Genomic DNA, 144,179 nt, shown 5'->3' with positions numbered 1-144,179 from the left:
GACAGTGACACAATTTTCGCGAGTTGGGCTCTGCATGCCACCACATTGGATTTGAAATGAAATCTCTACAACAGAATTCAAGTGCAGATTGTAACGTTTAATTTGAAGGTTTGCACAAAAATATCAGATAGAAATTGTAGGAATTGTACACATTTCTTTACAAACACTCCACATTTTAGGAGGTCAAAAGTAATTGGACACATAAACCAAACCCAAACAAAATATTTTTATTTTCAATATTTTGTTGTGAATCCTTTGGAGGCAATCACTGCCTTAAGTCTGGAACCCATGGACATCACCAAACGCTGGGTTTCCTCCTTCTTAATGCTTTGCCAGGCCTTTACAGCCGCAGCCTTCAGGTCTTGCTTGTTTGTGCGTCTTTCCATCTTAAGTCTGGATTAGAGCAAGTGAAATGCATGCTCAATTGGGTTAAGATCTGGTGATTGACTTGGCCATTGCAGAATGTTCCACTTTTTTGCACTCATGAACTCCTGGGTAGCTTTGGCTGTATGCTTGGGGTCATTGTCCATCTGTACTATGAAGCGCCATCCGATCAACTTTGCGGCATTTGGCTGAATCTGGGCTGAAAGTATATCCCGGTACACTTCAGAATTCATCCGGCTACTCTTGTCTGCTGTTATGTCATCAATAAACACAAGTGACCCAGTGCCATTGAAAGCCATGCATGCCCATGCCATCACGTTGCCTCCACCATGTTTTACAGAGGATGTGGTGTGCCTTGGATCATGTGCCGTTCCCTTTCTTCTCCAAACTTTCTTCTTCCCATCATTCTGGTACAGGTTGATCTTTGTCTCATCTGTCCATAGAATACTTTTCCAGATCTCAGCTGGTTTCATGAGGTGTTTTTCAGCAAATTTAACTCTGGCCTGTCTATTTTTGGAATTGATGAATGGTTTGCATCTAGATGTGAACCCTTTGTATTTACTTTCATGGAGTCTTCTCTTTACTGTTGACTTAGAGACAGATACACCTACTTCACTGAGAATGTTCTGGACTTCAGTTGATGTTGTGAACGGGTTCTTCTTCACCAAAGAAAGTATGCGGCGATCATCCACCACTGTTGTCATCCGTGGACGCCCAGGCCTTTTTGAGTTCCCAAGCTCACCAGTCAATTCCTTTTTTCTCAGAATGTACCCGACTGTTGATTTTGCTACTCCAAGCATGTCTGCTATCTCTCTGATGGATTTTTTCTTTTTTTCAGCCTCAGGATGTTCTGCTTCACCTCAATTGAGAGTTCCTTAGACTGCATGTTGTCTGGTTACAGCAACAGCTTCCAAATGCAAAACCACACACCTGTAATCAACACCAGACCTTTTAACTACTTCATTGATTACAGGTTAACGAGGGAGACGCCTTCAGAGTTAATTGCAGCCCTTAGAGTCCCTTGTCCAATTACTTTTGGTCCCTTTAAAAAGAGGAGGCTATGCATTACAGAGCTATGATTCCTAAACCCTTTCTCCGATTTGGATGTGAAAACTCTCATATTGCAGCTGGGAGTGTGCACTTTCAGCCCATATTATATGTATAATTGTATTTCTGAACATGTTTTTGTAAACAGCTAAAATAACAAAACTCGTGTCACTGTCCAAATATTTCTGGACCTAACTGTACATCTTCCCACATCGGGAGGTACGTTTTCTAAAATTTTAAACCGTTCTGCCACCCCACACCTGCGGAGCAGATGGCCTCCTCCTGAACTTGAGGGCATTCAACAGGGGTGACAGTCCATAAAACAGTCAACTTTTTAACTTGTGGGTAGCCGTCCATGCTCCACTACCACTGCCGCCACTCCCAGTACGGGGCACGGGTTCCGTGCTCTGCCTCCTGCTCAGAAGCCAGGCCCACTTGGATGCCCTCGGCGCCGGCTACAACCGGCCTCGCTAACTGCCGAGGGCTCCATCTCTCACTGGCCTGCTCCTCCTCTCTGCAGGTGCACTCCGGCTGCTCCACAGCCGTGACGGGGTACCTGGGAGCGGCTGGCGTCACATCTGGAGCAGACTTCCAATCGGGTGCCACCTCCGTTGCGGCCGGGCGGACTGCCGGAGCCGACGTCATCACTGTGGCGGCTGGGCGGACTGCCGGAGCCGGGTAAGATGTCATCGGGGTTGCGGCTACTGCTTGTCCAGGAACGGAATTAGGCAAAGTCCTGGCGTCCCTGCCTTTACAGTCCTGGTCACATGAACGGCAGCTCCTTCTTCCTGCTCCCCCTTGGTACTCGGGAGCAGTCCTTCCAGCAATTTTTAAAGTTTTCCTTTCGCTTCCGGTCCTCTGGAGCTTCACTTCCGCCCGCGTTCTCAGGGGGCGGAGCCTCTTTTTCGCGCCCACCGCTTGGGGAAGAAGGCGCTGGGCGGGAGATTTTTGCGCCCAAAATGGCGGCAAAGATGGCGACTTTCAAAATTTTTGCAGCGGATCACCGCTGACAGTCCAGAATAAGGCGCACTTCCTCCAGGTAACTGGATGGGTTCGATCCTGTTCGTGACGCCAAATGTGTCACCCGGGGACCAGGGGTACTCAGATCCGGGCCACGGGGTCACTTCTGTGGGTATCACCGTGGCGTGACCCGGTCTGTGATCCCAGGCTCCACAGTAAAAGGGGATTGGTGAGGGAGATAGTTTATTGTCCGTGACGCCACCCACGGTTGTGGTGAGGTTGGAACACCACCGCTACTCTGGACGGGGATCCCGGGAGCGATGGTATGGAGCACCTAGATGTTATTTCTCCCCTCCTTGGGTAAGGGGTTGGTTGTCCCGGGGCCCGGTGATGGGGTAAGCAGGGAGCAGGGTGCAGTGCTGCGGTGCGGTGCCCGAAGGCACGGGCGTACTCACAAGTAGTTCACACAGAGTCACTAGTAACTAGGAATTGCCGGTGTCCGCAGCCTTGCCAGGTGCCTTTCTCTCCACTCTCTTCCTCCTTCTCCTCTGCCGGGAACGGGGAGTCCACTCCCCTGCAGTGATCCGGGTCACCCAGGTACCAGGGGGGCCACTACCCTGCCCGGCTACCTCTGGCCCCTTCCTCACTGCAGCCTGTCCCGGCCCTCTCGGAGCACGCTTCACTATCAGCCTGGGAGCTACAACTCCAGACTCCTCTTCTGTCTGCCTCTCCAAACACTCTCCTCCTGCCCCTCCCCTCTGCTCTGCTTTTCTCTTACACTAGGGGCTGTGGTTTGTCCTGCTGCATCGGTGTGGGATCAGGTTACCAAGGAGGATTAACTCTTTCTGTGACAACCTGGCTTTGCCAGGGCATCACACTTCCAACCCTCCCCTAAAGCTGGGTTCACACTAAGCGACAGCGACAACGACGTCGCTGTTACGTCACCATTTTCGGTGACGTAACAGCGACCTTGTAAGTCGCTGTTATGATCGCTGCTTAGCTGTCAAACACAGCAGAAGCAGCGATCATAACGTCGCTGTGCTACATGTGCAGAGAGCAGGGAGCCGCGGTTAGCGCTGGCTCCTTGCTCTCCTAGGTACAGTACACATCGGGTTAATTAACCCGATGTGTGCTGCAGCTACATGTCACAATGCAGAGAGCAGGGAGCCGCGCTTAGCGCTGGCTCCTTGCTCTCCTAGGTACAGTACACATCGGGTTAATTAACCCGATGTGTGCTGCAGCTACATGTCACAGTGCAGAGAGCAGGGAGCCGCGCGCACTGCTTAGCGCTGGCTCCTTGCTCTCCTTGCTACAGTATACATCGGGTTAATTACCTGATGTGTACTGCAGCTGTGTCGCCCTGGGCAAGCCAGGGGACACAGGTCACACACCACCACACCCCACACTCCAGGTAGGCACATCACAGTTAACCCAGAAATCCTTGTTGCCTTCCTCCAGGAGTCTGATGATGCACACCAAGGGGTGGGCCAGGCGGTTGGCTCCGCCCACCGAGGAGCTCACAACGCTGGAGGCGGGAAAACCAGGCAGTCCAGTGAGGGACATGAAGGAGTAAACAACAGAGAGAGATAGCTCAGGGAGGAGCAGGAGTGAGGAGCTAAGCAGAGGAGTTAAGAAAGTGAAAGTGAAAGTAGAAAAGTGGAAAAGGAGGAAAGCAAGTGAAGTGACAGAAGAGAAAGAAAGCCTGAAGGGTCCAGCTTTGTGTAGGGCCAGATCAGCAAGGTCAGCAACGGCGGTGACTGTCTGGAGGGGGACCGTTTGGAAGTTCCTGGAAGGACCCCGTTGGCTGTGTGCCCGGTGGTCTGGAGCAGTGTTCCGAAGGACAGTCAGCACCAGGGCAGGGGCCTCTCGGACCCCGGCAAGGCTAGGAGTCGCCAAATTTGCCGAATCCGTCAGTGACGGGGACGCAGATCCCCCAACAACCAAGTCCCGATTGAAGGCAACAGCCCAACCTGAAGCAGAGAGACACCGCCACCGCCACGGCACCAGTTTCTCAGGGCCAGCGCCTGCGGGCAAAGTGTAGAGCTCCTCCGGCCCAGATTGTAGTCGGGGAGCGGGTAACCGGAGGGAATCCACCGCTACCACAAGTCAACCATAGGTGCAAGGAAGAGGGACATCACCGTCACCTACCGGGAGTGCAGGTGCAGCCGTCTGTGGGACCGTCCTACCAGCCGTTTGGTTTACCGTACAAACTGTGTCCACGTCTCAGGCTGAGTGAGTACCACAGTGCCGCAAGGCACAGCGCTGCCCCCGCGTCCCTGCGCCCACCAAGTCCTGCACCACACATCTCCATCACCGGGCCCCGGGATCACCAACCCCTACCAACGGAGGGGCAACACAATACCTGGCTGCTCCGCATCACCATCCCCGGTAGCCCCCGTACAGAGCAGCGGTGGTGAAATCACCACAACCGTGGGTGGCGTCACGAACTATAACAATCCCCACACCCAACAAATCCCTTTCACTCACGGGCGAGGAGTGTCGCTCGAGAAACCCCGGGATCCGGCCCACAGCTCGAGCCACCACTGAGCAGCTGCCGGACCCGAGCAGAAGGGGTGAGCGTAGTGTGCTGACACCCTCCTCCCCGCCCGCGACAACTTGGCGTCACGAACAGGATCTTACCGCTCTGCCGTCTGGTAGAGGTGCGCCTTGTTACCGCCGGAGGTATCCGGCAGAAAAATTTCAGAAGCCGCCATCTTTGGCGCGAAAAGTTCCCGCTCGAGCGTCTTCTCGAGCAGTAGAGGCGCGAAGGCCAAAACCCCGCCCCGAGAGAGGAGGGGCCGGAAAGAGCTAAGGGGGACGGAAACAAGATGTCTGCGCCCGACGGAGCCGCTGGAGGAGCGGTGGTCGCAGCCGCAGCGGCACCTGCGGATGGGAATGGGCCGGCCCAAGTCCCGGCTGTACCAGCGGGAGGTGCCGCGGCCCCCGCGCTCGCTCAGGTCATGCCGTTCTCCTTGCTCTATGCGCCCGGAGCTGCCTGGCTACCGCAGTATGATGGGAAACCGGATGCCCTACAGGCCTTCCGGAAAAAGCTTGGCCCGTTGCTAGAGCTGTACCCCCTGACTGATAAGCAACGCGCAGCGATAGTGCTAGGCCAGCTAACCGGTGCGGCTGAGCAGGAAGCGGAGACCTGGGCCGAGGGGGACCGGCTCTCGGCAGCCACCATCTTTGAGAAGCTACAGACTGCCTTCGAGACCCGGACCGAAGCTGAGCTGAGGATGCAGTTTTACCAGTGCCGAGAACGAGCTGGGGATAGCATTCGGGACTATGCTCTACGTTTGCAGACCGCCCTCCGCACGTTGAAACGGGTAAACTCTATTAATGAGGCGGATAGCAACAAGATGCTAGTAGAGCAATTTGCGCAGGGGATGAGGTCCCCTGAGGATCGAAAACAACTCCGGCTGTGGGCCCTGGAACACCCTGATGTGGACTTTGCCGTGGTAAAGGAGCGGCCTATCAAAGCACTACAGCCCCTAGCTGCCGAAGTTCTGGAGCCCATCCCGTGGCCCGTCGAGGCAGCTCCCGTTGTGGCGGCCTCAGCCAAACCAACCTCCCTAGTACCTGCAGCCCCGAGCAGCACAGTAGAAGAACTGGCAGCCCAGGTCCGTCGCATGGACGGAGACCTTGCTAAAATCCTTGCTGCACTACAACCTCTGACTAGATCTCAGCCCCCAGCACAGATACAGCTTGCTGACAGCCCGGAAGATGTACCCTGGATGCATCGGAGAGGTGCTAATCCCCCGCGGAGAAGGCCTCCAATCTGCTACAAGTGCCATAAGCCGGGACATTACCTTCGAGAGTGCCCGTTAAACGAGCAACCCCTGGGGCCCCAGGCCAATCCTCAGGAGTAGAACACCGTGGCCCCTCAGACTGGCGGGATTGGTATGTCGGAGCTCGACCCATCATTCCCGTGGTTGTGGACGGTATACCGGTGATGGCTCTCTTGGACACAGGATCCCAGGTAACCACCATACCATACACCTTATACCAGCGGTATTGGGGGGCGGATGAGCTGGCACCCCCAGATACTAGCATAACGCTGATTGCTGCCAATGGACTTCCCTTGACCCAAGTAGGGTACAAGCAGGTGGCCATGACAGTGGGGCAAGCTGAACTGCAACAACAGGGTATGATTGTGATCCTGAATGAGCCCAGTGATCATAACCCGAAGATAGTACTAGGGACCAATGTAATGGAGCACTGTATGGGTGATGTGTTGGCCCTATTGCAACAGCTGGCCGCCACGGCGGCGGGGAGCCGACAGAGAGCTGTGCAGCGTGAGATTCGAGCCTTGATGTACCGCCAACATGTAAATTCAACAGGAGGAGAGATTGGTGGAGTAAGAGTGATGGATGTGGCCCCGTTGCTTGTGCCCCCTAGGAGTGAGATGATGATTTGGTGTAGGGCAGCAGTAGGGCCTCAGGGGCGTGACTACCCTGCAATGATGGAGCCCATGCCTTCCGAGCACTGGCCTACTGTAATGGCCGCCCGGGGGGTGGTGGATGTGAAGAAAGGGAGAGTGCCTGTGAGAGTGTTGAACTGTGGGGAGGAAGAAGTCAGGCTCCCCCGGTATGCCACCATTGCCAAGCTGCTTACCCTGGACCCTCACACCATCCAGGGAGCCAGTCCATCCACATCCCCACCTACCACCAGCACTTCCCCACCCCAGGGAGACACAAAGGAATGGCACCAACAGCTACATGTAGGCACTGATGAGACCCCTACACATCACAGGGCAGGGGTATACAGGGTGGTGCAGGAGTACGAACAGGTTTTCAGTAAGCATCCCCTAGACTTTGGGCAGATCAAGGGGGTCCAACACCACATCCCCACGGGTGAACATCCCCCTATCAAAGAGAGGCATAGACCTATTCCCCCTGCACATTACCAGTGTGCCAAAGATATGTTGAGGAATATGAAGGAGGCAGGGGTTATTCGGGACAGCTGTAGTCCCTGGGCCGCTCCGTTGGTACTGGTTAAGAAGAAAGATGGTACCATGCGGATGTGTGTGGACTACCGGAAGATCAACCAGATAACCCATAAAGATGCCTATCCCTTACCTCGTATTGAAGAGTCTCTGGCTGCACTGAGAACTGCAAACTACTTCTCGACCCTTGACCTCACAAGTGGATACTGGCAAGTGGCCGTGGCCCCAGAGGACCGGGAGAAAACCGCCTTCACCACCCCGATGGGGCTTTGCGAATTCAATAGCATGCCGTTTGGGCTGTGCAATGCCCCCGGGACCTTCCAACGGTTGATGGAGTGCTGTCTGGGACATTTAAACTTCGAAACTGTCCTGCTGTATTTGGATGATGTGATTGTTTATTCCCAGACGTATGAAGCCCATCTGGAGCACCTGGCCGAGGTGTTCGCGTCCCTTGCCGGGTATGGGATGAAGTTGAAGCCCTCAAAATGCCATCTGCTGAAACCCAGGGTGCAGTACCTAGGGCATGTGGTGAGTGCGGATGGTGTCGCCCCCGACCCTGAGAAGATCACTGCCATCCAGAGCTGGCCGAGACCAACTACCGTGAGAGAAGTAAGACAGTTTCTGGGTCTGGTAGGGTACTATCGGCGCTTTATAAAGGGGTACACGAAGATGGCTGCCCCCATGCAAGATCTCCTCGTGGGACAGACCAAAGGTGATAGACCCATTGGAGCCCCACTGTCCTGGGAGGACAAACATGAAGAGTCCTTTTGCCAGCTGAAGGCGGCCCTGACCGGAGAAGAGGTCCTAGCGTACCCTGACTACGGGCGCCCATTCATCCTCCACACGGACGCCAGTAACGTGGGGCTAGGAGCGGTCCTATCCCAGGTCCAGGATGGAAGGGAGAAGGTGATTGCCTACGCCAGCCGAAAACTCCGGCCGACCGAAAGGAACCCCGATAACTATAGCTCCTTCAAGCTTGAGCTACTGGCGTTGGTGTGGGCTATCACGGAGCGGTTCCGTCACTACTTGGCGGCAGCAAAATTCACCGCATTTACGGACAACAATCCGCTGACTCACCTGAATACGGCCACGTTGGGCGCGCTGGAGCAGCGGTGGGTAGCCCGGCTGGCCAACTATGATTTCACCATAAAGTACCGAGCTGGTCGTGTCAACATAAATGCCGACGCACTCTCCCGGATGCCCCATTTGTCAGAAGAGGGGTGCGAGGATGACGACCTTGAGGAGATCGAGTTGCCTGCGTTCCACCAGCCGCCTACTGAGAGGGTACAAGTATGTCAGCAAAGGGTGGACCCGGACCCACGGCCCAGTCAAGAGTGGCAGGACGCCCAGGACCAAGCGCCGGCTGTCTGTCTTGTTAAGACTCTGGTGGAACAAGGTGCTATGGGAATAGACCCTGCCGCTCCAGCCGAAGCCCAACGCTTGTGGAAAGAACGGAAACGGCTTTACCTACACCAAGGGAAGCTGTACCGGGAGTTGATTAACCCAAAGACCCATGAGAAGATATGCCAGTTAATCGTTCCTCAAGCTGATGTCGCTACTGTCCTGCGGGCATACCATGATGGCGCTGGCCATTTTGGGTGGAAGAAGCTGGAGATGCTGTTGAGGGAGCGGTTCTATTGGAGTGGGATGCGTGGATCGGTGGAAGCCTGGTGCCGAGAATGCGGTCCTTGTACGTTGAGGAGAAAGGACGAGGCTAGCCAGAGGGCACCGTTACATCCCATAGTCACCCATCAGCCGCTGGAGCTGGTCGCCCTGGACCATGTCAAGCTCACCCCTAGCCGAAGTGGGTATACCTACGCATTGACCATGGTAGACCACTACTCAAGATTCATGGTGGTAGTCCCCGTTAAGGACCTGACTGGTCGAACCGCTGCTCGAGCGTTCCAGGCTTATTTTTGCCGACCCCATGGATACCCCGAGAAGGTGCTGACTGACCAAGGCCCGGCTTTTGAAGCAGAAGTATTTCACGAATTCTGCCAGTTGTACGGCTGCAAGAAGATCCGGACCACTCCATACCACGCCCAAACCAACGGCATGTGCGAAAAAAATGAACCACTTAGTCCTGGGGCTCCTCAAGACGCTACCACTGGAGGAACGGAACATGTGGCCAGAAAGACTACCCGACTTGGTCGACATGTACAATAATATCCCGTCCAGCTCGACGAAGTGCACTCCAGCGTATCTGATGAGGGCTCGGCCTGGCCGCCTGCCGGTGGATCTGGAGATGGGGTTGGAGGCCCCAGAAGCACTCCCTTCAACGGTAGAGTGGGAAAGCCGGAGGAGGGCACAGTACCAGCAAATCCAGGAATATGTGGAGAAAAACCTCAGTCGAAGTCGAGAACAACAGGAGCAATGGTTCAATCAGAAGGCGCCCGCAGGTCCTTTCCAGCCAGGAGATGTGGTGCTGAAACGGAAGAGAAAAGCCCACAAGCTGGATGATCAATGGGAACAAGTCCCTTACGTCATACAACCCACAGAATGGGAAGATGGGAAGACCTATCAGATCAGTCGTGACCAAGGGAGCACCCTGGCCACAGTCTCCCGGGACCATCTAAAAAAATGCCCCCCAGCGTTGAAGGCAGAAGCTGAAGTACCAGTTCCTCCACCCGTGGAGAAGGCAGCAGAGGTAATCCACACTGTAATGGGTGACTTCCCAGCAAACTGGCCTACACAGAACGGCGCGGTGATACTTCCAGTGATACTGTTCCCACAACCCGTGGATGAAGAAGTAGTGGAAGCGGTTAACCGTGAGCCAGAACCAGTGCCAATGCCCAGGGATGAACCTGTACCCAGCCCCCCTACACCTCCGCCTGCTCCACACTATAGCAGGGAGGAGGAACCGATTGTTCCCTCTACCCCACTGTCTAGCCACACTGACACCGGGCCCCGAAGGTCCACCCGTTCCAACCTAGGTAGACCCCCACTTAGGTACAGGGAGACCATTCTATGAGTAAAAGGGGTCCGCAGATGTGAAGGAGTGGTTGTTAGTTTGTTGTTGTTTAAAAGTTTTGAAAAATGAAGAAAAATGATACCGAGTACCTAACCTGATTGTCTGCAGTGATTGAACCGGCAGGAGCCGGCACCGTTGTCCCCGTGGGGACCGTTTAAAGTTATTAGCATGGGAACTATCCATGGACAAGCCCGTGAACTTGCAGGGCACCACAAACGTTAAGTGGCTTGTAAATATGTTGGGTACCGTTACCGTTTCCGCAATGCCGCCTCCGGAGAGGCAGGTTGGAGGGAGGGCCCTGAGCAGAGCAGGCCAGGGCCCAGCCACCAAAGGAACCGGTGGCCACCCTCTGGAGGGGAAGGACAGATCCCGCTCGGGTAACTTGTGCTGGACTGTGGGTCAAGGGGTGCTGCCTGGGTTTTAGGGGCAGCATCAGGGCCAGGTTGCTTGGGTGGGAGAGAGCGGAAACCGTGACCGTATACCGTTGCAACGTTTAAGTAAATGTGCCTCCCATCTTGGGAAGAGTTTTGATTAAAAATGTATATATGTTGATTTTTCAAATGTTATCTTTACAGAAAAATAAAACCGGTGTAGGACGGCAGCCCGCGGACGGTCTGCATTTTGCTAAGGGGGAATGTGTCGCCCTGGGCAAGCCAGGGGACACAGGTCACACACCACCACACCCCACACTCCAGGTAGGCACATCACAGCTAACCCAGAAATCCTTGTTGCCTTCCTCCAGGAGTCTGATGATGCACACCAAGGGGTGGCCAGGCGGTTGGCTCCGCCCACCGAGGAGCTCACAACTCTGGAGGCGGGAAAACCAGGCAGTCCAGTGAGGGACATGAAGGAGTAAACAACAGAGAGAGATAGCTCAGGGAGGAGCAGGAGTGAGGAGCCAAGCAGAGGAGTTAAGAAAGTGAAAGTGAAAGTAGAAAAGTGGAAAAGGAGGAAAGCAAGTGAAGTGACAGAAGAGAAAGAAAGCCTGAAGGGTCCAGCTTTGTGTAGGGCCAGATCAGCAAGGTCAGCAACGGCGGTGACTGTCTGGAGGGGGACCGTTTGGAAGTTCCTGGAAGGACCCCATTGGCTGTGTGCCCGGTGGTCTGGAGCAGTGTTCCGAAGGACAGTCAGCACCAGGGCAGGGGCCTCTCGGACCCCGGCAAGGCTAGGAGTCGCCAAATTTGCCGAATCCGTCAGTGACGGGGACGCAGATCCCCCAACAACCAAGTCCCGATTGAAGGCAACAGCCCAACCTGAAGCAGAGAGACACCGCCACGGCACCAGTTTCTCAGGGCCAGCGCCTGCGGGCAAAGTGTAGAGCTCCTCCGGCCCAGATTGTAGTCGGGGAGCGGGTAACCGGAGGGAATCCACCGCTACCACAAGTCAACCATAGGTGCAAGGAAGAGGGACATCACCGTCACCTACCGGGAGTGCAGGTGCAGCCATCTGTGGGACCGTCCTACCAGCCGTTTGGTTTACCGTACAAACTGTGTCCACGTCTCAGGCTGAGTGAGTACCACAGTGCCGCAAGGCACAGCGCTGCCCCCGCGTCCCTGCGCCCACCAAGCCCTGCACCACACCTCTCCATCACCGGGCCCCGGGATCACCAACCCCTACCCACGGAGGGGCAACACAATACCTGGCTGCTCCGCATCACCATCCCCGGGAGCCCCCGTACAGAGCAGCGGTGGTGAAATCACCACAACCGTGGGTGGCGTCACGAACTATAACAATCCCCACACCCAACAAATCCCTTTCACTCACGGGCGAGGAGTGTCGCTCGAGAAACCCCGGGATCCGGCCCACAGCTCGAGCCACCACTGAGCAGCTGCCGGACCCGAGCAGAAGGGGTGAGCGTAGTGTGCTGACACCCTCCTCCCCGCCCGCGACACAGCCACATGTGCACAGAGCAGGAGCCGGCACTGGCAGCAAGAGCGGAGGCTGGTAACGAAGGTAAATATCGGGTAACCAGGGAAAGGTCTACCCTTGGTTACCCGATGTTTACGCTGGTTACAGCTTACCGCAGCTGCCAGACGCCGGCTCCTGCTCCCTGCTTGCTTCATTTCGTCGCTCTCTCGCTGTCACACACAGCGATGTGTGTGTCACAGCGGGAGAGTGACGACCAAAAAATGAAGCTGGACATTCAGCAACGACCGGCGACCTCACAGCAGGGGCCAGGTCGTTGCTGGATGTTACACACAGCGACAGCGACGGGACGTCGCTGCAACGTCACAGAAAATGGTGACGTAGCAGCGACGTCGTTGTCGCTGTGTGTGACACCAGCTTAAGATGTATATGCCACTATCCCCCCTGTGATGTCTATACAGCAGTCACAGCCAACTCAAACCTGGAAAAGCAGTTGTGAGAAGCAACAATATCAATATCACTTAACATCACTGCTGCACCAAAGAGTAGAAGCTCCAGCTGCCACAGTGAGTTAATTGTTTGATCAGATATATTAGGGTAATTTTCAAGTTGACAATTTTGTGCGGCCCCCGAAGTGTGGTAGAAATTTCCAAATGGCCCCCGGCAGTAAAAAGGTTCCCCACCCCTGGTATATAGGATGGGGATACTACCTTCATAAGAATTCATTTCAGAACAAACAATTTCAAATTTGAAGATTTAGGGATAAAAAGAATTAGGATGCATTGCAGGTGGAGTTTTTTGGGATTATATTATTTGAACTCTTAAGTATAATTGATTTTGGCTAGAAGGTACTTATTGCTTGCAATTAATTATTTCAGTTGTGGGTTCAAATTATACAAATACATGGCTTACAGTTTCTAAATGATCTATAAGTTTTATAAGTGGTTAGCTCAGTTAGTAAACACCTCAGTTCAGGACCATAGCTAAATATTCATTGTAGTCTTTAAATATGATACACCTCTCCCAAGTTTAGTAAAAGCTATCAGAATTAATTTTGGTATGTCCTGAAAAGCTCTCCATCTCTGAGACAAACTCCTTTATTATAGGCACTATCCTGATGTGCTATTTTTTGGGAGAATGGAATGGAAATCTGTTGAAGCAGTGTTTCAACAATCCTTTTTTTTTTGTTTTAAAGGAACCTGGAATCGTAAAGAAAAGCCCAATCGTAGGAGATCTAGGTAAATACTCTCCAGAGATATGTATGTACAAGTCAAAAGCTGATGGATTGTGGGTACATTCCCACCAAATATGAAGCAAAGTACCATCTGCAATTTCACACCTCCAACATTCTTTGGAAACTGAGAGGTATATTGTACATAGATCATCTGGGCATTGGTATCATCTAATGATAATTTTAGTTTTTTTCTTGCGGCATACATGCCATACATAAACCTGCGCATGCAAAAGGAAGATTTTTTTTGACTATTCCTCAGAAAAGTCCAACTCAGTTTCCTTCTCCCATTCCCTTATGAATGACCGTGTGAGAGAAGAGGATTGAGTAGATTTGAAAAATGGGATGTCGGACTGCCAACATCTGTGATTGATTGGGGGTGTAAAAATAAATAAATAATTGGATTTTTTTTTAATAAAATGGAGAAAAATCCTTTATTTACAAACCCCCCCCCTTCAATTTATTAACCCCGAAAACACCCTGCAGGTCCGATGTAATCCATTGCCTAATCTGCTTATTCAACATGGAGTTCAATTAGTTCACCAAAGGCCAGTTCACCTGAGACTACAGCTGGGGTACTATAGGAACTTCCAGCTGTGACGTCAGATGAACTCAATGACGTCACCACTCACATCTGCTGCTCCATCATTGTGTCCCTAATGCCGAAGTATGCAGCCACATTTTCTAATCTGACTGCGCACTGCGACCTCAGATGTAGCAGAGCCGGGATCATCGTAAGACATCATGTGGATTGTCGGACATGCAGGGTGTTTTGGGGGTTAATAAATTGAAGAAAGAGGGTATTTTTATTATTTATTTATTTATTTTAAATAAAGGATTTTTCTCTGTGTTTTGTGTTTATTCCTGTTTACTTACATGGTTAGTAATGGGGGTACTAGACCCCTCCCTATTACTAACCTCGGGCTTGATGACATTTGTGATTTTTTTTGACAAATCACAGATGTCATTAACTCCTTATATTTCCCCAATTGCCACCACATCAAGGCAATCTGTATGAGCCAGGTAAAGCACCGTAATTGTCACATCTAATGGATGTGACAATTCTGGAGTGGCTGAGGGCTGCTATTTTTAGGCTGGGAGGGCTCAATAACCATGGCCCCCCCAGCCTGAGAATACTAACCCCCAGCTTTTCGCTTTATCTTGTCTGGATATCAAAATTAGGGAGACCTTACGTCGTTTTTTTAACTGATTTAAATAATTTTTAAAAAGCTGCATGGGTCCCTTGTATTTTGATACACAGCCAAGATAACGCTCACAGCTGAGGCTGCAGCCTGTAGCTGTCTGCTTTATCTGTGCTCTGTATCAAACTACCATTTTTACCAATTATTTATTTATTTTTACACTCCACAACCAACCCCAGATGCTGACACGCCAGCAGTCTGACTGCAACCAATCACAGAAGCAGTCACAGAGGGTGGAAGGGGGAAGCAGTGAATATGCATGAGAGGTAATGAGTGGACCTGGAGTCAGCGTGACAACTGCGTCGGAGACTTGGTATATATAATTCTCCTGTTTTAATCTCTATTTTGCTTCTGTCATGTTCCTGATTAGTGGTGCTCTGCGCTCCTGCAGAGAGGATGCCTTGTTTTTGTGTTATGCTCCGGTGGATGGGTTGTTCCCAACCTCGGGCCCTGTGTTGGTTTTAGGAGGAACTCGTTTACTGGAGCCTCGTTCCTCATGACTGCTCTGCTTTATTTAGGAGCAAATCTACCTGGAACACCGCTGGTAATAGTTCCTGTATTACAGTTGCATCTCTGGTTCCCGTAAGTGACTGTCCTGATCTTGTCCCCACTACCCCTAACCTAAGTACCCTTCTCCGCCCATTCCCCTGACTCTGACTCAACTCCCAGGGTTCCCTCATCTCTAACTCGTACCCTGACCTTGGCTACAATCTCTCCCCATGTACCTGACATGACCTCCTGGCATCCAGACCTCCGGCTTGTACCCTTATCCCAGCCCTGCTCTCTCTCCATTTACCTGATGTGATATCTCGGCTTCTGACCTTTTGGCTTGTTTGACTACTCCTCCACTAGTGTTTTTAGCCACACCTAATATTAGAGCATCTAATTTCTCCTCCATTAGTGTGTCTTGTATCACCTAGAGTTAAGACATCACAGCTTCCTTTTAACTTTTTTTTATTCTTATCCAGGTGTCCGAGCCCAAACAGTAACATGTACTTCCTTGAGAAGTCCATGTTCGGAGTCCATGCACAGACACTAGGTGCAGACATTGAACTTTACAGTTTGGGTTTTCCCATCATTACTCATGATTGAAGAGACACATGCCTCTTAACAAATTTGGGGTATCCTGTATCAGTAAACTCTTCATCAATACTGGTGTTCAAATCTCCAATCTTAATTAATCTGGAACTTAGAAATAATACTTTCTTTTATAATAGAATAAGAACACAGTTTTATAACATAAAATATGCAAAAAAGCAGGGAAAGTAAAGAGAAAATACATTTTATCTCTAAAAGAAAAAAGAAGCAGTTTTTTTAGAACTAGAAAAAATAACTAGTTTTGCAGAAAATATATATTTATACATTAGATAATGGAAAGATATGGTATATGCTTTTAAAAGAAAAAAAGATACACTGTAGTACACTCTTGCCAATCAGGCCAACAAAATACCTAACTAAAAACACACTTTTGTTCCTAGTAAATGATGAAGAGACCTGAAAGGTTTTCTTTGCCCGTAATGCATTTTGTTTTAGGCGATTCTTAGCCAATATTAACTCTTTCAATTTATGAACTACTAGCTGTACTACCCGGCTTCGCCCGGGTTAATAACTGTTGTTAACAAAATAGAATGTATTAACAAAAATTTATTCTGCACACAAAAAGCACAAAACAAATAGATAGAAATGTAATTATTAAAAGGCAAAAAGTAAGCTAATAGAAGCATTTTACAACATATATTTCAACACCACAGATATTGCACACAGATTTAACTAAATTAGCCAAGTAATGTGCTCTGTCTGTCTCTTTTTTTGACTGTCTCTCTCTGTTTCTTTCCCCATCTATCTCTTTCTAGTTCTGTCTCTTTCCCCGTCTGTCTCCCTGTCTCATTGTCTGCGTTTTTTCCTGTCTGTCTCTTTCCCTGTCTGCCTGTCTCTGTCTGTCTCTTTCCTTGTCTGTCTCTATTTCTCTGTCTCTTTCCCCGTCTGTCTCTATCAAGGTCTGTGTCTTTCCCCATCTATCTTTGTCTGTGTCTCTGGCTGTCTCCTCCTTACTTGTCTGCCTGTCTCTGACCCTGTCCGCATGTCTCTTTCCCTATCTGTCTCTTTCCAGGTCAGTCTCTTTCACTGTCTGTCTCTTTCACCATCTGTCTCTTTCACCGTCTGTCTCTTTCACCGCCTCTCTGTCTGTCTGTCTCTTTCACCGTCTCTCTGTCTGTCTGTCTCTTTCATCGTCTCCCCACCGACATCTTATTACCTCACATATAAGCTTCTTATACTATGAATGTCTTTTGTTCCTATAGCAACCAATCACAGCTCCTACTAATAACCTGTAGTTCCAGGCTCCATTTACTTTAATGGAGGCATGTTTTTTGGAGAGTAACTGTAAAGCACGGGGTTAAATTTTCCCGTCAAAACATAGTCTACGACGTTCCCTGGGTCACATGAGGTGTCTGCAAAATTCCGTGATTGTAAATGCGACGGTGCGGATACTCTTTTCGATTTACTTTTTCCCCATTATGTAGATAGGGGCAAAATTTATTGGTAAATTGGAACGCGCGGGGTTAAAATTTCGCCTCACAACATAGCCTATGACGCTCTCGGGGTCCAGACGTGTGAGTGTGCAAAATTTTGTGGCTGTAGCTGCGACGGTGCAGATACCAATCCCGGACATACACACACACACACATACACACATTCAGCTTTATATATTAGATTGCAGTATGTTATTGTAAAGTAATATTATTTTATGTTTCATATTGTATGAAAGCGTTAACCACATCCATCACATCACTGGCTGTTCATGTCCTAATGGACGTGGTTGTTTATATTAAGACGTGTAAAGGCAGTGATAATTCACCCTGGGATCATGATCTTGTAGATAATTCATTTTATTGCCCTCAATTACATTTTACGTACTGCTCTGGCCCGGATTGTGACTGAAATTCAGTCCTGGCATTTAAAAGCACACAAGCCCTGTCACGCTAAGAGTGAGGGGACTCCTGGCAAGCAGCGCAAAACAAAGTGAACACCAGGTAAGCAACACAACCGAAGGCCCTGGATGCTAGGGAGAGGGGAGCGGGGTTACCTCTTAATACTCATCTGTGAATTATTCCTGAGCTCCCTAACGTCCTTAGACAGGTCGTTTCCCCCATGCTATCACATGGCTGGTTTCACATCAGCGTTTTTTGAAATGCGGCAGGAATGCTTTTTATTGCTGCAAAAATGGATCCGCTTTTCATCCATTGCATTTTCAATGGACTTGCAGTAACATGCGTTCGCATGCGTTACCGTCCGGATCAGGTGACTTGCAGTTTTTTTTACTTTTTGAAAAAACGCAACATGTTGCGTTTTTCACCTGCATTCAAATACTGCAGGTCAACGGATCCTGTACATTGCAGCCATTGGTTCAATGTAGTTCAATGGGCGCTTGTGCACATGCGATTGTATCCTTTCTGAAGGATCCTGGTTGGTGTACTGAGCATGCTCTGAAGCTGCATGGCATGATCTCTCTCTCTCTCTCTCTCTCTCCTCTCTCTCCCTCCCCCCCCTCTCCCCTCAGAGCGGCGTCCACGCAGTCACCTCAAATTCACTTCAGTCCATGCCCAATTACAGCTCATCCCAATCACATGACTCATAAACTGCAACTTACAGAATCCTGTAAGTAACACTTGTGTTTGCATGCGTTTGTCAATAATTTCACAGGATCCAGTCACTTGCAGTTTGCGTTTTTTTTGCCTGAAGACAAAAAAACGCTGATGTGAAACCAGCCCAAGACCTCACTGGCCCTGAACTCACCCTGACTAGTGAAGGCCAGGGAGACACTACAATAAAACAACATGAGGAAGGTAAGACAAACAGGGGAAAGACACAAAAAAACAGCACTCCACAGCTTTTCCAGAGATAGGCTTCTTCAAATTAGTCAGTATAGAGGATCTATAGTTGGCATAGAGAGAAGTGAGCAGTGGATATTTATAGCAGAAGGTACTGGCTACAGCTGAGCTTACAACTACCTATTAGGTCACAGCAGGATAGAAAGGAACTTTAACTCCTTAAGTACCGGATGGAGTTAAATATGCTCCAATTCAGGGTAAACAACGAATCGGCACTACAGAAGATCTGCAATCAACCATATGCTGTAACCTGTTCCCCTCGAGATCACATCATCCCGTGACACCCTAGTTACAGGCCCATGCTTTCTCCCCTGTAAACCTACTTCAGAAGAAAAGGCCTCTATTGCCAATATGACCCTGTCCAACATTTGAGGAGATCAAAATGTACTGTAATGTAAAATATTGACTACATGCTAGATCACGCAAAATGCTGATTTCATGTTGATCTGTTTTGTTGTTCACTTTACATTATATGAATTGATAAAAAAGAAACTATTCACACTTCTATTTTTAAAAGCTTTCTGACTTTGCAGCATTTTTTTCACACTTGCTTACGTTTGCCCAGTACTTTGTATACATATGAACAATAAAAAGACATTCTATTTGTTTGGTCAGTTTGATGATTAGAGAAATGGAATTCAACTGTAAAACAACTAGCACCAGATAGTCTGGGACACCACACCAGACTAACTAAGATAAACTATAGCTGGCATAGGAGGAAGGACCCAGCCAGTATATATAGGAGGGGAGCAGATGTGATAGGCTCCCTCACAACAGGAGATCATAGGGAGCAAACAAGCAGACTAGCTGAGATTAACTCTTGCTAGCCTGTCTATGAATCAGCACACAGAAGGTCAACGCCCAATTCTGCCTGTGTTGGTCCCAGACACCAGAGAATCTCTCAGGCGGAGTGTCAGAATCTGTAATCTGAACAGGCCATGACAGTGAGCAAAGTTAGTGAAAACTTCTGTGTGACACAGCCATGAATTTTCTACGCATGCAGAGAAAGAATAAATAAGTAATTAAAGTGAAATAAAACAATTATTAGTTTTCAAGAATTAATCTGAAGAGAGGAAACTTCCGGGAATCCTGTCATGACGTGACTAACGGGTTTCCACCCAACACCAAGAAACTCCCGTCGACTTCCACCAAACACAGGGTACACTATAACAAGAGTGGGCCCTGCTGCTAGGGAAAGGGGTGAGGGGACACCTCCTGAACTCACCTGAGCTGTTACCTGAGCTCCCTAGCATCCCTATATGGGTTCTTTCACCCCTTCGCTGAGCAGGAGACCTAATCCCTCGCTAGCACTGCATTCACCCTCACTAGTGAGATGGCCGGCGAGAGACACTAGTCCCACCACTGCACTAATACAACTTACGGGAAGGTAGACAAACAGGGGAATCAAAATAAGGATACAACACCAAACTTCACTGCTGCAGCTAGACACCAAGGCTGCGCAAGGAATGCTTCCACCAACAGGACGACAAAAATCCAGGGTACCAGCATCAGCCTACTTCCTTCTCCAAGACTAGTGTCAGAGTGTGGATTCTGTATAACCGGCACCATCTTGTGGTTTATAACACTATTTAAAGGTGATGGGCGTGGTCACAACCGCATGCACAGGAGAATGGATCCCATTTATTTATTTTGTATGGTAACCCCTGTAGCTCTTTTACCTTCTTGAGATGCTTCATTACAAGCTCAGGGCAATCAGAGATGTAAGTACAACATACAACCTTTCACCAATGCACACACCCCCTATGCTTCCAGAAAGAAATCATGCAACTTATTCTGTAGTAAAGCTAATCTATGTGTCTGTGCTACTTGTATAGAGATCTCTGCCAGAGCATCAGAAGTCTCATTGATAAGCTGGTCCGTAATATTACTATACAGAGTTAGCATTCATAATGAGGATACCCAAGCCCATTCAATTTTGGGCAAATGTATATTTAATTTCAGCAGCGCTAAAGTGAGTACAGTGGTCTATACAATTAACAGACAGCCATATAAAGACTTTTTGGCCACAAGGAAAATACAGATTTCCAGGGAGAATCAGAAATTGATTTATATAATGAGGTAAGAAGACCTTAGTTCCTATCTGCAAAAATATATCAACTCTGTGGATATTAGGGTAGAAGAACTATTCTGCTAGGTTACTGTCATGGGCTTGTCACGCTTAACAGATAGCATTGTAGTTTGGGACTGTAGAAGGTTGCTGCGTTTGGCTACACAAGCTACTCTCTGACTTCCCCTTTTTCCCTGCTTGGGGTTTATCCCTTTCTCTCTAGAACCTTGGAGAACCCTTCTAACTTTCTAAAAAAATAAAATTACATTTCAAAAATTGTGCTGATGTAAAGTAGACCTGTGGGAAATGTTATTTATTAACTACTAGCTGTAGTACCCGGGCATTGCCTGGGATAGTAACTGTCTCTCTCCCAGTCTCCGTCTGTCTGTGTGTCGCTGTCTGTCTGTTTCTTTCCTTGTCTGTCTGTTTCTTTCTCTCTGTATTTGCATCAGTCTATCTGTTTCAATCTCTGTATCTGTCTGTCTCTATCTGTCTGTCTCTCTCTCTCTGTCTCCTCGCCCGGTTGTCTCTTTGCCCGGCTGTCTCTTTCCCGGGCTGTCTCTTTGCCCATCTGTCTCTGTGGGCATCTGTATCTTTGCCCGGCTGTCTCTTTGCCGGGCTGTCTCTTTGCTGGGCTGTCTCTTTCCAGGGCTGTCTCTTTCCAGGGCAGTCTCTTTGCCCATCTGTCTCTTTGCCCGGCTTCCTCTTTCCAGGGCTGTCTCTTTGCCCCGTCTGTCTCTTTGCCCCGTCTGTCTCTTTCCAGGGTTGTCTCTTTCTCCGGCTGTCTCTTTCTCCGGCTGTCTCTTTGCCCAGTCTGTCTCTCTGTCTGTCTGTCTTTTTCTGTCTCTCTCTATCCATCTATCCTATCTTATACTAAGGGGTACTTTGCATGCTGCGACATCGCTAGCATCGGCTAGCGATGCTGAGCGCGATAGTACCCGCCCCTGTCGCACATGCGATATCTTGTGATAGCTGCCGTAGTGAACATTATTGCTACGACAGCTTCACACGCACTTACCTGCCCTGCGACATCGCTCTGGCCGGGACCCGCCTCCTTCGTAAGGGGGTTAGTCGTGCGTCATCACAGCGGCGTAACACGGCAGGCGGCCAATAGAAGCGGAGGGGCAGAGATGAGCGGGACGTAAACATCCTGCCCACCTCCTTCCTTCCGCATAGCCGGTGGAGGCAGGTAAGATGTTCCTCACTCCTGCGGCTTCACACACAGCGATGTGTGCTGCCGCAGGAACGAGAAACAACATCGTATCTCCTATTGGTGCGACATTATGAAAATGACCGACGCTACACAGATCACCGATTTTCAATGCTTTTGCGATCGTTTATCGGCGCATCTAGGGTTTACCCGTTATGACGTCGTTACCGGCGCCGGATGTGCGTCACTTTCGATTTGACCCCGACGATATCGCAGTAGCGATGTCGCAACGTGCAAAGTACCCCTAACAGTTTATTTTGTTCCTATAGCAACCACTGACAGTTGCTATTTATAGCCTATAGCTCCCAGCTCCATTCAGTTTAATGCCTGTAGGATTTTGTAGCGTAACTGGAAAGCACGGGGTTAAATTTTCCCGCCCAAACATAGTCTATGACGTTCCCTGAGTCACATGGAGTGTCTGTGCAAAATTTCGTGATTGTAAATGCGACGTTGCGGATTCCTTTAGCGGACATACACACACACACACACACACACACACACACACACACACACACACACACACACACACACACTGAGCTTTATATATTAGATTTTGTGTGACATAACTCTTTTGTTTAAGGGCATAAAAATTAATATTTTGAAAATTGCTAAATTTTTGCCAAATTTCCAATTTGCCCACAAACAAATGCAAAAAATATTGGTTTAAATTTACCACTATTATGAACTACAGTATGTCATGAAAAAATAGTGTCAGAATCAGTAGAATCCATTGAAGCATTCCATAATTATAACTTCATTAAGTGACACTGGTCAGAATTGAAAAACGTAGAGGTGAAAAAAGGCTGGGTGGTAAAGGGGTTAAGGAATAATGTAGAGGCAGGCACTCATACTTACTAATGTTTTAAGGCCCCAAATCTGGGCATAAACCTCTGCCCCAGGTGACTACTTGGGAATAAACTTCAAAGTACTTAGAAACACTCCCCAAACAATTATTTTGAGTTGTGGGATTGTTCTGGAAAAACTGGGATTACTGGCAAGCAGAGGCTTTCATGTATGTTATGTATGCTTATGTATAACTGTTTTACATGTGTGCCGCCCCCGTGCCAGCAGACGGCGCTGCTCGGATCCGGGTCTTCAGGGGTGGTGGCTCAAGGGTCTCCGGACCCGGGGGTCTCGCGGACACGCCGAATAAAAGGGGGGCGTAGATGTACGGGCTAGGCCGTATTAAGTTCGTGACGCCACCCACGGTGTGTGGTGAGGTGGGACACCACCGCTGCAGTTGTGGGGCACCCAGGGGAGATGTTGTGGCAGCTAGTTGTTAACCCCTCCGTGGGAAGGGATGGTGGCCCCGGGACCCGGTGTCTCAGTGCAGAGTATAGCGACCGTAGGGAGTGTTTGTGTACTCACTGTTAATAAACCACACAAGTCTCTGGTAAACCAAAGTGATGGTGGCCGGTGCCGCGGCCGGTTGCATTCGGGTCCCTCACCCGGCTGGTGGTCTCTATCCTTTTCTCTGCACTGTTTTGTGTAAGGTGGACTTCCTAGCGTGAAACTCAGGAGTCCGCTCCCGGCATGATGTGGCCTAAGGAGCCGTGCCCGCAGACGCTGGCCCGTGGGATCTATGGGCCCTGGCGGTGACCTCTTATCCCTATCGGTGGGCTGTTGTCTTCTATGAGGGACTTTGGGTGGGACAGGACCTCTAGTCCTGGCCTGAATCGGTGAATTAACCAGTCCGCTTGTTTCCGGTTCTGGCTTCAGGGTCCTAGTACCCCCCTTTGTGCTACAGTTTCCGGGTCAGTTCCCCGTGTCGGTACCGGCGAGCTACAACTCTGTCCTTGTCCACATCGGTTCTGCCCAGCCGTCTTCCCGTCTCCTGCTGACGGAGACCACCATCTGCCTCCTAGCCAGAGGCACCAGGGCTCCTACCCTGGTACCGTTCAACTTGAACTTCTTGCTGGAGCTACACTTAGCTCCAGCCCATACTCCTCTCCACACTGAACTCCAAACACTTTCTGCTTGTTTTCCCGCCCCAGGCTGTCTAGACCCCTGGGTGGGCGTGTCCCAACCGCCTGGTCATGCCCACTCGTGTGTCTGTCTGTCCCTAAGGGGGGGGGGGGTGACTAGGGTTTCTGGTTGGCTGTGTGTTTCCTAGTGAGGGATGGTGTTATGCAGGGGCCTAACTGTGACTACCTGGTTTGGCCAGGGCGTCACACATGATGTGTCATTTCTGGGTTGTCTGCCATCTTGATTTTTTCTTGTTTTCTGCTAAGTTTCCAATACATTTCCCATGATCTCCTTAGTTTTGCAGAGGAGGGCTGAGACTCATCACAAAGTCCCAGCTATGGACTACAGCGATACATCAATGACAGGACTGCTCTCCCGCCACACCACAAAGTGATAGTCCAGGCCAGTTATGTTAAAAAGCAATGTGTTTGAGTGCTACTTTAGTGTATATACTATGACCTTGGTCTTTTGTTTATTCTTTTTATGCTCTTGGGCTAAGAATTTGCTGCTAGCTACCTGCATGTTCTGCCCTGCACCGATCTCTTCCTCCTCGAAGTGATCACAGATTGCTTCTGCTGATGTTTCTTCTGTTTCCTATGAACTCACATCGACAGGGCAGCTCTTTGTCTTCTACTCTGCTCTGTCGACAGGGCATCATTGTCATCGTCATGCTGATCGACAGCTGGTTCAGCCTAACAAAGCGGGGATTTGACTATCGGCATGATGTTACGGTGATACCCCGTTAGCAGAGCAGAAGAGAAGGACATTTTCTGTGGACATGAGGTCAAAGGAAGAAGGCGAGTCGCCACCTTAGCTGAGAAAGCTTGCCACAAAGCAGATCAGGCAGCTAGTTAGCAACTATTTACCAGTAAGTGCCAGGAAAATAATATCAAAATGATCCGAATAACTTCTTTAAAGGAGCATATATTGAAAGAAGACATTTAAAAAATCAAAATAAATATGTTCTCATGTTTGTGTTGCCCATCTAACAGTTCTTCAAAGTGGATAATTACATTCACTTCCTAGACCACGCCAAAGACAGGGTTAACTTACTCAGGTAGGCAACCAGATGGAAAGGCTAAGAGTTCCTGCCCACGACCATTAACAGGGGTTAATAGTCAGGTTAAGGGTTTTCAATTGGGACTGGCTTGGCTAATTACGGAATTCCAAAAAAGTGTCAAAATTTTAACAATAAGGCTTTGGGATGGGAAGGGCACAGGGAGTTCAATGGGTCAATATAGCAGCATTTGCGCATTTCCTTTAGAGTGGCTATTCACTAAAAACAAGTTGTGGTCTTTTGTGTGTATAGAAACACTTGAAGTAGGTTACTGGCGCATCAGCAGAGTACAACTTCCTCTGCCTTCTACAACATGAGGTACTTAAAGTTTAGTATTGGAGACATAAGAGGGAAGGAGAAATGAGTCTGTAGAAACAATTATAAGCTGTGTGCAGATCAGAAGGAGGCTTCAATTATGTGCTTCATCTCTTTAGTTGTTTTGTAGTATGTATGTAATGGGAAACAGAAACTACACCCTCCTTCCCATTCTATGTTTTTGCAAGAAAACATAAGAAAATATTTGCATCCCTTAATTTAGTAGCATACAAAATTACCTTTATCAAACACTTAAAGGGAACCTGTCAGGTCCCCTATGCACCCAAAACCAAGAGCAGTTCTGGGTGCATATCCAGAATCCCTGCCTAACTGTCCCTGTATCTAGTAGCATACATAAACAGATCTTTGGAAAAAGAATTTCTGAAGAACCTTTGTGAGATACAAATGAGCGCAGAGACTAGTCGCAAAGGCCTTATTTCCCCCCGACTAATCTGCCCTCTTAACATTAAAAGGTAGGTGCGAGAAAGTTGACCTACAAACATGGCTCAGTTACACCAGTCCTGTCAGGAGGAATGGGCCCAAATTCCTACCAACTATTGTGAGATGCTTGTGGAAGGATATCCAAAACGTATGACCCAAGTCATACAATCTAACTTCCTTCACAGCTTATAGGACATAACAGTACGTCCTAAATCATGAAGGGGTGATCACCACCAGCTGCTGCGGTGAACCAGTGTGATCCCCGCACATGTCTGCTAATTTGAACAGCAGACATGTCTGCCTCGCAGGCGCAGATGGATCCACAAAAAAACCCTGAAAAATGGAAAATGACCCAGGGGTGAAGGGGTTAAGGGCAATTGTACCAAATACTAATGAAATGTATGTAAACTTTTGACTTTGCAGAAAATAATAAAAATGCCTTAAACTCTCTCTCTCATTATTCTGGCATTTGGCAATTATAAATAATTTTGGTTCCTAATTAACCTAAATCGAGAAAGGTTTATTCTGTTTTTGTGCCGCCCCTGCAACGGTCGAACCGCTCGGATCCGGGGGTGATTACTCGTGGCTCGAGGGCCTCCAGACCCGGGGGCTAGGAGCCACACTCAAATGAAGAAGGGGCTATTTACAGGGGAGATATAGTTCGTGGTCTGCGGTAACGGGGAGTGCCGCCGCTGCCGATGGGAGTACCGGGGTTGATGGAATAGGGGCAGCTAGATGACGTTTTCCCTCCATGGGTAGGGAAGGCCCCGGGACTCTGGAAGGTAGAATGGAGTGCAGGGGGAGCGCAGGGTAGCTGGTTGCAGGGGTTAATCAGGTACTCGCTCAGCACAGAAGCAGAGTGGTAAACCAAGTCTCTGGATGCTGCTGCCCTCCTGGGGAAGGTCGTCCGGGTCCCGTCCCCTGTAGCACTGCCTGGTGGTCTGTGGCCTGCCTCCCGGCACAAAATTTTAGAGTGTCTAGGTAGCCCGTCAGCTTGGAACTTTCCGGGCCCCGCTCCCTACTAGGAGTAGCAGAGGAGGTTGCTCTCAGGTGGTCACGCTTGGAATTTCAGTGGGCTGCTTTGCTTGGAAAGCCCTATCACCCTCATTGCGCTAGTGCCCCCGATCTCTGAGCTTCGTGGGAACAGACCATATAGGCCCTGTCCTCCACAGGTTAATTGCTGGGTTGCTTGAAGCTTCTCCCCAACCTAGGGTCCGTACCCCAACGTGCCTTCAGTCCCGTCCCGGCTATTGAACTGCGGCTGCTGGTTATCCTCCAAAACTAGCCAAGCAGCCAGTCCCAATCTCCCGTGACCGGGTCTCTGACTCCTCCGGGTTCAGACCACCGCCTGCGACCTAAGCTGCTTCTCCACTGGGAGCTCCAACTCCTGGCTTCCTCGATCTCCTCATTGCTCGAGGGCTACCACCGAACTGACTTGTCACCTCCCACCTCCCTGCCTGACCCCTAGGTGGGCGGCCCTATTCCAGCTTAGCAGCCCACCGATGTGCCTGACAGGGTGTGGTTCAAGATGTCACTAGGATTTGTAGATGCTGGTGGAGGCAGTACTGCAAGATGGGAACCCAGAACCATGGGAGGTTGAGTCCTGCACTAAGAGCATACCTCCCAACTTTTAAAGAAGGAAAAGAGGGACAAAGTTTGCGGCGCGCGTAGCGCGCCGCGGCAAATTTTTAGGCCACACCCCCTAACCACACCCATTTCACAGTCACGCCCATATCCACTCCCCATCCACACCCATTCAGCACGGACACGCAGGCAGCCGGCGGGCCTCCAGCACGGACACGCAGGCAGCCGGCGGGCCTCCAGCACGGACACGCAGGCAGCCGGCGGGCCTCCAGCACGGACACGCAGGCAGCCGGCGGGCCTCCAGCACGGACACGCAGGCAGCCGGCGGGCCTCCAGCACGGACACGCAGGCAGCCGGCGGGCCTCCAGCACGGACACGCAGGCAGCCGGCGGGCCTCCAGCACGGACACGCAGGCAGCCGGCGGGCCTCCAGCACGGACACGCAGGCAGCCGGCGGGCCTCCAGCACGGACACGCAGGCAGCCGGCGGGCCTCCAGCACGGACACGCAGGCAGCCGGCGGGCCTCCAGCACGGACACGCAGGCAGCCGGCGGGCCTCCAGCACGGACACGCAGGCAGCCGGCGGGCCTCCAGCACGGACACGCAGGCAGCCGGCGGGCCTCCAGCACGGACACGCAGGCAGCCGGCGGGCCTCCAGCACGGACACGCAGGCAGCCGGCGGGCCTCCAGCACGGACACGCAGGCAGCCGGCGGGCCTCCAGCACGGACACGCAGGCAGCCGGCGGGCCTCCAGCACGGACACGCAGGCAGCCGGCGGGCCTCCAGCACGGACACGCAGGCAGCCGGCGGGCCTCCAGCACGGACACGCAGGCAGCCGGCGGGCCTCCAGCACGGACACGCAGGCAGCCGGCGGGCCTCCAGCACGGACACGCAGGCAGCCACAGTGAGGCGGCCGGTCGCCCGCACAGTGAGGCGGCCGGTCGCCTTCACAGACAGGCGGCCGGCCACCCGCCTTCACAGACAGGCGGCGGGCCGCCCGCACAGAGAGGCGGCCGGCCGCCCGCACAGAGAGGCGGCCGGCCGCCCGCACAATGAGGCGGCGGGCCGCCCGCACAGACAGGCGGCGGGGGGCGCCCGCACAGACAGGTGGCGGGCCGCCGCACAGAGAGGCGCGGGCCGACCGCACAAAGAGGCGGCCCGAACAGAGAGGCAGCCGGTCGCCTTCACAGACAGGCGGCCGGCCGCCCGCACACACAGGCGGCAGGGGGCGCCCGCACAGACAGGCGGCGGGGGACGCCCGCACAGACAGGCGGCGGGGGACGCCCGCACAGACAGGCGGCGGGGGGCGCCCGCACAGACAGGCGGCAGGGGGGCGCCCGCACAGACAGGCGGCAGGGGGGCGCCCGCACAGACAGGCGGCAGGGGGGCGCCCGCACAGACAGGCGGCAGGGGGGCGCCCGCACAGACAGGCGGCAGGGGGGCGCCCGCACAGACAGGCGGCAGGGGGGTGCCCGCACAGACAGGCGGCAGAAGGGCGCCCGCACAGACAGGCGGCAGGGGGGCGCCCGCACAGACAGGCGGCAGGGGGGCGCCCGCACAGACAGGTGGCGGGCTGACCGCACAGACAGGCGGCCGGCCGACCGCACAGACAGGCTCCGGCCGGGGTTGAGGGGGGAGGGAGGGAAATCAGCGCTGGGGAGATTAGTTTACTGTACCAGCAGCAGCACAGGCAGCGCTCCTCTCTATGCCACGTCTACTAGGATGGTAGGAGGGAAAAGCAGGGAGGCGGAGAGAGAGTGGGTGGGCGGAGCCCGGGAGCCGGTCGTCCCACCCGTGGCAACGGGACAAACAACGTAAAGCGTGAAAGTCCCGCTGTATCCGGGACGGTTGGGAGGTATGCAGCATGTTAGAATGTGTATATAAGATCCCGCTGGTGGTGGCCGCAGCTTATAGGCCCCAAATCTGGTGACAGGTTCCCTTTAAAGTGAACCTGTCAGGTGCAATATGCACTCAGAGCCAGGAGCAGTTCTGGGTACATATTGCTAATCCCTGCCTAACCGTCCCTGTATACACTAGCATAGATAAAGAGATCAAGAACAAATATTTTTAAAGATCTTATATCTTATGCTAATGAGCGCGGGGACTAGTCACAAGGGCGTTACTTCACTTGGCTAGTCGGCTCGCATAGCATGTTAGCATGTTATTACGCCCCTGTGTGAGTACTAACACGCTATGTGAGCCGACTAGCCAAGTGAAGTAACGCCCTTGGGACTAGTCCCCGCGCTAATTAGCATAAGATATAAGCTCTTTAAAAATACTTTTTCTATAGATGCCTTTATCTATGCTAGTGTATACAGGGACAGTTAGGGAGGGATTAGCAATATACACCCAGAACTGCTCCTGGCTCTGAGTGCAGATTGCACCTGATAGGTTCCCTTTAAAGGGAACCTGTCACTAGAAATTTAGCAAAAAAAAATAAAATATTCCCCTTCTGCAGCTCCTGGGCTGCATTCTGGAAAGCTTCCTGTTGCTATTGTGCCCCCTTTGAGACCTAAAAAAATACTTTATGAAGTCTTACCTTTTTGTATGCAAATCTGTTTTTATGGTCACGGGGGCGGGCTGTCTGGCGTCCGTTATTCCCCCTCCTGCCGCTGTACGCCGTCCCCCATTGCTCATTTCCATACATGAGGACGCCTTCCTCATGTAACTGTCCTCCTGAAGTTTTGTGCATGCCCAGTGCCACTCTCGCGGGACTGAGCACTGTGCAAAGTGTGAACGCTTTTGAGGTGATTGCGCAGGCGCGAGATTATGGGCGGCGCTGTGATTGTCATCAGCAGCGTCATCCAAGTACCCACCCATAATCTCGTGCCCACGCTTCTCACTCTGCCTCCACCGTTATGCGCAAGCACTGTCCATATGAACCATGTTACCTATTACCGTGGGCGCGAGATTATGGGCGGCGCTGTGATTGTCATCAGCAGCGTCATCCAAGTACCCGCCCATAATCTCGTGCCCACGCTTCTCACTCTGCCTCCACCGTTATGCGCAAGCACTGTCCATATGAACCATGTTACCTATTACCATGGGCGCGAGATTATGGGCGGCGCTGTGATTGTCATCAGCAAAGTCATCCAAGTACCCGCCCATAATCTCGTGCCCACGCTTCTCACTCTGCCTCCACCGTTATGTGCAAGCACTGTCCATATGAACCATGTTACCTATTACCGTGGGCGCGAGATTATGGGCGGCGCTGTGATTGTCATCAGCAAAGTCATCCAAGTACCCGCCCATAATCTCGTGCAAGCAGTAATAGGTAACATGGTTCATATGGCCAGCACTTGCGCATAACGGTGGAGTCAGAGGGAAAAGTGCGGGCACGAGATTATGGGCGGGTACTTGGTTAACGCTGCTGATGACAATCACAGCGCCGCCCATAATCTCGTGCCTGCGCAGTCACCTGAAAAAGCGTTCACATGCGCAAAACTTCGGGAGGACAGTTACATGAGGAAGGCGTCCTTGTGTATGTAAATGAGCAATGGGGGACTGCGTAAAGCGGCAGGAGGGGGAATAATGGACGCCAGACAGCCCGCCCCCGTGACCATAAAAACACATTTGCATACAAAAAGGTAAGACTTCATAAAGTATTTTTGTAGGTCTCAAAGGGGGCACAATAACAACAGGAACCTTTCTAGAAGCAGCCCAGGAGCTGTAGAGGGGAATCTATTACTTTCATTGTGAAATTTCTGCTGACAGTTTCCCTTTAACTGGTAGGGGAGCCAGGATAAAGCAGAGCTGAACCTGTTGGGAAGCTAGGACCCAGCAGCTCCACAGGCAGGAGACCACTGATCGGTAAGCTAATAGAAGCCTGCAGATGTCACTCTGCATAGGTTATTACTGGCCAGTGCTATCTGCAGGAGAGAGAAGTGCTGATTGCACGGTCTCCTCAGCTTCCTGATTCCCGTGTGTCTGCAGCAGTGAGAAGCCGCACACGGGGAGTCAGAGAACAGCTGCAGAGAAACGCAGGCTCCGGGCTGGGGATGTCCGCTCTGGGAGAGGGGGGGGTCGGCTCTGGTGCAGGGGGGGGGGGGAGGCTCTGGTGCAGGGGGGGCGGCTCTGCTGCAGGGGGGGGGGTCGCTCTGCTGCAGGGGGTGATTCATACCTCAGCAGCAGTCACAGGAGTTTCAAGGTGCGCGCTCGGCTCTGTAATGAATAGAAGGGAGAAACAGCGAGGCGGGGCTACAGTGGGTGGGTGGAGCCCGGGACAAACAGCCTCACGGGCGGGAGTCGGGATCAAAGGCTCAAAAGAGGGACTGTCCCGCTGTATCCGGGACGGTTGGGAGGTATGTAAGAGTAAAGAGTGTGCAGTACCCTGTGACGACCTGACTGGTCCAGGGGCATCACATTTTCATGTCAGATAGTGAGAAAAACCTGCAGATGTTTAAACTTCTGGTTTAAACTGTAGACACTAGTTGCTGATTGGGTCATGTAGCTTTAGGGGTGCTACTCTGTTAAAAAGAAAAAAAAATGTCTGGACCATATAAAACAAGCACTTTTTTTTTCCTGTTGTGTCATCTGTTTCCTCACAGATTGTAATCTCTTGTACACACTCCTTAATGAAATTGTGGATTATTTTATTACTATGCATTGTATGATTTTACATTGATGCTCTAAATTGTGAGGTGCTGCATAATATATCAGGGCTATATCACGTATTACATTGAAGAATTTCAATCACTTCAAGTTTTCTGTTATTTTGGCTGCAAAATAAGCCCAAATCACGACTCCTTAATCAGGATGCTAGCCAGTTGTCATGTGTTGTTTGTCGTGACATGCTCTGTTTTGCCAAACTTCATGCTGTGTTTGATCACCATCATCTCCGCCTTGGTTTCATCAGCCCAAAGATGATATATCACAACTGATGTGGCTTATTTAGATGCAATTTTATAAACAAAGTTGTGTTGCCATATTCTTTTAGTGAAGGTCTTTACCTGGCCATTCTAATAAAAGGCATACTTCTTACTAATTCCAATCTGTGCATCTTTTAATTGATCTCCATTAAGAAGTCAGTATTTTGGGCAGTGGGTGCACTGCATTTGCCACTAAGCTACACATGCCATTTTGATTCAGTCCCTAACTATGCTAAAAGGTATAATGGAAAAAAAACTGCAAAATGTTTGCTTATAAATGTAACTGTTACTATAGAAGCAGAATTAAGTGGTATATCCGTGGAGAAGAATGTTAGAATTTAGAATTAGAACATCGTATCTGTGTATTTTTGGCTTTATAATCTATGATAATAACAACGCTTTCCTCTGGCTCCCCCCTGTGGGACATAGCATATAGAGAATTGAAGCACCTCTAGTCTGCTCTTTTAAATCAAACTGTTTTTTAGTCTTTTTGATTCATGCAGGATACACATTCTTAGATAAGTTGATACGTTTTTACTTTTTTGTGGGGGGAAGTATACAAACAATATACAGCTCTGGCAAAAATTAACACACAACTGCAAAATTTTCAATTTTTCTGATTGTTCTCTTTATAGGTATATTTTTGAGTAAAATTGTTCTTTTATTCTATAAACTACTGACAACATGTCTCCGCATTTCCAAGCAATAAATTTTGTGTTTATTTTCTGAAAAGGAGAAATAGTCAAAATAACAAAACAATGCATTGCTTTCAGACCTTCGCAAAGTTTAATTTGCCCAATTCCAGCCTTGCTGAAGCATCCCCAGATCATCACCAATCCTCCACCAAATTTCACAGTGGGTGCAAGACATTGTGGTTTGTACGCCTCTCCAGGTCTCCGTCTCCATCTAACCATTAGACAACCAGGTGTTGGGCAAAACTGAAAATTAGACTTATCAGAGAAGATTACATTACTCCAGTCCTCTATGATCCAATTGGACAGATTAAAACTTTGCGAAGGAAGTATGAATCAAGCCGCATACAAGGTTATCCTAGAAAAACAGTTGCTTCCTTCTGCCCAGGCAATGTTCTCCAACTCTGAGAACTGTTTTTTCCAGCAGGACAATTCACCATGCCACACAGCTAGGTCAATCAATGTGTGGATGAAGGACCACCACATCAAAACCCTGTCATGGCCAGCCCAATCTCTAGACATGAACCTTATTGAAAACCTCTGGAATGTAATCAAGAGGAAGATGGATAGTCACAAACCATCAAACAAAGAAGAACTGCTTACATTTTAGCACCAGGAGTGGCATAAGGTCACCCAAAAGCAGTGTGAAAGACTGGTGGAAAGCATGCCAAGACGCATGAAAGTTGTGATTAAAAATCATGGTTATTCCACAAAATATTGATTTCTGAACACTTCCTGAGTTTAAACATTATTAGTATTGTTGTTTCTAAATGATCATGATCTTGTTTTCTTTGCATTATTTGAGGTCTGAAAGCAGTGCATTTTTTTTGTTATTCTTACCATTTCTTTGCCAGTAGTTTATAAAATAAAAGAACAATTTACATTTCACTAAAAAATCTAATATATAAAGCTCAGTGTATGTGTGTGTGTATGTATGTATGTCCGCTAAGAATCTGCACCGTCGCATTTACAATCAAGAAATTTTGCACAGACGCTCCATGTGACTCAGGGAACGTCATAGACTATGTTTAGACGGGAAAATTTAACCCCGTGCTTTACAGTTACTCTCCAAAATCCTGCCTCCATTTAAACTGAATGGAGCCTGGAACTACGGGGTATTAATAACAACTGTCAGTGGTTGCTATAGGAGCAAAATAAACCATTAGTATAAGAAGCTTATGTGTGAGGTAATAAGATGTCAGTGGAGAGACAGACCTGGAAAGAGACAGACGGGAAAAGAGACAGCCCTGGAAAGAGACAGATGGGAAAAGAGACAGCTCTGGAAAGAGACAGCCCTGGAAAGAGACAGCTGGGCAAAGAGACAGCCCTGGAAAGAGACAGACGGGCAAAGAGACAGCTGTTGTCAATGTGAGTTATGCTTTTGCTGCTGTGAGGCTCGCTCTTGTGGCCAGGAATGGTTTGGTTTTGAGCAATGGGCGTTTCCATTGCTAACTCTCTGCCTATTTAAACCCTGGTCTGCTGGCAGGCTATGCCGGATGTCAGTTGTTCTTTGTTCACCAGCCTGCTTCATCTTGCTCCAGACCACATCTACCCCGGATAAGTGCTTGTCTCTTTATTTGTTGTTTGGTTCTTTTTGCTCTTATCTGAGTTTGACATTTGCTGTGGTTATTGTCAGTTTATTTGCATGCAGGAATCTTCCCTCTCAGTTGCTTAGCTGGGAAGCTCCCTGCAGCTATCTTTGGATTATTGCTCCTATAAGTCCATGTGTTTGATAAAAAAAGGAAAGAAACTGAGTTTTAAGAAGCCTTGCATAATCAAAGACAGATGCGTCACTATTAGTAATATAACGTTTATTGAAAAGCAAAAAATAGGGGCACTGTCATGTAGAGAAACACATAAAATACAGACAATGTTTGGAAAAAGAATCGGGAAAATCCCATACTAGGACCTCAACAACATCATATTGTGTTAGAGAGTGTTAGCTCCAGCTTTACTGTATAGTGGTGTCCCAAACAGTCAATTAAAGAAGGGGGGCCCAAAAGAGCATACACAGTAAGGGAACCAAATGACATTATTCAGTTCTAGAGCAGTGCTTACCCATATATGTTGCCAATATAGATGCCGTGTCAGTGGTCCAGGTGATGGTGGGGGAAGCCCCGACGCGTTTCGCAGAACAGCTTCCTCGGGGGGCAGTGTGACCCTGTATGGTGAACCCCATGTATATATAGTGGTGGAAATAATGCCTAATTGCCGCCGTTTGTAGCGCCGCATGCGCTGTGACATGTCCGGGTCCCGCGCGTCACTTCCGGAGCTCCCAACGGAAGTGACGCTCACAAAGGAACGTCACCGCACGCTGGACGGAGCCTCCTCAGTACGCGCGAGACTTCGGGCAGCACAGGGCATGCGAATCACGTGCGGCCATCTTGGATGTTGGCAAATCCATATATAGGTAAGGAGCACTGCCCATAATGCGTATAACACTGTATTCTTGAGAACAGCATATTCCACAGTCTATAAAAAGGTGTACATTGGAGCACAGTCCACATAAATGCCCCAATCCGGTGTGTGTCCGCCATGAACCAGAGGGGTATACCAAGAGATACATATATAATATATGACTGAGTTGTACCACCCAGCGAGACATAACATGTAGATACCCCATGAATATCATGTGCCACACAAAAATATGTTTCATTTAAAACTACTAGCACAAGGCAAACACCTGCTCAGTCAGGGCGGACACAAACCAGGAAAAGGATGCAATCCCATCACTTTTTCTGCAGGAAAAGTGGGTGCATATATAAATTTTTTTGGAGATTACTCCACAAAATACTATCCATCTCCCCCCCCCCCCCCTCTTCTTATACTTTTTGGAGAAATGAATTAAATCAGAGTACTGGTATGTGGCCCAAGTGTTCCCAAAGGGAGAACACCTGCGTCACACATCACCTGAATAGGGCATACAAAAAAGCGACCATACATACCAATACATGTGCATAATACACACACACACACATACATGTATGTGTTGCAACAATACAGTAGTACATAAAGTTACCAAGTGTAAACCATAGAATATTACGACCCGGTACAGACACAGGACCAAGAAAACTGCATCATCTTAGATGAAGGAGGCCACAAAGGGCTACCTCAAGACTATCATTAGACACCAAAGATAACTCATTAAGTGAGTCGTACACAGTCATGGTCCTGTGCTAGACCAGGGCGGAGGTACAAAAGGGAAAAAGAGGAGAGCCAGAAAATGGAAAGGAAAAATTATATATAATTAATTATATATGTGTCCATGTCTGCGTGTCCTCCCAACAATTCATATTCATACTACTGACTCATAGACATTTGTAAGTCTGAATTCTTTGTAGGGAAGGAGACGCAGACATAAACCGTTAACCACAAAATGCCCCCACATATTAACATCCAATTAAAATACATCATTTATTAATGAATCTATGTAGAAAGGGGGAATACATATACAGCGGAAGAAATTCACGATCGGTGTTGCAGCATAAGGCATGATCGAGAGGAAGGGAAGATCCAAACACAAGGATTCGCCAAAAAGGACATCCAAAGTTGTTCACTCGCAAGGGTCCAAATACAGGTCACATCTCATAAAAAGAAACAAAAAGGGGGAAATTAAAAACACATAAAAATTTAAAAAAGCGGAACACACACAGTGAACCGCTCCCAGAGAGACGAAGGGCAAATTACAAAAATGAAGAGAAACTCATCTTCTCATTCAGGCCAATGGGTGTCATGGTCCCAAGTCTGACAATCCAGCTACATTCACGTTGAGAGAGCATCTTGGTGTAATCGCCACCTCTTGTCCCCAGATGAACCACATCAATACCTCTTACTCTAAATTTCCCAGGATTACAACCATGTTCTAACTTATGGTGTCGAGGTAGGGTCTTCAGCTGGGGGTCATCGAGGTCAAGGTCAACAGCCGCCAAGATGCCTCTCACGTGTTCTCGCGTACGGAATCTTAATTCGCGAGTAGTAAGTCCTATATATACCTTGCCACACCCACATGTGGCATAGTATATAACATTGGCTGTGCGACAAGTAATATGGTGTTGGATCAAGAATTCAGTTTTGCCGTCCGCTGATGTGAAGGATGTTGCCCTCACCATATTGCGGCAGGCAATACATGTTCCACATGGAAAGAACCCTTTTAGCGGTTCCCCCCCACCAAAAATGCGAGGTACTGGGGCTACATAATGGCTCCGAACCAGCTTGTCCCGCAAGTTGGGTGCACGCCGAGATGTCATTAGAGGACCAGATGGAAGAAGGGCCCCAATGGATGGATCTATTTTCAAGACGCCCCAATGACGTCTTAATATTGTGCACATCTCCTGCCACCGATCATTAAAAGTAGAAATGAAACGAACAGGCGGATGAGATTCCTCTTTCTGTTTTGATTTAGGAATCAGCAAATCAGTACGCAGAGTGTTCTGAGCACGCCCGAATCCACGGCGCACACTCCTCCCACTATACCCCCTGGATACAAATCTCTCCCGAAGATCTTGGGCTTGTTCTCTAAAGAGAGTATCAGTAGAGCAGACTCTCCTAGCCCTCAGGTATTGACCTATCGGGATTGCAGAGACCGTGGAGGGAGTGTGCGCCGACGAGGCGTGCAACAGACTATTTACCGATGTTTCTTTACGACATATAGTCGTTTGGATAGAGCAGTCAGGATGTATCATGATCCGTATATCTAAAAAATCAATGCATTTTTCATTGCATTTAAAAGTAAGTTTGATATTCAAATCATTACAATTTAAATCATGAATAAATAAAGAAAAATCTGAAAAAGTGCCTTTCCAAAAAATCAAAATATCATCAATAAAACGGAGCCAGCACTGCGCATGGGACACGGCGGGCACGCCCTCGCCGAAAACCTCCCTCTCCCAGAATCCCAGGAAGAGGTTTGCGTACGAAGGTGCGCACGCCGCGCCCATCGCAGTGCCCCGCTCCTGTAAAAAGAAACGATCCTTAAACAAAAAATAGTTATGTGTCAAAATAAAAGAAAGTAATTCCAAAATTAATTCGATCATTGATACATCCAGACTGCTCATCTCCAGGAAGAATCTCACCGCCCGAAGTCCATGTTCGTGTCCTATCGAGGAGTACAGTGACTCGACGTCAACCGTGGCCAATATGACGTCAGGGTCCACAAAGATCCCATCGATCTGACGCAGGACGTCCATGGTGTCCCTGACATAGGAGGGCAAAGTCTGAACCAAGGGATGCAGGTAATGTTCAATAAACCTGCATACCGGCTCAGACAGCCCCCCAATGCCAGAGACAATGGGACGCCCCGGGGGGACCAGGGGGTCTTTGTGGACTTTAGGAAGTAAATAAAATGTAGGTATTTTGGGGTCCTTTACTAGTAGTCCATCCATAATTTTTTGGGGAATAATCCCTTTTTGGAAAGCCAGGTCAATAATTGCAACGAGATCCACCATATAGCTGTTAGTCGGGTTGGAGGTAAGGGAGGAGTATGATGCTTTGTCCCTCAGTTGTCTGAAGGCTTCCCGTTCGTACATCTTAATGGGCCAGATTACCACATTTCCCCCCTTGTCTGCTGGTTTGATAATAACCCCCGGCAGACTTTTTAATTCCCTTAAAGCTTTCCTCTGTCCAGCCGTCAAGTTATCCCTCCTCCTGACACTGCCATCCAAAGTTTTCAAATCGTTGGCCACTAATTTGTGAAAAATCTCGACGGCTGGGCATAGGGAAAAGGGGGGAAAAGTGGTCGACCTCGGATAGATGGATTTAGGGAAATTGCCTCCAGACGCAGAGGGGGTGGAATTACCCACTATTTCATCCAAGTCCTCCAATGCCTCACTCTCTGGAATATCGACACTGGCTCTCTGTGGGTCCTTATTGGCGTGCAATTTCTGTAGAACCAACTTGCGGGAGAAGAGGTTCAGATCTTTCAGCGCTGTGAAATAGTCAAACGTACTTTTAGGTACAAAAGAAAGACCAAGCTCCAAGACTTCAACCTGGGGCTTGGTAAGTGTGATGTTAGATAAATTAATTACCTCTAAATTGTTATTTTTGTTTCTGCTCTTCTTGTCAAGAGACTCAAGGGGAGTAATCTTCCGCTTAGTAGCTGCCACCGCAGGTTGTCTAGTTTTATTAGGGTTCCATTTGCTGACAAAGGGAGTCATAAAACCTCTCTTTTCTGATGTGTCCTCATCCATTGATGAGAGGGAAGATATAGAGGGGGATCTGGTCTGATTGAGAGATGGAGGAGGTCTTCTCTTTTTTTGAGGATGCTTCCATCTATAGACAAAGTTGTTGCGATAATCTCCCATGTCTCGTTTATACTTTTTTGTCTTCACCTCAATTATATCTTTCTCCCATTTTGTGACAGATCTCTCCAAGTCCACATTAAGTTTACTAAGGGAGTCTTCAGATAATTTGGCAGACAGGTCTTTCTTAAGATCCTCAATCTCCCTCTCTAATTTAGAGAGTGTTTTATCATTCATTTTAATCAGCAGATTCATAAACCCTTTAGAGCATTTTGTGGCCAGATCTTCCCACTCCCTCTTAATCTCCTCATCATCTACATTAAAGGAAGGGAACACCTGGACTCTCAATCCACGGGGTATTAACCCCTTGGTAAGATAGCGCTCCATGAACGCTTTGTTCCACCATATCCTAGTTTTTTGGTTTAATGAGAATTTGAGTCTCTCAATGGAACCGTCCGTCTCTCTGGAATTCTGCACATCAATAATTTCCGATTCTTCACCAAACACTTGTTCCAACTTACTCTGCCACGTGTTTTCACGTGCAGTATCCATTTGTCCCTTTGAAAAAGCTGTGGGTACACACAGTATAAAGATTAATGAAGGATTAAAGGGAGTAACAAATGGGGTTCCCATCAAGTAAGAACGGCCACTCAGTATAACATGATAGATAAAAAAAGGAAAGAAACTGAGTTTTAAGAAGCCTTGCATAATCAAAGACAGATGCGTCACTATTAGTAATATAACGTTTATTGAAAAGCAAAAAATAGGGGCACTGTCATGTAGAGAAACACATAAAATACAGACAATGTTTGGAAAAAGAATCGGGAAAATCCCATACTAGGACCTCAACAACATCATATTGTGTTAGAGAGTGTTAGCTCCAGCTTTACTGTATAGTGGTGTCCCAAACAGTCAATTAAAGAAGGGGGGCCCAAAAGAGCATACACAGTAAGGGAACCAAATGACATTATTCAGTTCTAGAGCAGTGCTTACCCATATATGTTGCCAATATAGATGCCGTGTCAGTGGTCCAGGTGATGGTGGGGGAAGCCCCGACGCGTTTCGCAGAACAGCTTCCTCGGGGGGCAGTGTGACCCTGTATGGTGAACCCCATGTATATATAGTGGTGGAAATAATGCCTAATTGCCGCCGTTTGTAGCGCCGCATGCGCTGTGACATGTCCGGGTCCCGCGCGTCACTTCCGGAGCTCCCAACGGAAGTGACGCTCACAAAGGAACGTCACCGCACGTTCCAAGATGGCCGCACGTGATTCGCATGCCCTGTGCTGCCCGAAGTCTCGCGCGTACTGAGGAGGCTCCGTCCAGCGTGCGGTGACGTTCCTTTGTGAGCGTCACTTCCGTTGGGAGCTCCGGAAGTGACGCGCGGGACCCGGACATGTCACAGCGCATGCGGCGCTACAAACGGCGGCAATTAGGCATTATTTCCACCACTATATATACATGGGGTTCACCATACAGGGTCACACTGCCCCCCGAGGAAGCTGTTCTGCGAAACGCGTCGGGGCTTCCCCCACCATCACCTGGACCACTGACACGGCATCTATATTGGCAACATATATGGGTAAGCACTGCTCTAGAACTGAATAATGTCATTTGGTTCCCTTACTGTGTATGCTCTTTTGGGCCCCCCTTCTTTAATTGACTGTTTGGGACACCACTATACAGTAAAGCTGGAGCTAACACTCTCTAACACAATATGATGTTGTTGAGGTCCTAGTATGGGATTTTCCCGATTCTTTTTCCAAACATTGTCTGTATTTTATGTGTTTCTCTACATGACAGTGCCCCTATTTTTTGCTTTTCAATAAACGTTATATTACTAATAGTGACGCATCTGTCTTTGATTATGCAAGGCTTCTTAAAACTCAGTTTCTTCCCCCTTTTTTTATCTATCATGTTATACTGAGTGGCCGTTCTTACTTGATGGGAACCCCATTTGTTACTCCCTTTAATCCTTCATTAATCTTTATACTGTGTGTACCCACAGCTTTTTCAAAGGGACAAATGGATACTGCACGTGAAAACACGTGGCAGAGTAAGTTGGAACAAGTGTTTGGTGAAGAATCGGAAATTGTTGATGTGCAGAATTCCAGAGAGACGGACGGTTCCATTGAGAGACTCAAATTCTCATTAAACCAAAAAACTAGGATATGGTGGAACAAAGCGTTCATGGAGCGCTATCTTACCAAGGGGTTAATACCCCGTGGATTGAGAGTCCAGGTGTTCCCTTCCTTTAATGTAGATGATGAGGAGATTAAGAGGGAGTGGGAAGATCTGGCCACAAAATGCTCTAAAGGGTTTATGAATCTGCTGATTAAAATGAATGATAAAACACTCTCTAAATTAGAGAGGGAGATTGAGGATCTTAAGAAAGACCTGTCTGCCAAATTATCTGAAGACTCCCTTAGTAAACTTAATGTGGACTTGGAGAGATCTGTCACAAAATGGGAGAAAGATATAATTGAGGTGAAGACAAAAAAGTATAAACGAGACATGGGAGATTATCGCAACAACTTTGTCTATAGATGGAAGCATCCTCAAAAAAAGAGAAGACCTCCTCCATCTCTCAATCAGACCAGATCCCCCTCTATATCTTCCCTCTCATCAATGGATGAGGACACATCAGAAAAGAGAGGTTTTATGACTCCCTTTGTCAGCAAATGGAACCCTAATAAAACTAGACAACCTGCGGTGGCAGCTACTAAGCGGAAGATTACTCCCCTTGAGTCTCTTGACAAGAAGAGCAGAAACAAAAATAACAATTTAGAGGTAATTAATTTATCTAACATCACACTTACCAAGCCCCAGGTTGAAGTCTTGGAGCTTGGTCTTTCTTTTGTACCTAAAAGTACGTTTGACTATTTCACAGCGCTGAAAGATCTGAACCTCTTCTCCCGCAAGTTGGTTCTACAGAAATTGCACGCCAATAAGGACCCACAGAGAGCCAGTGTCGATATTCCAGAGAGTGAGGCATTGGAGGACTTGGATGAAATAGTGGGTAATTCCACCCCCTCTGCGTCTGGAGGCAATTTCCCTAAATCCATCTATCCGAGGTCGACCACTTTTCCCCCCTTTTCCCTATGCCCAGCCGTCGAGATTTTTCACAAATTAGTGGCCAACGATTTGAAAACTTTGGATGGCAGTGTCAGGAGGAGGGATAACTTGACGGCTGGACAGAGGAAAGCTTTAAGGGAATTAAAAAGTCTGCCGGGGGTTATTATCAAACCAGCAGACAAGGGGGGAAATGTGGTAATCTGGCCCATTAAGATGTACGAACGGGAAGCCTTCAGACAACTGAGGGACAAAGCATCATACTCCTCCCTTACCTCCAACCCGACTAACAGCTATATGGTGGATCTCTTTGCAATTATTGACCTGGCTTTCCAAAAAGGGATTATTCCCAAAAAAATTATGGATGGACTACTAGTAAAGGACCCCAAAATACCTACATTTTATTTACTTCCTAAAGTCCACAAAGACCCCCTGGTCCCCCCGGGGCGTCCCATTGTCTCTGGCATTGGGGGGCTGTCTGAGCCGGTATGCAGGTTTATTGAACATTACCTGCATCCCTTGGTTCAGACTTTGCCCTCCTATGTCAGGGACACCATGGACGTCCTGCGTCAGATCGATGGGATCTTTGTGGACCCTGACGTCATATTGGCCACGGTTGACGTCGAGTCACTGTACTCCTCGATAGGACACGAACATGGACTTCGGGCGGTGAGATTCTTCCTGGAGATGAGCAGTCTGGATGTATCAATGATCGAATTAATTTTGGAATTACTTTCTTTTATTTTGACACATAACTATTTTTTGTTTAAGGATCGTTTCTTTTTACAGGAGCGGGGCACTGCGATGGGCGCGGCGTGCGCGCCTTCGTACGCAAACCTCTTCCTGGGATTCTGGGAGAGGGAGGTTTTCGGCGAGGGCGTGCCCGCCGTGTCCCATGCGCAGTGCTGACTCCGTTTTATTGATGATATTTTGATTTTTTGGAAAGGCACTTTTTCAGATTTTTCTTTATTTATTCATGATTTAAATTGTAATGATTTGAATATCAAACTTACTTTTAAATGCAATGAAAAATGCATTGATTTTTTAGATATACGGATCATGATACATCCTGACTGCTCTATCCAAACGACTATATGTCGTAAAGAAACATCGGTAAATAGTCTGTTGCACGCCTCGTCGGCGCACACTCCCTCCACGGTCTCTGCAATCCCGATAGGTCAATACCTGAGGGCTAGGAGAGTCTGCTCTACTGATACTCTCTTTAGAGAACAAGCCCAAGATCTTCGGGAGAGATTTGTATCCAGGGGGTATAGTGGGAGGAGTGTGCGCCGTGGATTCGGGCGTGCTCAGAACACTCTGCGTACTGATTTGCTGATTCCTAAATCAAAACAGAAAGAGGAATCTCATCCGCCTGTTCGTTTCATTTCTACTTTTAATGATCGGTGGCAGGAGATGTGCACAATATTAAGACGTCATTGGGGCGTCTTGAAAATAGATCCATCCATTGGGGCCCTTCTTCCATCTGGTCCTCTAATGACATCTCGGCGTGCACCCAACTTGCGGGACAAGCTGGTTCGGAGCCATTATGTAGCCCCAGTACCTCGCATTTTTGGTGGGGGGGAACCGCTAAAAGGGTTCTTTCCATGTGGAACATGTATTGCCTGCCGCAATATGGTGAGGGCAACATCCTTCACATCAGCGGACGGCAAAACTGAATTCTTGATCCAACACCATATTACTTGTCGCACAGCCAATGTTATATACTATGCCACATGTGGGTGTGGCAAGGTATATATAGGACTTACTACTCGCGAATTAAGATTCCGTACGCGAGAACACGTGAGAGGCATCTTGGCGGCTGTTGACCTTGACCTCGATGACCCCCAGCTGAAGACCCTACCTCGACACCATAAGTTAGAACATGGTTGTAATCCTGGGAAATTTAGAGTAAGAGGTATTGATGTGGTTCATCTGGGGACAAGAGGTGGCGATTACACCAAGATGCTCTCTCAACGTGAATGTAGCTGGATTGTCAGACTTGGGACCATGACACCCATTGGCCTGAATGAGAAGATGAGTTTCTCTTCATTTTTGTAATTTGCCCTTCGTCTCTCTGGGAGCGGTTCACTGTGTGTGTTCCGCTTTTTTAAATTTTTATGTGTTTTTAATTTCCCCCTTTTTGTTTCTTTTTATGAGATGTGACCTGTATTTGGACCCTTGCGAGTGAACAACTTTGGATGTCCTTTTTGGCGAATCCTTGTGTTTGGATCTTCCCTTCCTCTGGATCATGCCTTATGCTGCAACACCGATCGTGAATTTCTTCCGCTGTATATGTATTCCCCCTTTCTACATAGATTCATTAATAAATGATGTATTTTAATTGGATGTTAATATGTGGGGGCATTTTGTGGTTAACGGTTTATGTCTGCGTCTCCTTCCCTACAAAGAATTCAGACTTACAAATGTCTATGAGTCAGTAGTATGAATATGAATTGTTGGGAGGACACGCAGACATGGACACATATATAATTAATTATATATAATTTTTCCTTTCCATTTTCTGGCTCTCCTCTTTTTCCCTTTTGTACCTCCGCCCTGGTCTAGCACAGGACCATGACTGTGTACGACTCACTTAATGAGTTATCTTTGGTGTCTAATGATAGTCTTGAGGTAGCCCTTTGTGGCCTCCTTCATCTAAGATGATGCAGTTTTCTTGGTCCTGTGTCTGTACCGGGTCGTAATATTCTATGGTTTACACTTGGTAACTTTATGTACTACTGTATTGTTGCAACACATACATGTATGTGTGTGTGTGTGTATTATGCACATGTATTGGTATGTATGGTCGCTTTTTTGTATGCCCTATTCAGGTGATGTGTGACGCAGGTGTTCTCCCTTTGGGAACACTTGGGCCACATACCAGTACTCTGATTTAATTCATTTCTCCAAAAAGTATAAGAAGAGGGGGGGGGAGATGGATAGTATTTTGTGGAGTAATCTCCAAAAAAATTTATATATGCACCCACTTTTCCTGCAGAAAAAGTGATGGGATTGCATCCTTTTCCTGGTTTGTGTCCGCCCTGACTGAGCAGGTGTTTGCCTTGTGCTAGTAGTGTTAAATGAAACATATTTTTGTGTGGCACATGATATTCATGGGGTATCTACATGTTATGTCCCGCTGGGTGGTACAACTCAGTCATATATTATATATATATCTCTTGGTATACCCCTCTGGTTCATGGCGGACACACACCGGATTGGGGCATTTATGTGGACTGTGCTCCAATGTACACCTTTTTATAGACTGTGGAATATGCTGTTCTCAAGAATACAGTGTTATACGCATTATGGGCAGTGCTCCTTACCTATATATGGATTTGCCAACATCCAAGATGGCCGCACGTGATTCGCATGCCCTGTGCTGCCCGAAGTCTCGCGCGTACTGAGGAGGCTCCGTCCAGCGTGCGGTGACGTTCCTTTGTGAGCGTCACTTCCGTTCGGAGCTCCGGAAGTGACGCGCGGGACCCGGACATGTCACAGCGCATGCGGCGCTACAAACGGCGGCAATTAGGCATTATTTCCACCACTATATATACATGGGGTTCACCATACAGGGTCACACTGCCCCCCGAGGAAGCTGTTCTGCGAAACGCGTCGGGGCTTCCCCCACCATCACCTGGACCACTGACACGGCATCTATATTGGCAACATATATGGGTAAGCACTGCTCTAGAACTGAATAATGTCATTTGGTTCCCTTACTGTGTATGCTCTTTTGGGCCCCCCTTCTTTAATTGACTGTTTGGGACACCACTATACAGTAAAGCTGGAGCTAACACTCTCTAACACAATATGATGTTGTTGAGGTCCTAGTATGGGATTTTCCCGATTCTTTTTCCAAACATTGTCTGTATTTTATGTGTTTCTCTACATGACAGTGCCCCTATTTTTTGCTTTTCAATAAACGTTATATTACTAATAGTGACGCATCTGTCTTTGATTATGCAATGCTTCTTAAAACTCAGTTTCTTTCCTTTTTTTATCTATCATGTTATACTGAGTGGCCGTTCTTACTTGATGGGAACCCCATTTGTTACTCCCTTTAATCCTTCATAAGTCCATGTGTTTGTTGCTTCTTGAATTTGTAATGGTTCCTGCTTTCTGTTCATTGGTATGACAAGAGCGCCTGGTATAGGACGGAGTTCAGATCTAGCAATCTGCGGGCTTTTTGTACTATCAGGTTTTTTGATTTATGTAGGGTTTTTCTTTGGCCACCATCAGTCCCTTTCCTATCCTGTCCTATTTAGTCAGTATGGCCTCACCTTTTGCTAATCCTGTCATCTATCTGTGTATTGTGTTTTCCTATATCACCGCAGTCTTTGAATGTGGGGGGCTTGCTATTCTTTATCTATTTTCTGAGGCAGAGAGTTATTCATCTTTCCTTCCTTTAGGATAGCTAGTTCTCCGGCTGGGTTCGCGGTGCACAGGATGTTAGTTCACCCCTCGGCTACTTCTAGTGTTGATGGTTAGTAAGGGGATGGCGGCCAGGTTAGTTGCCAATGCTCTTGTTACCTTTTACCAATGATTTATGGTGGTCTTCCATGGTTCTGGAACATAACAGACAGCCCTGGAAAGAGACAGCCCTGGAAAGAGACAGCCCTGGAAAGAGACAGCCCTGGAAAGAGACAGCCCTGGAAAGAGGCAGACGGGGAAAGAGACAGCCCTGGAAAGAGACAGCCCTGGAAAGAGACAGACGGGGAAATAGACAGACGGGGAAAGAGACAGCCCTGGAAAGAGACAGACGGGAAAAAAGACAGCCCTGGAAAGAAACAGCCGGGCAAAGAGACAGCCAGACAAAGAGACAGCCGGACACAGAGAAAACTGAGCAAAATGACAGCCCTGGAAAGAGACAGACGGGGAAAGAGACAGCCCTGGAAAGAAACAGCCGGGCAAAGAGACAGCCAGACAGACAGCCGGGCACAGAGAAAACCAAGCAAAGTGACAGCCCTAGAAAGAGATAGATGGGCAAAGAGACAGACGGGCAAAGAGACAGATGGGCAAAGAGACAGACGGGGAAAGAGACAGACGGGGAAAGAGAGAGACAGACAGACAGACACACACATAGAGACAGACGCAGAGATAGAGAAAGACAGACAGACACAGAGATGGAGACAGATAGACTGATACAAATACAGACAGAGAGATAGAAACAGACAGACAGAGACATAGACACAGACAGACAAGCAAATAGAGATGGGGAAAGAGAGAGACAGACAGACACACAGACAGAGACTGGGAGAGAGACAGAGAGACAGTTACTATCCCAGGCAACGCCCGGGTACTACAGCTAGTATACCTATAAAGAGAAAAATCAGACACATTGAAAATTTTGCAGTGGTCTCTTAATTTTTGCCAGAGCTGTATATAAATATTATATACAGTACAGACCAAAAGTTTGCACACACCTTCTCATCTCTAGAACAACTATTAAGAGGAGACTTTGTGCACCAGGTCTTCATGGTAAAATAGCTGCTAGGAAACCACTGCTAAGGACAGGCAACAAGCAGAAGAGACATGTTTGGGCTAAAGAACCCAAGGAATGGACATTAGACCAGTGGAAATCTGTGCTTTGGTCTGATGAGTCCAAATTTGAGATCTTTGGATCCAACCACCGTGTCTTTGTAGAAAAGGTGAACGGATGGACTCTACATGCCTGGTTCCCACCGTGAAGCATGGAGGAGGAGGTATGATGGTGTGGGGGTGCTTTGCTGCTGACACTCTTGGGGATTTATTGAAAATTGAAGGCATACTGAACCAGCATGGCTACCACAGCATCTTGCAGCGGCATGCTATTCCACCTGGTTTGCATTTAGTTGGACCATCATTTATTTCTCAACAGGACAATGACCCCAAACACACCTCCAGGATGTGTAAGGGCTATTTGACTAAGAAGGAGAGTGATGGGGTGCTACGCCAGATGACCTGGCCTCCACAGTCGCCAGACCTGAACCCAGTCGAGATGGTTTGGGGGTGAGCTGGACCGCAGAGTGAAAGCAAAAGGGCCAACAAGTGCTAAGCATTTCTGGGAACTCCTTGAAGACTGTTGGAAAACCATTTCCGGTGACAACCTCTTGAAGCTCATCAAGAGAATGCCAAGAGTGTGCAAAGCAGTAATCAAAGCAAAAGGTGGCTACTTTGAAGAACCTAGCATATAAGACATATTTTCAGTTGTTTCACACTTTTTTAAGTATTTCATTCCACATGTTTTCATTCATAGTTTTGATGTCTTCAATGTGAATCCACAATTTTTAGAGTCATGAAAATAAAGAAAACACTTTGAATGAGAAGGTGTGTCAAACCTTTTGGTCTGTACTGTATATATATATATATATATATATATATATATATATATATAAAAAATTACCTTCTCACCCCCTGTGGGTGGTTATTTGTCCTTCCTCATTCTCGGGTCCTCTACCAGAGGCCTGGGCGTTCGAGGGTTCTGCACAGGATCTTAGTTGTTCCCAGCACTGCGCTTTTCTGGACAGAGAGCTCAGATGTTGCTCCTGGAATCTGTTGCAGCCATTTTTCTAACTTAGGGGTCACTGCTCCAAGTGCTCCTATCACCACTGGAATCACTGTTACCTTCACCTTCCACATCTTCTCCAGTTGTTCTTTAAGGCCCTGGTATTTCTCCAGCTATGATTAGTGCCTCTGTGCTGTCCTGGAGTCCAGCTTTCTCCAGCCATTGGTAGGATTTCTTCTCTATGATTTTCTGTTTCAGATCAGCTGTTGTACCCTCTAGTTGCAAAATTGGATCAGGATTTTCAGAGGGCTGCACATCTTGTTCTTCCAGGTCTTCCTGTGGTGTGGATATACAGTGCAGTTGATCTATCTCAAGTTGTGACAATAGCTTTTTCTTTATGATATTGAAGCATTGGGTGACTAGTTGTTTCTCAGTCAATGGACATTCAGGTCTTTTATCCATCCATAGTTTCCTCTTACGCTTTATGTATCCCCTCTCATTTGGTCTGCTGTTGTAGTAGCATTTTATCAGATCCAGGTTCTCTTGCCTTGTCCATTTATGGTTTGTTCCAGTAGCCCATTTATCATCAGGTTGTCCTAGTTCCTCAACATCTGACGCGGACCATGTTAATCCGGGCGACGTCCGAGCCGGCATGACTCTTGTTCTGCCTTCGACCACGTGTGAGCTGTGTGGACTCCGGCATACAGCTAACCTTCATCCACTGTTTCAATAAACAGACTGTGTTGCCTTTAAGTCTTTATTTATTAAATGATGATGGATAGGTGGATGATCATAAGAAATGGATGATTGATTGGTAAAAACTATAACAAAAGATACAAATCCAAATCAGTACAGGCATATCACAAATAACAGAATGAAATACATAGTAGTACTGGTATTTACAGAATCTGCATAACATAGAGAGCAATGCATATGACTGAACACAACATTTACACTGCTGAAGCTGCCCTACACCTGCTCTGCATGTATCACGGCCTATGTAATCTGAGTAGAGCCACTGTTACTTCACAGTGCCTACATAACTACTGTACACATATTCTAACATAAATATGTAGTTTAGTACAATGATTCCTACCGGGATCCACTAGTCAGGAGGAACGATTGAAGAGAAGGAACTGGAGCCAGCTAATAGCACCTCTGAATCCTATGGAGGCACCAAGACATCTGGTCTCCAACTCAGGAAGGGCAGGGAAAAGGGGCAGTCCAAGGAAGTATCTTTTCCTTAAAGCAACAGGCTCCAACCCACAGAAATACTGTAGAGAAGTATGAGGAAAACATAAGAAAGCCAACAGTGACCTCTTGTGGGCAACAAACGATATTACCCTTATCCTATTTAATGAATAGGAGACAGAACACTCCCCGCTTGGCGTTAACCAATGCCACTATTGGACTCCTGAGGGGATAACAACAACACAAGTTCAGTGACTGGTCTGGTGAACAGTTTGTTCTCTCCGAGCTTGCTCACTCTGACCTCTAACTTGCGTACTCTCCCATCCTTGCTGGGAAAGGGTTTGGTGACTAGGCCGAGTGGCCACTCATTTCGGTGTGATTGACTGTCCTTTACAAGTACCACATCGCCAAGTCTGATGTTTGGATGGTCTTTCTGCCATTTTGTTCTGGTTTGCAGAGTGGAGAGATATTGTTTCCTCCATCTGTCCCAAAAGGCATTGGACACGTTTTGTACTTGCCTCCATTGTCTTCTGTAGAGGTCTTTCTCAGTGAATTCTCCAGGTGGAGCTCCTGGGACACAGGTTTTCTGTGTAAGTAACATGGCAGGAGTAAGAACTGTTGAGTCTCCAGAATCTCCAGAAAGAGCTGTCAATGGCCTAGCATTCATGATAGCTGTAGCTTCGGCCAAGAACGTAGTCAAGCTTTCGTGGGTAAGTCTGGTGTTTGCTTGCAAGAGGATAGAATCTAGAATCTTGCGTGCAATTCCTATCATTCTTTCCCAGGTGCCTCCCATGTGCGAAGAGTGTGGCGGGTTGAAGGTCCAGGTGCATCCTTGCTCACCTAGGTACCTCTCTACATTTGTAATGTCTAGATTGGAAGGGATTTGGAGTTCTCTTGCTGCTCCAATAAAGTTCGTGCCTCTATCAGAACGAATGTGCTTCACAGGGCCTCTGATAGCAATGAAGCGTCGAAGTGCATTTATGAAACTTGAAGTGTCCATAGATTCTATTACTTCGATATGAACAGCTCTGACAGACAAACAGGTGAATAGAACTGCCCAACACTTTGCTTCGGCATGGACCTTCCTAGTGCGTCTTGTAGCTATGGACCAGGGGCCGAACACATCCAGTCCAACGTTGGTGAAAGGGGGTTCAGTACTGAGCCTGTCAGGTGGAAGGTTAGCCATCTTCTGGTTTTGAAACATGCCACGAAGTTTGCGACACGTAACGCAGTTGAAGATGAGTTTGCTCACGCTTCTCTTTGCTCCGACTATCCATAGTCCAGCCGCTCGTAGACTCCCTTCGGTAAATAAACGACCTTGATGTCTCACCAAGATGTGATGATGTTGAATGAGCAAGGTTGTGACGTGATGACGTCCGAGAATTATTACCGGGCGTTTCTCTGAGACTTCTACCTTAGCTTCTTGAATGCGGCCACCTATTCTCAGCAGCCCATCTTTGTCAATGAACGGGTCGAGTTTCCTCAACGCACTGTCTCTAGGAATGGGTAGTCCTTTGTCGAGATTGTCTATCTCCTTGTTGTAGGCTTCATTTTGTACAACATGGAGTATTGTAATCTTGGCTTTCTCTAGGTTGGGAGCAGTAAACGCATGCTTGCAGTGATGCCAACCTTTACTGCATCTCTGATTTGTTGGTAGTTCGGACTTGTAAAACTGAGTCACGTGTAGTAAAAAAGCGATGGCTCTAACAAGTGAGTTCCAGGTTGAGAATCTACTGAACCGATGAGATCCGAGGTGACGTCCTGAAACCACTGTATGAAGAGCTGACACTTGAGGACGAAGGTCTTCATCGACATCTGGATCCACCAGTTCGAATGTATCGGGCCTGCTGATGTAGGATGTTGTTCGGTACAGGAAGGCAGGGCCTGTGAACCATGTAGTGTCCTTAAGGTGACTTGGTGCAACGGATCTAGTCGCATGGTCGGCGGGATTGTGATGAGTAGATACGTAATGCCACTGATCAGGGCGAGTTGATCTTCTTATTCTCAATACCCGGTTGCTGACGTAGACATAGAAGCATCGTGTTTCGTTGCAGATGTATCCTAGTACCACCTTGCTGTCAGTGTAGAACTCTGCATCTTTGATCTCCTGATTCATTCCATCTGAGATAAGTTCAGCCAGCAAAACTGCAAGGACCGCAGCACAGAGTTCCAGTCTAGGTATCGTGTGTTCATGGAGTGGCGCCAGTTTTGTCCGACTCATGACAAACCCAATATGGATCTGTTCATTCACATCGGTGGTTTTAAGGTATACTACTGCTGCGATTGCTTTGACTGATGCATCGCAGAAGATACAAAGTCTTTGAGATTTGACTTCTGTGGATGGCACAGGGGCGTACGGTCGGTTCACATGAAGATCGGTCAAGGCCTCGAGAGACTTCCTCCACTCTGCCCACAGGTCTGCCTTTTCTGCAGGAAGGGTATCATCCCAATCAGATGTCTCTTGGGTGAAGTCTCTTAGCATCATTTTACCTTGGACGGTAACTGGAGCTACGAATCCCAGAGGATCGTACAAACTATTCACAAAGGAAAGGACACCTCTACGTGTGAAGGATTTTTCTTCTTTGTTGATCTGAAAGGTGAAGGCATCTGTCTTCAAGTCCCAAAGTAGTCCTAGGCTCCGTTGCATGGGAAGAGAGTCAATGCTCAGGTCTATGCCCTTCAGATCACTGGAATAGTCTTGAGAGGGAAAGGCTTCCATCAGTTCTCGGCTATTGGATGCAATCTTATGCAACCTTAAGTTGGATTGAGCGAGCATTTCTTGAGCTCTTTTTAGAAGACTGATTGCTGCCTCGTTTGTGGGTGTGGATTTTAAGCAGTTGTCTACGTAGAAATCCTTTTACACAAAGGATCTGACATCCGACCCGTACTTCTCTTCACCTTCTTTGGCGGAATTCCTGAGACCGTAGATAGCCACTGCGGGGGAAGGACTATTCCCGAAGATGTGTACCCTCATACGGTACTCTATGATGTCTTTATCTGGGTCGTTGTCACGGTACCAGAAGAACCTCAGGTAGTTTCTGTGTTCCTTTTTGACGAGAAAGCAGTGAAACATCTGTTGGATGTCAGCCATAAATGACACCGTATCTCTGCGGAAACAGAGTAGAACTTCCAGGAGTCTGTTGTTGAGGTCCGGGCCAGATAATAGGACATCATTCAACGAGACGTCTTCGCACTTGGCACTTGAGTCGAACACCACTCTTATTTGGCCTGGCTTTTTAGGATGGTACACTCCGAAGATGGGTAAGTACCAGCGTTCCTCAGAGTCTCGTAGTGTAGGTGCGATCTCTGCATGGTTATTTCGGAATATCTTCTCCATGAAGGTAAAGAAATGTTCTCTCATCTCGGGAGACTTCTTGAGCTTGTGTCTGAGGGAGACAAATCAACTGTAGACCTGTTCCCCGTTGTTGGGTAGGCGTTGTCTCCGTGGTCGGAATGGTAAGGGTGCCACCCAGCTGTTCGACTTGTCTTTGGTTATTTCTTGGTCCATGATATCCAAGAACATCCTGTCTTCTATGGACATTGCTGTTTTGTTGTCCTCTTTGGTCCTGTGGAAGACTGTACAGCCTATGTGGTCTTGTTCGCCCTCACAAGCGTGGTCTTCGTTGGAAGGAATTCCTTTACCAACAGACTGTTGTGACATGGCCGGAAGAAAGACGGGCGTCCATTTTCTAGTGTGTTGGTGAGCATACTGTTGACTGAGGCTGGCTTGTGGTAAAAGTCCAAGAGAAAACATTCCAGGTTTACATCTCAGAGGCTACTGCCTCTGTGATATATACTGGCCATTCACTACATAGTCGGTCACTACCTCACAAAATACTAATATATATGTAGTAATATCCAAAAGTGTTGGCATTCTTCAAATTGTTACAGAAAATGAAATATTTCTCCTAGGAACTTTGTAATTACACGTATATCATACACATTTATTTCCTTTGTGTGTATTAGAACAACACAAACAGTTTAAAGGGATTTAGATGCGAACCCATTGCTGGTCACTTCAGAATTCTCCAGGGCTTTGTTTCCATTCGATTCTGAGGGCTTTTTGAAGTATGTTAAGGGTCATTGTCCTGCTAGAAAACCCATGTCCTAGAACACCAACCCAGCTTTCTGGCACTGGGCATTACATTGCAATGTAAAACCCTTTGGTAATTTTCAGATTTCATGATGTCTTGCACACTGTCAAAGCATCCAGGGCCAGAGGCAGTAAAGCAATCCCAAAACATCTTTGAACCTCCACCATATTTGACTGTAGGTACTGTGTTCTTTTCTTTGTATGTCTCATTTTGTTTTAGGTAAACAGTAGAATGATGTGCTTTACCAAAAAGTTCTATCTTGGTTTCATCTATCCACTAGACGCTTTCCCAGAAAAATTTTGGCTTACTCACGAACATTTTGGCAAACTGCAGTCTAGCTTTTTTTTTTAGGTCTCTGTATCAGCAGTGAGATCCTCCTGGTTCTCCTGCCATAGCGTTTCAAATCATTCAAATATCAACTGATAGTTTGCACTGACACTGATGCACCCTGAGCCTGCAGGACTGCTTGAATTTCTTTGGAACTTGATTGGTCGGCTTATCTACCATTCATATTATCCTGTATTGCAACCTTTCATCAATTTTTCTCTGCCATCCAGGGAGATTAGCTACAGTGCAATGGGTTGTAAACTTTTTGATTATGTTGCGCACTGTGGACAAAGGAAACATCAATATCTCTGGAGATGGACTTGTAACCTTGAGATTGTTAGTATTTTTCAACAATCTTGATTCTCAAGTCCTCAGACAGTTCTATTCTCTTCTTTCTATTCTCCATGCATAGTAGAAGGAAGAGATTTAAGGGGAAGAGGAAAAGTCATATTTAATGCTGTGTGTGCATGCTGCATTTTTTCCACATTAACGCTGCGTTTTGAACTGCAGAGTTTCAGTGCCAAATTGCATGCGTTGTGCTTCCCCATCAAAGTCTATGAGAAGTCCGAAAATTCAATGCGCACTCTGCGTTTTTAAATGTAGCGTTTTGGATGCCAAAAATCACTGTGGAAAAAAAAGCAGCATGTCACTTCTTTTGTGCATTGTAGCTGTGTTCTCCACCCATTGAAATCAATGATGAGGGTCAAAACGCAACAAAAATTCACTTGGACTGCATTTTTGTTGTGTTCCGCATGCTTTTTTGACAAACAAAACGCAGGTCTTTTCAGGCTCTCTCTGTCAATGTCGGTCAATCTCTCTCTGTCAGTCGGTCAATCTCTCTCTATCGATGTCGGTCAAACTCTCTCTGTCTGTTGGTCGGTATCTTTCTCTGTGAGTTGGTCGCTCTGTCTGTCACTCTCTCTGTCCGTCGGTCGGTCTCTCAATCTCTCTTTCATACTCACCGATCACCGCCGCGGCGCAGCGCTGCACAGCTGTCACAAAGCTCCGGCGGCTTTTCCTCTTTTGAAAATGCCGGCTGCTCATTATTCCATCTTGTATTCCCTGCTTCCCCGGCCTACCAGTGGCTATGATTGGTTGCAGTGAGACAGCTGTCACTCAGCGTGGGGATGTGTCTGACTGCAACCAATCACAGCCGCTGGTAGGTGGGTCTATATCGTGCAGTAAAAAAAAAAAAAATAATTGACAAAAAAAGACCTGCGATCCCCCCAATTTTGATACCAGCCAAGGCAAAGCCACACGGCTGAAGGCTGGTATTCTCAGAATGGGGAGCTCCACGTTATGGAGCCAGCAGCCGCCCGGAATTGACGCATCCATTAGATGCAACAGTCCCAAAACTCTGCCCGGCTCATCCCGAATTACCCTGGTGCAGTGGCAATCGGAGTAATAAGGAGTTAATGGCAGCCCATAGCTGCCACCAAGTCCTAGGTTAATTATGGCAGGCGTCTCCCCGAGATACCTTCCATGATTAACCTGTAAGTTAAAGAAAATAAACACACACATCCAAAAAATCCTTTATTTGGTATAAAAGACAAAAAAACACCCTTTTCACCAATCCCCAAACACCCATCCAGTTCCGACGTAATCCACACGAGGTCCCACAACGCTTTCAGCTCTGCTACATGAACCTGACAGGAGCGGCCACAGACCATGACCGCTGTCTGTCAGCTCCACGCAGCAACTGAAGTGAGCTGCGCAATCAGCGATGACATCACTCAGGTTACCCGCGGCCACCGCTGGATCCTCCAACTGTGACAGCAAGTCGCCCAAGTGACTGAAGTGAGGTACGCCATCAGCTATGACGTCACTCAGGTTACTCGCGGCCACCGCTCTCAGGTGGAGGACTCCAGCTGTGGTCGCAGGTATCCTGAGTGACAGCACCGCTGATCGCGCTGCTCACTTCAGTCACTCAGGGGATTTACGGTAACTCGTGAGTCCTTCACGGGTGACCGCTAAACAGGACGCGACACACACACAGAGCCGTGGGATGACAATGAAGTCGGGTGAAGTTCATCCGAGTTCATTCTCATCGCGTGACTCTGTCTGTGTCTGCTGTCAGCGGGCATGTAGCAGAGCGGAATTGCCGTGGGACCGCACTGTCAAAAATGCATCCAAAACGCATGGAAAATGCATCCACAATGCATGCGTTTTGGATGCATTTTTTTATGACAAATGCAGTGTTTACAGTTGTCTGCCAGAGGCTGCGTTTTTTTCTGCACTTGACAGAACGCAGCGTGAGTTTTTTAACACCCCTATAATATTAACGCTTATGATGAACTGTCCATATGTTAAATATACAGCTTTTTCTTTTGGTATAAAAAAAATAACAATGTTATTTGATTAATTATTAAAATTACATAAACAATTTTGGACAATTGTACAAAAATTACAAGAAATGTTATTATTTAACATATGAAGCAAAAATGACCAAAGATAATAATGAGGAAAAAGATGAATGCCCCAAAAGAACATCCAGATGGTGAGTCATACAGCAATGATATGTCACAAAAATCTCCAAATACTCAAACCCAGACCCATACCTGCATCAACCACAAGATGGTGCTATAGTAGCTCAATATCCCAAGTGATATGTGCAGATGGCTAGGACATTTTCAAAGTATTAATGTTGAGGGGACAAGTGACGACATAATGTTACCAGCTGTTTATTCACCAATAAAGTGCAGAGTGCATGGATGTGCGTTTCGCACTTGGCTTCCTCAGGGGGCCGCAGGCTCATAGTCTTCACTGCAGTGAACTCTATAAGTGGCAGGGTCGCTTGTGCAAATGATAAAAAAAAAATAAAAAAAAGAAAAGCTGTGCACATACCGATGGTTCTCATAGTCTTCACTGCAGTGTGTTCAATAAAATGGTGCCAGAGATTGCGGTACATACATGCACGGACTCTGGCGCCATTTTAATGAAGACCTCAGTACTGTGGCAATGTGCACATGCTGCCAACAACAGCAATGGCAGTGCGATATTCAAATAAAGAAAAGGGGGCAAGCAAGAGAACAGCGGAGGAGGAGGAAGAATAGCGAGGACCCCACCCACAAAGACCCACCCACGTTTCACCAGTTAATCAAAGTGTAGGGCTTTTCTGCAACTTTGATTAAAGATATTTAATCAACAAAGCATCACATTTTTTCTATGACAGGTATGCCTGGATTCAGCATCTTACTACCTGTATGGCACTGCCTTTACCTCATATAGCAAAATCCTGCTGGTTGGTCCTCTTTAAATTGCAGACGCTCTGCTTTAGCGCAGAACCCGAACCACCTATTATATATTCTATAGCAACTATCAATCAAATAGCAGTACATTTCTGTAACTTTACTTGCATAAAATTCTGAAATAAAACATCCAACCTCAGAACAGAAGCTATGCTTACATTCAGCATCCTAGCACCAGTATAGCACTGGCTTTACTTTATATATGAAAATTCTGATTGTTGGTTCTTTTTAAAGGCCGCTTTACATGCAACGACATCGCTAACGAGATGTCGCTGGGGTCACGGAATTCGTGATGCACATTCATCCTTGTTAGCGACGTCGTTGCGTGTGCATGTACGAGCGACCGCTAACGATCCAAAATACCACATCGTTGATCGTTGACACGTCATTCATTTTCAAAATGTCGTTGATCTTCTGGGACGCAAGTTGTCCGTCGTTTCTGAGGCAGCACACATCGCTACGTGTGACACCCCAGGAACGACAAACAACACCGTACCTGCGTCCTCCGGCAACAAGGTGGGAGTGACCTTCATGCGTCTGCTCTCCGCCCCTCCGCTTCTATTGGTTGCCTGCTGTGTGACGTCGCTGTGACGCCGCACGATCCGCCCCCTTAGAAAAGAGGTTGTTCGCCGCCCACAGCAACGTCGTTAGGCAGGTAAGTACATGTGACGCGCAGTCCCGATATTGTTTGCCATGGGCAGCTATTTGCCCGTGATGCACAAACGACGGGGGCGGGTGCGAACGCTAGCGATGTCGCAGCGTGTAAAGCGTCCTTTAGTCTAGATTGAATATATAAGGCTAAGTGCGCACGCTGCATATTTTTTTGACCACAAAGTTGCAGCGTTTTTGGCCTAAAAAAAAAACGCAGGAGTCTTCCACTATTCAGGCCTCTACTGAAGTGAGCAGCGGGATTAGCACTGACATCACTCAGGTGATGTGCGGTGACACCGCACATCACATGAGTGATGTCACCGCTGATCTCGTGGCTCACTTCAGCCGCTGCCTGATATACGGTCACAAGTGGTGGACTCCAGCTATCACCGCACATCACCTGACTGAAGTTACCGCTGATCTCGCGCTCACTTTAGCCGCGGCCTGATTTGCAGTAACAGGTGGAGGACCCCAGTCAGGTGATGTGCGGTGATAGCTGAAGTCCACCACCTGTTACCGCAAATCCGGCCATGACTGAAGTGAGCGCGAGATCAGCGGAGACTTCAGTCAGGTGATGTGCGGTGACAGCTGCAGTCACTGCTGATCCCGTGCTGCTCACTTCACTTGCAGCCTGACCCTCACAGCAAGCAGTCATATTCTATGGCCGCTCGCTGTGATTGTCAGATGTAGCAGAGCTGGATGCGTCGTGGGACCTCGTGTGGATTATGACGGACCTGGAAAGGTGTTTTAGGGGTTAATAAAGTGGTGAAAGAGGGGGCTTTTTTGTGTTTTATTTCAAATAAAGAATTTTTTGGGCGATTGTGTTTATTTACTTTCACTTACAGCTTACTAATGAGGGGGTGTCTCATAGACGCCTGCCATCACTAGGCTAGGATTTAGTGGCAGCTATGGGCTGCTGCCATTAACTTTTTATTACCTCGATTGCCACCACATCAGGGCAATCGGGATGAGTCGGGAAAAGTCCCGGGTCTGTCGCATCTAATAAATTCGGCAATTCCGGCGGCTGCTGGCTGATATTTTTAGGCTGGGGGGGCTCCCAATGACGTGGGGCTCCCAAGCCTGAGAATACCAGTGCCCAGCTGTGAGACTTTATCTTGGCTGGTTATCAAAATAGGGGGGATCGTACGTCGTTGTTTTTTTTTAAAATTGTTTATTTAATATACTGTACGATATAGAGCTGCCCAACGGCGTCTGTGATTGGCTGTAGTCAGACAGATGTCACTCAGTGTAGGGGCGGGTCTACCTGCAACCAATCACAGCCACCGGTGAGCAGGGAAGGAGTGAATATGTTATGAGCCTAATGAGCGGCCGGCTCTGGAAGATGATAGAGCTGCCGTGACAACAGTGTGTCAGCCGACTGGTGATCGTTGAGTATGTAGCGCTTGCTCCTACCCCTTTGCGCCGATTCTGGTCCCCATAGACTTTATATGGGGAGCAGTATCTGGCCACATACCAGCGATCAATCCTCGCCAACCCCGAGTCTAGTCAGAAAAACGCACCAAAATACATGTAAAATAACAACCTGCGTTTTTCATTGCAGTTTTTCACACCTCATTGAATTCAATAGACGAAAAACGCAGAAAGAATTGACATGCTGCATCTTTGTGGTCACCACAAATACGCAGCCAAAAAAAACTGCAATGTGTGCACAGCAAAAATAAAATCTCATAGACTTTGCTGGGGAAGGAAGTTCATGCAGTTGAGACCAGAACTGCACCCAAACAATGCTCAAAAACGCGGCAGAAAATGCAGTGTGCGCACATAGCCTAAAGGTAAGCATAAAATCAACCTGATAGTGGCAGTATAGCACTGCTCAGCACACACTGCTCTGCACAGTATACACTGCTCGGCACACACCGCCCTATACAGTATACACTGCTCTATACAGTATACACTGCTCTATACAGTATACACTGCTGTGCACACACTGCTCTATACAGAATACACTGCTCTGCACAGTATACACTGCTGTGCACACACTGCTCTATACAGTATATGTGACACCCTGGGCAAGCCAGGGGTCACAGGTCACAACATCACATGCACCCCACATTCCCGGCAGGTACATCTAAGCTAACCTAAAATCCTTGTTGCCTTCCTCCAGGGGCTGATGTCCACACCAGGGGGTGGGCCAGGCGGTTGGCTCCGCCCACCGAGGAGTTCACAGCCCTGGAGGCGGGAGAACCAGGCAGTTAAGCAAGGGAAGTGAAGGAGTTGAGAGATGAGTTTAGGAGGAGGAAGTAGAAGGAGGTGAAGTGGAGAGTTAGAGTGACAGAAAAGTGACAGTTGTAAAGCCTGAAGTTGGTCCGGGTGTGTGCCCCGGACAGTGACAGCAAGGTCAGCAGACGGCGGTGATAGTCTGCAGGGGGACTGCTCGGAGGTTGCTGGAAGGACCACGGACGGGTGGTGACCCGGCGGTACTGGAGCAGTATACGAAGATCAGTCAGCACCAGGGCAGGGGCCTTTCGGATCCCGGCAAGGCTAGGAGTCGCCATAATTTGCCAAATCCGTCAGTGAAGGGGACCTCTGTCTCCTAACAACCAAGTCCCGATTGAAGGCAACAGCCCGACCGTGAAGGGGAGACACCGCCACCGCCAGGGCACCAGTTTCCCAGGGCCAGCGCCTGCGGGCAAAGTAGGGCTCCTTCGGCCCAGATTGAAGCCGAGGAGTGGGTAACCGGTGGGGACCCATCGCTACCAAGAGACTTTACATAGGTGCAGGGAAGAGACTGTCACCGCTAACTGCAGGGAACCGCAGCACCGTAACCGTCCGAGGGACCCGTCCAACCAGCCGATTGTTTACCGAGAACTGTGTCGTGTTTACTGGTTGAGTGAGTACCTCCGTGCCGTGCGGCACAGCGCTGCCCCTGCGCCCCTGCACCTCCACAGGCCCCATACCCGCCTGTCCACCATACCAACCCCATCACTGAGCCCCGGGAGCACCAAAACCCCTACCCACGGAGGGGCAAATCAACAACTGGCTGCTCCATACCATCACTCCCGGGCTCCCCAGACAGAGCAGCGGTGGTGTCCACTTAATCACCACAACCGTGGGTGGCGTCACGGACAATAAACTATCCCAAAACCCAATCCCCTTTCACTCACGGGCGAGGAGCGCCGCTCGAGTCCCCGGGATCCGGCCCATCGCTCGAGCCACCGAGCAGCGGCAGCAGCAGGCCGCAGCAGCCGGACCCGAGCAGTGGGAGAGCGCGGCGTCCCCTCCTCCGCCCGCGACATATACACTGCTGTGCACACACTGCTCTATACAGTATAGACTGCTGTGCACACACTGCTCTATACAGTATAGACTGCTGTGCACACACTGCTCTATACAGTATAGACTGCTGTGCACACACTGCTCTATACAGTATAGACTGCTGTGCACACACTGCTCTATACAGTATAGACTGCTGTGCACACACTGCTCTATACAGTATACACTGCTGTGCACACACTGCTCTATACAGTATACACTGCTGTGCACACACTGCTCTATACAGTATACACTGCTCTATACAGTATACACTGCTCTGCACACACTGCTCTATACAGTATACACTGCTCTGCATACACTGCTCTATACAGTATTGTCACGCGTCCTCCGGTTCCAGTGGACCGCTCCTCCATCCCCGGCGGCGTCCCCTACTTACCACTCCGGTCCCGGTCTCCTCTTCCCCGCCTGCGGCCTCCATGCGTCCAGCTCCCCGCTCCCGGCGCTCCTCTGCGACATGGGACTCCCAGCCGGGCGCTCCTGCTTCCTCCTCACCGCTTCCTGGACTGGCTTCTGGCACACGGGCCTCGCGCATGCGCATTAGGGCGCGCGCGCGGTCATTGACCCTTTCTTAAAGGGCCAGCACCCAGAAACAGGATATTGCATAGACAGGTACAGGGTATATAGGGTTTCTCTTTCCTGGTGGGCGGGGCCTGTTCTACGTGTTTAGCAAGCTAGTGTTCAGGTCCCCGTATTGCTTTGCTCTGTGCTTTGCCTTGTATTAACCCTGTCCTGTCTCGTAGAGCCTATCCTGCCACGCCAGTCGCTCCGAACCAAGTCCATCCCTGGACCCTGACGGTGACTTCGGCGGATGTCCCACCACCTCGGCAGCTCCGCCAGTCTCCAGTCTCTGGCTCCGTTCGGTGACCCGTTCCATCGCTCAGCAGGTTCCGGATCCCGCCTGACCCTATATCCCGGCCTCGGACTCTGAGCCTCGTCACCCGGACTACTGTCCAGAACTCCATGGGTTCAGCATCATCCACCTATCCTGCTTCTCTACGGACTGTCCAGCTACCTATAGTGCTCCGGCTGCCGTGCATCAGGACCCTCTGGCGGGGTGACCAGCTTGGCTGCCTTCTCAGGGGAAATCGGTGTACGGTCCAGTGCTTCCACCACCCGGACGTAACAGCTAGAACAGGCCATGGATCCCGCTGAAGCACTAGCGGCCTTGCAGCAGGAACTCACACGCCAGCGTGAGACCCAGACCCGCATGCTGAACTTCATGTCTTCTGTGGATGCCCGCCTGAACACGCTACAAGCATCGGCCACATCCTCGGCATCTCGAGCTTCCGCTGTACAATCCACGGCCACTGCTCCCGTGGCAGACTCCTCGGATGCTTCCAGACTTCGTTTGGCCTCACCACCCCGGTACGCCGGAGATCCCAAGACCTGCAGGGGATTCATCAATCAATGCTCTCTCCATTTCAAGCTGCTGCCGCACTTGTTTGCCTCCGACCAAGCCAAGGTCGCGTTCATGATGTCCCATCTAGAGGGAGAGGCATTGGCCTGGATGAACCCCTTGTGGGAGAAGGAGGATCCGGTGACGACCAACATCCAGGAATTCCTGCAGGCTTTTCGTGGCACCTTTGACGAGCCCGGATGCGCCTCCGCGTCTGCCTCATCTCTCCTCCGGCTACGTCAGGGGACTCTGACGGTGGGCCAATATGCCATCTGTTTTCGCACCTTGGCTTCGGAACTCGGGTGGAACAATGAGGCACTAACCGCCGCCTTCTGGGAAGGACTCTCGGGTCGTATTAAAGATGAGCTGGCTGGACGTGACGTGCCTTCCACCCTGGATGCCCTGATTGCCCTAGCGACTCGAGTGGATCTTCGCTTTCAGGAACGATCTAAAGAAGTGTCCCGCGAGAGGCGTCCGATACGGCACTCCTCCCCACCACAGAAGTCCATCGCTTCCCAGTTGGCGTCACCTGGCGTGTCTACCTCCGAGCCCATGCAGATTGACCGCCTGAAGCAGTCAGAACAACGCCGAGCGGAACGACTAGCAAAGGGTCTCTGCTTCTACTGCGGTGGTGGCACACACCTGCTACGCTCTTGTCCCGAGAAGCCGGGAAACTCCAAAGCCTAGGCTTGGTAGGAGAGGCCACCCTAGGTGCTGGGACTCTCTCAGACTCCGTTACCTGGACTATTCAAGTCACTACAGAAGAGACCCGGTTCACGGCAGAGGCGTATCTCGATTCCGGAGCAGCAGGCAACTTCATCCAGCAGGCCACGGTGGATAAGTACCAGGTGCCTGTCCTCCCACTAGAGAAACCGCTGGTGATCGCCTCTGTTGATGGGAAACCCCTCTCTGACACCGTCTCCCTGATCACCAAGCCTGTGGAAGTAAGGATCGGTGCTCTGCACACCGAGAAGATCTCCTTCTACGTCCTCCCGCACATGTCTCATCAGATCCTGCTGGGACTTCCATGGTTACGGACACACGAACCATCGGTAAGCTGGAGTACAGGTGAAATCACCCGATGGGGCTCCTCGTGTCACGAGAGATGTCTGAAATTCATCCAGCCCGTCCGACGTCCTCCGGTTCCAGAGTCTCTACCAGGACTGCCTTCTGCCTACTGGTCCTTCACGGACATGTTTGATAAAAAGGAGTCAGAGGTGTTACCGCCTCATCGTCCCTACGACTGTGCTATCGAGTTACTGCCAGGAACTACGCCTCCTCGAGGACGGATATACCCCTTGTCCCCTGCTGAAACACGAGCTATGTCTACCTATATCACCGAGAGCCTAGCTAAGGGGTTCATTCGGAGGTCCTCGTCCCCTGCCGGAGCGGGGTTTTTCTTCGTTAAGAAGAAGGAAGGTGATCTGCGCCCTTGCATTGACTACCGGGGATTAAACCAGATCACCGTAAAGAACAAATACCCTCTGCCGCTTATCCCTGAACTATTCGATCAGCTCCGAGGAGCCCGAGTATTCACCAAGTTGGACCTTCGTGGGGCCTATAATCTGGTTCGCATTCGCTCTGGAGACGAATGGAAAACTGCATTCAACACTCGGGATGGGCACTATGAGTATTGTGTCATGCCCTTTGGTCTGTGTAACGCTCCGGCCGTCTTCCAAGAACTGGTGAACGACGTGTTCAGAGACCTCCTCTATGTCTGTGTCGTGGTGTATTTGGACGACATCCTGGTCTTCTCTCCGGATCTACAAACTCATCGTGAGAACGTGCAGCTAGTCCTCCAGAGGCTTAGAGAGAATCGTCTGTACGCCAAGTACGAGAAATGCATCTTTGAAAAGTCGTCTCTTCCCTTCCTGGGTTATGTAATCTCGGACACTGGCCTGCAGATGGACCCAGAGAAAGTGTCTGCCATCATCAACTGGCCTCCTCCTTCCGGACTGAAGGCTATCCAACGCTTTCTCGGCTTTGCGAACTACTACCGTCAGTTCATCCCGCATTTCTCTGCCTTGACTGCACCTCTCTCTGCCTTGACTAAAAAAGGAGCTAATCCTAAGGACTGGTCTCCGGCGGCCGATGCCGCGTTCTGCTCCTTGAAACAGGCGTTTGCTTCTTCCTCAGTTCTCCATCGCCCTGAATTGAACCGACAGTTCACCTTAGAGGTGGATGCCTCCTCCTCAGGAGCCGGGGCAGTGTTGATGCAGAACTCCCCCTCCGGAAAGATGGTCACATGTGGATTCTTCTCCAAGAGCTTCTCGGCACCCGAACGCAACTACACCATTGGGGATCGGGAGCTACTGGCCGTGAAGCTGGCCTTGGAGGAATGGCGCTACCTCCTGGAAGGAGCTGTATACCCTGTAATCATATACACAGACCACAAGAATCTGGAGTACCTGCGGTCTGCCCAAAGACTGAATCCACGACAAGCCCGCTGGTCCTTGTTCTTTGCTCGATTTGATTTCCAACTCCATTTTCGGCCTGCGGATAAGAACGTGCGGGCAGACGCTCTGTCCAGATCCTTCGTGCCCGTGGAGTTGGAGGAGGAGACATACCAGCCCATCATCAACCCCAGTAAAATCATTCCGGTGACTCCTGTCGCTCTAACTCAGATACCCCCTGGGAAAACCTATGTCTAAGATACTGACAGACAGAGAGTCCTACACTGGGGCCATGCCTCGAAGATCGCCGGCCATGCTGGTCAAAAGAAAACTTGGAGCACGATAGTCCGTCACTACTGGTGGCCGTCCCTCCGTAAAGACGTCGCAACCTTCGTCTCAGCCTGTCCATCCTGTGCCCGGAACAAGACACCCAAGCACCTACCCTATGGACGTCTTCTGCCTCTGCCCATTCCTTCCGTTCCGTGGCAACATATCGCAATGGACTTTATCACGGACTTACCCTTATCCTCCGGACATACGGTCATATGGGTTGTGGGGGATCGCTTCTCAAAGATGGCCCACTTCGTTCCCATGGCTGGACTGCCCTCTGCCCAGGAGTTAGCTGACTCCTTCATACAGCACATATTCCGATTGCATGGCTTCCCCGCACACATTGTGTCTGACAGAGGAACTCAGTTTACCTCGCGCTTCTGGAGGGCTCTCTGCAAACATCTAGGAGTGTCCTTGGACTTTTCTTCGGCCTACCATCCTCAGTCGAATGGCCAAGTGGAACGGGTCAATCAGATCCTGACCTCCTTCCTGCGCCACTACGTCAACATCCATCATGACGATTGGTCCACGCTCCTACCTTGGGCTGAGTTCTCCCATAACCAGCACGTCAGTGAGTCTACCTCCAGCTCTCCCTTTCAGATCGTGTATGGACTGCAGCCTTCTGTCCCGTTGCCAGTATCCTCGGCTTCCGACGTCCCCGCAGCAGATGCTCTGGTTCGGGACTTTTCAGCTATATGGAACTCTGTCAAGTCATCCCTAGAACGTGCTTCATTGCGGATGAAGAGACATGCGGACAAGAGGCGCCTGGATCCCCCGTGTTTCTCCCCAGGTGATCTGGTCTGGCTTGCATCCAGATATGTCCGATTGAAGTTACCCTCGTACAAGTTGGGTCCTCGCTACATCGGGCCGTTCAAGATCATCAGCAAGATCAATGCAGTCTCCTACAAGCTGCAACTCCCGGCCACGATGCGGATACCCAACTCCTTCCATGTCTCCTTACTCAAGCCTGTTGTTCTTGGTCCCTTCTCCGCTGAGGTCGGTGCTGCTCCCCCGCCTATTGCTGACGATGACATCTATGCGGTAAGAGATATCGTGGCCATGAAGACCGTGCGAGGTCGGCAGTTCTTCCTGGTAGACTGGGCGGGTTATGGTCCCGAGGATCGGTCCTGGGAGCCCCGGGAGAATGTTGGCACTCCTCTGATTCGTGCCTTTCTGTCCTGCTTGCGGGGGGGGGGGGGGACGTGGGGGAGGGGGTACTGTCACGCTTCCCGGTCCCCTGGTCCCGTCCTCCGGTTCCCGTGGCCCGCTCCCCGCTCCCCGGCGGCGTCCCCAACTTACCACTCCGGTCCCGGTCTCCTCTTCCCCGCCTGCGGCCTCCATGCGTCCAGCTCCCCGCTCCCGGCGCTCCTCTGCGACATGGGACTCCCAGCCGGGCGCTCCTGCTTCCTCCTCACCGCTTCCTGGACTGGCTTCTGGCACACGGGCCTCGCGCATGCGCATTAGGGCGCGCGCGCGCGCGGTCATTGACCCTTTCTTAAAGGGCCAGCACCCAGAAACAAGATATTGCATAGACAGGTACAGGGTATATAGGATTTCTCTTTCCTGGTGGGCGGGGCCTGTTCTACGTGTTTAGCAAGCTAGTGTTCAGGTCCCCGTATTGCTTTGCTCTGTGCTTTGCCTTGTATTAACCCTGTCCTGTCTCGTAGAGCCTATCCTGCCACGCCAGTCGCTCCGAACCAAGTCTATCCCTGGACCCTGACGGTGACTTCGGCGGATGTCCCACCACCTCGGCAGCTCCGCCAGTCTCCAGTCTCTGGCTCCGTTCGGTGACCCGTTCCATCGCTCAGCAGGTTCCGGATCCCGCCTGACCCTATATCCCGGCCTCGGACTCTGAGCCTCGTCACCCGGACTACTGTCCAGAACTCCGTGGGTTCAGCATCATCCACCTATCCTGCTTCTCTACGGACTGTCCAGCTACCTATAGTGCTCCGGCTGCCGTGCATCAGGACCCTCTGGTGGGGTGACCAGCTTGGCTGCCTTCTCAGGGGAAATCGGTGTACGGTCCAGTGCTTCCACCACCCGGACGTAACAAGTATACACTGCTCTGCACACTGCTCTATACAGTATACACTGCTGTTCGCACACAGCTGTATACAGTATACACTGCTGTGCGCACACTGCTGTATACAGTATACACTGCTGTGCACACACTGCTCTATACAGTATACACTTCTGTGCACACACTGCTCTATACAGTATACACTGCTGTGCACACACTGCTCTATACAGTACACACTGCTCTGCACAGTATACACTGCTGTGCACACACTGTTCTGCACACACTGCTCTATACAGTATACACTGCTGTGCACACACTGCTCTATACAGTATACACTGCTGTGCACACACTGTTCTGCACACACTGCTCTATACAGTATACACTGCTGTGCACACACTGCTCTATACAGTATACACTGGTGTGCACACACTGCTCTATACAGTATACACTGCTCTGCACACACTGCTCTATACAGTATACACTGCTCTGCACAGTATACACTGCTGTGCGCACACACTGCTCTATACAGTATACACTGCTGTACACACACTGCTCTATACAGTATACACTGTTGTGCACTCACTGCTCTATACAGTATACACTGTTGTGCACACACTGCTCTATACAGTATACACTGCTTTGCACACACTGCTCTATACAGTATACACTGCTGTGCACACACTGCTCTATACAGTATACACTGCTCTGCACACTGCTCTATACAGTATACACTGCTGTGCACACACTGCTCTATACAGTATACACTGCTCTGCGCACACTGCTGTATACAGTATACACTGCTCTGCGCACACTGCTCTATACAGTATACACTGCTGTGCACACACTGCTCTATACAGTATACACTGCTCTGCACAGTATACACTGCTGTGCACACACACTGCTCTATACAGTATACACTGCTGTGCACACACTGCTCTATACAGTATACACTGCTCTGCACACACACTGCTCTATACAGTATACACTGCTGTGCACACACTGCTCTATACAGTATACACTGCTCTATACAGTATACACTGCTCTGCACACACTGCAGTATACAGTATACACTGCTGTGCACACACTGCTCTATACAGTATACACTGCTCTGCACACACTGCTCTATACAGTATACACTGCTGTGCACACACTGCTCTATACAGTATACACTGCTCTGCACACACTGCTCTATACAGTATACACTGCTGTGCACACACTGCTCTATACAGTATACACTGCTCTGCACACACTGCTCTATACAGTATACACTGCTGTGCACACACTGCTCTATACAGTATACACTGCTCTGCACACACTGCAGTATACAGTATACACTGCTGTGCACACACTGCTCTATACAGTATACACTGCTCTGCACACACTGCTCTATACAGTATACACTGCTGTGCACACACTGCTCTATACAGTATACACTGCTCTGCACACACTGCTCTATACAGTATACACTGCTCTGCACACACTGCTCTATACAGTATACACTGGTGTGCACACACTGCTCTATACAGTATACACTGCTCTGCACACACTGCTCTATACAGTATACACTGCTCTGCACAGTATACACTGCTGTGCGCACACACTGCTCTATACAGTATACACTGCTGTACACACACTGCTCTATACAGTATACACTGTTGTGCACTCACTGCTCTATACAGTATACACTGTTGTGCACACACTGCTCTATACAGTATACACTGCTTTGCACACACTGCTCTATACAGTATACACTGCTGTGCACACACTGCTCTATACAGTATACACTGCTCTGCACACTGCTCTATACAGTATACACTGCTGTGCACACACTGCTCTATACAGTATACACTGCTCTGCGCACACTGCTGTATACAGTATACACTGCTCTGCGCACACTGCTCTATACAGTATACACTGCTGTGCACACACTGCTCTATACAGTATACACTGCTCTGCACAGTATACACTGCTGTGCACACACACTGCTCTATACAGTATACACTGCTCTGCACAGTATACACTGCTGTGCACACACTGCTCTATACAGTATACACTGCTCTGCACACACACTGCTCTATACAGTATACACTGCTGTGCACACACTGCTCTATACAGTATACACTGCTCTATACAGTATACACTGCTCTGCACACACTGCAGTATACAGTATACACTGCTGTGCACACACTGCTCTATACAGTATACACTGCTCTGCACACACTGCTCTATACAGTATACACTGCTGTGCACACACTGCTCTATACAGTATACACTGCTCTGCACACACTGCTCTATACAGTATACACTGCTGTGCACACACTGCTCTATACAGTATACACTGCTCTGCACACACTGCTCTATACAGTATACACTGCTGTGCACACACTGCTCTATACAGTATACACTGCTCTGCACACACTGCAGTATACAGTATACACTGCTGTGCACACACTGCTCTATACAGTATACACTGCTCTGCACACACTGCTCTATACAGTATACACTGCTCTGCACACACTGCTCTATACAGTATACACTGCTCTGCACACACTGCTCTATACAGTATACACTGCTGTGCACACACTGCTCTATACAGTATACACTGCTCTGCACACACTGCTCTATACAGTATACACTTCTCTGCGCACACTGCTGTACACAGTATACACTGCTCTGCACACACTGCTCTATACAGTATACACTGCTCTGCACACACTGCTCTATACAGTATACACTGCTCTGCACACACTGCTCTATACAGTATACACTTCTCTGCGCACACTGCTGTACACAGTATACACTGCTCTGCACACACTGCTCTATACAGTATATATACACTGCTCTGCACACACTTCTCTATACAGTATACACTGCTCTGCAAACACTGCTGTATACAGTATATATACACTGCTCTATACAGTATATTTACATTGCTCTGCACACACTGTTGTATACAGTATACACTGCTCTGCAAACACTGCTGTATACAGTATATATACACTGCTCTGCACACACTGCTCTATACAGTTTATATACACTGCTCTGCACACACTGCTGTACACAGTATACACTGCTGTGCACACACTGCTCTATACAGTATATATACACTGCTCTGCGCACACACACTACTTTGCAGTACACACTACTCTATACAGTATACACTGCACTGCACAGTACATATCGCTCTGTACAGCACACACAGCAGACATAGTAGTATGTAAACTCAGGCAGTTGCTGTGCAGCGCACCGTCCTGTCCTAGTCTCTCCCCTGACCCACGTGGTCAGGATTATACAACACCACATGCTGCTCAGGGTAGGTTGTAGCTCTCAGTAAACAAGCACAACCTAGCCTGACTCCTCTCGTACACGTGACTGGTCACATGGTCATGACACCTTCACAGGTCCTTTAGCTGTTGTGCCGTAGTTCCTGCTCTCCGCTTCCTGCCCCGCATTACTGGGGACCCCGGCGCCAGTGCAGCTGCAGGTGAGTGCTGCCTCCGGCCGGGCTTCTGACTGCACCTATCACGTGACGAGTGAACCTCTGCGGCCCGCACAGAGCCGGTTTGTATGGAGCACCCCTTTAAGTCTGCTCGCGTCCCTGTGTGAGCATTGCCTAATGAGGGAGGGAGACGCCATATCTCGTGTATTAAATGTATTATTTATTTCTCCTTCCCCTTTACTATCACAGAGTTGTTATTTGGAGAGCTCTATGTTTGTCTGGTGTTCCTGGGGATGTCTCCTCCTGGACAGCCTCTTATTAATGGGCCCAGAGAGGTGAAAAATACAAACAAGTGACACGTCCTGGCCTGGTGCCACCTCTCCAGAGCACTATGGCCCCCTTATTTCTGCTGATGGGGGCGTCACATGAGCGCTGCAGCCAATCAGCCGCAGATCATGTAGAGGATCAGCTTCAGTCCGAGAGACGAGTATCCTTACGTGTTATCGCCTACGTGTGCCCATTACTGAAGAGTTCCCCTGTAGTGGACACCCCCTTTAAATAGGTTTCTATGAAGGGTTAATTTAAAGTTTGGACACATACTGACCAACTGGTATTTTATCTATTGTAAAATCTCATTTACTAAACCCAAATCGCGCCTATTCATTGCTTGTTTGCGCTTGTTATGTGTTCTTTGCGCCTTATTGTTCTTTCTGTGTGCTCCTTCTTTTTTTTTTCCCCCATACATGTTTGCCTATGTCTTGTTTAGTTTTGTGTTCAACACACAAGGCGGGGTGTGTCCGCTCACCAACTGGGGAGATAGGGAGATGTTAAGGCCCAGTCACACACAACGACTTACCAGCGATCCCGAAAACGATGCGAGCTGATAGGGATCGCTGGTAAGTCGCTGGTGAGATGTCACACAGTCAGATCTTACCAGCGATGCAGGAACAATACAGGTCGCAGTAGCGACCTGTATAACGCTCTCAGCAGTCACTGTGACCCTGTCACACAGTGTCAAACACAGCGATGTGCCCTGACCAGCAGGACATCGCCTTTGAAGAAAATGGCCTGGACCATTGTGCAACGACAAGAGATCTCACAGCAGGGGCCTGATCGCTGGTAGGTGTCACACATAACAAGATCGCTAACGGGATCGCTACTGTGTCACAGAAACCGTGCCTCAGCTGCGATCTCGCTAGCGATCTCGTTATGTGTGACGGTACCTTTTAGTCCAGGTGAGGTGCAGGGTTCAGCTCCAGACAATATAATGTAGTAGAAAAAGATCCAGCAGAAGCTCAGTCCCAGATTCTAGAAAACATGACTTTTTATTTAATGTAATAAAATCTCCACAAATATCACAGTGACTGTAACGGTGCTATGATTTTCAGCAAGAAGCCTTTGTCGCATCCTATGTCATCCACACACAGTCCTCCATTGCACTCCTGCAGACGCACACTTCTCTCTGTCCTGTTGTAGGTAGGGCAAAGTACTGTACTGTGCAGATTTCGGGGAAAGTTCATAGACCGCACGCGCGCTACAATACTTTCCTCTGTCCTCAACAGGGCAAAGAGAAGTGTGCGTCTGAAGGAGTGCAATGGATTCGTCATCCACACTTTGCGTTTCTGCTGCTTTTTAGGTCCGTTTTGAGCTGCAGCGTTTTCATGCCAAAAAGCATGCGTTTTGCTTTTCCATAATAGTCTATGGAAAATGTAGATTTCCTGTCCGCACTTTGCGTTTTAAAATGCTGCGTTTAATTTGCATAATTTGTGGCAAAAAACATGCGTTCAAAGAAGCAGCATGTCAATTGTTTTTGCCATTTTTACAGCGTTTTATTAACATTGAAGTCCATGAGAAATGGCAAAAACCAAGAAACTTCAAATTTCCTGCATTTTACCTGCTTTTTAGGTGCAGAAACACTGCGTTTTGGAGCATGCTTTTCTAACATTAAATTAATGAAATAATATGTCCCTTTACACACACATAGTCCGACAATTAAATTAAAGAAAATTATGATTTTATTGCTATTTTAGCATTCAATATTATAAAACCGCTATAATTTCATGAAATATAACTTTTTTCTTTATTCACAAAATATGTATTTTTCTCTAGTCCCTTCCACGACAGCATAGGAGGTTGTCTCTCCACGCCCTAATTGGGACAGGAAGTTCAAGAGGTTTAAAAGGACCCTCCCACCTCCCACAGCCAGTGTCTTTCCTGTCCCCATGGGGCATGGAGAGGTTTTGTTTTTCTCCTATGCTGTGGTGGCCGGCGAACTACAGTATATTTTTTTTTTTTTTCTTTTTCCTTCTTCCCCTGTTACCTTCAGCCGGACAGCATCGGTCGGGCCTTCACCGCTCCTCCCTTGCTGTTCCCTCACGCTGTGGGGGACCGCTGCTCCAGCCTTCCGGATCCTCCTGAGGGGTGATGCAGGCTGTTGAGCTCCCCGGCCGTCGTCCTCCCTGAGCCGCCGGCCGCTTCCCGCATGCACGCTGCCGGAGCGATCCGGAAGTGCTCCCGGGGGCGGGACTTCCGGTCTTGCGGACTTCCGGTCGAGCGCTTCCGGTTTGCGGAGGCAGCGTGGAGGCACGCCGACGGTGACACGGCCTGCCCAGGACCGGATGCGGGAGGCGGGGAACGTGCACCGTCACTGGGGGGGCAGGCCCTTTTGCATAAGGGCTGCCACGAAGACATCAGATCATGGTAAGCAACCGTGCTCCCTGTCATGTCTTCCGCTGCAGCTGCCTCTGCAGAACCCAGTGTGCCCCCTGCTACTGTGAGTATGGAGGGGAATGGTCCCTCGGACATGGGTCTCATCACATGATTTATGGCTCTCTGGTCTGTGTTTTCTAGGAGGACAAGGCCACCAAGAAAACTGACAGAAATGAGAAATCAGAGAAGCCTGAGACGTCAGAAAAAGCTGACAAGTCCGATAAGCCTGATAGACCTGACAGAGTGGAAAAAATTAAAAAATGTCCTATCTGTATAAAGAAGCTCCCTGCAGTATGGGATAAAAAGCTTTGCCAGCAATGTACGGACCAGATTATTAGGGCCGAACAACCATCTCTGATAGATGAGTTGCGGTCCATGATGAAACAGGAGATTAGGGCCTCACTGGCCTCCCTTCCTGCTCCTGGCCCTGCTCCTGGCCCTGCTCCTGGACCCTCTCCTCCAAAAAAGAGGAGACTCCAGTCGACCCCATCTGATCAGGAGGACGCTGATTCCACCTCTGAGGGTCCTGATGAAGGATTTCCATCTGGGGGGTCTGACCAGTCCTTTCTATTTCACTCAGAAGAGTTGGGGGATCTTATTGGGGCGGTTCGGAGCACTATGGGTTTAGAGGAAGTGCAGTCTCTTCCTTCAATCCAGGACGAAATGTTTGCTGGCCTGAAGTCAGTCAAACAGTTGGGATTCCCAGTTCATGCCAATGTTTTGGATATTGTCTCTCAGGAATGGGAATTTCCTGAGAGGCGGGTACGGAGTGACCTTAGGCGCCGGTTTCCTCTGGAACCTTCGGGACTACATTGGGAGGTCCCAAGAGTAGACGTTCAGGTGGCTAGGGTAGCTAAGCAAACGGCTCTTCCCTTTGAAGATACCTCCCAACTGAAGGATCAGATGGATAGGAAGGTAGAGGGCCTGATGAAGCGGTCCTGGGAGGCATCGTCTTCCTCTATTCAAGCCAACATTGCCTCCACCTGCGTATCCAGGTCCCTAATTAGGTGGTTAGACCAGTTGGAGGCTCATATTTCCCAAGGGACCCCTAGGGAGGAATTACTGGAATCCCTTCCCTTGCTTAGGAAGGCTACCTGTTTTCTGGCAGATACCTCGGTGGAATCTGTCCGCCTGGCAGCCAGGACCTCGGTGCTTTCTAACTCTGCCCGACGTGCCCTCTGGCTTAAGGCCTGGAGCGGAGACTCCACCTCCAAAATGAGGCTTTGTTCACTTCCGTTTAAAGGGGATTTAGTGTTTGGGCCTGCCCTGGATGATATCCTGGACAAGGCGACTGATCGTAAGGCCTTGCCCGATCCTAGACCTAACAGGAAGCGGTCCTTTCGTCCCTCGATGCCTCAGGCCTCCCAGCCCAGAGGGAAAGGGAAGGCAGGCAGGTGGAGCTATCCCAAAGGTAGAGGGAGAAACATCCTCATCCCTCCCCATCAGCAACGTCCTCAGCAGGACAAACAGTGACTCGGCCCGGGTGGGGGGAAGACTCTCAGCGTTTCTTCCCCAGTGGCAGTCCATAACCTCTTGCCAATGGGTTCTGAAGATCATCTCGGACGGTCTTCTCATAGAATTCCTTTCCCCCCCTCTTCCGGGTCTCCGAGTCACTGCGCTGGCGTCACCGGGTTCACAGGCTCTGTTGTACACAAAGATTATAGAGCTAGTGCACTCGGGGGTCGTTTCCCCAGTCCCGAGTCAGGAAGAAGGGGTAGGACACTACTCCCGTCTCTTCCTGGTCAAGAAGCCATCCGGCGACGTCCGTATTATTATCAATTTAAAACGTCTAAACCGTCAGGTCAGGTACCGGCGGTTCAAGATGGAGTCGGTGAAATCAGCTATTCCCCTGATAGGTCTACACCATCAGATGGCCTCTATAGATCTGAAAGACGCCTACTTCCATGTACCCGTCCATCCGGGACACAGACAATACCTCAGGTTTGCGGTGCTTCACGGGGAGGAAGTACTTCATTTCCAATTCAATGTACTTCCCTTCGGGATCTCCTCAGCTCCAAGGATCTTTTCCAAGATCATGGCAGAGGTGGTCGCCTTCATAAGATTGCAGGGTATCTGTCTGGTTCCGTATCTGGACGACTTTCTTCTCATGGCTCCATCTGCTCCAACCCTCCGGAGCCATGTGGAAAGGTCTTTGGGAATCCTTCGGTCTCTGGGATGGATTCCCAATCTCAAAAAATCACAGTTAACCCCCTCCTCCACTCGGCAGTTTCTCGGAGTGCTGCTGGACTCCGACAGACAGGCATCCTTTCTCCCAGAGGGCCACAGGATAGCTCTGTTAGCCAAAATATCAAAGCTTCGCAGGCAGGCTCGCCCGACGCTTCGAGCGGCTATGTCAGCTCTGGGTTCCATGACATCCTGCATTCCTTCAGTCAGGTGGGCTCAGGCCCATTCTCGGTGTCTCCAGGATCATATCCTGGCACATTGGGACAGACTCCCGTCATCCCTAAACAGAAGGTTTCGCCTCTCGGAGTCCGTCTCCTCATCCCTTCTCTGGTGGCTGAGTCCCGCCAACCTGCAGGTGGGGGTTGCCTGGACTCAGAAACCCCTGGTTACACTGACCACAGATGCCAGCCTACGAGGATGGGGGGCAATGGTGGCAAATTCCCCATTTCAAGGGGTCTGGAGTCCTTACGTCAGCTCCCAATCCTCCAACTACCGGGAGCTCAGGGAAGCCCTCCTTGCGGCTCAGGACCTCGTCCGGGACTCTCACGTCCTGGTATATTCAGACAATGTCACAACAGTGGCACATCTCCGCCATCAGGGCAGTACACGCTCAGGCGCCCTGAAGTCAGTATCCTCCCGAATCTTTCAATGGGCAGAACAATCTCTGCTCTCCCTTTCTGCGGTCCATCTGAAGGGCTCTCTCAATCTTCAGGCGGATTTCCTGAGTCGTCGGGATGTTCATCCAGGGGAATGGAGCCTGGATCAGGCGGTGTTCTGCTCTCTAGTGGCAAGGTGGGGTGCACCAGAGGTGGACCTCTTTGCCTCGGCAGGGAATCGCAAGGTCGCAACATATTTTTCCCTGAACCCACGGGACGAGGCGTTAAAGGTAGACGCTTTCTGCCACAGTTGGTCCTTTCGCCTCGCTTACGCGTTCCCCCCCCCTCTTCCTCTTCTCGCACGGGCCCTGAGGAAGATCAGAGACGAGGGGGTCCCAACTATACTGGTAGCCCCTCTGTGGCCCCGGAGGAGTTGGTACAGCCTGGTCATGACGCTAGGAATCGACGGCCCAGTCCTCTTAGGTTCGGACCCCAGCCTACTGTCACAGGGTCCGATTTTCCATCCGGCTCCCCAGAATCTCAACTTGGCTGCCTGGCTTCTGAGGCCCGGGCACTGAAGGCCCAAGGGCTTTCTGACAAAGTTGTGGCTACGCTACAGAAGAACCGTAAACCTGTGACTAATAGTATATACAACAAAATCTGGAAGAGATTTTCCTCCTGGTGTGGTTCTCGGCCTCCTGACCCTCTTCGGCCTAATATTGCGCAGATTCTGGACTTTCTCCAGAGTGGTTTAGACTTAGGTCTTCGGCCTAGCACCCTGAAAGTTCAGGTGTCAGCACTCAGTGCAGTCTTTGACACGGCTCTGGCAGATCATCGTTGGATCCGTCGGTTCTTTGTGTCCGCTAGTAGACTCTGTCCACGTCAGAGGGTCCTGACGCCTCGCTGGGATCTCAATGTGGTCCTTACAGGACTATCTCAGTCTCCGTTTGAACCTCTGTGCTCTTGTAACATTCGTTCCCTTTCTTACAAGACTGCTTTTCTTGTGGCTATTACATCTGCTCGCAGAGTCGGCGAACTTCAGGCTTTGTCTGTTAGGGAACCTTACCTGACCATCAGAGATGACAGCATTGTTTTTCAGCTGGACCCTTCCTTCCTTCCCAAGGTGGTTTCGGTTTTTCACCGTTCGCAGTCCATCGTCCTGCCTTCCTTCTGTCAGAATCCTCGGACTCCGGGTGAGGAAGTGTTTCATTCTTTGGATGTCCGTCGGACAGTGTTGCACTACCTGGAGGTTACTGCTTCTTGGCGCCTTGATTCTAACCTGTTCATCCAGCCCTTTGGCCGCAATAAGGGCAAGAAGGTGGCTAAGAGTACCGTCGCCAACTGGATTGTGCGAGCAATTAGAGATGCATACCTCGCTCAGCATCTCTCTCCACCTACTGGATTCACGGCGCACTCCACCAGGGCTACCTCTGCCTCCTGGGCCGAACGGGCAGGGGCCTCCCCTGAGCAGATCTGCAAGGCGGCTACGTGGTCTTCGCTCCATACTTTCACGAAGCATTATCGTCTGGATCTGGATTCCAACAGGGATTTGGCCTTTGGCAGGAAAGTCCTGCAGGCTGTGGTCCCCCCCTAGGTATCAATTCTTTGGTATTCCTCCTATGCTGTCGTGGAAGGGACTAGAGAAATAAGAATTATTCTTACCGATAATTCGGTTTCTAGGACCTTCCACGACAGCAGGTAATTCCCTCCCCTATGTATTCATGTATTCCTGAATGTGTAGTACTTCTCATATGCTATGGATTCTTTGTAAGACACTGGCTGTGGGAGGTGGGAGGGTCCTTTTAAACCTCTTGAACTTCCTGTCCCAATTAGGGCGTGGAGAGACAACCTCCTATGCTGTCGTGGAAGGTCCTATAAACCGAATTATCGGTAAGAATAATTCTTATTTTTTTTTTTTTTTCATTCTGTTTGTGTAAACTTTAGCAGTGTCTTGATGTTCAAAACGCATCTGTCAAAACGCAGGTGAAAAAGCATGTAAAAGGCGCTGAAAACGCATCTAAAACGCGGTAAATACGCATGCATTTTTAGCACTAAATTTCTGGAAAAGGCAACTTTGGCTACATTAAGGCAAAAACGTGCGTTTATAACTGCAAGTAGGAGAACGCAAAGTGTGGTCATAGCCTAACTGCCGATCTCCCCACCTAACAAAAGCCATCTCCCATACAAGTGAAAGGAAAATCTTCTCTTAGATTCTGTTTGCTCACTGGCAAAAACAAACCCTTGCTGCTTATTTTCACTGCGCCTGAATGACCTTTGAGCTGATCCTCGTGTGGCAGAAATCAGAGTGCCATCTCCGGATTACTGCCTCTAAATACGTGCCGGATATACTACAGTAGCAGCATTGCTATGAGAGCTCACTAAAGCTCATCTGCACGTTGCGGATGAAATCCACGGAGTAGACTCAGTGGTGATCTAGACGGCGTGGTGTTTAGTTTTTGTACTGAAAACCAGCTGTAAAATTTCAGCATTTCTGTTGCGGGTTGCAAATCCACAGGATTTTGCTGTTGCAGACGCTTCAAATTCCACAGCAGAAAATCCAGGGTGGGTTACAGTGCGGGGGATTTTTTTATGAAATCATATCCACACCACTGACAAGAGACCATGGTGTAAATTAAGCGTCGTTGTGGATTTGACATCCCTATCATGCCAATTTATTTAGCCAATATTGTCGGTGGACGTCGCTTGCTGGGTGAGGTTGGCTGTATATCCGCAGTGGTGGACGTATCTGCATCGTTAGCGCTGATATTTCTGCTGTGACTTTCCACAGCCCGGTGTGGACATAGCCTAAAGGCCCCGTTACACACAGCAGCGTCGCTAACGAGATGTCGTTGGGGTCACGGAATCCGTGACGCACATCCGGCCTCGTTAGCGATGTCGTTGCGTGTGACACGTACGAGAGACCGCTAACAATGTAAAATACTCACCAAATAGTTGATTGTTGACATGTCGTCCATTTCCCAAATATTGTTCCTTGTTCTGGACGCAGGTTGTCCGTCGTTCCTGAGGCAGCACACATCGCTACGTGTGACACCCCAGGAACGACGAACAGCACCGTACCTGCGTCCTCCAGCAACGAGGTGGGAGTGACTTTCTGCGGCTGCTCTCCGCCCCTCCGCTTCTATTGGACGCCTGCCGTGTGACGTCGCTGTGACGCCGAACGAACCGCCCCCCTTAGAAAAGAGGTTGTTCGCCGGCCAGCGAACAGCCTCTTTTTTATTTTTTTATTTTTTTAAGGGGGCGGTTCGTGCGGCGTCACAGCAACGTCGCTAGGAAGGTAAGTAAGCGCAACAGCTCCCAGTGATATTGTGCGCCACGGACAGCGATTTGCCCGTGACTCACAAACGACGGGAGCGGGTGCTTTCACGAGCAACATCGCTGCGTGTAAAGCAGCCTTAAGGCTATGTGCGCATGTGTGCGCTCTGCACCGCACCAAAAATGTGCGCTTCAGAGCGCAGCTGAAAAGCTGCGTTCTGAAGTGCATGGTGCCGGCAGATTCGTGCGCTCTGCATGCTGCCTCTCCCTATAGACAGCATGCAGAACGCACAAAAGAAGTGACATTTCACTTCTTAGAACGCAGCGATTCGGCAAGCAGCCGAATCGCTGCGTTCTAACATGCCACGTGCGCACGGGTCCTGCACAATCTCCATAGATTGTGCAGGGGACGCAGGACGCATGAAGTTACGCTGCGGTGCAGAACGCAGCGTAACTGCATGTAATACGCACACGTGCGCACATAGCCTTACTGTTGTGAATCACATCTACATTGTGGAATTCAAAGAATGCAAACACAAAGCTTCAGACTCTGCTCCTGTCAGTCCCACACATCTAAGCTCTGCTACATCACTCCAAGCAGAAGGGGTTTGTAATGTGACTGTGCTGTTGGATGTGAAGGTGGGATCGAACCAGAATGTCTCAAGGCATGCTGAGGATATGGATTTCCACCAGCTGGAAAGGCTGTCCTGTTGACATGATGGATGATAACCCCTGCAGGGGATTGGTTGAGTGCCACGTGCGCAGTCAGGGGAAGCCTTGGTTAGAAAATAGAAAAATACACTATTCACCACTTCTTTCCTCCGGCATCACAAATATTCTGGCAATCCTCCCGATCTTTGTATATCAGCAGCCGGCACGTCACCGTGGTAGTTTGCTGGCTGTATAGAATCCAGTACCAGGAAGATCACACCTGAATCTGCTATAAAATAAAAAACAAAGTTGAGTAGGCCTTCTGTTTTTTTTTTTTTTTTTTGCTTTCATTTATGCTTTCCTTAATTTCCAAAAAATAAATATATAATTATAAGTTGAATAACTCCTTTTAATAAATGCACTAAATCCTCTTTGTAATGGCCTCACAAGGTCATATAAAAAAGGGATCCTTTTATAGGGTGGTCTTAAAAAAAAAAACAAAACCTGTCATCAGGGTATCTTCAGTGTACAAATCCGCAGCTTGGTTGTTTAATTTACATTAGAATTATTATTATTATTTATTATTATTTATTTTTTTTAACTTTTTTTTTTTTTTTTTTGCATCGGGGCAGGACTTTGCGACTATACTGTGGGTAGGGTCTTCATCTCTGCCCCTCTGGTGTCTGCATCTTCTTATTACTTTAAATTTAATAGGGTATTCCCATCTCCAAGATCCTATCCCAATATGTACCGTGTTTTTCCAAAAATAAGACACTGTCTTATACTTTTTTGCCCCCCAAAAAATCACTAGGGCTTATTTTTGGAGGAGGTCTTATGTTTGGAGAAACGGTTGGGGGGAAGTTTACCTCCCCCAAAAAAGCAGACACCCCACTTCCCAGGAGACTCATACTTACCAGACCCTGCGTGGCTCCCAGGTCATCCCTGTGATCTCCGGTGGGTGCTGCGCGCCGTTCTCCCCGGCTGGCTGGCTGACACATATACGGTATGTATATTTTCTACTTTCAGTTCACCCGCTGTGGATGACCTTATCCAATGTATAATGTTTTTCTGTCAACTCTACTGTCTTGTCAATTATGTAACTCATGTTATGATTTAAGTTGTGCTGCTGTGATACCATAATTTCCCACGGGATTGATAAAGCATAGTGTGTTTGTGTGTGTGTGTGTGTGTGTGCGTGTGTGTGCGTGTACGTATGTGTTATATATATATATATATATATATATATATATATAATTACACACACACACACACACACTACATCCAGCGTTGCAGAATACTTCTGGCTGCAGGGAATGATGGGAGGAAGTCACGTGTCTGGCCCACAGATCCTGTAAGGCTAGGTTTGCACACTGCTTCTTTTTGACGCTGCGTTTTGGCCGCTAAAAACGCACAAAAACGCACCTGCGTCGAAAAAACGCATCAAAAAACGCATGCGTTTTTGCCGCGATTTGGTGCGTTTTTGGCTGCGTTTTTGATCTCTGCGTTTTGCTGCGTTTTTCCAATGCATTGCATGGGGGGAAAACGCAGAAAAACGCAGGAAAGAAATGACATGTCCATTTTTTTTTTTTTTACTGAAAAACGCAGGTAAAAAAAACAGATGTGTGCGGACAGCAAAAATGAAAACTCAGACTTTGCTGGGGAAGCAAAGTCCTGCAGTTTTGAGGCCAAAAACGCACCCGAAAAACGCGCAAAAACGCCGCGAAAAACGCACTGTGCGCACATAGCCTAAGCTAGCATTGCGACAGTTCCTTGCGCTCCACTGCACAGCCTCCCAGGATTCTGCCAGCCAGAAGAAATCGGTGTCGCTGGATGTGGTGAGTATGTGTGTAATGCGATGTATGTACAATCTGATTGTGTGTGAGATCGGATGTGTCGGTTGTTAGATTGGATTTTTGTGTGTGTGATCGGTTTGTGTATGTGTGAGATCAGATGTGTGCGGGGGTGCGATCAGTGGAGGTCTTCTGCCCTTGCGTCTGGTGAGAAGGATTACAGGATGCCCGCTTTCTATAATGAAGTGTCCTGGAGTATCTTTAACTTTTTTAGCTTCATGAAGACTTCATTATTGATCAGCGACTGGGGCTTATTTTCGGGGTAGGGCTTCTATTTAAGCCTTGCGCCGAAAATGCTGAAGATCCCTGCTAGGGCTTTTTTTGGGGGGAGGGCTTATTTTTGGAAAATCAAGGTAGTAGGTGTAATTATAATAATACCTGAAGTCCTGCACTGCCCTGAACATGATGTAAGAGACATAGCTAGTCAGGAAAACTATACTACATTTCTAATTGGAGGTATATGTTAATATCATTACATCTACTACATACTGATATAACATCTTGGAGATGGGAACAACCCTTTTAGGCCCTGTGCGTACACTGTGTTTTTTGCTGCGGATTTGCTGTGTTTTTTTTGCTGCAGAATTGGTGCGGTTTTTATTCATAAGCTTCTTGCAGTCCTTCCCCAGCAAAGTCTATGAGAAATCCAAAATGCTGTGCGCACACTGAGGTTTTTAGGAGTTCCATGAAAGTGGTGGCGCATGTGCAGATTGAGATTGAGGTTCTCTTTAAAGATGTCAAGAAAGCTGATTTGGCTAAGAGGGTGATATTCGAAATAGGGAGTCTGTAGGGAGAGATTTATAACATACAGCAACAAGATTCACATCTCCGTGTTGACTTTTGTACTTGGAAGGCTTCTCACTGGCCATTGCAGGGGTGATTGCTGATTATTGGGAGAGTCCAATCCACATCCTTGAACTCCAATAAAGTGACTCCTGGCATATTTCATTGATATTGATTACTTTTGAGTCTGGAGTATGGGTCGTTGTTGGCCATGGGTCTCCTAACCTGAACATTCATATGAACGCTCATTGCCTATGTGGTGGTTAGGTTTGGGCCAGGAAACTTGTGGGGTGTACGTTCTCAAATCTACATTGTCAGGTGTGAGGAACCGGCCTTATACTAAAAATTAGTTTTCTTTTTCGCTCCTAATTGGGAGACCCAGACAGTGACAGTGGGTGTATAGCTACTGCCTCTGGAGGCCGCACAAAGAACTACACTTAAAAGTGTAAGGCCCCTCCCCTTCTGGCTATACACCCTCCCGTAGGAGTACGGATTCCTCAGTTTTTAGCTTTGTGCGCAGGAGGTCAGACACGCACGCATAGCTCCATTGTTTTTAGTCAGCAGCAGCTGCTGACTATGTCGGATGGAAGAAAAGAGGGCCCATACAGGGCTCCCAGCATGCTCCCTTCTCACCCCACTGTATGTCGGAGGTGTTTGTAAGGTTGAGGTACCCATTGCGGGTACGGCGGCAGGAGCCCACATGCTGATTCCTTCCCCATCCCTTTTTACAGGGCTCTGGGTGAAGTGGGATTTACTGGTCTCCAGGCACTGAGACCGTGCTCCATCTACAGCCCCTGGAGAAGATGCTGGATGGAGCGGAGTACATCAGGGACATGGCCCTGCTTCCTCAAGGTACTCTGTGTCCCCGTGCATTTGGCGCTCACACCGCAGCATGCTGGGTGTTGTAGTGCGCCGGGGACATCAGCGCTGCGGCGCTTGTGCCATGGCCTCATTCAGCTTCGCTGAAGCAGGCACACTTCTGGGAATCGGTCGCGCCGGCCGCTGGGACTGCGGCGCGGCTGGCACTTGTGGTGCGCCGGGGACTTCAGCGCGGGCCGCGCTTTTACGGCGGCCGCGCTGATAACTCGAGTCCCCGGCTTTTGCGGCCTGCTTCCGTTCGTTCCCGCCCCCAGACCTGCCAGTCAGGAGAGGGGCGGGACGCTGGTCAGTGCATCAGCGCCGAGGGCTGGAGTCGTTTTTACATACTCCAGCCCTCACAATCGGCACAGAGGGGACACTGTTTCCCGCACTTTTGTTTAGGAACTCCCACGGACCGCCCCTCTCCACAGACGCCGGCAGCCATTCCTGCTGACACGCTGAGCTGCAGAGGGGAGCCGGGGAGACCCAGACAAGGAATTCTGCGCCTCTTACCCGCTATTCAGCGGGCGGTAAGCAGCCCTCAGGGCTCACCCCCTCTTGTGCCAGTAGTATTCTTAGTATTTTGTTTCTACAAATACTTTGTATTGCATAGCGCTGGTCGCCCTTTGGCTATAGACTCTCTCACATTGCAGAGAGCCAGCAGCATGTCGTCCGTAAAACGCAAGGGTGCCAAGGCACAGACATTATATGCTTCCTGCACCGCATGTGGGACTTTTCTACCGGCAGGCTCCACGGACCCCCATTGTGTGCAGTGCTCGGCCCCTGCGGCGCTTGCACAGTCGGGACCTCTGCTGGACGTGACCCAGGGTGTACCACCTGTGAATGCTGTCCAGGTGACAGGAACTGAGTTTGCAGCTTTTGCTGACAGAATGTCTCTCACTATGTCACAAATTCTTGACACATTGCGAGCTAGGCCTGTACTTCAGGCCACGGACACTGTGCAATCATTGCCCCCTGGTCCCCCTCAGCTGAGTTACCTCCAAGCTCCGGGACGGGCACATACACCTCAGGGTGAAGACTCTGACTCGGACGATGGCCCCGGGCAGCCTAAGCGGGCTCGCTATGACGGGCCTTCACATTCATCTCAATGGTCAGGATCCCAGCGAGATGAATCTATGGGTGATGAGGCGGATGTAACTGATCAGGATTCTGATCCTGGGACCGCTCTCAATCTAGATACACCAGATGGTGACGCCATAGTTAATGATCTTATATTTAACATCAATAAGATGTTAAATATTTCCCCACCAGCTCCTCTTGTAGAGGAGTCAGCTTCGCAGCACGAGAGAATCCATTTCAGATACCCTAAGCGTACATTAAGCACTTTTCTGGACCACGCTGACTTTAGGGACGCAATCCAGAAACCCCACGCTTATCCTGAAAGGCGTTTTTCTAAACGGCTTAAAGATACACGCTATCCTTTTCCCCCTGAGGTGGTCAAGGGTTGGACCCAGTGTCCAAAAGTGGATCCTCCAATTTCCAGGCTTGCAGCTAGATCCTTGGTTGCAGTTGAAGATGGAGCGGCACTTAAAGATGCCACTGACAGGCAGATGGAGCTCTGGCTGAAATCCATCTATGAAGCGATTGGAGCGTCATTAGCGCCATCTTTTGCGGCCGTATGGGCACTCCAAGCTATCTCAGCCGGGCTTGCGCAAGTCGACTCAGTCACACGTGCATTTGCCCCGCAGGTAGCACCATTGACCTCGCAAATGGCGGCATTCGCGTCGTACGCGATTAATGCTGTTCTTGACGCTACAAGCCGCACGGCAGTGGCGTCAGCCAACTCCGTTGTTTTGCGTAGGGACCTGTGGTTGAGACATTGGAAAGCAGATTCTCATTCCAAGAAGTGCTTAACCAATTTGCCTTTTTCTCGTGACCGATTGTTTGGAGAGCGTTTGGATGAAATCATCAAACACTCCAAGGGTAAGGACTCATCCTTACCGCAACACAGACAAAACAAACCCCAACAGAGGAAGGGTCAGTCTGGTTATCGGTCCTTTCGAGGACCGGGCAGGTCCCAATTCGCCTCGTCAAAAAAGACTCAAAAAGACCAGAGACGCTCAGATTCTTGGAGGTCTCAGTCACGCCCAAAAAGGACAGCCGGAGGAACCGTTGCCAAGACGGCGTCCTCCTGACTTGCAGTCTCCGATTCCCACACCCGCGGTCGGTGGGAGGCTTTCCCACTTTGGCGACATTTGGCTGTCACGCGTCAAAGACCGTTGGGTGAGGGATATTCTGTCTCACGGGTACAGGATAGAGTTCAGTTCTCGTCCGCCAACTCGTTTCTTCAGAACTTCTCCACCACCAGACCGAGCCGATGCTCTGTTGCAGGCGGTGGCCGCTCTAAAGGCGGAAGGAGTGGTGACCTCCGTCCCTCTTCAGGAACAAGGTCACGGTTTTTACTCCAATCTGTTTGTGGTCCCAAAAAAGGACGGATCGTATCGACCCGTCCTGGATCTAAAGTTGCTCAACAGACACGTAAAAGTCAGGAGGTTCCGGATGGAATCCCTACGCTCCGTCATAGCCTCAATGTCTCAAGGAGATTTTCTAGCATCAATAGATATCAAAGATGCGTATCTCCACGTGCCGATTGCACCAGAGCATCAGCGTTTCCTACGCTTCGTCATACACGACGAACACCTGCAGTTCGTAGCGTTACCTTTCGGTCTGGCAACAGCCCCCCGGGTCTTCACCAAAGTCATGGCAGCAGTAGTAGCTGTTCTGCACTCGCAGGGTCACTCGGTCATCCCGTATCTAGACGACCTGCTTATAAAGGCACCCTCTCAAGAGGCATGCCAGCACAGTCTGAAGGTGGCACTAGACACTCTCCAGAGTTTCGGGTGGATTATCAACTTTCCAAAGTCTCATCTAACCCCGACCCAATCTCTGACTTATCTTGGCATGGAGTTTCATACTCTCTCAGCGATAGTGAAGCTTCCACTGGACAAGCAGTGCTCGCTACGGACTGGAGTGCAATCTCTCCTTCAGAGCCAGTCGCACTCACTGAGGCGCCTCATGCATTTCCTAGGAAAGATGGTAGCAGCAATGGAGGCAGTCCCGTTCGCGCAGTTTCATCTGCGCCCTCTACAATGGGACATTCTACGCCAATGGGATGGGAAATCGACGTCCCTCGACAGGACTGTCTCCCTCTCTCAGACTGCCAAGGACTCTCTGCGTTGGTGGCTTCTCCCCACCTCATTGTCACAGGGAAAGTCGTTCCTTCCCCCGTCCTGGGCAGTGGTCACGACGGATGCGAGCCTATCAGGGTGGGGAGCGGTGTTTCTCCACCACAGGGCTCAGGGGACGTGGACTCAGGAAGAGTCCACCCTGCAGATCAATGTTCTGGAAATCAGAGCAATTTATCTTGCCCTGCGAGCCTTCCAACAATGGCTGGAAGGCAAGCAGATTCGGATTCAGTCGGACAATTCCACGGCGGTGGCGTACATCAACCACCAAGGGGGAACACGCAGTCGCCAAGCTTTTCAAGAAGTCCAGCGGATTTTGACGTGGGTGGAAAGCAGAGCGTCCACCATATCCGCAGTTCACATCCCAGGCGTGGAAAACTGGGAAGCAGACTTTCTCAGTCGCCAGGGCATGGACGCAGGAGAATGGTCCCTTCACCCGGACGTGTTTCAGCAGATCTGTTGCCGCTGGGGGACGCCGGACGTCGATCTGATGGCGTCACGGCACAACAACAAGGTCCCAGTTTTCATGGCACGGTCTCACGATCACCGAGCACTGGCGGCAGACGCCTTGGTTCAGGATTGGTCGCAATTCCGACTCCCCTATGTGTTCCCACCTCTAGCATTGTTACCCAGAGTTCTCCGGAAAATCAGGTCCGACTGCCATCGAGCCATACTCGTCGCTCCAGATTGGCCAAGAAGGTCGTGGTACCCGGATCTGTGGCATCTCACGGTAGGCCAACCGTGGACACTACCAGACCGTCCAGATTTGCTGTCTCAAGGGCCGTTTTTCCATCTGAATTCTGCGGCCCTGAACCTGACTGTGTGGCCATTGAGTCCTGGATCCTAGCGGCCTCAGGTTTATCTCATGAAGTTGTTGCCACAATGAGACAGGCTAGAAAACCATCCTCAGCTAAGATCTATCACAGGACGTGGAAGATATTCTTAGCGTGGTGCTTGGCTCAAGGGTTTTCTCCCTGGCCATTTGCATTGCCAATTTTTCTTTCCTTCCTGCAGTCTGGGTTGGAAAAAGGTTTGTCGCTTAGCTCTCTTAAGGGTCAAGTCTCCGCGCTATCCGTATTCTTTCAGAAGCGCTTGGCACGGCTTTCTAAAGTACGCACGTTTCTCCAAGGAGTTTGTCATATCGTTCCTCCTTACAGACGGCCATTGGAACCCTGGGATCTGAACAAGGTTCTCATTGCTCTCCAGAAGCCGCCTTTCGAGCCTTTGAAAGAGGTTTCCCTTTCTCGGCTTTCACAAAAGGTAGTTTTTCTTGTGGCGGTCACGTCTCTTCGAAGAGTGTCCGAACTAGCGGCGTTATCTTGCAAATCTCCCTTCCTGGTGTTTCACCAAGACAAGGTAGTACTGCGTCCAATTCCAGAGTTTTCTCCCAAGGTGGTTTCTTCCTTTCATCTCAATCAGGATATCACTTTGCCATCTTTGTGTCCGCATCCAGTTCACCAATTTGAAAAGGGTTTACATCTGTTGGACCTGGTGAGAGCACTCAGGATTTACATTTCTCGCACGGCGTCTCTACGCCGTTCTGATGCGCTCTTTGTCCTAGTCGCTGGTCAGCATAAGGGATCGCAAGCTTCCAAATCCACCCTGGCGCGGTGGATCAAGGAACCAATTCTTCACACATACCGTTCTGCTGGGCTTCCGATTCCATCTGGACTGAAGGCCCATTCTACCAGAGCCGTGGGTGCGTCCTGGGCATTGCGGCATCAGGCTACGGCTCAGCAAGTGTGCCAGGCGGCTACCTGGTCGAGTCTGCACACGTTTACCAAACACTATCAAGTGCATACCTACGCTTCGGCAGATGCCAGCCTAGGTAGACAGGTCCTTCAGGCGGCGGTGGCCCACCTGTCGGAAGAGGCTGTCTGACAGCCCGTTCATGTGGTATCTTTTTACCCACCCAGGGACTGCTTTTGGACGTCCCACTGTCTGGGTCTCCCAATTAGGAGCGAAAAAGAAGAAGGGAATTTTGTTTACTTACCGTAAATTCCTTTTCTTCTAGCTCCAATTGGGAGACCCAGCACCCGCCCTATTTGTTCTTAGGGTTTCGTTTTTCGGGTGCACATGTTGTTCATGTTGTTTCTTAAGTTCTCCGATCTTGTTATCGGATTGAATTTGTTGTTGAAACTGTTATTGGCTTTCCTCCTTCTTGCTTTGGTACTAAAACTGAGGAATCCGTACTCCTACGGGAGGGTGTATAGCCAGAAGGGGAGGGGCCTTACACTTTTAAGTGTAGTTCTTTGTGCGGCCTCCAGAGGCAGTAGCTATACACCCACTGTCACTGTCTGGGTCTCCCAATTGGAGCTAGAAGAAAAGGAATTTACGGTAAGTAAACAAAATTCCCTTCTTTGTGGAGAGCCTGACCCTTCCGCTGGCCCACCAGGGATTAGAACCTCCAGCTATCCAGGGCCATCTACCCCAGTCAGCAACATTTAGGCTATGTGCTCGCAGTGCGTTTTTCGCAGCGTTTTTGCGCGTTTTTCGGGTGAGTTTTTGGCCTCAAAACTGCATGACTTTGCTTCCCCAGCAAAGTCTGAGTTTTCATTTTTGCTGTCCGCACACAACTTTTTTTTTAAGCTGCGTTTTTGAGCTTGAAAAAAAATGGACATGTCAATTCTTTGCTGCGTTTTTCTGCGTTTTCCCCCCATGCAATGCATTGGAAAAACGCAGCAAAACGCAGAGATCAAAAACGCAGCCAAAACCGCACCAAATCGCGGTAAACGCTAGCGTTTTTTGACGCGTTTTTTCGACACGGGTGCGTTTTTGTGCGTTTTTAGCGGCCAAAAACTCACAAAAACGCAGCGTCAAAAAAAACGCAGTGTGTGAACTTAGCCTTTGGCTGTGACAAACTGAGGAGATGGCAGCAAGCTTAGGCTAAGTTCATACACTGCGTTTTTTTGACGCTGCGTTTTTGTGCGTTTTTTGCCGCTAAAAACGCACCCGCGGCAAAAAATGCATGCGTTTTTACCGCGATTTGGTGCGTTTTTGGCTGCGTTTTGCTGCGTTTTTGATCTCTGCGGTTTTCCAATGCATTGCATGGAAGAAAAACGCAGGAAAGAATTGACATGTCCATTTTTTTTTTTTTTTTCAAGCTTAAAAAAAAAGTTGTGTGCGGACAGCAAAAATGAAAACTCATAGACTTTGCTGGGGAAGCAAAGTCATGCAGTTTTGAGGCCAAAAACGCACCCGAAAAAACGCTGCGAAAAACGCACTGTGTGAACTTACCCTTAGGCAGCTGACCAAGAACAGCGAGGTATGTGGCAGGGTATCCGAATTGTCCCAACCTGGATTCTCAAAATGAATTTGTGCTCTGTGTTTTGCAGATGAGCAGTTCTATAATCCACTAGCTGGCACCTAGGCCGAAATCCTGTAAAATCACCGATGACAGGAGCAGGCCCCTTTTTTTATCTCTTAGCTCCCATTTAAGGGCATTGTGTCCCACAGGAATGGGGTAATATAATTATGGCTGTTCTCTCATTGTTTGATAGTTCAATTGGCCTCCCAGATGATGCAGACTAGTAAACCACAAGGGGCTGATGCAACCCTCAATCAGCAGCAATGCCAAAATTTAGCATACAAAAAGGGCATTGGACAGTCCGGCATGAAACAATGGCCTTTGTCCCTTGACTCCATAAACAAAGGAACAATATGTGTAGCAAAATTAAAGGTACCGTCACACTAAAGGCCCAGTCACACACAACAACTTACCAGCGATCCCGAAAACGATGCGACCTGATAGGGATCGCTGGTAAGTTGCTGGGAGGTCGCAGGTGAGATGTCACACAGTCAGATCTTACCAGCGATGCAGGAACAATACAGGTCGCAGTAGCGACCTGTATAACGATCTCAGCAGTCACTGTGACCCTGTCACACAGTGTCAAACACAGCGATGTGTCCTGCCCGCCTTTGAAGAAAATGGCCTGGACCATTTTGCAACGACCGGCGATCTCACAGCAGGGGCCTGATCACTGGTAGGTGTCACACATAACGGGATCGCTAACGGGATCGCTACTGCGTCACAGAAACCGTGACTCAACAGCGATCTCGCTAGCAATCTCGTTATGTGTGATGGTACCTTAAGTGACGCTCCAGCGATCCCACCAGTAACCTGACCTGGCAGGGATCGCTGGAGCGTCGCTACACGGGTTGCTGGTGAGCTGTCGCACAGGCTGATCTCACCAGCAACCAGTGATCAGCCCCCAGCCAGCAGCGACGCGTGGAAGCCATGCTGCGCTTGGTAACTAACATAAGTATTGGGTAACCAACCCGATATTTACCTTGGTTACCAGCGCACACCGCTTAGCGCTGGCTCCCTGCACTCCTAGTCACAGTACACATTGGGTTAATTACCCGATGTGTACTCTGGCTATGTGTGCAGGGAGCAGGAGCTGGCTTTGACAGCGGTGGACGCTGGTAACGAAGGTAAATATCGGGTAACCAAGGAAAGGGCTTCTTGGTTACCCGATGTTTACCGTGGTTACCAGTGTCCGCAGAAGCCGGCTCCTGCTGCCTGCACATTTACTTGTTGCTTTGTCGCTGTCACACACAGCGATCTGTGCTTCACAGCGGGACAGCAACAACTAAAAAATGGCCCAGGACATTCAGCAACAACCAGCGACCTCACAGCAGGGGCCAGGTTGTTGCTGGATGTCACACACAGCAACATCGCTAGCAACATCACAAAAGTCGTGCCTCAGCAGCGATGTTGCTAGCGATGTTGCTTAGTGAGACGTGGCCTTTAGAATAGCTGACCACCACCTTATTGACGCTGAGCTGTCAGTTCTCATTATGTAATAGTTGAAGCTTCTTCTTTCTGTGTAAAACTTTTGCTTTAACCCATGATTGCCTGTATCCTCCACATGCAGGAAGGCAAATCTTACACATAAAAAGGATGAATTGTGGGGATATGTAAAAACGTTTGGGTCAGAAGACCCACACATTAAATTCGGGCTTTACCGTCCACTTATTGCCCATGAAATACGACCTTCTGAAGCAAAACAAAACTGGAGCCCTGTGAACCTCCTTTCTATTTCTTGGCATCCTGACGCCTCTTCAGATTACTAGAGCCAGGACACCAGTGTGACCAGTGCCTTACTGGTTTCTAAACGCCGCTGTACTTTGCCCATATCTGGTCCATTTAAATGGTTTGAAAAGTTGTTCATGGTGTACAGATATAATTTTATTTTTTCCCTCATTGGCCACATCTCTCTGCTCCTCCGTGATGACGGGTGGTGTGAGCAGAGCAGCCGGTCCCCTCAATGTGTTGCTCCATTGTTTCAGATGTGCTGACTGTGCACACAGCTGTGATCTCATTCTTTCTGTTCATTCTGCAGTTTAACCTCTTCATATCAAGTATTCGCTTGTCATTTCTTGTGCTGGACTATTCTGGTCGCTTTTGAGAGCCTCTATTAACACTCTCTATTTTTTCGAATAGATGCTGAACACAGAATATGGGCTCTATTGTGTCTGCCTATGCCAGCCATGTGACCTCCTCGAAGCAGGCTAGCAACTCGCATGTTGAGGATGATGACGATTTGCTGGATGGAAAGGACAGAGAAGAAGATATCGCTCAGTTTCCCTATGTTGAGTTTACGGGACGTGACAGCATCACCTGCCCATCGTGCCAGGGCACTGGCTGTATCCCAACAGGTGACTCCTAATCTTTCTCCAAAATGTGGCGTTCAGTTGTTAAGTCCCACAGTTTAGATCTTATAATGAAAGTCCTTTGTAGTCAGAATGGAATGATTGAGATTACATCCATTTACTCAGTATAAAGATAGTCTACAATTGTGGAAATGCCAAATAGGCAGCATTCATTGTGTTTTCAGACTTTTACACACGGTTTTTCTTTATACTATTCACAATTTTTGAATGTAAACGTTGGGGTGGCTCAGTGGTTAGCACTGTGTGGTGGCTCAGTGGTTAGCACTTCATGGTGGCTCAGTGGTTAGCACTGCAGTCTTGCAGCGCTGTGGTCCTGTGTTCAAATCCCACCAAGGACAACATCTGCAAGGAGCTTGTATATACTCCCCGTGTTTGCGTGGGTTTCCTCCGGGTTCTCCGGTTTCCTCCCACACTCCAAAGACATACAGACAGGGACTCTAGATTATGAGCCACAATGGGGACAGTGTTGCCATTGTATGTAAAGCGCTGTGGAATTAACAGCGCTATATAAATGAAGAAATATTAATAATATTTGTATATTTATTATTTTGTGTGTCTCGCTAGAGTATTTGAACATCATTGCAGGCCATGGATTTACAATTATCTCTAATGCCTAACATAGGGAATGTGTCAACAGGATTTTACTATGTAATCTGAGAACGGCATGATGTACGGACCGAGACCCTGATTCTAGTGCTGTCACTTTCTGGACTGTTTGCTGCAGTTAGGATAAAATGCATCTATGTATTTTACTCACTTTTATATAGCACTATTATCTCCATAGCGCTGTACAGACGTGATCACTGGGTCTCACAATGTAACCCTATCAGTCTTTGGAGTGTGGGAGGAAAACGGAGAACCTGGAAGAAACCCAGACAAACCCAGGGAGAACATACAACCTCCTTACAGAAGTCCCTGATATAAAATCGTTTTGTTTTTTTCTGCTGCAGTTCTTTTGAATACTGAGGTTTCTATAACCTTGCCCTGTATACATACAACACACGTACGTGTGTGTGTGTATATATATATATATATATAATATATATATATATATATATATATATATATATAATCTATAATGCATGCACATACCATTAACTGGCAGCTTTTTGTGTACAATACGTATAGTCATGATGCTGTAAATTATTGGTGGGAGTGTGGTTACACTTGGTCATGTAATCCTCCATGTTCATGAACTAAGAGAGCTAGTCTTGTAATGACAATCTACTGCTGATAAAGCACTGATTTTATTGTAACTGAGAGAGACATCGCATTCAGAGACACATAGACACATCTCTGGAGTCGGAGTCTCTGCCCCTACATCATTCTGCTCTCGGATTACATAACAAAACCCTGCTGACAGATTCCCTTTTTAAGAATTGTTTCTCTATCTCTTTTTGTTTCTTGGTCATTGGGCGGCACGGTGGCTCAGTGGTTAGCACTGCAGTCTTGCAGTGCTGGGGTCCTGGGTTCAAATCCCACCAAGGACACAATCTGCAAGAAGTTTGTATATTCCCCCCGTGTTTGTGTGGGTTTCCTCCGGGTTCTCGGGTTTCCTCCCACACTCCAAAGTCCTAGTGATAGGGAATTTAGATTGTGAGCCCCAATGGGGACAGTGTTGCCAATGTATGTAAAGCAGTATGGAATTAATGGTGCTATATAAGTGAATAAATATTAAAATTATTGTTTTCTTTTCTTGATTTTTACATTTTTTGACTGTAAATTCTGTTCGTCTGCTTTGTTTCAGAGCAAGTGAATGAGTTGGTTGCTCTAATACCGTACAGCGACCAAAGGCTACAGCCGCAGAGAACGTAAGTGTTTGTGTTCTTAGTACGGATACAGTATTTCCACCTGAAATCCTAAATTAAACATTCAGTTTGAGAGGGTAAAATAGGGCTGAGGGTTTATTACTCGTTGGAAGAAGCTGTTGTCGGGTGTGTTACACATAACTCCTGCATAGTACAATGTGTAGTCATCTGACCTGGCTGATTATCTCTATATGAGGTGACTGAGCAAAGGTGAACATCAGCTGACTGCATCCATTCTTTCTCCACCCTGCGTAATATTAGCTCAGACAACTCCCTAGTTATGTCATAACTCTATTATTTATCATATATGGAGAGGAGTTACATAGGCCGAAGAAAGACCTAGGTCCATCAAGATCAACCTTGCTGCCAAATTCTTCACCTGCTTCACAGCTTTGTCCTAGTTGGTTAAAGGGCTTTTCCGGACTATGTCTGCTGTCGCTCTGTGTGACTGCATACTATGGAATCATGACAGTGTGTGAAGTGCACGCGGTCCCATTTTCCCAGGATTCCAAGTGCAAGTGGGCGGAGAAGTGACTGTATGTATGACCGCAAATATGTGAATTGCATACATACGATCATATGACCACCCACCTGGCTGTGGGATATAGGGGAATTGAGACAGTGTCACTATTCATTTCAGCCCATCCAACCCCTTTGAAGGGTAATGTGCTACCAGATTTTTTGGCAGCACACCAAGCAGTCCTCTAATGTTAATCTACTGCTGATTTAAACAATGATTTTACCAAAACAACATGAAGCAGCCAAGTAACTGACACATCGCTGGAATTAGGATCTCTGTCTCCACAGTATGATACTTTCAGGCTAGGTGACTGATTCCCTTTAACTGTGTGATGAAACTTTCTGTAATTTCCCAAATATACTTTATGTATTTTTCAATTTTCACAGGAAACTTTATGTGGTCCTCTCCGTTCTGCTGTGTCTCCTAATCTGTGGTTTGGTGGTGTTTTTCCTATTTCCACGCGCTGTTCTTGTCCAAGATGGTGGCATCAGAATGGTACAAGTGTGGTTTGATAAGGAAAATGACATTGTGAACATTGCTATGACGGTATGTACTCTGCTGGTCAGATTTGTGTGTGCATTTAACTCCTTACTTATGTAGCAGATTTAATAAAGTAAAGCCAAGCATGCAAAGCCTTAGGCTATGTGCCCACGGGCGCTCGTACCTGCGGATGTATGCGCTGGTATGAGCGCATGTGTCCCGCAGCTGGCCGCCGGCGTCCGCAGCTATTTTTAGCTGCTAGATTACAGCGGAATACCTGTGGGAAACATGCAGCTGACCTGCGGACGTCCCGGCCTCTATCTCCATAGCGGAGGGCCGGGACATCCGCAGGTAATTCCACATGAATAATTGACATGCAATTATACATGCGGATGCCTACATCCGCAGCATGGTCGGCAGCCGCACTTTCCGCAGCGTGGACACAGTACTCCCCATGTCCCATAGGATAACATGGGGAGTGTCTGTACATGCTAAAACCTGCGGATTTATCTGGAAAATCCAGAAAAATCCGCGGCAAAATCCGCAGAAACAAGGTCCCGTGGGCATATAGCCTTAGGCTGCTTTCACACATCCGTTTTTTTCAGTGCGGCTCAATCTGGCTCAAAAACCTATGCAACGGATTGGGCGAAAAATTTTTTCCATGCGACCCGTCCGTTTTTTGATGGATGCGGCTTGATACTGAGCATGCGCAGGGCAAAAAAAACGCATCCGGCGGCCGGATGTGGTTTTTGCTGCAGGATGCCGCATCCGGCGTTCATAGGCTTGCATTGTAAATCGTGCCGGATCAAGCGCGATGCGTTTTTTTTTCGCCGCACAAAAAAACGTGCCAGGCAACGTTCCATCCGGCTACCGCATGTGCTAAATATGCCGCATCCGGCAAAAAATGGACGCAACGCAAGGCCATGCTGCACAATACGGTGCAAATGCAAGTCTATGGGGAAAAAACGCAACCGGCAGCAAAAAACCCCAAAACGGTTGCGTTTTCTCTGCAACGCGAAAAACTGATGTGTGAAAGCAGCCTTATGCTGACTGTGACCACTGTATAGAAAGTATATTATAGAATACTGTAATTGGTGTGTCCCAAGCTGCAGCGGAGGGTAGGTGATGTCTGTAGGGTGGGGCTGAAGCTTGGCTGATATATATTGTTGTCTTCTCTCTTCTTTACAGAGCACCCTACAGATAACCAATTCCAACTTCTATTCCATCAACGTAGACAGCCTTATAAGCCAAGTGCAGTACATGAACACGGTTATCGGCACGCAGCAGCAGACCAATGTGTCTGTCATCCAGCCGCTCAGCGAGAAACTGGTACAACTACCGCATTATTCTACTTTCTAATCACAATGTTCAGTTTACCATCTTAGGCCCTGTGCGCACACTGCATTTTTGCTGAGGTTTTGCTACTGGCTTTGCTGTAGAATTGGTGCAGGTTTTGTTCATAACCTTCCTGCAGTCCTTCCCCAACAAAGTCTATGAGAAATCCAAAATGTACACTGCATCTTTTTTCCTTAAAAGTTTTGCAGCAGAATTTCTGCATCAACAAGAAATAACATGTCACTTCTTTTCTGCGTTTTTCTGCATTTTTTTTCCACTGTATTTTGCCATTGACAATGTTACAAAACCGCAGGCAAAAACGCGGTAAATCCGCACCAAAACCACAGTAACATTGCATGCGTTTTTGGTGCGGATGCACCCTGCTCAGAGCAGATCAAAGTGCGCTCGCTCAGGACCTGAATGCCGGAAAGTGTGGATGACGTCGGACCAGTCATGCACCGTGGCTAGAGAAGGAAAACAAAGATGGCCGAAAGAGGCAGCACCGGACAACGGAGACGCCCATTAGGCTGGTTTCACACTACGTTTATTTAACATGCGTCAGGAACGTTTTTTTGCTGCAAAAGCGGATCCTGCTTTTACAGCAAAAAACGCATGCAAACGCATCTGTTATTTTGCAGGATCCTGTCACTGGATGTTTAGGGGCGGGCATTGGAGTCATGTGAGGGGAACTAGACTGGGAGCCGGCTTCTGACAGCTGCAGACGCTGGTAACCAAGGTAAACATCGGCCTTGGATACCCGATATTTATCTTGGTTACGAGTTTCTGCAGCTGCTAGGAGCAGGGCTGTCTGCACGCGTAACCAATGTAAACATCGGGTAACTAAGATAAGTGGTTACGCGATATTTACCTTGGTTACGAGTGTCCGCAGCTCTCAGGTGGGGGAGAGAGGGAGGGGAGGAAGGGGGAAAGACAGAGATAGAGAGGGTGAGGGAGGGAGGAGGAGAGAGAGACAGATCACGCGAGACTGGTTCTGGGCATGCTCAGTACTTTCTGGGCATGCTCAGTACAAAAGCAGGATCCTGTCTATCAGCATGCCAGCGTTCACCTGCGTTTGCGTGCTGTTTAGTCAGGATCCGGTGATTTGCAGTATTTGGATGCAGCTCAAAAACGCTGCAAGTAGCGTTTTTGAAACATGTTAAAAAACTGCAAGTCACTGGATCCTCACTATAACGCACGCAAACGCAGGTGAACGCATGTTAACGCGAGTCCATTGCAAATGCATTGAAATGAAAACGCATTTGCACTGGATCCGCTTTTCCGCTAAAAAAACGTTATGGACGGATGTTAAATAAACGTAGTGTGAAACCAGCCTTAGGCCCACAGCATGACCGTTAGGTAAGTATTATAAAGTGGTGGTGGTGGTACAGGTACACAAGTTGAACTGTTGGTATAAGAAAGATGTCGGTGGTGAGACAGATAAAAAGACAGACGTGGGGGAAAGAGAGAGACAGACAGAGACTGGGAGAGAGACACAGACACTGAAAAATAAATATATATAATATGGAGATATATATTTGTTCTTATAGTTCATACCAATAATTTGCATCATATCCAGCTGCATAATCCACACTGCTTCTCTAAGGAGTAATTTCCTTTGCCAGTCTCCATCCTTTCAATGACATAGAAAGTACATTTTTTTTTTTCTTTAGTTGAACTGGCAGAAAATGTTTTACTGTTAAAGAAAAAGTGCAGTTTTCTTTGTCGCTCCATTGGGAGACCCAGACAATTGGGTGTATAGCTACTGCCTCCGGAGGCCACACAAAGTATTACACTTTAAAAAGTGTAACCCCTCCCCTCTGCCTATACACCCTCCCGTGCATCACGGGCCCATCAGTTTTATGCTTTGTGTTGAAGGAGGCACACATGCACACAAGCTCCACATTTTAGTCAGCAGCAGCTGCTGATTGTATCGGATGGAAGAAAAGAGGGCCCCCCACAGGGCCCCTGGCATGCTCCCTTCTCACCCCACTGAGTCGGCGGTGCTGTTAAGGTTGAGGTACCCATTGCGGGTACAGAGGCTGGAGCCCACATGCCGTTTTCCTTCCCCATCCCTTAGGGGCTCTGGGAGAAGTGGGATCCTAACCGGTCATCCAGGCACTGGGACCGGGCTCCATCCGCAGCCCCTGGGGGAATCTGACGGACAGGAGACTGGATATCATCAGGGACAGGGCCCTGCATCCATAAGGTACTCTGTGTCCCCTTAGGGACGGTACATGCAGCGCCTGTGTTACAGACGCCGCAGCGGCTCCTGTGTGGTTTGTGAGACCGGGACTACCGTGCCGACCGCGCCTGTTTGCCGGCCGCGTTTTTAACTTTAGTCCCCGGCTTTTACGGCCTAGTACCATATACTCCCGCCCCCGGGCCTGCCAGTCAGGGGTAAGGGCGGGATGGCCGACTGGACGTCGGCAGTGAGGGCTGGAGCATACTTTGGTATCCTCCTCCCCCCTCACTGAGCACTGTGGGGCACCAGTTTCCCGCACTTTATTAGGCACGCCCACGGCTCCATCCTCCCCTCAGAACGCTGGCAGCCATTGTTATAATCACTTCTGCCGGTGGGGGTTTTCAGAACGGGCTCCGCAGTTCTGGGAGAAGTGGGATCCTAACCGGTCGCCGGTACTGGGACCGGGCTCCCTCCGCAGCCCCTGGGGGAATCTGACGGACAGGAGGCTGGATATCATCAGGGACAGAGCCCTGCATCCATGAGGTACTCTGTGTCCCCTTGGGGACGGTGCATGCAGCGCCTGTGTTACAGACGCCGCAGCGGCTGCTGTGTGGTTTGTGAGCCGGGACTACCGCGCCGACCGCGCCTGTTGGCCGGCCGCGCTTTTAACTTTAGTCCCCGGCTTTTGCGGCCTAGTACATGTACTCCCGCCCCCGGGCCTGCCAGTCAGTCACTTCTGCCGGTGGAGGATTTCAGAATGAGCTCTGCAGCTCTGGGAGTCCCAGGCAGGGAATCTGGTGGACACACCACCGCTTGGGGCGGTTGGTAAGCCACACCAGTTGTCATATTATATTATATTTGTATACATTTTCTCTATTCGGCAGCATTATTTGCTTTTGGCTATATCTCTAAGAGGAGACAACAGCATGTCGTCCGCAGAAAGCAAGGGTGCCAAGGCACAGGCTTATTTCTTCATCGTTCCTATGGGAGACCCAGACCATGGGTGTATAGCTACTGCTGGACCCGCTTTTCTTCCAAATCTTTGATCCAGAAGGAAAAATCAAAATCAGAGAATGCATGTGTGTGTGTGATCCTCCTGAAACACAAAGCATTGAACTGGCTAGGACTGGCTAGCAGGGGGTGTATATGCTAGGAGGGAGGAGCTACACGTTTTGAGTGTAGTAACTTTGTGTGTCCTCCGGGGCTCCCGGCATGTCCCTTCTCACCCCACTGTGTCGGCGGTGCTGTTAAGGTTGATTTTCCAAGGCTGGAGCCTTCTCATGCCACGCTCCTTCACTATCCCATGCTGGGGCTCTGGCTTGAAGTGGGAGCCAACACGGTTCTCACTGCTTTGCAGGAGACCGGTCTCCATCCGCAGCCCTTTTGCAGGATCCTGCTGGACGGAGCTATCACCCCCCAGGCTCACAAGCTAAGTATATGAGACGTTATTACCACAGAAGTGGTCTTTCCAGGGGTCCTGTATATTTCTTTATTGGGGGAGTGTGTTTTATGTTTTGTGTTAACGTTTCCGGCCGGTTCTCCAGTTTTCACTGGAGAACCGCGCCGATGGTGCCTGCACGCCGGCCGCATGTTTTACTCTAGGCCCCGGCTTTGCCTGAGGCCTAGTTTCGGTTTCCACTGTCTCTGCATGTCAGTCAGGCAGAGGGACAGTGTGGCTCCGCCCAGCGGCTGTGCAGCATAGGGAAGGGACACTCCTCACTGAGGAAGGATTCCCTCCCCTGGCTACCTCATTTGCCGCTCTCAGAGTAGGCCCCACCCCCTCTCCTCGCTCCGGTCGCCATTTTCTCAGCGTTCTCTGTGCCTGCACAGGCACAGAGATTCCACGCTGTGACAGGTGGGGGCCTGGGCTGAGGGATAGAGGGCACAGACATGTCTGTTTAAACGATCTGGCAGCCACAACCTCCAGTTTGTGCAGCTGCTTATTTTATCTGTTTATATATGCTGGGGGCCATTCTAAGAGCCCCCACCTCTGCAGCATGTCTCACAGAGCGAGGCTGCAGGCTGTTTTTATTATCCACTGCAGGTAGTCTCGTACGGCTGTACCGAGCTCATAACCACTGTGGCCCCTCAGCTTGGAGGCTCATTAGTGGTCCCTCCAGCTGCTCCGGCTTCGGTGGCTGACCCCTGGTTTGGCTGGAATCCTCCAGGGGTCGGCTGTCCCGGCATCTGCTGAGCATGCAGCCCCCTTCTCAGGGCGTTTTCTGCTACAGCTCGCTCAGCAAAGCTCACAGAGGACTCTCCTTCTGGTCTCAGACCCCGTCCTCCTGACAGGGAGACGCAGGGTCCCCTGTCCTCCCCGTCCCGCAGCTCTGATTACGAGCTGACTCACTGGACGAGGAGGATGTCTCTACCAGGGGCTCGGACGCCACTTTATGTACCATTTGATCCGTCCGTAGGTGACGCAGATGCTAATGATTGGATTGCGTCCATTATACTTGTACTGGACCTCCATCCGCCTGTATCAGGGGAGTATTCCCCGCTGGCAGAAAGGCATCAGTATACCTTTAACAGGACAAGGAGTGTGTTCCTTAACCACTCCAGTTTTCAGCCCACTGTGTCCAAGCCCACAGCCTGTCCTGTCAGACCCCAAAGCGGGGAATGGTTCTAACACGTCTCCGTTCAGTGGGGGCGGGATTATATCTCCCATGGCTACAGGATGGAATTCTGTCCACCCGCCAAACAGATTTTTTCTGTCAACTCCTCCCGGCTCCAAGGCCGCCGCCTTCTCACAGGCCGTGGCATTTCTTGCAGGCCAATGGAGTAATTGTACCGGTTCCCGACTGGGAACGGTTCTGAGATTTTGCTTAAATCTAATCCTAGTCCCCGAAGAGGGCGGTGCCTTCCGACCTGGATCTTTAGCTTTTCAAGCATGGTCAGGTGTGGCGTTTTCACATGGAGTCTCGGTCTTGTTCCGTGTGTTTTTCACCGGATCAATCAAGAACCCAAGGAGATTCCCTAGCACCCATCGGCATCAGAGATGCCTATCTGCAGGGGTCAATCGCAGTTTCACTCCAGCGTTGACTACGTTCTGCAATCGGAGTGGTCCAATTCGTGGCTCTTCCCTTGGGGTTAGCCACGGCCCCTCGAGTATTCTCATTGGGGCAGCTGTGATTAGGGTCCTGCACCCCTAGGGATTGGCAGTGATCTTTTGCCCTGGACGGCCTTCTTGTCGGGGCTTCATCCAGTGCAGACTCTTAGCACAGTGCTTCGCTCACTCTCGCCACTCTAACCTATTCGGGTGGCTTGTCATCCTGTCCAAGTCCACTCTGACTTCGAACCAGAGGTTCTCAGGAACGCAATTCAAGGCTCTGTCGGCACTTGTGAAGCTGCTCTTAGTCGATCAGTAGTCCCTCCGCTGGCGGTCGACGTCGTTCTATCAGACACCAAATACAGGTGCTGGTCAGACGGTGGCGTCAATGGAAGCGATTCCTTGCCCAGTTTCTCCTGCGTCCTCTGGGACTGGATGTTTTCCGCTGTACACGCGAATTCCCTCCTCCCACGGGGTGGTGGCTTCGCCACTGACCAGGGGCTCGTTTCAGTGGTGGCTTCGGCCACTCTGTCTCAGGGACGCTCCTTCCTGGCCCCGTCCCGGGTGATCCTCACCAGGATGCTGGTCTTTCCGCCTTGGGAGCAGTATATCTCCACCGTGGAGCGCAGGGCGCTTGGACTCTGTCCGAATCAGCCCTCTGGATCAATGTGCTGGAAATCAGAGCTGTATTTCTAGCTCTCTAAGCCTTCACCATCTGTTGGCGGCTAGGCACATCGAGTCCAGTCGGACAACGTGACAGCGTTTTCCTACATCAACTTCCAGGGCGGGACACTCAGCCGCCTGGCAATCTTGGCGGCTCAACATTCTTCAGTGGACAAGGGACTCCTAGTCCACCGTATCCGCAGCCCACATCCTAGATGTGAAAACTGCGAGGCAGACGATTTCAGCTGTCCAACCGTGGTCCACAATCCTCAGGTTTTGCGGTAGACACACTGGTTCATGTTTGATCCCAGCTTCGTCTCTTTACGTATTTCACCCTCTACCTCTTGTCCAGAGTCCTGCGCAAGATCAGTAAAGGGGGCCGTCGGGTCATTCTCATACTCCAGACTGACCCAGGCAGGCTTGGTACTCTGACCTGCTCCTTCTGTCCGTTGGGTTGCCATGGCATCTTCCGGACCGTCCAGACCTTTTCTCAAAAGGTCCGTTTTTTCCGTCAGAATTCTGGATTCTCAGATTGACGGCGTAGCTCTTGAGTCCTGGATCTTGGCGACTTCTGGTATCCTTCCTGAAGTCATCTCCGCTATGACTCGAGCTCCAAAATGTCTTTTGACCTTTTTGGCCTTGCCGACCCTCCTGTCCCTTCCACAGTCCGGTCTACAGCTAGGACTATCCCTCATTAAGGGACAGGTCTCGGCTCTGTCAGTATGTGCCAGCGGCGTATCGTCCGGCTGGCTCCAGTGCGCTCCTTTAAGGGCGCATCTCACATCATTCCGCCTTTCCGGCGGCCTATGGAGCCCTGGGACCTTAATCCGGTCCTCCCGGTTCCCGGAAACCCCCCTTTGCGCCTCTTAGGGAGGTTTCTTTGTTTCATCTTTCTAGTGGCTATAATTTCCCGCCAGAGAGTTCTGGCTGCACTCTCTCGGAGTCACCCCCTTTTTTGGTCTTTTGCATCAAGACAAGGTGGTCTCCGTCCGACTCCGGACTTTTTTCCCTAAGGTGGTTACTGCTTCCACCTTATCCGGGGCAATTTCCCTGCCTTCCTTTTTGTCCGGCTCCTGTTCATCGCTTCGGATCTATGTGTCTCGCACCGCCGTTATTAGGCGGTGCACCTCTCTCTGGTGCTGACTGCTAGTCAGCGTAGCGGTCTCTCGGCATCTACGCCGACCCTGGTTCGTTGGCTTAGGTCGGCCATTTCCGAGACCTACAAGTGTACTCAAGTGCCTTCCCCACCGGGGATCAGAGCACATTTGATCAGACCTGTCAGTGCCTTTTGGGCTTTCAGGCACCAGGCTACGGCTCAGTAGGTCTGTCAGACTGCAGCTCGAATTAGTCTGCATACTTTTTCGAAGCACTACCCAAGGCATGCTCATGCTTTGGCAGACGCGGGCTTGGGCAGACGCATCTTTCCGGCGTCTGTCGCCCATTTGTGAAGTTAGGTTTTGCCTGCTTCTCAGTTGTCTGTTTATTCCCACCCATGGACTGCTTTAGAACGTCCCATGGTCTGGGTCTCCCATAGGAACGATGAAGAAAAGAGAATTTTGTTACTTACCGTAAATTCTTTTTCTTATAGTTCCGTCATGGGAGACCCAGACCATGGGTGTATAGCTACTGCCCCCGGAGGACACACAAAGTTACTACACTCAAAACGTGTAGCTCCTCCCTCCTAGCATATACACCCCCTGCTAGCCAGTCCTAGCCAGTTTAGTGCAAAAGCTGAAGGAGGACATCCACCCACAAGAAGAGACAGAGTAAAATCCGGAAGAACCGGAACCTCTGTCTACAACAATAACAGTCGGTGAAGACACACGGAACAAAAAACCTGCCAACAGGCAATAGGGAGGGTGCTGGGTCTCCCATGACGGAACTATAAGAAAAAGAATTTACGGTAAGTAACAAAATTCTCTTTTTTTCAACCTGTACCTCTTGTGCGGCTATGTTACCTGCAGGTTCCACCTACCCTCATTGTGACAATGCTAGGCCCCTGTGGCACTCACTCAGCCAGAGCCTCCGGCACTGGTGGGACCCTCGGCTCAGGTGGTACCGCCGGTTTCCACTGCACAGATGGAAGGGACAGAGTTTACAATTTTGACTGAGAAACTCTCTGAGTCGCTTCACATTCCATGGCTCAGTCTATGGACAGATGGTCTGCTAAGATACTAGAAGCTTGGCAGTCCAGACCGGTAACACAGGGCCAGGGCACTGTGAGTTCATCGTCCCCAGGCCCCTCTCGGTCGGTACAGCAAAGGGCTCCTGGGGTGGCACCCAGATCCCACGGTGAGAACTCCGACACGGACCGCAGCCTCAGACAGGCTAAGCGGGCTTGCTGGGAACCTTCCCCGGCTGCATCACGCGGTTCGGGGTCTCAGCATGAGGACCCTCTGGAGGATGAAGTGGAGGTCGCAGCTCAGGGCTCTGATCCTGACGTTGCTCTCAATCTGGATACACCTGAAGGGGACGCCATAGTAAATGACCTTTATAACGTCCATCAACCAGGTGCTAGTCCTTCTCCCCCAACTCCACCTATAGAGGAGTCGGCTTCACAGTAGGAGAAACACCAGTGTAGGTTTCCCAAACGTACCCGGAGTGCGTTTTTTCGATCACTCTAACTTCAGAGATGCTGTCCAGAAGCACAGAGCATTTACGGACAAGCGCTTTACTATGCGCCTTAATGACACACGTTACCCTTTCCCCCCCTGACGTAGTTAAGGGTTGGGCTCAGTGTCCCAAGGTGGATCCTCCAGTTTCCAGACTGGCGGCTAGATCCGTAGTATTAGTGGCAGATGGTTCATCGCTCAAGGATGCCACTGACAGGCAAATAGAGCTCATGATGAAATCCATCTATGAAGCCATAGGCGCGTCTTTTGCTCCGGCCTTCGCAGTCGAGCGGGCACTCCAAGCTGTCTCAGCTTGTCTGTCTGAGACTAATGCGGTCGCACGTACCTCTGCTCCGCAGGTTGTGTCTTTAACTTCTCAGGCGTCGGCTTTTTCGTCCTACGCCATGAACGCCGTCCTGGACTCTGCGAGCCGTACAGCGGTAGCATCCGCCAATTCGGTGGCAGTCCGCAGGGCCATGTGGCTACGCGAATGGAAGGTAGACTCTGCTTCCAAGAAGTTCTTAACCGGTTTGCCATTTTCTGGCGACCGTTTGTTTGGCGAGCAATTGGATGAAAAACCGATGGGTGAGAGACATTCCGTCTCACGGTTACAGGATAGAGCTCAGCTCTCAGCTCTCGTCCTCCGACTCGTTTCTGCACATGGAGTTGTGATCCCCATTCCGCTTCAAGAACGTGGTCGCGGTCTTTACTCCAACTTGTTCGGGGTACCAAAAAAGGACGGATCATTCCGGTCCGTTTCCGGGCCTCATTCTGCTCAACAGACACGTGAGAACCAGACGGTTTCGGATGGAATCTCTCCGCTCAGTCATCGCTTCGATGTCCCAGGGAGTCTTCCTAGCATCAATCGACATCAGGGATGCTTATCTCCATGTGCCGATTACACCAGAGCATCAATGCTCCCGGTGTGTCGCCATCCGGGTCGAACACTTTCAGCTCGTGACTCTGCCTTTCGGCCTGGCGACAGTCCCACGGGTCTTCACCAAGGTCAGGGCATCAGTGGCGATGGGCCTACACTCTCAGGGACACTCGGTGATCCCTTACTTAGACGATCTCCTAAGTCAAGGCACCCTCACGGGTGGCACGTCAACACAGCCTGAACATTGTTTTGGAGACTCTCCAGAGGTTCGGGTGGATCATCAATTTCCCAAAGTAAAAATTGACACCGACCCAATCACTGACTTACCTCGGGATGGAGTTCATTCTCTCTCAGAGATAGTGAAGCTACCGCTGGACAAACAGCGTTCGCTGCAGACAGGGGTGCACTTTCTCCTTCGGGCCCAGTCTCACCCCTTGAGGCGCCTCACGCGCTTCCTAGGGAAGATGGTGGCAGCAATGGAGGCAGTTCCCCTTGCGCAGTTTCATCTACGTCCACTCCAATGGCACATTCTCCGCAAATGGGACAGGAGGTCGACGTCCCTAGACAGGAACGTCTCTCTTTCACTGGCAGACAAAACCTCTCCTCAGTGGTGGCTTCTTCCCACTTCTTGGTCGAAAGAAAAGTCCTTCCTGCTCCCATCCTGGGCTATGGTCACGACGGACGAGAGCTTGTCAGGGTGGACAGCGGTCTTCCTCCACCACAGGGCTCAGGGAACCTGGACTCTGACAGAGTCCTCCCTTCAGATCAATGTTCTGGAGATAAGGGCAGTGTAGCTAGCCCTAAAGTCGTTCCAGCGGTGGCTGGACGGCAGGCAGATCCGGATACAGTCGGACGATGCCACGGCGGTCGCGTACATCAACCACCAGCACAGAGCGCTGGCGGCGGACGCATCAGTTCAGGTCTGGTCGCAATTTCGACTGCCTTATGTATTTCCTCCTCTGGCGCTGCTGCCCAGAGTGTTACTCAAGATCGGGTCCGACTGCCGCCGCGCCATCCTCGTCGCTCCAGACTGGCCGAGGAGGTCGTGATACCTGGATCTGTGGCACCTCACGGTGGGTCGACCGTGGGCACTCCCGGACCGACCAGACTTGCTGTCTTAAGGGCCATTTTCCATCTGAATTCTGCGGTCTTCAACCTGACTGGGTGGCCATTGAGTTCTGGCTCTTAGCGTTCTCAGAGTTATCTCTATCACGCCTTTCGCAGAAGGTGGTCTTCCTAGTGGCAGGCACATCACTTCGGAGAGTGTCTGAGCTAGCAGCGCTGTCATGCAAGCCCCCTTCCTGGTGTTTCGCCAGGATGAAGTGGTTCTGCGTCCGGTCCCGGAATTCCTACTTAAGGTGGTATCCTCCATTTCTTCTCAATCAGGATATCTCCTTACCTTCTTTTGGCTCTCATCCAGTTCACAATTGTGAAAAGGACTGCACTTGTTAGATCTCGGGAGAACACTCCGGCTCTTCTTTTCGCACGCTGCGCCCCCGCGCCGTTCTGATGCGCTCTTTGTCCTGGTCACTGGCCAGCGTAAGGGGTCGCAGGCTTCCAAGTCAACCTTGGCTCGGTGGATCAAGGAACTGACCCTTGAAGCCTGCCGTTCTTCTGGGCTTCCGATTCCTTTAGAGCTGAAAGCCCATTCTACCAGAGCCGCAGAGGCATCCTGGGCATTGCGTCACCAGGCTACGGCTCAGCAGGTGTGTCAGCACTACCTGGTCGAGTCTGCACATTTCACGAAACACTATCAGGTTCATGCCTATGCTGTGGCAGATGCCAGCCTAGGTAGGCGAGTCCTTCAGGAGGTGGTTGCTCACCTGTAAGAGGAGGGCCGTTTCGGCTCTTTTTATTGAGATATTCTTTTACCCACCCAGGGACTGCTTTTGGACATCCCAATTGTCTGGGTCTCCCAATGGAGCGACAAAGAAGAAGGGAATTTTGTTTACTTACCGTAAATTCCTTTTCTTCTAGCTCCTATTGGGAGACCCAGCACCCGCCCCTGTGCCCTTCGGGCTGTTGTTCTTTTGTGTACACATGTTGTTCATGTTGAAGGGTTCTTTTGGTTCATGGTTTCAGTTCTCCGAACATCCTTCGGATTGAATTTACCTTAGACCAATTTATAAGTTCCTCCTTCCTGCTTTGGCACCAAAACTGATGGGCCCGTGATGCACGGGAGGGTGTATAGGCAGAGGGGAGGGGTTACACTTTTTAAAGTGTAATACTTTGTGTGGCCTCCGGAGGCAGTAGCTATACACCCAATTGTCTGGGTCTCCCAATAGGAGCTAGAAGAAAAGGAATTTACGGTAAGTAAACAAAATTCCCTTCTTTAGCATTATTATTCTGCAAATGTTCAGCTAGACGTCTTTTTAATTTTTAGGTGTTAATCTCAGCGTACATAGTTCATATTACAGGATGAACCAAAAATCACGTGCTACATGTTTTTAATTTGATCTGGGTATACATCTTTTAAACGCCACGGATTACAGTTTATGGATTTTAAAGGGATTATGTCACCAGGTTTTTGCTCCCCCATCTGAGAGCAGCATAACGTAGGGGCAGAGGCACTGATTCCAGTGATGTGTCACTTACTGAGCTGTTTGCTGTCATTTTGATAAAATCAATATTTTCTCTGCTGCCGATCTAGCAATTATACAATTATGCTCTCAGATTAGGTGGCAAAAACCTGGTGACAGATTCCCTTTAATCTTTAAATTTTATTTTATTTATTTCCTTCTTGCCTTTCCCACAGAGGAGTTAGTTTTAGGATATTCGCACAGTGTTTTGGGTTTTTTTCTTCAGAAAAATGAAATTGACTTTATCTTTTTAGTTTCGTGGAAAATGTAATGAAGAACAAAAACGCAATGTGTTTTGGAGAATTTCTGATCCTTCATCAATAGTTTATATAGAAGGATCAGAAGTGAACCGAACCACATTGCATTTTTGAACTTTCTTATTTTTCTATGCATTGTGAGAGCTTCTTTTTTATTTTTATTTATTTATTTTTTTTTTTGTTCCTTTTCATCATTACACTTGTGTGATCCATGCACCAGCTGGAGAGCTGGCTGGATTTTTTAAGTTTTTATTATTATTTATTTTTTTTTTTTTTTTTGTCTTTTACAAATAACCATCTGGAAGTTTTACTTTCCGCAGCTGTATACAAGGAGGATACCATTTTTATGTCTATAAAGTATAGAGAGGTTTCCCATAAACAAAGCCTATTTTAATTAATAAATCTTGAAATAATAATAGGTTCCACAATTATGTGTGTAGAATTGTTTGTGGGGAAAACCCCTTTTAATGATTAAAGTTTGGAAATGTATGTAACTGTGTAATATTCATCGTGTATTCCTGTGTATGGTTTATATGTGGGCCACAGACTATGGCACTACAATTCATGGGGCAAATAATAACCTTTTTATATTTCAGGTGAATTTCACAGTGAAGTTGGAATTGGGGGGAATCCTTTCTTATTTATAGTAAGTATATGGCTTCTTTTAAGAAAATTTATAGAACAGAACAGTATATGAGAATTTTTATATGAAACTGGGATGATGGATACTGGATATTCCTGGCAATTGTTTGTTAAAATTCGTAAAGTGGCCATACACATTTAAAAAAAAAAAAAAAAAAAAAAAGTCATAACCCCTTAGTGATGGAACCAAATTTATCCTTAATGCGGGCGTCACATGAGACGATCTATCGTGCGATGCATCGTCGGGGTCACGGTTTTCGTGACGCACATCTGGCATTGTTCACGACGTGGTCTCGTGTGACACCTCCGAGCGACGCAGAATCGTTCACAAATCGTCAGTCGTGTACACATCGCTTTTTAAAAAAATGTTTATTTTTCATGGCGCCGGTTGTTCATCGTACCTGGGGTAGCACACGTCGCTCCGTGTCACACCCCGGGAACGATGAACACAGTTTGCCTGCATCCCGCGGCACCCGCTGGCTAAGCGGAAGGAAGGAGGTGGGCGGGATGTTTACGTCCCGCTCATCTCCGCCCCTCTGCTTCTATTGGCCGGCGGCTGTCTGACGTCGCTGTGACGCCGAACGCCCCCCCCCCCTTCAGGAAGAGGATGTTCGCCGCCCACAGCGAGGTCGCTCTGCAGGTAAGTACGTGTGACGGCGGTTTAACGACTTTGTGCGACACGGGCAGCGATTTGCCCGTGACACACAAACGACAGGAGCAGGTACGATCGCTCGTGCAATCGCACGATAGATCGTATCGTGTGACGCCCGCATTACACCCAGGACAAATTTTACAATTCTGACCAGTGTAACTTTGAGAGGTTATAACTGTGGAACGCTACCCAGTGATTCTGAGATATTGTACTTAACGATAGTGGTAAATTTAGTACAATACTGTTTGTATTTATTTAGGAAAGAATTTGAAATTTGGCAAAAATTTAGCAATTTTTAAACTTTGAAGTTTTATGCCCTTAAACCAGAGAGTTATGTCTCACAAAAATAATTAATAAATATTTCCCATGTCGGCTTTACTTTACTTTTACATCAGCATAATTTTTGAAACAATAGTTTTTTTTTGTGGTTGGGTAGTTAGAAGGGTTCAACGTTTATCAGCAATTTCTCATTTTTTTCCAACAAAATTTACAAAATCATTTTTTTTAGTGCCCAGGCTTTTAGAGGCCTAGGTGACAGAAAATACCCAAAAGTGACACCATTCTAAAAACTGCACCCCTCGAAAGTGCTCAAAAAAACATCCAAGAAGTTTTTTAACCCTTCAGGTGCGTCAATGAATGCAAAATGGAATGAAGAAATTAATACATTTACAGTTTAGCTAAAAATGTTTCTTTAGCCTCAATTTATTCACTTTTACAAGCGACAGTATGACAAAATGGACCCCAAAATTTGTTATCCACTTTCTTCTGAGCGTGCTGATACCTCACATGTGGTTATTTACCTCTGTTTGGACAAATGAAACGCCTCGGAACGGAAGCAGGAATATTTGAATTTTGGAAAGCAAAGTTAGCTAAAAAGATTGCCGCCACCATATCGCATATGTAGGGCCCTTTAAAGGGAACCGGTCAGGTGCAATATGCACCCAGAACAATGAGTAGTTATGGGTACATATTGCTAATCCCTGCCTAACCGTCCCTGTATACACTCGAATAGATGAAGAGATCTTTAGAAAAAGTATTTCTAAAGATTTTTTACCGTATGCTAACGAGCGAGGGGACTAGTCCCCTGGGCGTTCGTTCTCCTTGCTAGTCGGCTCTGTTAGCACGTCCCTGTGGGTGTGCTAATGAATATGCAGCGTCAGAGGATGATCTTACTCACCTTTCTGCAGCCATCACGTCCGACACTGGATTTCGGCTCAGTGCTATTTTCTCTATCATTTCATTGGGGGACACAGGACCATGGGTTATGCTGCTGTCACTAGGAGGCTGACACTAAGTAGACAGAAAAAGTTAGTTCCTCCCCAGCAGTATACACCCCGAGTCGGAGGCGGGCTCAATTCAGTTTTAGCTTAGTGTCGTAGGAGGCTGATATGAGCCGTCTCGGCCCCCCTCAGCCATTTGCTTTTTGCGCTTTTTTCGGCGCCGCTCATCGCTCTCAAGCCTGTCTTCTCGTTTCTGCAGGTATTTTCTTCTTCACTCATCCTCCGCAGCCCTGTGGATACCACTCCCCAGGGTCGCAGGGGCTTGAGATTTCGGGCCGTCTCCCCCGTCCCTCCCCGTGGTATCACTCCCGAGGTTGTGCGTGTGGGCAGGTTGTCGTGGGCACCCCTGATTCGCCCTGCGGTATCACCCCAAAGGGCGTACAGGGGCATACAGCAGGGATGGGACCTCAGCAGCACGTCTGAAATCCGATGGGGCCCGCATCTCTGCCTTCTCCTGCAGGGGGGCTCCTTACCCCCATCATGATGTCCACTTCCCTGCCTCAGCACGCTGCTCCCCCGGAGCCACCAGTCTTCCAGGACGGGGGCACTGCACACAGGCAGGGGCAGGGAGCCCTGCCTGCACTGCATCCATCTCTGGGCCGGCGCCGCCGAGGTCAGGTAGGACTGACCTTCTCCTACCTTCTTCTCCAGGCGGCTACAAAATTGAGGCCCCGGTCTCGGCCTACACTCTCTGCGCCCCAGCCACGTCTCAGCAGTCGGCGGCGCGCGCTGGCACAAAGGCAGAGCTCCCTCTCGGCGCTCCGGTCATCGCTGCTGCGCCACCACTGCTTGCAGGTACGGCCGCCTGTCTCTACCTCCCTGCGCGCTGGCAGCCCCAAAATTTAGGCCCCGGCTCCGGCCTTGTCTCCAGTGTCCCAGGCCCGCCCTTCACTGCAGTGCTATTGGTCGCCGTCCGTCCGTCTCCGCCCTCCGCTCTGCCCCAGGCATCACAGGGGGGGCGGTGGCTGTGTTTTTCCCGCTCTCCAGTCCCCTTCAGCGTCCATCTTCTAAAGAAAAAAAAAAAAGGGAAAGAAATAGGACTCCCGGTGTGCGGATTGCTGAGGCTGCAGCAACCGTTTATAACAGTAGAAACAAGCCTCAAAAGAGCCACAATCATACAGGGATTGCGTTTTTATCAGAGGTTGAGTTTATTATCATTATTTATATATATATATATATATATATATATATATATATATATATATATATATATATATATATATATATATATATATATATATATATATATATATATATATATATATATATATATATATATTGAATTGTACAGGTGCTATCGGGCAACTAGTTGGCATGATAGATACATACATATAGAAGGGAACGGCGGTTTTTACTGTCCACATATATTCCCAGAATATTATCTCAATAGAGTTAATGCATAGAATCCTCAGAGCTTTTAAAAAAAAAAAAAAAATATAAGGTAATTATTCCGGACCAGTAACGGTCAAGATTGCTATACCCTCAACTTTTGAATTCACCCAAATCATGTCAGTTTTAGTGATTACAGCCTCCGCAGCCCCTGACACTGCAGGTCCCAGTATCCCCCCCCCCCCCCGGCCGGCTGGTTAGCGCCCCTGTCTCAAGCCATAAATCCCCTCGCTGACGTCCTCGGGTCGGTGCGCATACGCTGCGTCCCTGGCCGACGCTCTGTCATACCTCCACAGGACTGGCGTAATCCCCTCGGGGAGTTTTCACCTTCATCCCCAGGTCCAGACGGCCGCTCCTCCGGAAGCCTTTCGACCTTTCGGGTGATGGCCCAGGCGTACCGCCTCTGCTGGATTCCAAGCAGGCGCCTGATGTTCGGCGCATGACGAATAGCCTGGTAGAAATGGTGAGTCAAGCCATAAAGGTACGGACAGCCCTTTTCTCTCCGTGCACACACACGGGGAGGTGAGTCCCGTGCCAGGGACCTTATCCACGGCTCGAAGCGCCCCCCCCCTGGTTTTTCCTTGATTCCCAGGTCCAAACTTCCGATCCACCGGAAGCCTTCCGACCCCTCTGGTGATGACCCAGGCGTATCACCTCTGCTGGATTCCGAGCAGGCGCCCGAGGTTCGGCGCATGACGATTAGCCTGGTAGAAACGGTGAGTCAGACCATAAGAGCACGGTGAGTCCTCTTCTCCTCTCTGAGCACACAGGTCTCCTTTAAGACTTTTCTGGCGGACCCATGATGTATTCAGTGGACATCCAGTAGTTCGCCGGGTTACTGCGTCATGGCAGACAACACCCAGACACGACGTTTACCAGCGGTAAGTCTTGTTATTGTCATTATCCCTTCCCCAAAGGGCTCCGGAGAGAAGGGGCATGCTCCCCTGTGATCGACCCGCCAGGGTTCCACCTGGCTTATCATCCCTAACGTGACGTCTCTCAGGGACTCCACGGACACCCTACGCAGCGGTCTACGTTCCATCTCTGCCGATTCAGAACTGGTTGACATCTTCGGTGAGTATCTTCTCAACACAGCCCTGGCGTCTGCCAGCGGCACGGTCTAAGCCTCTAGCAGCAGTGTGACCACCCGTTTAGCACTCTAACTCAAGATCTGGAATGCGGATGCGACCTCTATGGCTGGTCTCCCTTCCGCTCTTAGGGGAGCGTCCCTTCGGAAATGGGCTAGTCCAGTTGGTCCCCTAGGCCACCTGAGGGAAGAGATTCTTCCCCTACCCAACATCGGCCCAGACGCATGCGGGTGCGTCGCTCCACCGCTCGGTTCCAGTCCTGTCGCGCCTCAACCTTTCAAGGAGCCTCTATACCACCAATAGCTCATCCACCTTGCGAGGCAAGGGACCTCTTCCTTGCTTAAGGGTCGTTACAGGGATCATAGCGGCTGCCATGCCATCCTACACTCCAGAGCTATTATAGTCACTCCGCCCTGGGACGACCTGGTGAGTTCTTCCCTCAAGGGCTGTCGTCTGGGTGTGTAGATAGCCATCGTCGCCTTTTCGCTTCTAGAGTAGCTGATCTTTCAGGAAAGGTCTTCTCAGATCCCGCCCCGGCGGATCATCCCATTAGACACGGTATTCAATACCGTCCGAGGTCAGGTACTCCTCGCACAAGAGTGGTTCTCTTCCCTGCACCGAGGCCTCCGTACTCTCTGCCATCCGCACCCGTTTTTCCATCGGTCTTGGTATGCGAGTCCCTGGTCAGTTGTCGGCGGGGATATAGGCAGTACACTGTACCCAGTTGCATCCTCGGCCCTTTCAGCGGGCCCTGACGAAGAAGGGGGTCAAATCTCTCCTTGCTATGGACCGCTGGTCCCGTCTATATCGAATGACCGCCATTCCCTTCCTAAGTGGACCATTCTTCGCAACCTCCCTGGGGAGAGTCCCTTCTCTTCTTCTTCTTCTCTGTAGGATAGTGTCCACCGTCACCGATCTCCAAGACAGGGGTGTCCAACAGCTTTGTGCTGCAGGAATGGAGAGGCACACCCCAGAGTATTGTCTCCCTATCAACATTCCGGAATTGAGCCATATGGCTAGCCCGGCTACGATTTCAGCACCGTGTACTGGGTTGTCCAGTTAGATTCCAGTCTGACCATGCCGCAGTGGTAGCATGCATCATCCACCAGGAAGACACAAGGCGTATCATGGCAATGGATGAAGTCAAGAGGACCTTGCACTGGGCCGGATCTCTTCGCGCTCTAATCTCGGCAGTGCACATCCCTAGTGTGGACAATGGAACGGCTCTCTTTTCTCGGCAGGGATGGCCCCGCGTCAGGCAGACGGTTCCTCAACAGAGAAGTCCCCAGCCAGATTTTCGGCGAAGGAAAACTCCGGTCGGGCACCCAATGGCCTCCAGATTCAACTCAGGTCCACGGTTCATCGAGTGGTGCTACCTCCACTTGGCCTAGGTGTCGACGCACTCGCCCTGTCGTGGAGCCAGTTCAGGCTCCCGTGCATCTTCCCTCTGCTTCCCAGGATTTCAAGGTTTCTCCAAAGAATCAAGGCAGAAGGTGGCGCCAGAGTGGCCCGGGCGAGCATAGTTTACACAACTCACTCAGCTCCTCACAGTTGCCCCGTGGCACCTTCCAGACCCTCCAGATCTTCCGTGTAGGGGCCCTCTCTTCCACCAAGTCTCAAAGGTCCTTAATTTGACGACCTTACTAGTGGATCCTGGCTACTGGAAGACAGGCCTTTCGACAGGAGCGATACACACAATGTTTAAGGCCGGACAGCCAGTTTTCATCGAGAATCTGTTTCCACACGGGGAGAGTTCCCCCGGTGGTGTAAGGAGCGCATCTGCTCTTCTCTTTGCTGCTTCTCCCTTCCGTCATTGCTGGCATTTTTGCAGTCAGGTCTGGATGCGGGTCTCTCGCGCGTCCCTTTTAAGGGCCAAGTGTCTGCTCTATCAATTCGGTTTCAGAAGCCTCTCGCTTCTCGTCTGCCAAATCAGGACTTTCACCCAAGAAGTCACCCATCTGACTCTACTGTATCGTCATCCACTAGAGACGTGGGACCTAGATCTGGCGAGGGGTTCGCTTCAGGGTATCCTGTTTTTTCTTTCCTAGTTTCCTTCGGTTCTCACCTGTTTTGGAAGGTGGGTTCCTCATTGCCATCACGTTTTTTACGAAGGGCATCAGGACGGGCAGTCCTCTCTGGTCGTTTTCTCCTCCTTTTTCTGGGCCTCCACCTGCACAGGGGGGGGTGCTCCGACCAGACCCCGCCTTCGGTCCGGGGCTGTCTCGCCGTTCCACCTAGATAGGAGATTGGGTTTCGGTCATTCTGTCCTAGTCCTTCTCTCAGCCTGAAAGGGGCCTTGTTTACTCTGGCCCTGGTACGAGCTCTCAGTTTTTTGTTATGTCCTTAGGACCGCACCTTTCGGTGACACAGACAGTCAGTTCATGCCGGCGCCCAAGGCTAAGATTGCCACATGGTTCCAATTCCGCTAGAGTTGAGGCCTACCGCAAGAAGAACGGATCCCCGCCGCGGACAGTGAAGGCGCACTATACCCATGCAACGGGAGCATCTTGGTCGATTAGACTTCGGACGTCGACCGGCCAGGTCCGCGAGGTCGCCTCCTGGTCTAGTCTGCATACCTGTACTAGGTCCTACCATGATCACACCCAGGTATCGGCAGAGACCAGTCTTGGTGTAGGTTTTTACGGGCGGCGGTAGCACACCTGTAACAAGATAGGTACTGGCAGGTCTGGGTCAAGCCCGACAGGGGGAAGATGTTTCCTACCTATCTCCGGTGCTTGCTCTTTTCCCACCCAGGGACTGCTTTTGAACGTCCCATGGTCCTGTGTCCCCCAATGAAACGATAGAGAAAGAAGGATTTTTGTGTACTCACCGTAAAATCTTTCTCCGAGTCTTCAGTGGGGGACACAGCACCCACCCTGTTTTGTCTTGTGTTACATATTGCCTGCCTATTGCCTCAGTGGTCCATATTTCCAGGCCACTTGTCGCACGGCGACTCGGTTATAATTTTTACTGTGACTTATCTATGGGTCTTTGTTTTGGTTCTCCTCCTACTGCTTGTGCATTAAACTGAATTGAGCCCGCCTCCGGCTCGGGGTGTATACTGCTGGGGAGGAGCTAACTTTTTCTGTCTACTTAGTGTCAGCCTCCTAGTGACAGCAGCATAACCCATGGTCCTGTGTCCCCCAATGAAGACTCAGAGAAAGAGATTTTACGGTGAGTACACAAAAATCCTTCTTTTGATAGCCAGCTAGGGTAAAGCAGACAGCTGTAGACCACAGCTGGCAGCTTTACTTTGGCTGGTAATCCAAATCAGAGAGCATCCAATACTGTTACTTTTTTTTTAAAAAAAAAAAAAAAAAAGAAAGAAAAGGCACCCCCACCCACCCCACAAATTAGATCACCAGCCAAGGTAAAGCAGACGGCTGCGGCCTGATATTCTCAGGCTGGGGATGCCCATTGTTATTGGGTTGTTCCCAGCCTAAAAATAGCAGCCACTCCAGAAGTGGTGCATCCATTAGAAACGCCAGTTCTGGCACTTTGCCCCGTCTCATCCCATTGCCCTGGTTCAGTGGTAAACATGGTAATATGAGGAGTTGAGGTCAGCTGTAGTAATGTTGGGGCGTCTATCAGATATCTGACATTACTAACCCAGTGAGTAAGAAAAAAAAAATAGACAAAAAAAAAATTATTTGAAAAAACACTCCCCAACACATTCCCTCTTACACCAATTTATTAAAACAAATAAGGCACTCCATGTGAGGAGTGTGCCTGCCGTGACCTCAGTGAGATTACTGTGCGCACACTTCCCAGATCACACCGGGCCAGAGTGAACTGCAGTAACCTCAGTGACGTCACCGTGACTCGATGTAACTTAGGAACAAACATTAACTGATCGTGTTCTTTCCATGATATACTGCACATGACCTGTAGATTCAGCCAATTTGTATCAGTTTTGATATATACAGTATGTTTGTTTTAAAACAATTTTTTTTCAGATACTGACTTGTATAGCTGCTGAGTTTGAGAATCGGTGAGCTTGTAGGGAGGGAAGTGATGATGCCTGGTTAATTTTCTTCGCTTTTTTTTTTTTTCTATTGCAGTAACTTTTGCACCCTGACCACAGTTAAAGTCCACAACATTGTCGTCTTTGTGCGGTATGTAGAATTTTTTTTTCTTACTTTTGCATACTTTTAGAATTTATGTAATGGTTATACAAGTGCATCTCAATAAATTAAGACATCATCAAAAAGTAAATTTATTGCAGTTATTCAATACAAAAAAGGAAATGCATATATTGTATAGAGTCATTAAACACTTGGAAGAGATCACTCTGTGTGTTGATGAATATGGCTTACAGCCAGTGAAAACCCAAAAGTCAAGAAAATTAGAATAATTACCACAAAACACTTGTAAACACTTACGAAGCCTTTACAAGTAGTCCCTGTAAAATAGGCTACACAGTCGGGAGGAAGACTCCTGACTTGACAGATGTCCAGAAGGCAGTCACTGACACAATCCACAAGGAGGGTAAGCCACAAAAGGTCATTGCTAAAGAAGCTGGCTGTTCAGAGTGCTGTGTTCAAGTATATTAATGGAAAGTTGAGTGGAAGGAAAAAGTGTGGTAGCAAAAGGTACACAAGCAACCGGGATGACCGCAACCTTGATAGGATTGTTAAGAAAAAGCCAAAAATTTGTGGGAGGTTCACAAGGAGTGGACGGCTGCTGGAGTCAGTGCTTCAAGAGCCACCACTCACAGACGTATCCAGGACATGGACTACAAGTGTCGCATTCCTTGTGTCAAGCTATTCATGACCAATAGACAAAGCCAGAAGCGTCTTACCTGGGCCAAGGAGAAAAAGACCTGGACTGTTGCTCAGTGGTCCAAGGTGGTGTTTTCAGATGAAAGTAAATTTTGCATTTCATTTGGAAATCGCGGTCCCAGAGTCTGTAGGAAGAGTGGAGAGGCCACAATCCAAGCTGCTTGAGGTCCAGTGTGAAGTTTCCACAATCAGTGATGGTTTGGGGAGCTATGTCATCTGCTGGTGTAGGTCCACTGTGTTTTATCAAGACCAAAGTCAGCACAGCCGTTAACTAGGAAATGTTTGAGGACTTCATGCTTCCCTCTGCTGACAAGCTTTTTGGAGATGGAAATTTCATTTTCCAGCAGGACGTGTCACCTGTCCACACTGCTAAAAGTACCAATACCTGGTTTAATAACTACAGTATCACTGGGCTTGATTGACAGCAAACTCCCCTGACCTAAACCCCATAGAGAATCAAGAGGAAGATGAGAGACACCAGACCCAACAATGCAGAAGAGCTGAAGGCTGCTATAAAAGCAACCTGGGCTTCCATAACACCTCAGCAGTGCCACAGGCTGATCGCCTCCATGCCACACCGCATTGATGCAGTAATTCATGCAAAAGGAGCCCCGACCAAGTATTGAGGCATTTAGTGTACAGACTTTTCAGGAGGCGCCAACATTTCTGAGTTAATAATTTTTTCAGTTGGTCTTATATAATATTCTAATTATCTGAGATAATGACTTTTGGGTTTTCATTGTCTGTAAGCCATAATCATCAACATTAAACACTTGAAATAGATCACTCTGTGAGTAATGACTCTATATAATATATAGGAATAGATTACTCTGTGAATAATGACTCTATATAATATATGTGCTTCCTTTTTTGTATTGAATCACGGAGATTAACTTTTCGATGATCTAATTTATTGTTGAACCTGTATTTCTAAAGTTTGAAGATTTCTTGTAAATTATCAAAATGTCTACTACCATATTTCTTATATAATTAGTCTTCTATTTGATAGCTATTTGTCTCCGTGTTCTTTTTATTTATATATTTTTTTTTTTGCGCTTGCAGATTATTATATGGCTTTATTTAACCTCTTAATGACCGCGGGCAGTAATAAGTTTTAGCGGTCATAGAGTTACTGCCTGCAGTCTGCCACCGGCAGCATGCAGCGATCGGCGCACATCTCAGATGATTTTTACAGCTCAGATGTGTGCCTGCCAGGCACAAGCAGAATCGCTATCTGCCCATGCTGTTTAACCCCTTAAATGGCACTGCCAATATGTGACCGCGCCAATATAATGGCATCGGCGGTAAACGTTTACCAGCCGGTACCGGAAGTCACGTGATGTGATCTCTTGAATTACGGTGGTTGTCATGATAGCACAGGGTCATGGTTGACTCCTGTAGCTCACATTACTTTCGGTTTCAGCCAGCCCAGAGCTTGGTGAGGCAGAAAATGAGCATATCTGCTGTTTATAGCTGTGATCAGCAGATATGGCAGAGCGATCAGATTGCTGATCCATATAGCCCACTAGGGGGACTGGTAAAATAAAAATAAATAGTTAAAAAGAAAAGTTTAAAAAAAAAAAAAATTCAAATCACCCCCCTTTCTTTGTCGCTCCATTGGGAGACCCAGACAATTGGGTGTATAGCTTTTGCCTCCGGAGGCCACACAAAGTATTACACTTTAAAAAGTGTAACCCCTCCCCTCTGCCTATACACCCTCCCGTGCATCACGGGCTCCTCAGTTTTATGCTTTGTGTGGAAGGAGGCACACATCCACTCATCTTCTCATTTTAGTTATATCGGTTGGAAGAAAAGTGGGCCCCCACGGGGCCCCCGGCATGTTCCCTTCTCACCCCACTTTGTCGGCGGTGCTGTTAAGGTTGAGGTACCCGTTGTGGGTACAAAGGCAGGAGCCTCATGCCGTCTCCTTCACCATCCCTTACCGGCTCTGGGAGAAGTGGGATCCTCAGCGGTCATCCAGTCACTGGGACCGTGCTCCCTCCGCAGCCCCTGGGGGAAGCTGTCGGACAGGAGTTTGTTTATCCTCAGGGACCGGGCCCTGCATCACTAAGGTACTCTGTACCCCCATGGGGGATGTGCATGGAGCGCCTACATCCCGGACGCTGCAGCAGCTGCTTATTTGTGACGGCCGGCGGACTTCTGCGCCGACCGCGCCTGTTTGTCGGCCGCGGTATTAAATTTAGTCCCCGGCTTCAATTGCGGCCTAGTTGACAAACTCCCGCCCCCGGGCCTGTCTATCAGGGATAAGGGCGGGACTGCCGGCCTGACGTCGGCTGTGAGGGCCAGGGCATCCTGTATGTTCCTCCCCCCCTCACTGATCACTGTGGGGACTCCAGATTCCCGCACTTTTTCTAACGCCGCCCCCGGCTTCTCTCCTCCCCTGAGAGCTCCGGCAGCCATTTCTTTGGCATTCTGCCTGTGGAAGTTTTCCTGGAAAGAGCTCTGCAACGCTGGGAGACCTAAGGCAGGGAATCTGGAGGGGACACACTCCACTTTTTAGCGGTCGGTAAGCCACACCGGTCACCCGGTGCTGGTCCCCTCAGGGTGCCGGAATAGATACCATATATATTTATATATTTCTGTTCGGTCGGGCTGTATACCCTCCCCATATACCCTCAGTGATCACTCTCCTAGGAGACAACAGCATGTCGTCCACAAGGAGCAAGGGGGCCAAGACACAGGGTTATTTTGCGACCTGTACCTCTTGTGCGGCTAAGTTACCTGCAGGTTCCACCTACCCTCACTGTGAGCAATGCTCAACCCCTGTTTTGCTTCCACAACCAGAGCCTCGGTCACTAGTGGGGCCCCTCGGCTCAGGTAGAATCCGTTGCTCTCCCTGTCCAGGCGGCAGGGACAGAGTTTGCAGTTTTTGCTGAAAAACTCTGAGTCACTCTCACATTCCATGGCTCAGTCTATGGACAAATGGTCTGCCAAGCTGCTTGAAGCCTTGCAGTCCAGACCGGTCCCTACACAGGCCCCGGGCCCTGTTGGATCTTCACCCCCAGGCCCCTCTCTGCCCGCGCCGCAGCACGTTCCCAGGGGGGGCCCTAGGTCTCACGCGGAGGACTCCGGCCCGGACCACAGTCCCAGACCGGCTAAGCAGGCACGCTGGGAATCTTCCCCGACTTCTTCACGCTGCTCAGGTTCCCAGCGTGAGGACTCTCTGGAGGACGAGGCGGACGTCGCAGCTCAGGGCTCTGACACTGACGTTGCCCTCAATCTTGATACACCTGACGGGGACGCTATAGTAAATGATCTTATCTCGTCCATCAACCAGGTGTTAGATATCTCTCCCCCACTGCCACCTGTAGAGGAGTCAACTTCTCAGCAGGAGAAACACCAGTTTCGGTTCCCTAAACATACACGGAGTGCGTTTTTCGATCACTCTAACTTCAGAGATGCTGTCCAGAAGCCCAGAGCGGTTCCGGACAAGCCCTTTACTAAGCGCTTTACTGACACACGTTACCCCTTCCCTCCTGACGTTGTCAAGGGTTGGGCTCAATGTCCCAAGGTGGATCCCCCAGTCTCTAGATTGGCGGCTATATCTGTGGTATCGGTTGCAGATGGATCATCGCTAAAGGATGCCACTGACAGGCAGATGGAGCTCCTGATGAAATCCATCTATGAAGCCACGGGGGCGTCTTTTGCCCCGGCCTTTGCAGCCGTGTGGGCACTACAAGCTATCTCAGCTTGTCTGGCTGAGATTAATGCGGTTACACGTAATTCTGCTCCGCAGGTTACGTCTTTGACTTCCCAGGCGTCAGTTTTTTCTTCCTATGCCATGAACGCAGTTTTAGACTCTGCTAGCCGTACAGCGGTGGCATCCGCTAACTCTGTGGCAGTCCGCAGGGCCATGTGGCTGCGCGAATGGAAGGCAGACTCGGCTTCCAAGAGGTTCTTAACCGGTTTGCCGTTTACTGGCGACCGATTGTTTGGCGAACGATTGGATGAGATTATTAAGCAATCTAAGGGAAAGGACTCCTCCTTGCCCCAGTCTAAGCCAAAGAGACCTCAGCAACGACAGATACAATCGAGGTTTCGGTCCTTTCGTCCCTCCGCCAAGCCCCAATCCTCTTCGTCCAGCAGGCCGGAGAAGGGCCAGAGGAACTCCTATGCGTGGCGGGCTAAGTCACGCCCCCAAAAGGCCGCAGGAGGCACTGCTTCCAAGGCGGCCTCCTCATGACTCTCGGCATCCCCGAACCGCATCCTCGGTCGGTGGCAGGCTCTCCCGCTTTTGCGACGCCTGGTGGCCACATGTTCAAGACCGATGGGTGAGAGACATTCTGTCTCACGGTTACAGGATAGAGTTCAGCTCTCGTCCTCCGACTCGTTTCTTCAGAACATCTCCGCCCCCCGAGCGAGCCGATGCACTTTTTCAGGCGGTGAACGCTCTGAAAACAGAAGAAGTTGTGATCCCTGTCCCCCCCCCCAGGAACATGGTCGCGGCTTTTACTCCAACTTGTTTGTGGTGCCAAAGAAGGACGGCTCGTTCCGTCCCGTTCTGGACCTCAAACTACTCAACAGACATGTGAGCACCAGACGGTTTCGGATGGAATCTCTCCGCTCTGTCATCGCTTCAATGTCACAAGGAGACTTCCTAGCATCGATCGACATCAAGGATGCTTATCTCCATGTGCCGATCGCACCCGAACATCAACGCTTTTTGCGCTTCGCCATCAGGGACGAACACCTTCAGTTCGTGGCATTGCCTTTCGGCCTGGCGACAGCCCCACGGGTGTTCACCAAGGTCATGGCATCTGTTGTGGCGGTCCTACACTCTCAGGGCCACTCGGTGATTCCCTACTTAGACGATCTCCTGGTCAGGGCACCCTCTCAGTTGGCGTGTCAAAACAGCCTCTCCGTCGCTCTGGCGACTCTCCAGCAGTTCGGTTGGATAATCAACTTCCCAAAAACCCAGTTGACACCGACCCAATCACTGACGTACCTTGGAATGGAGTTTCATACTCAGTCAGCGGTAGTCATGCTACCGCGGGACAAACAGCTTTCTCTGCAGGCAGGGGTGCAATCTCTTCTTCGGGGTTAGTCACACCCCTTGAGGCGCCTCATGCACTTCCTGGGGAAGATGGTGGCAGCGATGGAGGCAGTGCCGTTTGCGCAATTCCATCTGCGGCCACTCCAGTGGGAAATTCTCCGAAAATGGGACAGGAGGTCGACTTCACTCGACAGGAACGTCTCTCTTTCCCTTGCAACCAAGACGTCACTTCAGTGTGGCTCCTTCCCAACTCTCTGTCGCAGGGGAAATCCTTCCTACCCCCCACCTGGGCTGTGGTCACGACGGACGCGAGCCTGTCAGGGTGGGGGGCGGTTTTTCTCCACCACAGGGCTCAGGGAACCTGGACTCCGATAGTCATCCCTTCAGATCAATATTCTGGAGATAAGGGCAGTGTATCTAGCCCTATTGGCCTTTCATCGGTGGCTGGAGGGCAGGCAGATCCGAATCCAGTCGGACAACGCCACGGCCGTCGCTTACATCAACCACCAAGGCGGCACTCGCAGTCGTCAAGCCTTCCAGGAAGTCCGACGAATTCTGCAGTGGGTGGAAGCCACAGCCTCCACGATCTCTGCAGTGTACATCCCGGGCGTAGAAAACTGGGAAGCAGATTTTCTCAGCCGACAGGGCATGGACGCGGGGGAATGGTCTCTTCACCCAGACGTGTTTCAAGAGATCTGTCGCCGCTGGGGGACGCCGGACGTCGATCTCATGGCGTCACGTCACAACAACAAAGTCCCGGCATTCATGGCCCGGTCTCAAGATCACAGAGCTCTGGCGGCGGACGCATTAATTCAGGATTGGTCGCAGTTTCGACTTCCCTATGTGTTTCCTCCTCTGGCGATGCTCCCCAGAGTGTTGCGAAAAATCAGGTCCGACTGTCATCGCGCCATTCTCGTCGCCCCAGATTGGCCGAGGCGGTCGTGGTACCCGGATCTGTGGCATCTCACGGTGGGTCAACCGTGGGCGCTCCCAGACCGCCCAGACTTGCTGTCTCAAGGGCCGTTTTTCCATCTGAATTCTGCGGCCCTCAACCTGACTGTGTGGCCATTGAGTCCTGGCTCCTAGTGTCCTCAGGGTTATCTCAAGATGTCATTGCCACTATGAGACAGGCCAGGAAACCAACGTCCGCCAAGATCTATCACAGATCTTGGAGGATCTTCTTGTCCTGGTGCTCTGACAAGGGTTTTACGCCCTGGCCCTTTGCCTTACCCACTTTTCTTTCATTCCTTCAATCCGGAATGGACAAGGGTTTGTCTCTCGGCTCTCTTAAGGGCCAAGTATCGGCGCTTTCCGTATTTTTTCAAAAGCGTCTAGCCAGACTTCCGCAGGTCCGCACGTTCCTGCAGGGAGTTTGCCACATAGTCCCACCTTACAAGCGTCCACTGGAACCCTGGGACCTCAATAGGGTGCTAACGGCTCTTCAGAAGCCACCTTTCGAGCCGCTGCGGGAAGTTTCTTTATCACGTCTTTCGCAAAAGGTGGCATTTCTAGTGGCAGTTACATCGCTCCGTAGAGTGTCGGAGCTGGCAGCGCTGTCATGCAAAGCCCCCTTCCTGGTTTTTCACCAGGATAAGGTGGTTCTACGTCCGGTACCGGAATTTCTCCCTAAGGTGGTATCCCCTTTTCATCTCAATCAGGATATCTCCTTACCTTCATTTTACCCTCATCCAGTTCACCAATGTGAAAAGGATTTGCACTCATTAGATTTAGTGACAGCACTCCGGCTCTACGTGTCTCGCACGGCGCCCCTGCGCCGTTCAGATGCCCTCTTTGTCCTTATCGCTGGCCAGCGTAAGGGTTCGCAGGCTTCCAAGTCAACCTTGGCTCGATGGATCAAGGAACCGATTCTTGAATCCTACCGTTCTTCTGGGCTTCCACTTCCTTCAGGGTTGAAAGCCCATTCTACCAGAGCCGTGGGTGCGTCCTGGGCACTGCGGCACCGGGCTACGGCTCAGCAGGTGTGTCAGGCAGCTACCTGGTCTAGTCTGCACACTTTCACGAAACACTATCAGGTGCATGCCTATGCTTCGGCAGATGCCAGTCTAGGTAGGCGAGTCCTTAAGGCGGCGGTTGCCCACCTGTAAGAGGGGGTCGTTTTTCGGCTCTTTTTATCGAGGTATTCTTTTATCCACCCAGGGACTGCTTTTGGACGTCCCAATTGTCTGGGTCTCCCAATGGAGCGACAAAGAAGAAGGGAATTTTGTTTACTTACCGTAAATTCCTTTTCTTCTAGCTCCTATTGGGAGACCCAGCACCCGCCCCTGCTCCCTTTGGGCTGTTGTTCTTTTGTGTACACATGTTGTTCATGTTGAATTGTTCTTTTGGTTCATGGTTTCAGTTCTCCGAACATCCTTCGGATTGAATTTACCTTAGACCAATTTATAAGTTTCCTCCTTCCTGCTTTTGCACCAAAACTGAGGAGCCCGTGATGCACGGGAGGGTGTATAGGCAGAGGGGAGGGGTTACACTTTTTAAAGTGTAATACTTTGTGTGGCCTCCGGAGGCAGAAGCTATACACCCAATTGTCTGGGTCTCCCAATAGGAGCTAGAAGAAAAGGAATTTACGGTAAGTAAACAAAATTCCCTTCTTTGCCCCATTGAAAATTAAAGAGTTAAAAAAATAAAAAATATACACATTTGGTAGCGCCGCGTTTACAAATGCTCGATCTATCAAAATATAAAATCAATTAATCTGATTGGTAAACAGCGTAGCGGCAAAAAAATCCAAACGCCAAAATTACGTGTTTTTTTGTTTTTTTTTTTCTTTTTTTGGTCGCCACAAATTTTGCACTAAATGCAATCACAGGCGATCAAACTTAGCATCTGTGCAAAAATGGTACCATTAAAAACGTTAGGTTGAGGCGCAAAAAATAAGCCATCACTAAGCCGTAGATCCCGAAAAATGAGAACGCTACGGGTCACGGAATATAGCATAAAATGTGCGTCACTTTTCTTTATCGTTCCTTTGGGAGACCCAGACCATGGGTGTTTAGCTTCTGCCTCCGGAGGACACACAAAGTACTACACTAAAAAGTGTAGCTCCTCCCTCTGAGCTTACACACCCTCTGGTAGCCAGTCCTAGCCAGTTTATTGCTTTGTGTCAGGAGGCATACATCCACACATGCATTCTCATCTGATTTGTTTGACTTTTGGAAAGAGTTTGAAGAAAAGCGGGTCCATGTCTGCACTCCCGGCATGTCCCTTCTCACCCCACTGTGTCGGCGGTGTTGTTAAGGTTGATTTACAAGGCTGCAGCCTTACATGCCGCGCTCCTTCACCATCCCTTCTGGGCTCTGGCTTGAAGTGGGAGCCAGCACGGTCTCCATGCCTGGCAGGAGTCCGGTCTCCATCCACAGCCCCTTGAGGATTCTGTTGGACCGGAGCACTCATCCCCCGGGACATGGCCCTGCGTCTCAGCAGCTAAGTACCTGAGACGTTTATGTTGGGGGTCCCGGTTCTTTATTGTAAGGGGAGAGTATGCTGTATGTGATTGTTTTAACTTTTCCGGCGGGTTCTCTAGTTTTTGCCTGAGAACCGCGCCGATGGTGCCTGGTTGTCGGCCTCGCCGCTTAAATTTAGGCCCTGGCTTCACCGGAGGCCTAGTTTCATTTTCCTGCCCTCGCATGTCACTCATGCAGAGGGACAGGTTCGGCTCCTCCCGGCGGCCGTTCTACACAGGGCAGGGACACTCCCCACGGCTGGGGCGTCTCTCCTTCCCTGCAGGTCTCTATAGCCCTCCAGTTCCCGCTCTTTTATAGGAACGCCCTCTTCTCAGGCAGAGTTCACTCTGCTCTGGGACATCCTCCATTCTGCATCTCTGCTGAGGTGCTGCGACTGGGGGACCGGGCTTCGGGATCTGCAGGGCACACAACACCGCGCTCAGCGGTCTGGTAAGCCACAGCCGGTCTCCGGTTGTGGACCTCTGTATATTCTCCCTGGGGTTCATTCTCTGCAAAGCCCCCACTCCAGCAGCATGTCTCACACAAGGAGCAAGGCTCCAAGGCTTGATTCTGCATGCACTGCATGTAAGCTCCTGCTGCCTGAGCCGAGCACCTATCCACATTGTGATGTCTGCTCTAACTTGGCGGTGCCACAGCCTGGAGTCTCACCCCCAGTGGTCTCTCAGGCTGCTGCTGCACTTGTGACTGAACCCCCGGCCTGGGTAGAGTCCTTTTCTAGGTCCATATCCCAGTCATTTGCTGAGTCCATGGGGCTTTTGTCCAGGACTTTGATGAATATAAATCAGCCCCCCTCACAGGGTGCTTCTAATACTCTTGACAGAGGACTCCTATCCTCTGACCTCCGTCCATCGGAGCTCACAGAGGATTCATCATCTGATCCCAGACCCCGTCCTTCTAAGAGAAGACGTAGGGTTTGCTCCCCCTCCCCATCCCACGGCTCTGCCTCAAGAGCTGACTCTCAAGATGAGGAGGATGCCCTCACTGGGGGCTCGGAGGCTATGTATCCCATCGATTTCTCTGAGGGTGACTCAGATCTTAGTGATTTGATTGCTTCTATTATTCTGTGCTGGATCTCAATCCGCCAGTGTAAGAGGAGCAACTCTCTTTGGCAGAAAAACATCAGTTTACCTCGCCTAAGAGAGTGAAGAGTGTGTTCTTTAACCACTCCAGTTTTCAGACCGCTGTGACCAAACCCAGGGCCTGCCCTGACAAACGCTTTCCAAAGCGTGGTTCTGATGACCGGTTTCCATTTCCACCTGAGGTGGTCAAGGAGTGGTCTCACTCCCCAAAAGTAGACCCTCCGGTGTCTAGGCTGTCAGCCCGGACCGTTGTGTCGGTGGCTGACGGCACCTCACTTAAGGATTCCACTGACCGTCAGATTGACCTTCTGGCCAAATCTGTGTATGAAGCTGCGGGGGCCGCGTTTTCCCCGACTTTTGCAACAGTGTGGGCTCTCAAAGCCATCTCTGCTTCTCTAGAGGAGATGCATTCCCTCACCAAGGAATCTATGCCTGAGATGGTTACCTTAACTGCTCAGGCTTCAGCTTTTTCATCCTATGCCATGTCTGCCATGCTAGAGGCTGCTCACCGCACTGCGGTGACTTCAGCTAATTCTCTTGTTATCCGCAGGATTTTGTGGCTTCGAGAGTGGAAGGCAGATGCTTCTTCCAAGAAGTTTCTTGGTGGGCTTCCTTTTGCTGGTTCACGGCTGTTTGGTGAACAGCTGGATGAAATCATTAAAGAAGCTACTGGCGGGAAGAGTACTTTCATGCCACAAACCAAGACCAGGAAACCCGCCCAGGGTAGGAATCAATCGAGGTTTCGTTCCTTTCGTTCCTCCAACTGGTCATCCTCTAAGCCTTCCGCCTCGTCCGCTAACTCAGCCAAGGATCAGAAATCCAATTGGCGCCCAAAAGTGCATCCGCAGAAGACCGCAGGAGGTTCTGCCACTAAGGCAGCTTCCTCATGACTCTCGGCCCGCTCCAGCCACGTCCTTAGTCGGTGGCAGGCTCTCCCACTTTGGCGACGCTTGGTTAAAGCAAGTCTCCCATCAGTGGGTGAGAGTCATCATATCTCACGGCTACAGGATAGAATTCTCTTCCAGCCCTCCAAACAGATTTTTTTCTCTCAACTCCCCCCTGCTCCAAGGCCGCCGCCTTCTCGCAGGCCGTGGCGTCCTTGCAGGCAAACGGAGTGATCGATTGTCCCAGTTCCCGCTCAGGAACAGTTCAGAGGTTTTTACTCAAATCTCTTCCTAGTTCCAAAAAAGGACGGTACCTTCCGGCCCATCCTGGATCTCAAGCTTCTCAACAAGCATGTCCGGGTGCGGCATTTTCGCATGGAGTCTCTGCGATCAGTCATTGCCTCTATGACCCAAGGGGAGTTCCTGGCGTCCATAGACATCAGAGATGCCTATCTACATGTGCCAATCGCAGTGTCACATCAGCGTTGGTTACGTTTTGCGATAGGAGAGGATCATTTCCAATTCGTGGCTCTCCCCTTCGGGTTAGCCACGGCCCCTCGGGTATTCACCAAGGTCATGGCGGCAGTGATTGCGGTCCTGCACCTCCAGGGGTTAGCAGTGCTTCCTTATCTGGACGACCTTCTGGTCAAGGGTACATCCAGCGCAGACTGTCAGCGGAGTGTTTCGCTCACTCTCGCCACCCTAGCCCAATTCGGGTGGATTGTCAATCTTCCCAAATCCACTCTGACTCCGACCCAGAGTCTCACGTACCTAGGGATGCAGTTCGAGACTTTGCCGGCACTTGTGAAGTTGCCCTTAGACAAACAGCTGTCACTCCGGTTGGCGGTGCGCTCTCTCCTGAGGCCCCGCCGTTATACCCTCAGGCGTCTGATGCAGGTGCTGGGTCAAATGGTGGCCTCCATGGAGGCGGTTCCCTTTGCCTAGTTCCATCTGCGTCCTCTGCAGCTGGACATTCTCCGCTGTTGGGACAAGCGGCCTTCCTCCTTACAGAGGTTAGTGGCTCTGTCGCCACGGACCAGGAGCTCTCTTCAGTGGTGACTTCGACCCCTCTCCCTGTCCCAAGGGCACTCCTTCCTGACTCCGTCCTGGGTGATTCTCACCACGGATGTCAGCCTATCCGGCTGGGGAGCGGTACATCTCCACCACAGAGCACAGGGCACTTGGACTCCGTCCGAGTCAGCCCTTTCAATCAATGTGCTGGAAACCAGAGCTGTGCTTCTTGCTCTCCTAGCCTTTCACCACCTGTTGGCGGGCAGGCACATTCGAGTCCAGTCAGACAACGCGACAGCGGTTGCCTACATAAATCACCAAGGCGGGACACGCAGCCGCCTGGCAATGTTGGAGGTCCAACGCATTCTTCAATGGGCGGAGGACTCCAAGTCCACCATATCCGCAGTCCACATCCCTGGCGTAGAAAACTGGGAGGCAGATTATCTCAGCCGTCAATCCGTGGACGGTGGCGAGTGGTCCCTGCACCCGGCAGTGTTTCAGTCAATCTGCCGCAAGTGGGGCACTCCGGACGTGGACCTAATGGCATCTCGTCACAACAACAAGGTTCTGGTTTACGTGGCTCGCTCCCACGATCCTCAGGCCTTCGCCGCGGACGCTCTGGTTCAAGACTGGTCCCAGTTTCGTCTGTCCTACGTGTTTCCCCCTCTAGCTCTCTTGCCCAGAGTCTTGCGCAAGATCAGAATGGAGGGCCGTCGAGTCATCCTCATTGCACCGGACTGGCCCAGGCTAGTTTGGTATCCGGACCTGCTCCAACTGTCCGTGGAGATGCCGTGGCATCTTCCGGACCGTCCAGACCTGCTCTCGCAAGATCCGTTTTTCCGCCCAAATTCTGCGGCACTCAAATTGACGGCGTGGCTCTTGAGTCCTGGATTTTGACGGCTTCTGGTATTCCTCCTGAAGTCATCTCCACTATGACTCGGGCCCGTAAGTCTTCCTCCGTCAAGATCTATCACAGGACTTGGAAAATTTTCCTGTCCTGGTGTCGCTCTTCCGGCCATTCTCCTTGGCCATTCTCGTTGCCGACCCTTCTGTTTTTTTTGTTTTTTTTTACAGTCCGGCCTGCAGCTAGGACTGTCCCTCAACTCTCTCAAGGGACAAGTCTCAGCTCTATCAGTGCTGTTCCTGCGGCGTCTCGCCCGGCTGGCTCGGGTCCGCACCTTCATGCAAGGTGCGTCTCACATCATTCCGCCTTATCGGCGGCCCTTGGATCCCTGGGACCTTAACTTGGTCCTCACGGTATTGCAGAAACCCCCTTTCGAGCCCCTTAGGGAGGTTTCTTTGTATCGTCTTTCTCAAACGGTGGCCTTTCTAGTTGCCATAACTTCTCTCAGGAGAGTCTCTGATTTGGCTACGCTCTCTTCGGAGTCACCTTTTTTGTTTTTTCACCAAGACAAGGTAGTTCTCCGTCCGACCCCGGACTTTCTTCCTAAGGTGGTCTCTCCCTTCCACCTTAACCAGGATATTTCCTTGCCTTCCTTCTGTCCGGCCCCTGTTCATCGCTTTGAGAAAGCGCTGCATACTCTAGATCTGGTGCGTGCTCTCCGGATCTATGTGTCTCGCACCGCTGCGCTTAGGCGGTGTACCTCTCTTTTTGTGCTAACCACAGGGCGGCGCAAGGGTCTCTCTGCTTCTAAGCCGACCTTGGCCCGTTGGATTAGATCGACCATTTCGGACGCCTACCAGAGTACTCGGGTGCCTCCCACGCCGGGGATCAAAGCACACTCGACCAGAGCTGTCGGTGCCTCTTGGGCTTTTAGGCACCAGGCTACGGCTCAACAAGTCTGTCAGGCTGCCAGTTGGACTAGCCTGCATACCTTTTCGAAGCACTACCAAGTGCATGCTCATGCTTCGGCAGATGCGAGCTTGGGCAGACTCATCCTTCAGGCGGCTGTCGCCCACTTGTGAAGTTAGGCTCCGCCTACGTCTTAGTTTTTTCTGTTTATTCCCACCTAGGGACAGCTTTGGAACGTCCAATGGTCTGGGTCTCCCAAAGGAACGATAAAAAGAGAATTTTGTTACTTACCGTAAATTCTTTTTCTTATAGTTCCGTATTGGGAGACCCAGCTCCCTCCCTGTTGCCTGTTGGCAATTTTCTTGTTCCGTGTGTTATCACCGGCTGTTGTCGTGGACAGAGTCTCCAGTTGTTCCGGTTCTTACTCGGTTCTACTTGTGGGTGGCTATTCTCCTTCAGCTTTTGCACTAAACTGGCTGGGACTGGCTACCAGGGGGTGTATAAGCTCAGAGGGAGGAGCTACACTTTTAAGTGTAGTACTTTGTGTGTCCTCCGGAGGCAGAAGCTAAACACCCATGGTCTGGGTCTCCCAATACGGAACTATAAGAAAAAGAATTTACGGTAAGTAACAAAATTCTCTTTTTTTCGGACAAACTTCTGATTTTTTTTTTTTACCCCTTAGATACAAGTAAACCTATACATGTTTGGTGTCTACGAATTCGCACCGACCTCAGACATCACACCCACACATCGGTTTTAACATATAGTGAATACAGTGAATAAAATATCTCAAAAACAATAGTACTATCGCATTTTTTTCGCATTTTTTTTTTTTTGCCATTTTTCCAGTACACTCATTGGTTAAACGTATGGTTTCATTTAAAAGTACAGCTCGTGCCGCAAAAAAATGAGCCCTCACTTGACCATATTGACTGAAAAATAAAAAAGTTACGTCTCTCGGAAGAAGAATGGCAAAACAATAACGGAAAGCAAGAAAATCGACTGGCCATGAAGGGGTTAAAGAGGTCGTCCGTTAATTGGGTCAACCTCTTCTCATTCCCCATGGTTGCCCACATAAATGAAATAAAGTCTATACTCCTCTCTGGTTCCAGCGATGTTCCTGGGGCCCACTTGACATTGTTATAACATGCGAGCCCTTCGCCCGATCAACGCCGGCTTATCTCTTCCTGTATTCATAAATTAACAGGAAGTGAGCGCTGCGGCTGCCGCTCACTTATTGTTAATTATTTAACCATACGAAGGCTGGGAGAAGGAAGCTGGTGGTGATTATGACACGCGAGTCCCATGACCATTGTCACGTGAGCCCTGGCAACGCAAGTTCCAACATCACTGAAATCACGCCGACATTGGACAACCCATTATCATTCCGCATGTTGTACAATTAGTGGGCAACCACTGTATGTTTCATGAGGAATCAATGGGCCGCTTCAAGCATTAGGTCATAGGTGCAGCTGCAACCTCTGCACTTCATATACCTCCTCCCTGCCTTTGAAATGGCACACAGTGATGTAACTGCACCAGAATAAAATCTTGATCTCTATTGTCACAGCTGATGGCTGAAAGCCAGAGTACAGAGCAGTAATAATAAACATAGCCTCATAAGACAAGCTTCACACACTGATGTCACACCATAGTGATCATAAATACAGCATCTTCACCTGATAATGACAAAGAACTAGGAATCTGTCAGCAGGATCCACCCTCATAAGCCGTCTATATGGGCATGTAGCTTATAGGAAGCAGGATAAAATGATACCTTCATATTTGTGATCCTATGTCGAATTCCACGTTTTTCATATTTGCAAATGAGCTCTTAATATCATGTATCTGGACGCAGATCTTCTGGATTATCCGCCTCCAGCCAGAGCGCATCGTAAATAAAAGGCGGCGTTACCAGGGTGAGACATGTAATGACTGACACTTAGCTCTGATCTCATTGCAGAGCAAGCGGTTATGAGAGCAAACCCAGTACAAGAGAAGTGAACTTTGTCTCATTACAAACATTTGCAGCAGCACTTGTCCTCTCTCCGTGCTGTCAGCTCCGCTGCAGTTGTACCTCCTTATAATCAACACTGTACAGCAGAGTTGAAGCTTTTCTCATTGCAAACACAACCAGCAAATTTATAGTTGGCTTCTCATAGTGCTTCAACTTCCATCTTCCAGGCAACTAGTGTGGGAATGGCAGTACAGCAGAGCTGATAGTACAGCAGAGCTGACAGCACGGAGAGAGGACAACTGCAAATGGGGCTGTAATGAGACAGATCACTTCTGTTCTGTGTTCTAATCTCAGCTGTGTGTGATTTGAGAGCAAAGTATCAGTCGTTACTTGGTTCACACTGGTAATGTCCCCTTTCATTCCGCTTCTTATGATCTGCATGTATATGTATACATCTTAGTAGGTTAGATACTATTGACCGATTTTCCTTTAAGGCACTTGGTCCTAGGATTTCATCCCTCTCAATTGCAGGGTTATGATGCTTTAATAAAACTCATGCTCCTGTAGTCTAGCAGGTTAGGTCTCCCTCTGCTAGGAACGCTTGGAAGAAGACAAGTTGTTTTTCACAGCTTCTCTCTTCTCCTTTGCAAGTAACAGTGCATAATTGGTGGCACACACTCAATAGCAGCGTTGGTCTTGCCAATGATTCTATACTACCTGGCGATCACACAATCGCAAGATTTCCAAGTATCTTCCCAACAAGCAGAGCAGCTGGGTCCTAGAAGACTCAAATCGGCTCTGCCAGTGACGTGGGGCACAGCAGACGACCTGATGTTGTTTTGTGGACAAAAAGGAGCTATGCTGATATAAATACAGTAGCAAGTGAAGTGCAAAACTACATAGCAGGTCACTGTAAAATGAATTGTAATTGCAATTTAGCATTTAATCATTAGAAATTTATTGTAATTTAAATTGAAAATGCTAGTGCAAAACTGCATGTATGAAAATAACCATGCCAGGTACATGAATAGACCTATAAAACTTAAGCGGGCTTTACACTCTACAATAAATCTTACGATGTGTCGGCGGGGTCACGTCGTAAGTGACACACATCCGGTATCATAAGTAATATTGTAGCGTGTAAAACCTACGTGCGATTGAACGAAAAACCGTTCATCGCATACACGTCGTTCAAAAGCTAAAAATTGTACATCGGGTTGTTCAATGTTCCCGAGGTAGCACAGATCGCAGTGTGTTACACCCCGGGAACGATGAACAGATCTTACCTACGTCCCGCTGCTCCCGCCGGCTATGCGGAAGGAAGGAGGTGGGCGGGATGTTTACGGCCCGCTCATCTCCGCCCCTCCGCTTCTATTAGCCGGCTGCCGCGTGACGTCGCGGTGACACCGAACGTACCTCCCACTCAAGGAAGTGGATGTTCGCCGCCCACATCGAGGTCGTATGGAAGGGTAAGTACGTGTGATGGCAAATAGTCATTTGTGCGACACGGTCAACAAATTGAACGTGCCGCACATACGATGGGGGCGGGTACGATCGCATACAATATCGTATGCATAATTGTACCGGGTAAAGCAGGCTTTACTCAATACAGACCATCCTAGTAAGGTGATCCTCCCGTAGCCATGCACCCTGTGCAGGTTTCATGTGCCCTTCGGAGTAAAGTGGTTGGAGCACAGGCAGGCGCATTAGATAGTAGTGCTGCGAAGGTTGGACCAATAAGAAAGTAGGAAAAGAGTACCTTTATTATCTCATTATGCACGGCGTCCAGTTGGGATTGATATTCATGGCCGCAGCATCCTGTAATGTTGTTGTCATGGAATATCAACTCACTGAAGCTAGCAACAACGTGCACGGTGGCATGCAGCATTCCTAAGTTAGTGGCACAGGTTAGTGGATATTACACACCAAGCTTAACGTGTCATATAGTGTCTACACAAGCCATCAGAGAGAATTTTCACAACATTGGGCTCCAAGCAAGATGTCCACCTACAAGTGTTCATTGGGCTCGCATTACAGCTCTTAAAGAATATTATGGTGCAAGCAAGACTGGAATGGAGGTCTTTCCTCTTACAGCGATGAGTCCCACTTTTGTCTTGGAAGTAATAATAATCTGAGATTGGACTGTAGACCATGATGGCAACGCCATGTAGTCTTTCAAGGGAGAACCTAAAAGGATCCCAGTAGCTATTTTTTAACACAGCCACACTAGGTCCTTGGCCAACTTGGATGTCATTGGTCGGCAATTACAAAGAGCTGCCAGCAGTGGATCTTGATTTTCATGCCTAAAGGCCCCGTTACACATAGCGATGTCGTTAGTGAGATCGCTGAAATGTCACAGGTTTTGTGACGCAACAGCGACATCGCTAGCGATCTCGCTATGTGTGACACACAGCAGCGACCGGCCACCCCGCTGCGATATCGACGATCGTATCTGAATGTCCTGGTTCATTTTTTTGATCATTGGTGTCCCGCTGGGCAGCATGCATCACTGTGTTTGACGCCATAACAATGATGAGCTACCTCGTCGGCACGCCTTGGTGGAAATACTACACCTCTATCGAGGTCTGAGTCGTCAGAATAGCTGCTGTGTGACAGGGTCCCAACGACCGCCAAGGTCGTTATATGGATCGCCATATCGTTGCTGCGTCGTTAATTAGATCTGCCTGTTTGCTAGCTCACTAGCGACCATGTAGCGACGTATCAGCGATCTTGACCAGGTCGTATCGTTGTCGGGATCGCTGGAACATCGCTACGTGTAACGGGACCCTAAGTGCATGGATCAGCAAGGCAAACATTCCTTAGACAAACATTGATAGCAGCCAAAGCGTATAAGCGCAGAGAAAATACACCACAAGAAAATACACTTTCAGCGGAATACTCTGATGCAGTCCCTGGATGGCTTCTCCCTGTCTCAATCCCTTTGAAGGACAGGTCAATCCCTATGTAAAATCATAGGGAAAGACCTGTCGGGCAACTGGAGCGGGGCAGGGAGAAGCCGTCAAGGGGCCACATCTGACTGGTCAGCTGATACGCACGGAACCTGAATTCATCAAGACTGTCATTGTTCACGCTGGTCTTGATGAGGGGGCTGTCCTGGAGTCGGACATTCCTGATTCACGAAGCGGTGCACACCTTCTCAATAATCAGCATGCTCCTACGTGAGCTACACCAAAAATCTCACTCCATTCAGATACTAAAGTGAGATTTCTGGCTTAGGCTACTTTCACACATCCGGCTTGAGCTCTGCGGCTCAATCCGGCTGTGCAAGCTATGCAACGGATGCGGTGAAAACACCGCATCCTTTGCATAAGTTTTTCCTTTGCGGCCAGTCCGGTTTTTGCCGCTTGCGGCATGCTACTGAGCATGCGCAGTGGCAAAAACCGCATGCGGCGGCCGGATGCGGTTATTGCCGCATCCGGCCGCCATAGGCATGCATTGAAAAATGCGCCGCATCGAATGCGGCGCGATGCGGGTTTTTTTTGCCGCACGAAAAAACGTGCCAGGCAACGTTCCATCCGGCCGCCGCATCGGCTAAATCTGCCGCATGCGGCAAAAAACGGACGGAACGCAAGGCCATGCGGCACAATGCGGCACTAATTAAAGTCTATGCAGGAAAATCGCAACCGGCAGCAAAAAAAAACGGTTGCGATTTTCCTGCAAAGTGCCGGATTGTGCCGCATAGCAAAAAACGGAGGTGTGAAAGCAGCCTAACGGGATGCCACAACTTGTCATGAATTAGACGATCTGTGGCATCCCGGCCCGCACCTCCATCCTCCCACAGCTCCAATCAGTCTTATTGTACGTGTGAGAAACTGTCGTGAAAGCAGGGGCGGAACTACCGCGGTCGCAGAGGTCGCGAGTGCGACCGGGCCCGGCAGCTTTTAGGGGCCACTCTGCAGGTCAGCAAGCAGCTCCTTTCTGTGAGAGGAGCTGCGCTGTTCTGGCGCAGACCACGCGGCCTATGTATAACCCGGTGCCTCCGCTGCTGACAGCGGATCCCCCTACCCATTGTCAGCGGCGGCAGCACCGGGCCCCCCTTCTCCGTCATCACGCAGAGCAACAGTGAAGGAGCGTGGAGTGGCCCGTGCACCTCCACGCTCCTTCATTCTCCCTCTGTGCCTGCACGGTGACGTCACTCCTGTGCGTCCGCTGTGCTCAGAGCGCAGGGCGGGAGGACGCCGACCGCAGCTGCAGGGGAGCGGAGGAGAGGTGAGGACGGAGCAAGGGGGAACGAGGACACGTGAGGGCACCAGCGGGGGAACGAGGAGAGCGGTAAAAACGTGGGTTTTGTTTTTTTTTTGTTTTTTTTTTCTTTTTTTTAAAAAAATCAGTGCATGGCCGGGGAAGCATGGGGGAGGCTGCCAGCAGTATATAGGAAGCATAGGGGAGGCTGCCAGCAGTATATGGGGAGCATAGGGGAGGCTGCCAGCAATATATAGGGAGCATGGGGGAGGCTGCCAGCAGTATATAGGGAGCATGGGCGAGCTGCCAACAGTATACAGGGAGCATGGGGGAGGCTGCCAGCAGTATACATGGAGCATGGGGGAGGCTGCCAGCAGAATACATGGAGCATGGGCGACTGGCTGCATTATACATGGAACATGGGGGGCTGGCTGCATCATACATGGAGGCCTGGGGTGAATTATAATATATGGAGGACTATAGGGAGCAGTATAATATATGGAGAACTATGGGGTGAATTTTAATACATGGAGAACTATGGGAAATGCATTATAATACATGGAGGACTGTGGTGCATTATAATACATGGAGGACTGTGGTGCAGTATTATATATTGAGGACTGTGGTGCAGTATAATATATGGAAGACTATGGGAAATGCATTATAATATATGGAGGACTATGTAGCTGCATTCTAATATATGAAGGGTTATGTGGGACCCTTTATACTATATGGAAGGCTATGTGGGGGCCATTATAGTATTTGGAGAACTTTATACAACAGGGGACAAAGATACAAGCATGGGATGGGAACGTTTTGTGCTGAGGGAAAAGGCCTCTTTCCCTCAGCACCCAGCTTTCCCATGCTCTGCTATACATCTCTCAGCACCCAGCTTTCCCATGCTCTGCTATACATCTCTCAGCACCCAGCTTTCCCATGCTCTGCTATACATCTCTCAGCACCCAGCTTTCCCATGCTCTGCTATACATCTCTCAGCACCCAGCTTTCCCATGCTCTGCTATACATCTCTCAGCACCCAGCTTTCCCATGCTCTGCTATACATCTCTCAGCACCCAGCTTTCCCATGCTCTGCTATACATCTCTCAGCACCCCGCTTTCCTATGCTCTCATATGAGAAAGCTGGATGCTGAGGGAAAGATGGATATCAGACCATAGGGAAGCTGGGTGCTGAGGGAAAGAGCCAAGTGTCAGCGTCATTATCCCATACCCCAAGTGTCGGTGTACGTAGAGGGGGGCCCAGGTCTGAACTTTGCACCGGGGCCCATCAAACTCTAGTTACGCCACTGCGTGAAAGTGTCAAAGGTGCAGCTCCAAGCTTTGATGAATTGGGTCCATAGTCTCCAACCGGCTTTTCAGAACAAGTTTACGCTAAAGCAAAGCAGCGTTTCAAAGTAATATATACCTGGCTGCCATCAGGCAGATGGTGTCTGATTGAATAATGCTGCTCGTGGTTCAGGCATTACATATCTGATGACAGGTCCCCTTTAACATGTTGGACTTTGCATTAAGTAATTTATTCTCTTCCTTTTGCAGAACATCAGTGAAGTTTTCTTATGTCGGGCACACCTCGCAGAGCTCCCTGGAGACTTACCAATATATCGATTGTGGTGCAAATTCCACAATAATGGTTGACCACCATGCTTTATAAACTAGCTGAAGCATCACTAGCAATATGCGATCTTCTCCTGTGAGTCATCCACAGAAATGATGAAGCTATAATGGCACACCTGTTTACAATGTAAAGTACTGAAATCTGCACTGGCGCTTTCTTTTGAGCATGCAGAGTTTGCATGATCACTGGATATTGGTGAAGAGGATCGATCACTGTTTTCTGAGTGGCATTATTTTTATTGCACTGGTGCCCCCTTTTCTGTACTATATTTTAGCCGATTGTAAAAATGTTTTCTAGTGATTAAAGACAGAATTTTCAAAAGTTTTAAAAATTATTTTGTTAGGTTGTACATCTTGTGCCACAGTGTATATAGCACAACAAACCACACAATGTGTCCCAGGTAAAATAGCAAAACATAATGGCTACAATGCTTGTACCAGCCAAAGCTACAAGTACTTATTGCCCGCTGCAGGTATGGCAGTCATTGTCAAGTTTTAAGTAGCTATTTTGTGGCATGTGTTGCAGCAGTGTAAAATGTAACTGTCTCACTTTTTATGTGGTATTGACCTTGTGCTGAAAGTTTTGCTTATAGGGATTGTTCAGTGATAGAGAAATATCTTTAAATTATATATAAATATATATTATATATATATATATATATATATATATATAATATATATTTAGAGATGAGTGACTCTGTTGAAGTGGAATTTAATTCTCTTCAAATTTTAAAAAAATCTGATTCTCCAGAATATGGACTTTTTGGCTCTGCCATCTGTATAAAGAGGAGTGGACCGCTTTGCGCAACCCCGGTTCATGGTCCAGGGCATTGCTGTCTGGCCGTGGACAGGAGCTGCATGAAGTTCCTTACCTTCCAGGCTCTAAGGCTCATGAGCAGCCAAGCTGGCGAGATGTCACCAGTGCGCCTCACCGATGATGTCACCTGTGCGCCTCCACAGATGTCACCTGTGCGCCTCCACAGATGTCACCTGTGCGCCTCCACAGATGTCACCTGTGCGCCTCCACAGATGTCACCTGTGCGCCTCCACAGATGTCACCTGTGCGCCTCCACAGATGATGTCACCTATGCGCCTTACAGATCGGTGAAGAAGTGCTGGGTTGAGGTACCCAGAAGCTCAGGAAATTCATTAATATCCTGTCCATGTCCAGACATTACTGACCTACACTACGTTTATGCAAAGCAATCCTCTCCTGTCTAGCTTCTAGGGGAATTCACAAAAATGGCAGCTATCTGCAACTGCCAACCATAGAAGGCCAGGCAAATGGCTTGAAAATGACTATATACACTTCATGGATCACTTCTCACGCCATCTCGCAGCCCATCATCTGGTCTTCCTCTTTCCCTTCTTTTTTCATGTGGATTCTCTTTGGCGTCTTGACTTCAACCCAACATTTGTAGTGTGACTAAACCTCTGCCATTGTGCACACCTTGCCACATCCGAGTAATGGCACAGTGACGTCATGGTCTGGAGTGAAGAGAGCAAAGAGAATCCATTTGATGGTAAATGCAGAAACGAGGCATGGTAGACTGGACAGCAGGCTGCGGTATTGGCGGCACAAGTGAGCGGTAAGGGGAGTATTCAAATTTTGTTTTTCTTCATCCTTGAGCATAAGATATTGCAACTGGAAAGATTCCCTGCAGATGTCTTGTGCTACATCAAGGAATCCTGAACTGATTTATATTATGTTCAGACCAATTAAAACAATTTATTAGTCTTCATAGATAAAAGTATAAAAAGTTTTAACTACAAGGAAACACACTTGCTTGAGGTTTTTTTTGTTTGTTTTTTTTTTTTTTTTACTGAGGCGTACCCAATACATTGAAGGTATTATCTTATGTGATTTCAAATAAAGCCCACAAATGTTCATTATTTGGTAGTTTTGCTAGGAAATGCATGTGCAAAGCAAGACTTTCTACTGTACAAAATGTAAAGAATTGTAAGATTTGCTTCTATTTCAAAGACAAGAAATAGTGGCAGCCACTTTAGCATTTAAAGTTGCCTAGATATTTTATGTTTTGATCACCAAAGTATTTGCAGACCTTATTCATCTTCTCAAACAAGTACCTTTCTTTGCTGCAGTACATCAAAAAAATTAATTTTGCAAACTATTGATAGAAAATACCTATGGTCACTTACTGCAAACATTGTAGTGTTACCCAGTCTTACCTGATTCCATCTGTCCCCTACATCTTGCTAACCTAAGGGTTAAGACATGGGGGACATATCAAAGCAAGTATGACACCAGTACCATATTACATGAGCTAACACAAAATGATATGCAAAGGAGCTGTTAACACAAAATGTGACAATTAAAGGGTTTGTCTAGCCTTTGGGTTCAAGTCTGCTGTCACTAAGTGCAAGCTTGTGAATCCTCAGGGCGCGCACAGGGTGTGTTGTCAGGATTCTCAGAGCAGGAGGGTGTATGACGTGCAGTCATGTGCTGACTAGCCGTGCTCGGCATCACTTGACACAAGTGAATTGGGTGAGGCTGGACATGTCTAGTCGCAATGTGGCTGGAGGTATGCAAATTTGTATACTTGCAGTCACAAGACTCCCTCTCCCGGTGCCAGCATCCGATGAGTAGAGAGCTGTGGCAAAGAAGCGCAATAGGGTTTTACCCCAATAACACAGGGGGTAAAGACAGGGAGCAGTAATACTCACCAAATGAAGTTGTGAAAGTCACAACTACTATATAGACATGGAAAACTGGGATCACGACAGCAGCAACCCAAACGGCAGATAACAGAGAACAATAGAAGAAAATCGGGTTTTTATCAGCCGCAGGTCTGTGCAAAATAAAAGATCCATTAATCTGAATACCTGAGAAGTGATCATTGGCGCGGCTGATAAAAACCCGATTTTCTTCTATTGTTCTCTGGTGCCAACATCCGAGAACCCCAGCACTGCGTGCTATAAGGATTTACCAGCCTGCAGTCACTAAAGGGTGCTTTACACGCTGCGACATCGCTAGCGATCTCATTAGCGATGTGACACGCCAGATCGCAGATGCGATCTTCCGAGATCGCACCTGTGACCGACGCTAGAAAAATGACCTATATGCGATCTCGGTAGATCGCATCTGCGATCTGGCGTGTCATATCACTAACGAGATCGTTAGCGATGTCGCAGCGTGTAAAGCACCCTTTAGTAAATAAAGAAATAACGTTTGGAGCACCATTCTAAGTCTGAACTGGGTGCAAAAACCTAAAAAAAAGCAAAAACGTCACTATATGGAGAGAAGGTATGCACACCAGTGACTATGCAAGGGGAATATATGTAATAGCAGTAACTGCTGTGTGAATACTGGCCTGAAAAATACAATAGCCACATGGAAAAATGAAAAAATGACAATGGAATCTGCATTATTGCCATGAAATATGAATTGAGAGAAATTTAGCTATTGAATTGATCAATGCAACAGAGCCCCAAAACCTCTTTATGGCATTCTCTTATTTTTTGGGTCCCTAGCTAATGTGTGTCGTCTCATGCAGTTAAAAAACTTACCATGTATGGGAAGCTGAGACCCAGGCTATATATGTATAATGTGGACCGGCTAGGTATGGGTGGGGTCCAGTTCACAAACGAAGGACTACTAACAAATAAAGAAATAACGTTTGGAACACCATTCTAAGTCTGAACTGGGTGCAAAAACCTAAAAAAACTTCACTATATGGAGAGAAGGTATGCACACCAGTGACTATGCAAGGGGAATACATGTAATAGCAGTAACTGCTGTGTGAATACTTGCTATACATGGTAAGTTTAACTGCATGAGAGAACACATATTAGCTAGGGACCCCAAAAATAAGAGAATACCGTGAAGAGGTTTTGGGGCTCCTGTTGCATTGATCAATTCAATAGCTAAATTTCTCTATATTCATATTTCATGGCAGTAATGCAGATTCCATTGTCATTTTTTCATTTTTACACGCAGCTTTTGTATTTTTCAGGCCAGTATTCACACAGCAGTTAGGCTATGTCCGCACGTTGCTTTTTACCTGCTTTTTACCTGCTTTTTTGCTGCTTTTTCAACTGCAGCGTTTAATGCCAAAATAGTTGTGTTCTGCTTTTCAAGCAAAGTCTATGGGAATTTGGGTTTCTTGTGCCCACTATGCAGTTCAAACTGCAGCCTTTTTGTTGCAGAACTTTGGTCAAAAACTCAGCTTTGCAGTGCAAAACCCAAATGGCAAAAACAATTGACATGTCAGTTGTTTTTGCCATTTGGGTTTTGCACTGCAAAGCTGAGTTTTTGACCAAAGTTCTGCAACAAAAAGGCTGCAGTTTGAACT

The 144,179-nt window shown here is 49.2% G+C and overlaps 1 protein-coding gene across 1 annotated transcript; it reads left to right on the top strand.

Annotated features, from left to right (window-relative positions):
• Positions 1 to 70,812: 70,812 nt before the first annotated feature.
• Positions 70,813 to 143,912, top strand: TMEM106C (transmembrane protein 106C). The gene is made up of 8 exons (XM_075337154.1): positions 70,813 to 70,916; positions 92,428 to 92,642; positions 94,405 to 94,468; positions 95,372 to 95,531; positions 96,654 to 96,794; positions 109,616 to 109,665; positions 118,132 to 118,185; positions 139,789 to 143,912. Exons 2-8 carry the CDS (start codon positions 92,444 to 92,446, stop codon positions 139,901 to 139,903), a joined length of 783 nt encoding a protein of 260 aa, XP_075193269.1. The 5' UTR covers positions 70,813 to 70,916; positions 92,428 to 92,443; the 3' UTR covers positions 139,904 to 143,912.
• The last annotated feature ends 267 nt before the right edge of the window (positions 143,913 to 144,179 follow it).

The sequence above is a fragment of the Anomaloglossus baeobatrachus genome, chromosome 2, assembly GCF_048569485.1.
Source record: "Anomaloglossus baeobatrachus isolate aAnoBae1 chromosome 2, aAnoBae1.hap1, whole genome shotgun sequence".
NCBI classification, from domain to species: Eukaryota; Metazoa; Chordata; class Amphibia; order Anura; family Aromobatidae; genus Anomaloglossus; species Anomaloglossus baeobatrachus.
Note: the sequence above shows the minus strand (reverse complement) of the source record. Positions and strands in the feature narration are given on the sequence as shown.

Excerpts from the sequence above, each read along its gene's own strand:
- TMEM106C (XM_075337154.1), top strand. The coding sequence starts at position 92,444 with ATGGGCTCTATTGTGTCTGCCTATGCCAGCCATGTGACCTCCTCGAAG. Across the intron at positions 92,643-94,404 it reads CACTGGCTGTATCCCAACAG|AGCAAGTGAATGAGTTGGTT; the intron begins GTGACTCCTAAT and ends GCTTTGTTTCAG. Across the intron at positions 94,469-95,371 it reads AGGCTACAGCCGCAGAGAAC|GAAACTTTATGTGGTCCTCT; the intron begins GTAAGTGTTTGT and ends CAATTTTCACAG.